The 110,385-nt window shown below is 33.0% G+C and overlaps 15 protein-coding genes and 1 non-coding gene across 25 annotated transcripts; 9 read left to right on the top strand and 7 right to left on the bottom strand.

Moving 5' to 3' along the window:
- Window positions 1–2,513: 2,513 nt before the first annotated feature.
- On the top strand, window positions 2,514–7,609 carry LOC120267614 (probable sugar phosphate/phosphate translocator At1g48230). The gene is given in 10 exon segments (XM_039275289.1): window positions 2,514–3,043; window positions 4,246–4,353; window positions 4,833–4,864; window positions 4,941–4,991; window positions 5,341–5,402; window positions 5,499–5,760; window positions 6,236–6,501; window positions 6,593–6,690; window positions 6,882–6,974; window positions 6,976–7,609. Coding segments are annotated over 10 exon segments (1,152 nt in total). The 5' UTR covers window positions 2,514–2,956; the 3' UTR covers window positions 7,069–7,609.
- A 1,615-nt stretch (window positions 7,610–9,224) lies between these two features.
- On the top strand, window positions 9,225–11,457 carry LOC120267842 (glycosyltransferase BC10-like). Its single transcript, XM_039275518.1, has 2 exons — window positions 9,225–10,481; window positions 11,190–11,457. Exon 1 carries the CDS (start codon window positions 9,336–9,338, stop codon window positions 10,359–10,361), a length of 1,026 nt encoding a protein of 341 aa, XP_039131452.1. The 5' UTR covers window positions 9,225–9,335; the 3' UTR covers window positions 10,362–10,481; window positions 11,190–11,457.
- Window positions 11,458–14,780: 3,323 nt separating this feature from the next.
- Window positions 14,781–20,218, bottom strand: LOC120266322 (protein IQ-DOMAIN 1-like). 3 transcript variants are annotated; one of them, XM_039273943.1, is made up of 8 exons: window positions 20,102–20,218; window positions 19,914–19,966; window positions 19,432–19,548; window positions 18,521–18,769; window positions 17,884–18,111; window positions 17,001–17,114; window positions 15,813–16,296; window positions 14,781–15,334 (listed from the first exon to the last, which is right to left on the bottom strand). In XM_039273943.1, the coding sequence occupies exons 3-8, from the start codon at window positions 19,513–19,515 to the stop codon at window positions 15,264–15,266; spliced, it is 1,230 nt and encodes a 409-aa protein (XP_039129877.1). In that variant the 5' UTR covers window positions 19,516–19,548; window positions 19,914–19,966; window positions 20,102–20,218; the 3' UTR covers window positions 14,781–15,263. The 3 variants fall into 3 exon arrangements, with proteins under 3 accessions (XP_039129877.1, XP_039129876.1, XP_039129875.1); XM_039273942.1 differs by lacking the exon at window positions 19,914–19,966 and having other exon boundaries at window positions 19,432–19,562; XM_039273941.1 differs by lacking the exon at window positions 19,914–19,966 and having other exon boundaries at window positions 14,782–15,334.
- Window positions 20,219–22,538: 2,320 nt separating this feature from the next.
- On the top strand, window positions 22,539–25,045 carry LOC120267415 (dnaJ protein homolog). Its single transcript, XM_039275052.1, has 6 exons — window positions 22,539–22,778; window positions 23,317–23,479; window positions 23,583–23,724; window positions 23,812–24,088; window positions 24,175–24,373; window positions 24,459–25,045. The coding sequence occupies exons 1-6, from the start codon at window positions 22,629–22,631 to the stop codon at window positions 24,776–24,778; spliced, it is 1,251 nt and encodes a 416-aa protein (XP_039130986.1). The 5' UTR covers window positions 22,539–22,628; the 3' UTR covers window positions 24,779–25,045.
- Window positions 25,046–27,598: 2,553 nt separating this feature from the next.
- Window positions 27,599–28,134, top strand: LOC120266872 (RING-H2 finger protein ATL70). The gene has a single exon (XM_039274519.1). It carries the CDS (start codon window positions 27,652–27,654, stop codon window positions 28,132–28,134), a length of 483 nt encoding a protein of 160 aa, XP_039130453.1. The 5' UTR covers window positions 27,599–27,651.
- A 2,286-nt stretch (window positions 28,135–30,420) lies between these two features.
- LOC120266618 lies at window positions 30,421–31,893 on the top strand. Its single transcript, XM_039274262.1, has one exon. The coding sequence runs from the start codon at window positions 30,553–30,555 to the stop codon at window positions 31,660–31,662; it is 1,110 nt and encodes a 369-aa protein (XP_039130196.1). The 5' UTR covers window positions 30,421–30,552; the 3' UTR covers window positions 31,663–31,893.
- A 410-nt stretch (window positions 31,894–32,303) lies between these two features.
- Window positions 32,304–38,706, bottom strand: LOC120266760 (methyl-CpG-binding domain-containing protein 11-like). Its single transcript, XM_039274423.1, has 3 exons — window positions 38,512–38,706; window positions 33,393–33,543; window positions 32,304–33,301 (listed from the first exon to the last, which is right to left on the bottom strand). Exons 1-3 carry the CDS (start codon window positions 38,617–38,619, stop codon window positions 32,583–32,585), a joined length of 978 nt encoding a protein of 325 aa, XP_039130357.1. The 5' UTR covers window positions 38,620–38,706; the 3' UTR covers window positions 32,304–32,582.
- A 2,107-nt stretch (window positions 38,707–40,813) lies between these two features.
- LOC120267141 lies at window positions 40,814–44,610 on the bottom strand. Its single transcript, XM_039274845.1, is given in 5 exon segments — window positions 40,814–42,235; window positions 42,395–42,457; window positions 42,459–43,091; window positions 43,442–43,594; window positions 44,170–44,610. Coding segments are annotated over 5 exon segments (2,271 nt in total). The 5' UTR covers window positions 44,494–44,610; the 3' UTR covers window positions 40,814–41,137.
- A 4,484-nt stretch (window positions 44,611–49,094) lies between these two features.
- On the top strand, window positions 49,095–55,806 carry LOC120267008. 5 transcript variants are annotated; one of them, XR_005538351.1, is made up of 6 exons: window positions 49,095–49,195; window positions 50,754–51,008; window positions 52,808–53,028; window positions 54,385–54,757; window positions 55,472–55,565; window positions 55,766–55,806. XR_005538351.1 is itself a non-coding variant. In XM_039274687.1 (6 exons), exons 3-5 carry the CDS (start codon window positions 50,768–50,770, stop codon window positions 54,739–54,741), a joined length of 819 nt encoding a protein of 272 aa, XP_039130621.1. In that variant the 5' UTR covers window positions 49,138–49,195; window positions 49,508–49,587; window positions 50,754–50,767; the 3' UTR covers window positions 54,742–54,757; window positions 55,472–55,750. The 5 variants fall into 5 exon arrangements, 4 of the variants coding, with proteins under 4 accessions (XP_039130620.1, XP_039130621.1, XP_039130623.1 ...); XM_039274687.1 differs by lacking the exon at window positions 55,766–55,806 and adding an exon at window positions 49,508–49,587 and having other exon boundaries at window positions 49,138–49,195; window positions 55,472–55,750; XM_039274688.1 differs by lacking the exon at window positions 55,766–55,806 and adding an exon at window positions 49,526–49,587 and having other exon boundaries at window positions 49,177–49,195; window positions 55,472–55,750.
- Window positions 55,807–60,903: 5,097 nt separating this feature from the next.
- Window positions 60,904–65,022, top strand: LOC120266421 (axial regulator YABBY 5-like). 2 transcript variants are annotated; one of them, XM_039274045.1, is made up of 6 exons: window positions 60,904–61,403; window positions 62,972–63,091; window positions 63,264–63,391; window positions 63,430–63,582; window positions 63,684–63,759; window positions 64,745–65,022. In XM_039274045.1, the coding sequence occupies exons 1-6, from the start codon at window positions 61,335–61,337 to the stop codon at window positions 64,862–64,864; spliced, it is 666 nt and encodes a 221-aa protein (XP_039129979.1). In that variant the 5' UTR covers window positions 60,904–61,334; the 3' UTR covers window positions 64,865–65,022. The 2 variants fall into 2 exon arrangements, with proteins under 2 accessions (XP_039129979.1, XP_039129980.1); XM_039274046.1 differs by having other exon boundaries at window positions 60,911–61,403; window positions 63,264–63,360; window positions 63,534–63,582; window positions 64,745–64,998.
- Window positions 65,023–68,071: 3,049 nt separating this feature from the next.
- Window positions 68,072–81,625, bottom strand: LOC120266330 (nuclear pore complex protein NUP1). Of its 3 annotated transcripts, XM_039273951.1 has the most exons (10): window positions 81,265–81,625; window positions 77,644–77,690; window positions 75,705–75,823; window positions 73,881–74,046; window positions 73,121–73,432; window positions 72,916–72,996; window positions 71,733–72,473; window positions 71,127–71,575; window positions 69,175–70,367; window positions 68,072–69,033 (listed from the first exon to the last, which is right to left on the bottom strand). In XM_039273951.1, the coding sequence occupies exons 1-10, from the start codon at window positions 81,527–81,529 to the stop codon at window positions 68,606–68,608; spliced, it is 3,801 nt and encodes a 1,266-aa protein (XP_039129885.1). In that variant the 5' UTR covers window positions 81,530–81,625; the 3' UTR covers window positions 68,072–68,605. The 3 variants fall into 3 exon arrangements, with proteins under 3 accessions (XP_039129885.1, XP_039129884.1, XP_039129886.1); XM_039273950.1 differs by having other exon boundaries at window positions 68,072–70,367; XM_039273952.1 differs by lacking the exon at window positions 81,265–81,625 and adding an exon at window positions 75,932–76,192 and having other exon boundaries at window positions 68,072–70,367.
- Window positions 81,626–88,143: 6,518 nt separating this feature from the next.
- Window positions 88,144–90,491, top strand: LOC120266871 (iron-sulfur cluster co-chaperone protein HscB homolog; the record flags this gene model as incomplete). The annotated part of the gene is made up of 6 exons (XM_039274518.1): window positions 88,144–88,268; window positions 89,032–89,035; window positions 89,304–89,396; window positions 89,496–89,594; window positions 90,136–90,195; window positions 90,408–90,491. Coding segments are annotated over 6 exons (465 nt in total), but the record flags the coding sequence as incomplete, so codon positions are not given.
- A 3,096-nt stretch (window positions 90,492–93,587) lies between these two features.
- On the bottom strand, window positions 93,588–94,481 carry LOC120266604. The gene has a single exon (XM_039274244.1). The coding sequence runs from the start codon at window positions 94,172–94,174 to the stop codon at window positions 93,710–93,712; it is 465 nt and encodes a 154-aa protein (XP_039130178.1). The 5' UTR covers window positions 94,175–94,481; the 3' UTR covers window positions 93,588–93,709.
- A 3,678-nt stretch (window positions 94,482–98,159) lies between these two features.
- On the bottom strand, window positions 98,160–99,413 carry LOC120267866. The gene is made up of 2 exons (XM_039275540.1): window positions 99,170–99,413; window positions 98,160–98,457 (listed from the first exon to the last, which is right to left on the bottom strand). The coding sequence occupies exons 1-2, from the start codon at window positions 99,294–99,296 to the stop codon at window positions 98,306–98,308; spliced, it is 279 nt and encodes a 92-aa protein (XP_039131474.1). The 5' UTR covers window positions 99,297–99,413; the 3' UTR covers window positions 98,160–98,305.
- Window positions 99,414–102,336: 2,923 nt separating this feature from the next.
- On the top strand, window positions 102,337–102,408 carry TRNAC-GCA. Its single transcript has one exon. It is a non-coding gene; the product is annotated as a tRNA-Cys (tRNA).
- A 429-nt stretch (window positions 102,409–102,837) lies between these two features.
- On the bottom strand, window positions 102,838–107,824 carry LOC120266924 (calcium-dependent protein kinase 17-like). Its single transcript, XM_039274578.1, is given in 10 exon segments — window positions 102,838–103,177; window positions 103,268–103,341; window positions 103,419–103,542; window positions 103,618–103,842; window positions 104,634–104,801; window positions 105,482–105,597; window positions 105,731–105,883; window positions 105,994–106,137; window positions 106,863–107,444; window positions 107,447–107,824. Coding segments are annotated over 8 exon segments (1,710 nt in total). The 5' UTR covers window positions 107,646–107,824; the 3' UTR covers window positions 102,838–103,177; window positions 103,268–103,341; window position 103,419.
- Between the last annotated feature and the right edge of the window lie 2,561 nt (window positions 107,825–110,385).

Raw genomic sequence — 110,385 nt, 5'->3', positions numbered from 1 at the left:
TAGTAATATAAATAAAAAAATTTAAATATTATTAAAATAAATAAATTGTTCCTTGAAATGCTTCGGAGTAGATTATACATCTACTTTAATAATAGTATGTATAGTTCATAATAATAATTTTAAAAATCATGAGAAATGTATTTTAAAATATTACTGTTTTATGTTATGGTTCATCAACATCAAAATTGCATTTGGATCTTTCAGTAAAGTTTTGATTATTTTTTTATTTTTTATATTTGAATGAAGAGTGTTTTTCAGTATCTTTTAAATGAAAAAAATTGTGAAAATATAATTGATAAGTTTTTGGTTTTTAAAAACTCTCAAAACCTGTTTTAAAAATATTTTTCACTTTTTTTTAGCACCTAGGGGCTAGCATGATTTTTTAATTAAAATAAAAATTTCCTACAAAATATGTCTGCCCCCTCGCTACAAAATTGTGAAAATATAACTGATAACTTTGGATTTTTCAGGAGTATGTAATATCTATTTATCATAGTATGATTGTATGAATGAAAATATGTTTAAATTTAGGTGTAAATATCGAAATGATCGCTCACTTTTAATTTTTTCAATATAAAATCCATGCTTAGTCCTCTTATTTACGTATTTTTTTATCATGTAGCTATAGTTCATCGGTTGGAGCACCAAACGAGCAAATCATTAGTGGAGGGGACACGATAAAAAAATGTGTAAATACGATGATCAAAAAGACGAATTTTAGATTAGAAACACTAAAAGGACGAAAAAACGCAAAATGGACGACCATGTTGATATTTTAACCTTATTTTTAAAAATTTAGTATCATAACTTACATTATATGCTTAAATTATGTATTTCTTTTTAAATGGAAAATTAACTAAAAATATTTGGATCTTATCTTAAAAATCAATATTTAAATAAGTTATATATATTTACAAAAATATATAATTACGTAATATAAAAAAATATTTTTCACGTATCCTTGGCATAATACGTACATGTGCAACCATCATATTTTTTTAAAAAAGTTTAAAAAATACTCTATGCGTAATTAATCATCCAACTCATACACCATCAATCGGGAGATTAGGGGTTTGGATTACGAGCCCGTACTCTGGCACATTATCATTATTATTTTCAACGAGTCTCACTCTGGTTTTCCACAATAAGACCCAATACCGCTAGCCTATAAGCCTTTTAGTTTTAGTTTTATTTTTTATAACCCTATAATAAATATATTTATTTTCATTTTCAAAAACTTATTTTTGAGACATACCAAAACAACCATACCATTCAAAATAAAATAAAAAAACGAAACAAAAAATAAAGACACGGAAAACTTTCTCAAAACAAAATAAATTTGTCATTTTTGAAATTTCATCGAGAATTTACTAATTTTAGGATATAGTTTTTATTAGGACTTTTTTTTAAATTGGTAGTTAGTGGTTGATACATTCATGAAGAGATGAAAACTTTGTTTAACAAGAATTCATTAATGCAAAATTTCCTTTTCTATCAAATTCTTGTAATTTATTCAAGTCTTGATTAACCACAATCTTGATTAGTTTTTTTGGTTTTTTTAGAAAACTCTATTTATCTTATTCATTTTTTAAAACTTAAGAATTAAACTGTTTCTGTATCACATCCCAATGTTTTCCAAAAAAAAATTTATTCAATTTTAGAAATTTTCTATGATATGGTTTTAAATTTTTGTTAGGATTGCATGAAATCGGAACTCATCCACTTGTGTGGTTTTTTTTAAAATTTGTTCTAAAAAAACAAAAAGACAATTTATATAAATTTAAAATTCATTTAATTGTGGTGATAATGTTCAAGAGCTTAAAATTATGTTCATTTGATAAAATCAAATAAAATGCCAAAACTAAAATATTTTTGTTTTGGACCTTTTTTCCTTCATTTAAATGCAATTAAGATGAGACATTGATGTTTGGGGATCTCTAAACCACCAGAACATGAAACTTGCAGTGTCCTTCTCAGACACATTTAATAACATCATCTTCTAAATTTTTCTTGTCAGACTAGTGTAACTTAAAACATGTCATGTGGCTACTTTTTTTATTTCTATTTTTTAAATTACAATGTAAAATAGTCTTTTCAATTAAAAAAAAAATATATTCCCACAAAAATATATGATCAATATATCTATATTTGAAATTTAAAAAATTGAGAAAATTCAAGCTTCGTCTCTTTATTAAAATCCACTAAATTAAATAAATAATAATAATAATAATAAAGATAATTGTCAGTAAAAAACTTAATTAAAAAAATATTTAAATATGTTTTTATTAATCTGAAACAATTCCAAAAAAAATAAATAAAGAAAGAGAAGAGGTAAGGTATAATAAAAACAAAACTTAAAATTTTCAATAAAAATATAAAAAATCATGTTAATTAATTAATTAATTAATAGCAAAATTTGTTGCATGGAATTATATAAAATAAAAAATATCTATTTTTTCCAATAAAATTATTATTACTTTTATTTTTAAATAAAAAAAAATAGAACCAATAACTCCTACAAAGCTGGGGATGAACTAGTTTCACTGTGGATCTCGTTTCTTCACCGACTTCGCGAACTCTTATTCGTTTTCTCTTTCTCTCTCTCTCGAGCTCGCCTGAATGATCCTCGCCGGCAACCAATTGGAACCCTAATTCCTCACCGATTCCAAGATCTCCTCCGTTTCATTGCCTCTCGCAAAGCCTAGATCCGTCCCCGGATCTCATCGTCTGGCGGCGGCTGTTTGATTTCTCGTCACGAAGCCTGATTCGCTTGTTTTCGTGGTTTGGATACTGCTTGATCATGAGTTTTGCGCATTGTGGATGATGCTGCGGGTTGTTTGTGAAGAGATGGTTGTGGATCCCTCGCGGAATGCGAAATCTTCGTCTTTGTAGTTGTTGGAGAGTTGGGATCTGAGGCTTGAGATCCAAGGCTTGTCGAGAAGGAGGAGCTGGCGAGATGATCATCAACAAACAGCTTCTGTTGACTTATCTCTATCTGCTCATTTACATATGTCTGTCCTCTGGTGTCATTTTGTACAACAAGGTAAGCCCTTTCAACCAATCGGTACTTTTGTTTCGTTTTGAGGAAAGAACAAGCTTTGATTTTGGATCTGTTTACTGTTTCTTGTATGCTTGTGTTGCAAGTGTACTTAGAATGGACTGTTAACCTTCAGCGCGGTTTTGGAATTGACTGTCCACCAGGAACACAACTTTTTGGGAATGGCAACCTCTTGGTTTCAAAATTTGTATGTCAAGTGATCAGGGTCTTAATTGATTTCGACATATTTAAATTAATTAAGTAGTATATTGAAAGGGGAAGATTAGAAAGGATTTTATTCCATTCATAATTAAAATTAGTTGGCGGAAAATTTCTTTTCTGTAGAAAAAAAAATGCAAATTTGGATAAATAGATTGATCTACATGATGGAAGTGGTACCTTGCATTCATATGCACTAATATTATGATATGAAATGACATCAGTTATAATTGGCAAAACTTCAAAAGCAGTAATAATTTGACGTAGAAGCGAGCTTGGACTTGAAATGCTTGGATTTTCTTGTTTTCTTGGCATTGTCTTGTATGATTCAATGTATGCATGAGAGTAATTGTTGTCTACACTCTACAATGAAACCAAATTATAATATTACTATGTTAAATGCTAATATTTCAATAACCCTCAGATGTTTAAGTTGAATGTGAACAGATATTTAAGAACTAAAATCTGTTTTAAGCACAATAGATGACCTGCAAAAATGACATGATGTTAGATCAACACTGATTTCTGCATTATATCTCTTGGATATTTTTGATAGTTGTTTGAAGCCATCAATTTTAGACACTAGTTGAAATTATGGAAGTTTGCACTAGATTTACTGAAACTTGGACTGGGATATGAAACCCAAGAAGAGATCAATGTTTATTATTCCAGGCAAAACCAAACAAGGTTGGCTGAATGAAAGTTCAACCTTGTACATATTATTGTGTATTTTTAATAGAACACAGCTCTACCATCTTTTTCTTTTTACTTTGTTGTTAAACTTGTTTCAGTTTAAAGCTTTGACCATGATAAGTTCTTGCTAAGTAAGACGAACATCCACTGATTTCAAAAACATTTTCCAGATAATCTGTTTTAAGTGAATGTTTGCTCATTGCACCTCCATCATCTACTAAATTATGTCTACAGAAGTTGCTTGTTTTAGTTGCAGAGTAACTATTTGACCAACATTATCTCTTTTTAATTTGCAGTGGGTCCTCTCACCAAAATATTTTAAATTTCCCTATCCTATTACACTGACCATGATTCACATGGGATTTTCTGCTGCAGTAGCGGTAATTTTGGTTCGTGTTTTAAAGGTATGCTTGTTCTTTTACAGGTTCTTCATAGTGCATATATGTATATATATAAACACTAATTACTGTTCAATTAACCACGAGTCACCAATTACTTGAACTTCCCATAACACACGTAGCTTGTGATGTTTCTTTTCACTCAACCCATATCAAATAAATGGAATCTCATTCTTACTTTCATTTCCACAGTGCAGTTTCAAATGTGACAAGGTATTGCTTTTAGGATGGATTTATCCGACATTTCAGCTCTTTTAGGTTATATATGGAGTCTTTATGACTGGATATTTTGGCAAAAAATTATCCTTTTTTTAAGTAGAGCCTAATAGATTTCTTAGCAAAATGCTTTCCTTACAGTCTTGAAGATGCAATGGCATTCTTTCTTTGAATTGTCTCAGTTCTTTCTGTTAAAAAAATAGCAGTGGATTTCCATTTTTTATAAACTGTTGTTGATTTTGATTTTCTTCCACTCTATAACTATGCAGGTTGTAGCCCCTGTGAAGATGACTTTTCAAATGTAAGGTACCCTGGTCTGGTACCTTTTAATATGTGGTTGGCTATCCCATGCTCACTGCATCTTTTGATTTGTGCAGATATATGACATGTGTGGTTCCAATTAGTGCCTTCTTTGCATCAAGCCTTTGGTAAGCATTCTAATGGCTTGGAGAAGGAATATGCTGGTTATGTTTGACTATAAACTCCGGGAGTATGCTGTTTCAATCCAAAAAAGTCCAATGCGTGTACATTATATTCTGTTAATCCTTGGAAGGCAGTTAAATGAATCTTGCATGAAATCCTCTAACCCTCTAGAACTTCAACCTAATGCAGTAGTTGATCAGCAATGTGTTTTATGTTTCTTAATTGATGCCTCAGTTACTTTGATTGTTATGTTACAAGTATGTCATTTGTCCTTTGAGTGTTAGCAAGTCAACATGGATTTGTCAAAGAGCATTCTTAGATTTGTTTTGACTTGGTATTTTCTGTGCATTTCAGGTTTGGTAACACCGCTTACTTGTATATTTCTGTTGCTTTTATACAGATGCTTAAGGCCCTGAGTAAGTTTTGGCTTTGAATGACTTGCTTTTTTACTCTGGAGTATCCCATCTTAGATCTATCGATTTACTTGTTATTCTTGACCACAAATTTTTCAGTGCCTGTGGCAACATTCCTCATGGCTGTTATATGTGGTACTGACAAACTTAGTTGGGCTGTGTTCATGAACATGCTGCTTGTCAGTGTTGGTGTTGTAATTTCTTCGTATGGAGAAATTCATTTCAACATTATTGGAACACTTTACCAGGTGACGGGAATATTGGCTGAAGCTCTTAGGCTTGTCTTAACTCAAGTTCTCCTTCAGAAAAAGGGATTAGCTTTAAATCCCATCACTAGTCTATATTACATTGCCCCCTGCAGGTAAAATATACCTCAAAATAATCTGAATATGTTTTCATAAGTTTCTGTTATTTTATGGTGCACAAGATAATTCGTTTGCAGAAAATCTGATGATGCAACCGCTTTAGATTCATCTTCTTTCTGTTCAGCTTTCAGAAATACAGCTTCATTTGACTAGAGAAAGAACTTGGTAGTACTTTTTTTTGAAGTACAACTTTGGTTGCAACCTTAGCTGCTTGAATATTAATATTCCTTCCTTGCAGTAGACATTAATTTGTAATTTCCATGCCTTTTTTGCTGGCTTTTAGGATTCCACATCTTTGTGTCTCTAATTTGTTGGTATATAAAATATTCACACACTTAAGTTCTAACTAGTAATTTCCTTTTCTAATTTTGCTTTCTGCCTGTTTCCTTTATCTCACTAATAAAAACTTTATTTCCTTCTCTATCAGCTCATTAAGGCATTCCTTGTAAACATTTTATTTCTCCCATGCAGTTGCTTCTTTCTATTTGTACCCTGGTATTTGCTGGAGAAGCCGGGGATGGATCCCTCACAGATAACATTCAATTTTTGGATATTTTTCTCTAATGCCGTTTGTGCATTAGCCTTGAACTTTTCTATTTTCCTAGTCATTGGAAGAACTGGTGCAGTCACCATACGTGTTGCCGGAGTTTTGAAGGATTGGATACTGATTGCTCTTTCAACAGTTATATTTCCTGAATCAGCTATCACTGGTCTTAATATCATCGGCTATGCCATTGGTATTCTACTTGTTGCTGTCTTATTACAATTAACACTGTTAACAACTTTCTGCTCCTTCCATTTTAAATGCCTGGAAATATTCTTCTGCAGCTCTTTGTGGAGTTGTGATGTACAACTATTTGAAGGTCAAGGATGTCCGTGCGTCAGATCAACTTCCAGTGGAAAATATTCCCGAAAGAGCAGTAAAGGTTATGTTTCTTTCTACCCATCATAGAACAAGTTCCTCATTTATATGCTGAAGCTCTCTCGCGGTCCTCCTATTGATGGGAAAGGAAATCTAAATGCAGTTTTTATTTGCAATTGCAATTACTTATATGGATGGACACTCTTGTCAAAATTGCTTCATTCTTTCCTGATAACTCTTTGAAAACTTGTGCAGGATTGGAAACTAGATAAGAAATCATCTGACATATACAACGACGATGACAATAAAGTCGGTAACAACACTGGAAATATCAGTGGAAGCGCTCATATCAGAAGTAATCACAGATGAAGAAGCACCTCTGCTTCCATCTTCAAAGCTTTCATACATCGGCCGGACTCAACTCAGCAGCCACAACGCGTAACCATGAATGAAGATTCTTTTCGTTCCTATGTTCTCCCAAGTAGTTTTCAGAGCTCACTGGATTTCAAGCCTGGTTCTACAAGAGATCCCATTTTTGGCAGAGAAAAAATTCAATGCCTTTGTCTTGCTCCTCCAGGTTCATCCATTTCCAACACTGAAACTCTTGATATACTATACATAATGATTCATTGTAGAAGTTTAGATTCTATAATTTCTCTTCTTTCCTTTCATGAAATTTTCATATAGCATTTTTTTTGTTTGCATAGGCCAATTACTTAGCCAAACAATTATGGATTTGGATTATTATTATTATTATTATTATTTTGACTATTTGCTGAGGTCAACGCAAAGTCAAAGGGATGACCACCGACACAATCTTAATCACATTTTTATATGTCACGATTGTTGTAAGCCTCTGAAATTTAGTCGGTGGATCTAGGAAATTAATAAGCAAGTTAGAAGGACATGGTCAAGGACAAAGTTTTGGTGAACCTTGAATTATAGATTGGGGTTGAGGCTGACGTGGATTTTGTTGGATTAAATTCTATTTATTTATTATTTATTTACGCAATTTATGTGATATTGTTGGAAATAATGAGTCAATGGCTGAAGAATTTGATTTAAAGATGTGTTCCACCAGTTGGAGAAAAATCTTGTCATTTCCTCTTGCACCGTCGCTTTACTACTTTTTTTTTTTAAATTCGTAGTTTGAAAAAAACTTCTTCTAAATCAGCAACATATTAAAAATATCAAAAAAGTTCCAAGTTATATTTAAATAAATAGGTATAATTCTCTAAATTATCTCTTTATTTTTTTTAAATTTATTTTTTTAGTTTTTTTTAATTTTAAATTATGATTTTTTAATCTTTTTGTTACTTTTGAGAGAGTAATATCAGTTTTTTTTTTAAAGTTAAGGTTTAGAGTTCATGAGAACTGACATGTGTTATTTAAAAATAGTAAAGAGATTAAAAAATTATAATTTGGAGTAATTCAGAAAATTATACCAAATAAATAATATTGAGTTTAAAATTTTATGTAAATAAAAATATTGATTTAGAGATGTTTATATTTTTAGTATCATGTTTTGACTAATTTTGAATAATAGACGTCATGCCTTTTTTTATATGAATATAAAGCAATATTAAAGCAGATTGGAGCCGGATGTATGTACAGCATAAAAATAGTATAAGAATCATGTTTTGATGAATTCAATAAATAAATAAATAAATAAATAAATAAATAAAATAAAATGAGATAACGAACACAAGTGGTGTGGTGTCCCAACTACATCTCTCTCTCTCTCTCTCTCTCTCTCTGTGTATGACTCAAACCCAATCTCCATCTGGCTCTCATTTTCATCATCAACACCAACAAGTCAACAAACCAGCGACCAAAAAAATCTCACTCAATTTTCTTTCCTCTTTTCTCTCACTCACAAATCACACTCTCTATTTTTGTTACAGATCTCCATCTTCCTTTAAATAATTCCTCAACAAACCATTTCCTCAACTATCTCACTCCATTACAAATTAAAGTTTTCTTAAATTAGATTACTAAATCAACCCAAATCCTTCATATACCTTTTAATCTCTCAATTAAAAATCTCTAATAATAATAATAATTATTATTTTAATAAATATGTACGAGTAATAATCCTCCATCATTGTTAACTTGACTTTGAATTTCTAACCTCTGACAAATGAAACAAGTTACTTACTAATTGTGATGCATATATAACTTAAAATTAATTGCTAAGAAAACACAAGAAAACTCAGAAACACCAATCAATTCATATCCCAACCAGTTCACTTTTCACTTCCTAAACAACTTCATTACACTAAATTATACATACTATATATATATATTAGACTCTAAAAACTCTTTAAAAAAACGAAACTAGTGATTTTTCTCAGTCGTTAGATTACTCATCTAATAATTATTATTTTATTTCTAACCATGATGAAGTTAGTAATACTTATAATAAAACAACAACTCTCCAACTCCATTCACATTTCTACAATCTACCAAAAAAATTTCTTATATATATATATACATTGACACACACTCACAATATATCTAGAGAGAGAAACCATTACCTAGAGAGAGAGAGAGAAACTGATAATCTTAGAGAGAGAAACACAAACACACACACACACTCTCTCTCTCTCTCTCTCTTCCATAATCTTAGAGGAGATAGACACAAAGAAAGGAAGAAGAAAGAAAGACCAAGAGAGAGAGAGAGAGAGTGAAGCTCGAAGGAGGGCAACAATGGCGACGTCTTCCCCCTTATTCTTCTCATTCTCCCTCCTTCTCTCCCTCCCTCTCGTCCTTCTCCTCGCCCCTCGTCTCCTTTCCCCCAAAACCCTTCCTCCCATTCCTGCCGCCAACGAGCTCCAAGACCTGGCTCTCTTCCGTCGCGCCACCCTCTCCTCTTCCAACCTCTCCTCCTCCGATCTCCATTCAACTCGTCCCAAGATCGCCTTTCTCTTCCTCACCAATTCCGACCTCTCCTTCTCCCCTCTTTGGGAACTCTTCTTCTCATCCCACTCCTCCCTCTTCAACGTCTACGTCCATGCTGACCCTTCTACCCACCTTCTCCTCCCTCAAACCCCCTCATTCCGACATCGTTTCATCCCTTCTCAACCTACTTCTCGCTCATCCCCTACTCTGATCTCCGCCGCTCGCCGCCTCCTCGCTGCCGCTCTCCTCGACGACCCTCTTAACTCCTTCTTTGCCCTTCTCTCCCAGCACTGCATCCCTCTCAACCCTTTCCCCTCTCTGTACCACTCCCTCCTTTCCCAACGCCCCCTCAAGAGCTTCATCGAGATCCTCGCCGATGAACCCAGTCTCCACGCCCGCTACGTCGCCCGAGGCGACCTTACCATGCTTCCCGAGGTGCCCTTCCCTCAATTCCGCGTCGGATCCCAGTTCTTTGTCCTCACTCGCCGCCACGCTCTCCTCGTTGTTCGTGACCGTCGGTTATGGAAAAAATTCCGCTTGCCCTGCTTGAAATCCCGGGAATCCTCCTGCTACCCCGAAGAACACTACTTCCCCACCCTCCTTTCCATGCGCGACCCCGCCGGTTGCTCTGGCTACACCCTCACCAGAGTCAATTGGACGGAAAGTGTCGACGGCCACCCGCATTTGTATGGCCCCGGCGAGGTCTCCGCCGACCTCATCAGGACGCTCAGGAAGTCCAATTCTTCTTATGAGTATATGTTTGCCAGGAAATTCTCGCCCTCGTGCTTGGAGCCATTGATGGAGCTTGCGAACACTGTGATTCTCAAGGATTAGGGCTCTCTCTTTCTCTTTCTCTTTTTTTCTTTTTCTCTGTTTCTTCTCTTTGAGAACAAAAAGAGTGAATCTTTGCGAGTTTTAGTGGGTGGTCTGGTGTCTGTGCTGAAGACTACTGAGGTATGCTTCTACTCTTCTTGGATTTTTGTTCATTTTTATTTTTTATTTTTTGATTTTTTTTCTAAAGGCGGCTTCTCTGTATTGCTTGGATTTCTCAAGAGGAGCATTGTTTCTATAGATTGAAAGAAAGATTGAGATTTTCCTTGCTCAAAGTTCAGAACTTTTTGATTTGGGAGTTCATTGATAGAGTGAATTATTGATACTCAGGATTTCCATTAGCCAATATGAGCACTGCTTGTGTAGTGTGAACAAAAGATTGAGATTTTTCTTGCTCAAAGATGTTGAACTTTCTGATTAGATATGCTTTCATGGAAGGATTGATGAGCAGGAATTCAGAAAAAAAAACCAAGATGAGCAATTGTTTCTATTGATTGGAACAAACATTGAGATTTGTCATGCTCAAAACTCACAACCTTTTTTGATTTAGAAAGTCATTGTTTTTGCCTTCTTTGCTTGTGAGGGAGCTAAGGTTCTCACTATCCCTTAATTCAGTTCTAGATTTTGCTGCAAAAAAGGAAGTTGCTTCTTTTTCAATCCTGTTTGGCATATCAGAGTCCATGTTCTTGTGTGGAATATGAATATCCATTCATTCTTTTCTTCTTCTGAACTTCATCAGTCATTAACTTAGCGAAAACTTTGTTGTATATGTTATTTTCCCACAAAATTGATCAACCAATGACCATTTATTTTTGGACAATATCTTTGCAGGGGTGATCAGAGGAGCTTGTAAGACTGAACAAATGCACATCTGTAACACCATCTCTTCTTCTCAAATCAAGTGGGTTCCCTTACTACTCTTTCTTATATGTCACACATGAAAAAAATAAATATATATATATATATATAAAACACTTGTATGCATGTAAATGTATATCTATAATATCTTGTTATGAACAACAACATTGTTATCTTCATGAATAGATATTTATTACTTTAATTACTTTGACATAAGAGTCAAGGTTGATGCTTTCCTTTCCTTCCAAGTGTGTGAAAGCGGATACCAACCTTTTTCTTTTTGGTAAATGCCAATGATCTACACTACTACTTGGAATGATCTTATGGATGTTTTGTTTGTATCATCTTAAATATTCTCTTTATCTTGGAGAGAAGAAAAAAATTAAAAATATCTATTGATGTTTATCTTTAGAGAAAGCAAAGTGCAAGACTGCCTTTCATGTGCTCTCTTTTGCTTGCTTTTGCTCTGGCTTTTTGGCTTAGTATCAAAGAATTGAAGATGATGGATAGATGGATGGTTCCTTTCTGGGTCTTCTTGTGTGGGGCTTTAAGGCTTCTTTCTTTAATGTAACATTTTGGTGCTTTTTATTATTAATCATCATTTTTTTTAAGTAATGTTTGATCATGATTTGTGTGTAATTCTTGCTTGATTCTTTATTAGAGTGAAGTGATTATATATTCTAAAGGCAATAGATTAAATGACTATTTTGCCCTCTTGCGTTTCTGTTATTCACAGCATGGTATGAACGAACTCAAAAGTACTGATTTAATTCATGTTATTCAAACACTCCATCATGAATTTGATGAGCGAATGCTCCCACTTTAATTAATGGATTTAATTAAATCAACTTTAGTTATCTTACATCCAAACACTTAACTTTTGTATGTGTTTATGTTTTTAGAACTTATGATATATGGTCCATATTTATCAATAAGTTCTTATTCCAGTGACTGAAAAATATTAAAGAGTAACAAAAATATCATCAAATAGGGAATATATATATACATATATATAAGCTAATATTTGTATCCTTTTTTCTTTTTTCCTTTTTTTCTTTAAAAAAAAAATCAAGTTGGTTAAAAAGATAAATCTTTACAACAACCCAGGAATTTCAAGGTTTTTTTTTTCTTAATGAAAATTTAATGATTAGTTTGAATCTTTAAAATAAAAGTAAAAGTCAAAGTGAAAAAAACGATGGAAATCTTTGCGTCTTGAAGACAAATAAATTGTTCACCAATCTACAAAAGCAACAACCTGATAATTATATTAATTGCAATGTACTCTATTTGGTGGAGTTTGGCCACCAACTTTTTTTTAATGCATAGTGTGATCATAAGTTTGAACTTTGTTCTTCTTTTTGAAAAGTAATGTAAAACCACAATTTTTTTTTTTAATGTGTATGTGTATGTATTTTGATGGTGTAGGATATTTTAATACTTTAAGTAGATACAATTTTTCTTTTTAATTTTAATCCCAAAATACATCATTGTTTATTTTAATATATCAAATGAAAAATAAATTTATTTATTTTTAACCATAAGCAAAGGAAAAGTTGTTGAAATGCTAACAACTCAACAATTTGGTTGTTAATTTCACCATGAATATAATCATACAATTGACATTTTCTCAGTTCTCCCTTACTTCATTAAAATTAAAATTGATTGTTATTCTTTTTTATAACTCGAAATATCTTAGAAATCTCTCCAAATTTCACTTATTAATATATCATTCAGCTAAATTTAGATATAATTTTTTTTTTCTGACAGCTTACTTTCAATCTTTTGGAAATACCTCTTGAAATGAAAATGTAATATATTAAGTAAAAATTTATGTGATTACACGTAAATATGCAATGTAAAATGAAAAATTTACATTTTTAACAAGCACATGTTGTAAAATAGAAAAAACTGACGTAGTGAACTACATATTGAAAAATAAACTATATATAAAAAAAAAAATCTGAGAAGTTCAAATGTCAAAAAATCTGTCTACAAAATTTTAAAATTTTCAAGAACTCAAGTTACAATACCACTATTTATTTTTCCCAACCATCCTAATCCCACTTAAAGCCTCATAAAATCATTAAACTCCCAATCATTTTGGTGCTTTTTTTATTTATTATAAAATATAAAGTGCAACCTTATTATTATTTTTTTCTTCACTTCAAAAACACAATACCAGATGAAAAACTAATGATTTTTAGACCTTATTTTTATAATTTTTAACATACTACTCCTTCTAGTCCTTTTTATTTGTCCAATTTAACTACATTACATATATTAAAAAAATAGTTAAAATTAATTAGTAATCTAAAATTTATAAAAATTATATTGACTTTTTAAAATTATTCTTATTTAAAATATACTTTAAAAAATATGTAAGTTTATTAAATATACATGAGCAAATTTGAAAAAATAATATTTAATTTTTAAATATATAAATAAAAAAACCTCTAAAATGGAGCAAGTAAAAAAACCCGGAGTCTTAATTTTACAAACATGCAAGCTCCCACTTTCTAGTATTCACTTTTTAATTTTTTCCCTTAATTTTTAAAAATCTACATTTCTCTCTCAAGATATAAACACTAATATCATAATAAAAAGGTTCAGATTTTGATTTAAAAAATAGTGATATAAAGCGTATTTAACAAAAACTACATTAGCAATTCAATCGGCAATCCAAAATAAACCAACATAATTCCTAATTATACATCTCAAGATTTAAAACACAGACCTTATGTTAGGCTAATCTTTTTTCCATATTCAATTCTTATTCTCTGATAAAAGCTATTATTAGAAACAGAACAACTTTTAATCCTTTATATTTATAAATTTATTTTAGTAAACATAATTTATTCAATAAAAAAAAAATCAATGATAGAACAAGGAACAGAAAGATAGCCATGAATTCCAACCTTATGTTGGAAGAACCGACAGGACAAGGCCATGCTAACATTTCTCCATATTAAAATATTAACTCAAATATCACAAACAACTTAATTGTCCTCAAATAATTAAAAAAACAATTATAGGAATATACTCATCTTAAGAGGAATCAAAGATGCCTTCATATTAAACTTTTTTTTGTTAAATTAAAAAAAAGAAACATTCAAAGAGTGTCTTAAACATGAATATCTTCAAGTATAGGTGTCTTATCTTCCTCAACAAAAATGAAGATAAGCATTAACTATTGACCATAATGAATGCAACTCTTTGACTAATAATTATCACATTAAATAGTAAGAGATAATCAAACATAGATAATAGAGAGAGAGATAAGATAACACTAAACAATGATTTAATAGAAAATTTGCTGGTACAAATCTTCATGATCAATTAACAGAATCCGTGCTTTATATATTTTTATGGTTTTGCCATTCAAAGTGATCAAAGTTTATGATCTTTTTCAATATAATATAGATTGTAATCAAGTGATGAAGATCTTCATAATATAGAATGGCAAATTGCGGGATGACAAGAACATTCTAATCTGAAATTCAGTAAAGCAGCCAACTTATTATTAATAATTTAAAGACCTAAAGATTCAAAATAAAGTAGGAACAAATAGTTATTTTCACGGCTAAAATGGCTTAACTTCAGGGAAAAAAAAAACACTAAAATACACTCAATTATTATGAACAATGATCAAAACTCAGCAATTTTGTAGTTTCCTTAATAAATTGGCTGATGTACTAGTTATTACTGTAACCAAATTTAAGTGTAGCCTTAACCATTCCGTAACGCAAATGTCATTATCATTTTTAGTATTTCACTCAAACAATGAGCGTAGAAACAATTGAAAACCAAAGAGCAATAAATATCAGATGATGATGATGATGATGATGATAATAGTGATCATATTATAGCAGTGGAATGAGCTCTCACCATGTTATTGAACAAAGTAACCTGCCCTGATTTCTTCGGTTAAATCATAAGAATGGAAACCCAGTCATGCAACAGCCATCTTTATATACAGACCATCAGCATGAAGTCCACAAGATACGTTATCATGTCGCAAGAGGGTTTGAAGTACGGTTTGCTACTTTGCTAGGTGTCTTTGATGGGTTTCTTAACATTGGTTGACATTCTGTTGGCAGGGCGATTTCCAGCTCCGACACCTGTGATTTTCATTTGTGGAACTCGTAAGAGTAACTAACAGTCCCTAGCAAATATGGATAGGAATATGTAAGGTTATAGTTCTCATCCAATGAGTTTAAGTTATTGGATTATATGAGGACTACATAATAAGTTCGACTCGATATTAGAGTTTGGTTAATTGGTATGTATCCAAGTGAGTTAGTAAACATGGATATGAATTTCTATGCATGAGCCTCTTGTCCTATCAGGCTGTATGTAAGATAAATGATTACAAGAAAGATTTAATAATGAGATGCATGGTTACCTACACAGTGTTGTATATGTATTTTGATACATAAGACAAGTTATAAATAATTTAATTTATGTAAAGAACTAAATCATGCATTAATCATAAGCACCAAAAGGATGAATAGTGAATTTAGAGGAAGAATGATAAGACAAATTTAATCCAAAGAGAAAGGAGTAAGAATCAACCACATAGTAATACATTGGGCTTACCACTGACTGGAAGCGACAATCGCTTCTTAGCCTGAGAATTTGATGGTGTAGATCTCTCCCTTGGGTTGCTGTGAGACTGAGGACCCATTCCAGATGATCTGGTGATGGCTTCCCCATCTCTCTCTGATGATGATTTAGGTTTTGCCTTGCCTGATGGCAAAGCTGATGGTTTCTTTAAGCTCAGAGACTTGCCAGAAGATCCACTGCCCTCAGAATTAGATTGACCAGTTTTCTGATTTGGAGAATTAGAATTAAGTTTAGAAACAGGTTTCTTAAGAGAATGCTTTAACCCAGTCTTTGTATCATTATTTCCCTCTGATGTTTCGGTGGCATGGACTGTCACCCCATCTTTCAGATTTATGTCAAGAAACCGATTTTCCCAAGCACGAACAGCCATCCATCTCTCTAACCAGTTCCACCCCCAACTGCTTTTATCTGGTTCAAACCCTGGAGGGACAGGCTGCCGCTGAGAACCTGCTTGCCACTGCCAAGGAAAGTAAAGTTAACAAGACAGATCCATAGCCTTGAATATAAATGACAATATAAATTATGTATCCAGCTATATCTTGATGAATGGAACCAATAAATTCAAGTACATGGGAAATAACCACCTTATTCAAAAAAAGCAAGCAAACAATTAGTAACTTCAAATAACAGGATTTGCTGGTTACAAAGACACAATCTACGGTTTCATCTCAGAATGTTCGTTGATATGTGGCTCAACAAGCAGGAATCAATGTGATTGTTATTATTGTTATTATTATTTAAAAAAGCTACTTCTTACTCCTTTTCAAGCTCCAAGTGACATTTTATGCACATGCTAAGACTTTGAAACACTATAATGTGGTCAGGTTATTTGTAGCAGCCCTCTTATGACCGTAAGAATATCTCAAGTATTCTCTCATTAGCATGCGCCACACCCTTTTATCCACCTTGTCACTTATCTATAAAGTCCAATATTTAGAAATGATTATTAGAATATTATCTTTATATTAGATTTGAAATTATCCCATGTTTCGAGTTTAGGTATTATTTGAAGTTGGGATACATTATCTTATCCAAGTTCTTTTTTCATTATTTTATTATTTTGTTATTTTGTTTAAATTTCATCTATTGTGGTGTACAACATGGGCGCCTTTGTGTTCTGAGACATCTGGAATGAGATCAGCACTGAAGAGGTTTGCATACCTGATGAGAGAGGGCATATGCCATGGCTCTCTCCCGCTTGGCAGCAGCTGCTTGCCTCTTTAAAAGCTTTGCTTGAATGTGTTCCACAGATCCAACGCTATCACACCATCCCTCCTGAAAAAAAAGACATTAAGGCCCATTGACATAATAAACAAATGAATATAGGATTACCAAAACAGAGGTGAATGGAATTTGCTTATGGACCATGGTTACATCAACTATTGGCTGACCGATGCTGAAGGATATTAAAGACAAGAAGGTAGTATTTTAGCCATTTTATTGGGTGAAAAAATGTATATGCTGTTCAAAGAATTGGTGGGCATACAATGGAAAGAGAAACCATATCCAGTTTTGATCTCATAGATGAGCCTAATAATCTCATGGAGAAACCGTATTTGCAAAACAAGAGTTGTCTAGGAGTAGTCCAGAAATAGAGATCCATTCCAAACTTGGTTTCACACAGTGTTGAAAGTCCCAACTCTTTGCAATGATAGATGGTCATGCTATGCTGAATGGAGAAATGATCAGCCAAATTTCCTCCCCTAAAGAATGCAAAATGTTAAATATTACAATTAATAGTAACACATTTAGTGGTAGGGGAATCAGTAGAAATGATCAGCACAAGAAAACCATGAGAAAGAGAAACATTAGATAGTTCAGGCAAATAAAACAGTGCTCTTCCATTTTTGGAGTAAAGCCAATCATCTGAGTTGAGTTTTGCCTCCAAGGGATTAACATTTTTAAAAGTACATAAGTTTGTTATCAGATCTATTGGAACAACTAAAGAGCTTCCTCATCAACATCAATAAACTATCTCAAGTTTATTCAAATCATAAATGGATCATAACTTTTATCACACAAAAGAAATTCTCAATTAGCTTACCTCTATTTCTCGAACATGAGCCTCATGTTCAAGTTGCTGCTGATGTTTCTGCTGTCCCAATTGACTTTCCAAAGCCATTCGAACTCGTCTTGCCCTGACACGTGCCTGGACTCTCACTAATGCTTGCATACAACGAAGAGTTATTGCAGCTTGTTTTCTAACAGCATGGCCTCTGACAAGGGCTTGAAGCCGAACTAAGCCTTTTAATGCTCGTAATGCTCGCCTAGCCTGAACAGACATGATTACTGATCATTCACAAATCTCATACAAACCAATCGCTTTACATTCATTAATAATCTGCATTACTCTGCCAGAGGAAGTCACCATAATTTTCTACCCTAGCAAAGCATTGCTTTAATAGAGAATTGATTGGAAACAGTCCTCTCATATTCTAAGACCTCAATTTTTGCTTTTATAATGAAGATAAAACCAAAGTTAAGACATTTTGTTTTTTATTCTACTTGCAAATATATTTTGCAAGTTTTATGCCCATAACCCCAATAGAGGCATGTAACAACAACAATAGAAACATTAAACCTAATGCGGACAAATATTTGCAAATACTTCAATTGGTTAGTGTTAGAAACACATATGTAGGCAGTGAGATATGTGCACATCGAAACAGACGATTTAATACCAGAAAAGCTCGAAAAGCACTTTGTATAACTGTGGCAGCCCATTCATCTTTCTTAATCTTCTCAGTTTGACAAGAAACTTGAACATTGAAAGAGGTAGAAGCTAAAGCCACAGAATTAGAATTTGACTGATGATTAGTATCTCTTATTTGTGAAGCATTCTCTCCAGAGTACTCATCATGGATAACAGCACCATTGAGATCAATAGAATTTTTCCTCTGGTTCCAAGAGTTATTAGCAATGGTCCTCTTCTGTATAAATAAAAAGACCCATTAGAACAGGAAAAAAAATTACAAATAATTCTAAGACAATGTACAATATGTCCATGTTTGAGAGAAGCCAGTCATTAAAGACAGAAACGCTAGCCTGCACATTTCATTCCAATATCTTCTGGTATCGCAAAAATTCTACATTAGTTTGAGTTTCACATAGTTTTCACCTAATGTTTGTGGATTGGATCAATTTAATCAAGAAAGAAGGCATTACCAATAAAAGGGAATAGAAAAGGCAAGCTTGGTTATCATTAGCCTCAGTAACTTGAGAGACTTCTTCCAAACTTCTTCGGTTCCCAATATAAATGACTATGCCATTAGAGTAAGACTAAGACATGTACTTCCATGTAAGATAATGATTTAGGGAAGTACAGCCTGCTTTCATTAATTTGAACACATAACATGGGGCATCTTATTGAAGAACTGTGAAATGGAACAAATTCATTTCCCACCATTTTTTGAGATCTTTATATCTCTGGTGTTAATAATGCAAACATTCACATGTCCCATGAACAATTCTGTTTAGTGCAAACTTCAACTAAAATAACATCATGATGCATGCATTTTCTAACAAGGGTAGTTACAAACATGCCTGAAAAAACCAAATTGAAGGTGAAAAAGTTAAAAGCAGATTTACCCACATTTTCATACTTTGCCAAATCGTGAGACTTCTCCGATTTTCTTAGCCCGACCAATGTTTTCAGCCATTTGCCTGAAATGCCCATGGTTCTGTCACTCTAGCTTCATATGGATATAACCTGCAAATTCGCAGCTATCACCACCACCATTATTGCTACTTAAAGGAATGTGTACAAAGCCAAGGATTCAAACCCTTGACCTTTGACTTAAGAGGGGAATGAAATAGAAACTCTCCTGTTGTTTATCAAAGATATAATTGCAAAAACATAAATATATATTACACATAAAGAGAGCAGTTGCTTAAATCATCACAACAAACTTATTAACAACTACATCAATGTTCTCCAAAGGTTTGATGGATTAGAGCACAGACAAGATGACGCATTGATGCAAAAACCTGCTTACCCAGGACGAGATCAACACCAACTCAGACCCAATTAGCAAACAATTCTCTACCAAAACAACCAAAATCATCAACTCATACCACTACAAAATCCTCAATAAAACACCAACATCGGCATCCACGGACGCAAATTCCTTCAAAATTTGAGATAAAAAAAACCATAAAAACCGGAAAAATGGGAGCTACGACTACATGCTGTGATCTAAGAGAATACGAAACGAATTTCAGCAAAAAGATTATGAAAATGACGCCCAGCGCGAAGAGATTACCTAAGATTCTCCTCTTCCTAATCCTACGCGATCGCGATGTAGAAATTCCGGCGAGAAAGCTCGCACATCTCTCTCTCTCTCTCTCTCTCTCTCTCTCTCTCTCCCTAGAAAAATTCAGAGGAGAATTAGGTTTTCTATTCGTGCCAGCACGACGGTGTTTTATCTGATGGCGGGGAATTCGTTTAGGATTTTTACAAAACAGTCCGTTTAATTTATCATAATTCTTCATCAGTCCTTAAACTTTCAGTTCCAGTTTAACAAGTAGTCCTCCTATTTTATCATAATTTTTTGAACATTTGCACATTTGCTTAATTTTCACAAAACAGTCCCTCTATTTTTTTTTTCAAAAATTAGTCCTTTCACTTTGTCATAATTATACTTGGACTTCTAAATGCTTGCTGGTCTTTTATCAAACAATCCTTAACTTTATTTTAACATAACTAATGCGAACCCGTGAACCTGTTTTTTATTTTTTGTTTATATTTTTAAATATTCCACACAATTTTCTATGTTTATTCATTTGTATTTGTTCAACCATTATTTTTAAATGTTTAAATTATTTTCATTTTTAATAAATAATATGCTTTCAGATGGAACTTTTTGTGAAGAAATTCTCAAAATGGTCCTTTTAAATCTCTATAATTATAAAAATAAAAGGCACTAATTGAAATTGGGTTGAGCCCACCATATAATTAATTAGCTCTCCATCATTTTCATTCCAATAATTAAAGAAAAATTCAAATATTTAATTGAGTTTCCTTTCTTTTTCTTTTTGAATAATAGCGACAATGTCACTTTTTTTATGAATAGAAAGCAGATCTTAAACATGATCTTTGGAATCCGGATATACAATATATGTATAGTATGAGAATAATATAGGAATCTCGGGTGAGCGATGTATGTAAGCAGATGCAGAGAACAATCTCTGTTGGGGAGATTTGAGCCCACGACATCCCCTTACACTTTTGATGTCATACCATCTGCATCATCCGATGATTGATTGAGTTTTTCTTTCTTCACTTTAAAAAGAGAATATATATATATATATAGCGTGTCATCTGAAAGTTCAGGTTTTAAATCTATGAATGCCTCTTACAATCATATAGAACATCATCTAACAACCCATTTTTCTCTTGCCTCACGTTTGCATTTCTCTATTATGCGCTTTCTTTCTAAATTATATCCACATCGTTTATATTAATTTTTTTCTTTTTTGTTTTTTACTTTTCACCATCCACATATAGTGTTTGGTATATATATAAGAAGTAACTTATGTCTTTCTTTTTAAATATTTGATAATCGGTCTATTTTGGCATTTAGATAGATATATAGTAATCATTATTTCTGCAAGGGATTATAAAAATCAATGTGTGGATTAGGAATGGGATTATTACTAATCATGATATTATTATAAAAGTTAGATGTTAGAATCAATCATATCAATCATTTACTTAGTCCTTCAATTATTGCTCTGCCACAATAATACATATGCAATTATAAATATTACAACGTGTATATATATATATATTACAAAACATCAACAGGGGATATTTGTAAAAAATTCTTAAAAATTAAAAAATAAACAAAAAAAAGAAAAAGATAGAAATTAACATTCCCCATTCCATTGTACTTGCATCATAATAGGTTAAATGAAAATAATATTTGTATGTTGATCTAATAGTTGTAAATGCGTCACTATATCATCGTTGTTTTTTTTAGTGAATATTATACAAAACGCATATGATTATAAAAGTTTTTAAAGTGTATAAAAAATATAGTTTAAAGAAAATTTAAAAACAATAACTGAGCGTGTGTTAGGTTGGTCTTGTTTCTTTGTGAGAGAACACATGAAAAACAAAAGTGGCTTTTCTTCCCCCTCTTTGGGCCGGCCTTTACCACCGAACTTGATGCTGTTTTAATCGGATATTAATTATTCATTTAATTTATAGTGTGTTTTTGTACGTATTTATTATTGAAGTAATTAATTAAATTATAAAGATATTCATGGAATATTATATTATTCCCGAATAATCAAATGGTTTATTCCAACCCCATTAAATTTTAGCAGCTTGATGAAATGCCATTTCACGCTCAAAAAAAATAAAATAAAATTATTAAAGAAAAATACTAGAGAAAAAAACAAAGAAAGGTTAATTTAAGAATTTATTATAAATAAATAAAATTTAAATTAAATTGAGTAATTAATCATTATTTAATATTTAATTAATCAAAACTAAGCTTTCTCCGACTTTCCAGACTTTTCCCGGATTCGTAAGTAAGTATGCTCCGAAGACCCAACGCAAGTCATGAGCAATTTCCGAAGCATCTAGAACAACAAATATTGGCCGTTGGATTATTAATCCAACGGTCAGGATCCATGTTCATGAGGATTCTAGAGCCTTCGTCTCAACCGTTCATTGCTCTTGTTTTTATCTACGCTTCTTCTCTATAATGCCATCGTGGGTGTTCGTGATCTCTTTTGAGAAAAAACATCGTCGGAGATTGTCGTCGGTGATCGTCGGAGAAGATGTTTGGGAGGGCACCGAAGAAGAGCGATAGCACGAGGTACTATGAGATCCTTGGGGTCTCGCCGAACGCTTCGCAGGATGATCTCAAGAAGGCTTATCGGAAAGCAGCGATCAAGAATCATCCTGATAAGGGTGGCGATCCTGAGAAGGTATGGATTAATCTTTCTGGTTTTTTGAGGATTTTGATTGGAATTTTGTGGATTGTTGCGGATGGTGTTGTTATGTTGCTTTTGTGCTCGAGAATTTAGGGATTTTGAAGGGATTGAACGTTTTTTTGCCGGTAATTTTGTGTCAATAGCTGTGGAAACTTTGGTTTGTGATAATTTGTGGTGGTTTATGTCCACATCGAAGCTGTTTCAAGCCTCAATTTCTAGCTTTAGTTAGGGATTTGAAAATCTCTTGTAATGATTCTCATTTGGCATTGCAAGAATATCATGTTTCTTAAATTTAATCATCGAGAAGCGGTTATGGCTTGAAAAGTATTGAACTTTTCCCCAAATCACTGAATTATGACCTTATCAAGGTCATTTTTTGAGGAGAAATTTCATGAATTTGGTGAGATATTGTGTTGCTTTTATGCTTGATCTGATCTCTCGGATGTATGAGAATAGAGCTGTGATTTTCTTTCAATAGAATTTGCCATAGGATTAGCATAGCAAGTGAAATAGAGGTTTGTATGTGTTGCAGTTCAAGGAATTAGCACAGGCTTATGAGGTTCTGAGTGATCCTGAGAAGCGTGAGATATATGATCAATATGGTGAGGATGCCCTCAAGGAGGGAATGGGTGGTGGTGGAGGCCATGATCCATTTGACATCTTTCAATCCTTCTTTGGTGGAAACCCATTTGGTGGTGAGTGAACATCAAGATTCAAGCAAAAAAGGTTTCATTTTGAGTATAAACGTATGTTAAGAAACTAATGAAGAGTTTTGTCTTTTTGGTTGTAAATGAATAGGTGGTGGGAGTAGTCGAGGGCGTCGGCAGAGGAGAGGAGAGGATGTTATCCATCCCTTAAAGGTTTCATTGGAGGACCTCTACAATGGGACTTCTAAAAAGCTCTCACTTTCTCGCAATATTATCTGCTCTAAGTGCAAGGGGTGAGGGTGTTTTGTCTTTTTATCGACTTCTATCTGTTTTGCTTGGATGTTCATGTGATGAATTAGTAACATTGATGCCATTCGCAGCAAGGGTTCGAAGTCGGGTGCTTCAATGAAATGCTCTGGATGCCAAGGTTCTGGCATGAAAGTGTCCATCCGACAGCTTGGTCCTTCAATGATTCAACAGATGCAGCATGCCTGCAATGAGTGTAAAGGGACAGGCGAGACCATCAATGATAAGGACCGATGCCCACAGTGCAAGGGGGAGAAGGTTGTGCAAGAGAAGAAGGTACTCGAGGTTATTGTCGAGAAGGGAATGAGAAATGGCCAGAAGATAACATTCCCGGGAGAGGCTGACGAAGCGGTGGGCATTCTTATCTCTTATTCTTTACCTTGTGAAAAATTGGAGAAAGACTGTTTAGCTCACTTTTGCAAACATTCTTCTTGCAGCCGGATTGCATTACTGGTGACATTGTGTTTGTCCTGCAACAAAAGGATCATCCCAAGTTCAAGAGAAAGGATGATGATCTCTTTGTTGAACACACATTGTCTCTAACTGAGGCTCTCTGTGGCTTCCAATTTGTGCTAACTCACCTGGATAACAGACAGCTGCTCATCAAATCAAACCCTGGTGAAGTTGTGAAGCCCGGTATGCATTTTACTTGAATCACATATTATTATTGCAAAAGTTCAGCATTGTTATTGTGATCACTAACAATCTTTTGGCGTTGCAGACCAATTCAAGGCAATAAATGATGAAGGCATGCCGGTATATCAGAGGCCATTCATAAGGGGAAAACTCTACATTCACTTCACAGTGGACTTCCCAGATTCACTCTCCCCAGACCAGTGCAAGGCTATTGAGGGTGTGCTGCCGCCACGCGGTGGATCGCAGCTGACTGACATGGAGCTGGATGAGTGTGAGGAAACAACACTGCATGATGTGAATATTGAGGAGGAGATGAGAAGGAAGCAAGTCCAAGGCCAGGAAGCATACGATGAAGATGAAGACATGCCTGGAGGTGCTCAGAGAGTGCAATGTGCTCAGCAGTAGAGGCAAAAAGTCTTGGCCTTATTCATATCAAGTGTGCTTAGAGACTAAAAATTTCAGAGAGACAGACACCCACTACTTCTAATCATTTACATTGATCTTCTAATATGTTACTAGTAATATCATGTTGGTAAATATTTAGCTGAATTACTTGCATCTCTGGTGCATTATTGTCTTGGTTTGAGTGGTGAATGTCATTAGTAAATCTTGTATGGTTTTTTCCTTTTTGCTTGTGAATTTCTGTGGATTGCTCACTGCCAACCTGGAGAATTTTGTTTTGAGACCACTTGAAACTTTGTGCTTAAAGTTTCACCGGAGTGTTTCTTAACTTTGTTGGACAATTATCTTGTTGCAGTGTGAGTGTGATGAAGCTTGTGCTCCAAAACATACTAGCATGTTTGTTGGTGATTCTTCTGTATTTTTTTTTATTTTTTATTTATAGGAGATAATTATTTAAGTATGATATTAAGAACTTTATTTTAATCGTTTAGTATTTGTCAGTATTTGAAATTTTAAAAAAATTAATACTAAAATATTTAATATGATTAGGATTATCAAATTAAATCTAAAGTTCTTTTCAATAATTTTAAAAAAATCATCTTAATTAAACATTATTTATCAATGTTATTTTATTTTAACAAAATATAGATGTACCATATGTATGGACATGCATGGAATATTAATTAAGATTTAAACTCTTTTTATGAGTAAGAATACGTAAAAGGATTTATGCAAAAGCTAATAAATTTAATAGATCAAAATGTCACAAGATGTCATTAGTGACTTATGTGAACTAAATATAAATAAAAAACTGTAAAAAAAATTGATCAAGGAATTATAAAAACAAGGATGATTTTATGGTCAACGTAGAATCAGAATGCATTTTATATATATGTAATATAATTCCTTTGCGTTGGAAGCAAGCTTTTACCCTGGTCTGTGTTAAAACCAAATAATTATTTTTTAGATGAGGTTTTAAGGCAGCTAATTTCAATTAATTAATATGATTCAATGATGATGAAAGTTTAATATGATAAATGATAAACGTAGATTTTGTATTGAGAAATATAATCTTTACTAAATTCTTAGTCAATGACTAACATTGGAGTATTAATAAGAAACACATACAAGCAAAATAATTTAAAATTTCTGATTGTTAAATAATCAATTTGAATTTGAGTTCCAATTTAGGCAAAGTCCATGTTCTTATTTGACATGGTTTATTTTTTCTTTCTTTTTTTTTAATGCTTACTTACATCATGAATGACATTTATTATTTCCCAAGTTGGATGGCCAGTTATATACGTGATATAATATTTATCAAATATGTATATATATATAATGTATTTTTTAAACAGTCGGCTGCGAATTATTATAATAAAAGTATTTCTTGCAAAAGAATTTGAGGTATATAACTAATTTATATACATATATAAATTTATAATAAAAACCTTATTTATGAATGACTAGGATGGAAAATTTGAGAAGCAATAACACCATTGACTTTTGTGCCTATTTTCTATTGTTTGGTCAAAGCAAGTAGATAAAGATGAAGTCAAAGCACACCTTAACCCATGTACCGAGAAAAAAATAAAAGTCAAGCCCTTCTTGCCTTGAGATCTGCAATTTTACTTCAAAATCGAATCAATAATTAGATGATTTGTTTATATATATATATATATATATATATCTTAAACCAAGAAAATTCATAAGTTCACCTAACTATATATCTATGCATATTAATCTTTGAAATTTAATATTTATTTATGTATCTAAATTTAACAATTGTCAAAAGTTAAAGAAAAAAAGCCCACTTAAAATCAGGGTTTAAGAGGGTAAGTGCAATGTTTTTTTGGATGTGCAAAGCACGTCAAGCTTAGTTTAATAAGTGCAACGCTTTCTTATTATTCTGTCACACACCATTGCAAGCTCAGCAAAGCCATTGCCTCCATTAAATACTATATATATATATATTGTTTAATTTGTTTCGAAGAATATGTTCATATACTCTGAAAAGTACTGCATTTTAGTATATAGAATACTATTTCCACTATTAACTTTCATATTTAAAAACATAAAATACTTAATCATATATATATATATTTATATATTATGTAGAAAATAGAGTTTTTTTCCTAAATTCTTTCCCCTTGTCATTTTTGTTGTTTTTTTTTTAAATATGTACAAACCATCATTACTCACACATCCACTAAATATTTAATAAAAAACGAGTCAAATTTTTAACTTTTTGAATAAACAATAGAATAAACTTAAATGAAGTGCAGCAAGTGAAATTTATATAGTTCACAAATAAATTTTTGATATTTATCCTGAGATGAGTAATTTAATGAAAAGAACATATTGATCTATTAAATATAAATATAACAAAAAATGTGTTATGTTTTAATATATTTTTGTTACATATATCAAAAATTAACTGGATATCATACCAACTTCTACTATTGCACTGCACTTAAATTGATCTCATGAAAAATAAACTCACTATCATCATTCACTCAGTTGGCTATTGTGCCAATAATCCTCTTCTTCACTTTTTGTTTTTCTCCTTAATTTTGTTTTCCTCTCGCTTGTAACCTTTATATATATATATAACAGCACAGTGATGGAAGACAGAGTGAAGAAGAGAACTTTTATATATATATACATATAAAATATATATATATAAACTTATCTTTTCTCTGTATAGCGTTGACATGTAGAACAATAACTAACATCAAAGGCCCCTTGTTCACCTTCTCCATTTTGACTTTCCTCCATCCTTCTCCATTCTCTCTTCTCCACCACCACCAAACATCACCATGAACATCACAAGCACTCCCATAGACCTCACTCCCTCCTCCTCCACCCCTTCCTCCATGTTCGACTCCACCGGCAACATCGGCGGCTTCGGCTACGGCATCGGCATCTCCGTTGGCATCCTCCTTCTAATAACAACCATAACTCTAGCCTCCTACTTCTGCACTCGCTCCTCCACCACCTCTCCACCGACCACCACCTCTCGCCGGCGACCCACTTCTCCTACTGACACATCATCGGTGGCCGACATCGAATCCGGTATCGATGAAGCCACTCTTAGGAGCTATCCTAAGGTGACTTATTCAGAGGCCAAGCTTAAAGGGAAAAAAAGCTCAACAGAGACTTGTTGTTCAATTTGTTTAGCTGATTATAAAGATACTGATGTTCTCCGGTTGTTGCCGGAGTGCCGGCACTTGTTTCATCTAAAGTGTGTTGATCCTTGGCTGAGGCAGCATCCTACATGTCCTGTTTGCCGGACCTCGCCGGTGCCGTCACCCCTTCCGACGCCTCTTGCTGAGGTTGCACCATTGAGAGAGGTGTGATTGTATGTATATATATGATATATACCAATGTGGTGTGTACACATGCATCCCATGCATGTGCTCATCTTTTGTTTCATATATTTGGATCCAAAATTTTCAAAGCAATTCAATTAGATTCACTTTATTCCCTTTTTAATTTCTTATATATATATATGTGTGTGTGTGTGATTAAAATTTCTAGTTAGGAATATATGTGAAAAACTTAGATTTAAGATGGTTTAGGCCGACGAGACGGTGAAGTCTATACTGTGTTTAATTGTATTTGCAAAAATCTCTAGTTTTTAATTTTTTTACAAATTCAAAGTGTTATGAGTGTTAATATATATATTGATAAATATGGGTAAGTTACGAATCCAAGATTTAGGATGCATTCGAACTTTTAATTAAATTTTGATTTGAGAATGAGAGAAAATATTTATTTATTTTTTTATAGTGGTGATTAAGTACTAATAATTTTTATTTAGAAAAATTAATTATAACTCCTTGAAAGTTTTAAAATATTTTAGACAGACCACATTTGAATTTGTCAGATTGTACCTTTTTTTCTGACAGTTTACTTTTCAATTAATGCAGCTCACTCCGTCAATTTATTCTATCTTACAACATGTACTTCCCACTTAAAACTTTGAGTTTCCGTTTAAAATTATGTGTTTCTACTTAAAAACTAAGAAACAATTTTGTCAGCATCAATTACCTTTATGTCAATAAAGTCTGAAAAGTAACCTGACAGAAAAAAAAAGTCATCTGAGAATACTCAAAATCATAGGGTTTTTTGTAAATACCTTAACTTCAGAGGGATTATTTGTTCATTCCCCATTTTTATTTTAGTAAATTTTACTTAAATATAATTTATAGAAGAGAAAAATTAGTGAAACCCTCAAATTTTTGTATATGTTTGGATGGTGTGTTTATCTTTGATTATTCTCTTAATTAAAAATCATGCATATTAATTTGTTTTGTTTGTACCCAAACCGAAAGTAAAATAATTAATTCTACTTTATTAATGATAATGATGTAAGTTTGCATGATAATCAAAAAGTGTTTCGGAAGAAAGTTTAGATTGGTTCTCAATCTGATGATTGAAAAATGGGAACAAATTAATGACAAGTGTTTATGTTTGGGTGGATTGAATTGAAAGTGAGTTGTTAGAATGTAACTTTCATTGCAAATATGGCTTCTAATTTGTCTTTTTCCCTTTTGTTTTACTATGAAATCTTTGCAAAAATTATCTTATTTTTCAAACCAAAGCATCACATCAATGCAATTACTTAATTAGTTAATGTATATTTTAATTCACTATTTTAACTAGTAAAATAATAAATCAAACACCAAGAATAATCAAAAGAAGTTTGACAAAAACATTATTCATATAAAAAAGATAAATATAGAAAGCCAAGTTTATTTCAAATATATTATAAAAAAATTTAAAGGAATGTTTAGCTCAGGGACTCTATACCCACAACCAAACAAAATAGTAACTTATTTAGCAGTCTCAAGACTCTCAACATTGATCCAAGTGAATAGTCTTTTAATACGGACTAAATCAAATTTCCTAGTATTTCTTTATCTACTTATAAATGTCACTCATAATGAAAGATATTAACTCCGGATTTCAATTTATGAGTATTTCTAGTATTCACAAAAAAAAAAAAATTCATAATTTTGAGTATTTATATAGGATTTTTTTTCCTGACATGCTACTTTTCAGACATTCCAATATAAGAGTGGTTGATGTTGACAGGATTAGCTCTCAGTTTTTTAAGCAGAAGTACATAATTTTAAATAAGAACATCATATTTTAAGCCGAAACTCATAAAATTAAATTGGAATGTTGGATTATAAGTGAAAACTTATGTGATTATATGTAAATACACAATGTTAAACGAAAACTATAAATATTAAATGAAAAATACATATTGTAAGATAAAATAAACTGATAAAGTAAACTGCAGTGATAAAAAATGAAATTTACTTGAAAAAGTAAGTATGCTTAAAAAATTCAAATTGGGATGTTTTGAAACTATCAAGATTCAAGATTCATAATTTATTTTCCCATAAAACAAATAAATGGGTAAGCAAAACATTTATACTCCAGAAATAAGAAAACAAATAAAACTTTAAAATGAAATTCATAGTGCAAGGTCCCTATCCAATGAATGGTATGAATTATGACCGTTGCTTTATCCCCCCCAATAATTTTCAAATTCAAAGCCCCACCAAGACACCAACTTTATAGCCGTTAGCTCAACAAGAGCAAGAAGGAATTTTTTTAGTGAGAGTGAGAGTGAGAGAGAGAAAAAGAAGAGCTCAAATCAGAAGAAGAATAGCTTTTTCTCACTCTAGAATCATCTCTCTACCACGCCATTGCATTGCATTGCATTTGTGGTGGAGAAGCAGAGGAGGAGGAGGAGAAAAGTGATGAAAGGGGTGAAGGGGAGGCTTCTCAAGAAGCTCAAATACTTCTCAGATGAAGAGAAGGAGAATATCAAACCACCATTGCCAAAAAGGAAGGATCTTGGAGACAAGAACCAAGATCTGGAGGTGTTCCGGCGGCCGGACCTTAATTCTTCCACTCTTTTTGATCCCGGGTTGTTGGCTGCCTTCCAAGAAGCTTTGATGGACTATAAAGATGTAGTCTTGGATGACAGGGATGAAGAACAAGGAGTAGATGATATTGTTCCATTCATGGACTATAAAGTTAGAATCTTGGAGATTAGAGATAAAGGACAACAAGAAGATGTTTCACTGATGGACAATGAAGGCATAATCACCGATCTCAGGGATGATAAACAAACAGATGTTTCATTGATGGAGTATAAAGGTGGAATCTTTGATTTCATAGATGAAGGACTTGAAGGAGCTGATGTTTCATTGACGGAGAATAAAGATACAATCTTGGATGTCAGGGATGAAGAAGAAGAAGAAGGGGATGATGTTCCATTGATGGAATGTAAAGATACAATCTTGGATGTCAGGGATGAAGAAGAAGAAGGAGATGAAGTTCCATTGATGGAAGTCAAGGATGATGAACAAGAAGGAGATGGTATTTCATTGATGGAATTTGAGGAGAGGTGTCCTCCAGGATGGATGGGATCAGTGATTCTATACACTACAAGCCTGAGGGGGATAAGGAAAACATTTGAGGAATGCAGCAGTTTGAAGTTCTTGTTGAGGAGTTTGAAGGTGATGTTTTATGAGAGGGATGTGTCAATGCATATGGAGTTCAGGGAGGAGTTATGGAGGGTGCTCGGTGGGCGGGCGATACCGCCAAGGTTGTTCATCAAAGGGAGGTACATTGGAGGGGCTGATGAAGTGCTGGGATTGCATGAACAAGGGAAGTTGAGGACACTGTTGAAAGGATTGCCAGTGGATTGTTCTAATGGGGGTGTATGTGAGGAGTGTGGTGGGATGATGTTCTGGGTTTGTTCTTCTTGTCATGGGAGTAGGAAGAAGGTGATTGGGGATGAGGTTCTTCAATGTTTTCAGTGCAATGAGAATGGTCTGGTACTTTGCTCTCTTTGCTGCTGAAATTCTTTTCTTTTTTCTTTTTTTTGTGTGTGTGTGCATTCTTGAATTCTTATTTTATCTATTACCATTTTTTTGGGTAGAGGATTTTGTATGATTTAATTGTTAGATTAAATGTGGAAAAGATTTGGGTATGTGGACATGACAAAGGGGATTTGTCCTGTCAAATTTGTGTATGATATGTACAATTTGATTAAGGTTGTTATCCATCCTACAAGTGATTGATTTCTTCAAGCTTCATCATCCTCTTCATTTTGTTTAGATGATTTGATTTTAGATGATGATGTTCAATTGTTTCATTCAATATGTAGGGAATGATCTTTGATTGCTGCTGCTGTTATCCCACTTTTATAGTTTTTCTTCTGTTCTTTATTTTATTTTTGATGATTTGTTATTCTTTAAACTCTCATTTGTTGATTTGATATTGTCATACTTTTGTCCTTCATCTTGCATTAGGTTTGAGGAAGCATTTTCCATATGCAAGAGAGAACTTCTGGACATGATAATGGGATTGTAGCTATGTGACATTCAGATTCAACATAGAATCTTGGTAATCACTGATTTCACAGACATGATCAAAGACATTCGCTTAACCATGCCAATATTATAATATAAATTCAATCTGAGAATTGCAGCAAATCATAGAGGATGACCATAGTAACATTTACATCAAAGTTTAGGGATAAGCAGTAATTTCTGATGATTGATACAACATAGTACAGAAAATTGCAAGCATCATGCGCTAACATGTTAGTGTTAAATACATGACAACAGTGGCCGCAGATGCAGCGGCTACTAAACGATCAGTCTTAAGATACAATGTGAATATTACTAAACCCGTACTTATCAGCATAAACCAAGTTTAGACTTGAAAGTTACAACATGATGATACAAACTCAAATTGGACCAACAATTTGCAAGTTTCAACAGCTAATTGCGGAAGCCTGGGGTTGACGGTGCTCGTCGTCATAGTTTGTAGAGTGTGCTTCCTTGGGAATTTCTTGCTTGTTGCTGCTGGTGCTGCCATTCTGTGGGAGCTCACCAAGTTTGCCATCATTTAGATGATTTCCCTCCGAAACGTCCTGTTTGGGATCAGGTTGCAATTTGGTTTCTGCTTTTTTTTCTTTCTCTGCATTGTTGTTCCCTTCCCCTGTCTTCGGTTCTGGTATAACCGACTTAACTTTATTGCCTCCGTCTGGCTCATTGTTCAGCTTGTCATTTTCCTCTGTTTTCTTTTCAGCACCCTCTGGCTCATTGCTATGCTTAGTGGCATTTTCTTCAGGAACCCCCTTTTCAGCATAATTATTGGGTTTTTCTGCTGAATGCTGCTCAGCAGCAGCAGTAATGCCTGAATTTCCAACATCATTTGCAGCATCCATGGCCTCACCTACTTCTTTGGCTGCTTCAACAGATTTACCAGCATCCTTCATCTCCACATCAGCAGGCTCCTTGTCTTCTGCAATTTTGGAAGCATCCTCTAATGTAGGAGCCTCCATAGGAACTCCCTTTCCAGCATCATTTTTGTCTTTGTTCCCTTTCTTGGAGCTAGATTTCCTTTCCCTTTTCTTTGGAGAATCACCTTCCGCACTCCACGTTGCTTTGGCTTTTTCACTAATCCTGGCAGAGCGTCGAGGGGTGTCGCCTGTCAGCAGAACAAATTAAGGATGCAAAATAAGATTCATACATGTCAACTCAAGTTAGAAATAGTAGTTTCGGAAGAAAATGAAAGTAACCAGTTCCCCAGTCAAATTCAGATGCAGGGGGGTTTCCAGGATGGGAACGCAGGTACTGAGCCAGCAGTTTCTTGTTCTTGATTTCCTCACCCGTTGGCGCTATAAAAACCACTTCATTCCTTGTCGGAGTTCCACCCTTCTTTGGAGTAAACTGTAAATTGCAGACAAGTATAATATGATCACGCAAAGACAGAATATTTTTAATTTTTGCAAAATCACAAAACAGGTTATGAATTATGAATTCACAAGAAATAAATAATGAATGCTTCAAATTGCAGTTACTCCAGGACAAGAATTATTAGTACATTAAAAGGAAAAAAGCAACTTACAAGGAAAAAGGGCATTTTTATCATGTTACTTTACAATCAGAGCTACAGGCGCAGCACATGGTTGGCAACTCTTTTGACCTTTCCAGGATGGCACCTGGATATGATAAGAGCTTGTAGTCTCTCAGGCAACAGCCTTGGTAATGATGCCAATTGTATGTTAACAAGAGAAGTATTACTTTCCAAAAGATGCAATGACTAGTCTATTTGTGCAGCTCCACAGGCGATTCAAGTTAACTATAGCTATAATTTTTTTCTGAACTACTGCCTTTAACTGGCATGCTGATGAATTAAAAATAGTCAAAAATAAATCATGCAGAAAAAGTTTCTTTGCTTTATGTGGATCTAACATTTTTTTTTTTATATTTTCGTTTTTTCACCCACTCATCATCAATTTAATCAGTCTCTCACTGTTCAGGGAAAGTACCCTGCCCTTCTTAATTCAGAAAATAAATCAATATCAAATTTATATTTCAACCATCAAATTAGTATTACATAAAATTTTCATGTTGGAACGTGAAACCAGAACAAAAATGACAGAGTTGAACTTTAAAGAAGTGCCACTTCATTACTAAAACAGAATACAAAGACTGAAGTTTATGATTTATATTAGGGAGATAAGAGAAAGATGAGTATGCATAAAGACGCCCACAGATGAACCAGTACATTAGAAACATATTTATGTTGCCATTTAGCATAAGACAACATTGTATGGCAACAATGATTACTGGTAAAAGTTTTCTCAAAGTAAACAAACAAAAAACAATATAATAGAAAATTTCCAGCATAACAGGCAAATAAATTACTTGGGAGCATTTTCAAACATCAAAGCCTTATTCAAGAAGCATCTCAGGATTCAGGATAGGCAAAAAAGTAAAGGGGCAACGAAAAAACAAATACTACAGTTAATTAATTGCATAAAGAAGAGTAATGACCAGTGAGCAACAATCATCATAGACGCCATGTGACAACTACTTAATGGTACAGCTGTTGGTTAATAACAATTTGCAGAATTTCTTTAGCAAAACCAAAAATACTTGAAAGAGAACTCGATCCTTTCAAGATATGTTACTAGTAGAACAATAAATCCTTGAAACACAGGTTACTAGAAATTTGTATTACCAAAAACCCAAGACATCGAAAATAGCAAAGCAGGAGAGCACTCATATATATATGGTCAGACAAAAGATAAAAGCAGAACCACCAACTGTATAATCTTCCAAAATCACATTTTCAAACAGGAAAATCCCTCAATTAAGCAGTAAAATTGTGCTTTGAAAAATCATCAAATCTCGCATACCGCATTCAAGAATTTTTTCATCTAATACGTAGAATTAATATGGATATCTGGTCCAGGAAGTTCCATATTTTTCATATATAATACACCCGAAACCATTAAAGCTTTAGATGATAAGAATCATTAGATAAATTGAAGCATACTGCATTCTAAAGTCACTAGTAAAAACACTACTATGCTTTAACGAGTTCTCCTCGGCAAACATATATTGCATGTCAAAGGAACATAAGAAAATCAAAATATATGGTGTTTTTCAGCCATGGTAAACAAGTGCAGGAGCATCGGACTTTTGCGTTAAGACATCCACTGAAAAGGTATTTCCTTTGATACACCCTCTTGCACGAATATTAAGTTGTCAATGTTCAATAAATGCTAGAATAAGTGAATAACAAGTCGTAATGGATAGAAGTTTCAAGAAAAAAAAATTTTAAATATTAACAAATGACAAGAGTTTAAAAGAATTAAATGAGAATGAAGGTATTTTTTCCACAAGGATAATGGGGTATAAGTAGCAAGCTGATCATTTAACAGTTGGAACATCTCAAAGGTGATTTTTCAAGTGTGAGACTGGCGATACAGAGGAAAAGGTATGAAGTCTCATCAATCTTTTAAGTAATTTCCCAAAATCAGAAATTAGGATCCCTAATTTGGCTTCTTCCCAAAATTGCCCTTTTTAAAAACTAGTTAAATACATCCAACTCATGTTTAGCTGTGATAGTGGGATGGGAGGGGGTTTTGATTTTTATATTTGGAGTGGAGGATGCTAATGGCAGGATCTCAAATAAAGGGAGAGGTATAATCAATAGTTACAACAAAAGAAACATAAGCTATGCAATTAATAGCTAACGACAAAAATCCAGTAACCTTTTATAATAATGACAGTCCAAGAACAAAAAGGTGAGCTTCTGAATAATACCAAATCCTACTGGTCTCAGCTTGTAACACCTTTTTTGAATAAAAGCAATCTGAGTACATTTGATGCTAATGGGAAAGCTGCTATAAGTTTCAAACATCCAGCAAATGAAAATTGTGATAAAAATCTCTAGGAGTGTGATTTGACTATTCACACACTCGAAGTGTTGGAGATAATATTCACATTAATATAAATATATTTGCTTTTTTCTGAAACTGGGGTTTGATTAAAGATGCTGGCCACATCCTCACTTCATATAAGGGCACAGGCGGACATGCCGTTTCATGATTGATACTGTTTATATCACCAGCATCTTTTGCCTACCATGCAGGGAAAATTGCCTTGCCAGCAATAGAAAGTAGGGAAGCACAAACTTGAAGTAATACATTAACTAATGATGATCTTGCTGTTACAACAAATGATTGCCTTCTTAATGCATTTCTGACCATTCACCAAAGTAGGAAAAAACCCCATAATCACTAATACTTTCTCTGATTTTATAAAATAAAATTAATCAAAATAAATGACAAGTAATGGAAAAACCAAACCACCATCGAATTACTCTAGTGTTGAAAGATTGTTGAATGGAAAACAACTACAAGCTAATTAATTAGTTAAATGTGTCTTCTGGAACAAGTTGTCATTGGGCCTAAAGAAAGTGGAATTAGTTTTGAAAGGACAATGGCAGAGGACACATGAAGAATTTGTATCCATGCTGCACACCACTTCTCACATGAGAGAAAGGAAAGGAAATATAGGACAAAAAACATAGAAATGCAGAAGAAAAGTAAATTATAGATAGATTTAGAAGAGATGGATAGGAGAATCAGAGGCAGGGTACATGAACTATAATTTAATGCGCCATGACAACAACCATTATTTCAAGAGCAAACAGACACTTCTCAGGAAACCTTAATATCACTAACAAATTAACATAAGGTAGCAAATTGATATAAGAGCTACAGCTAAATTGTCAGGAAGTGGTCCATGCTGCATCTTCAAATATACCAAATATATGCATGATGCCCTATGCTTCCTTAGAAACTTTGAGGCCCTCTCTTCCATCCTATTAGACCGTCCCTGCCATCCACGCATTCACTTCTTGAGGAGGGATATCAAACCATTGTAGTGAAAAATATGTAGGGTTATTCACAAGTATTGCACTTATTCAAACATCCCACCACAGTAAACCACCAAAACTTCTCTTTACATCTTTTATATTCACATCCTTTACTATCAATTCCATTCATGACAATCACATCTTTCTTTCTTCATTTTGAGGACACTAACTTTAATATTCTCATCCGTTCATGCTGCTGCACTGTTAGTTTATGATGTATGGAAAACAGTCCCAAATGGCTATGTTGCATCAATCTTTCATTAAAGTAAATCTAATGTGACACGAGTATTGCATTTAAGTTCTGTTCTTTATTTTTTTATTGCCGCAAATACATCCAATTCTCATATTGGCTTGCTATAGACAAGTGTATACCTATAACCCAACATTTTCATGCCACAAACAAACATGTCTGTTCAGAAGATACCATTGAAAGACGTGTGTTGTGCTATTAGTTGATTCATGGTTAGGCCTTATGAGTCCCAGCATGGTGTCTACTCATCCAAGGTTATGGAGAGTTCAAAATCTCACTAAAGCTAAAATGTTGCTCTTTGTTGGATGGTCTCCTATCAAATAGTGCCAAGAAGAAGCAATTTTGATGATTATCATAAGAAAATAACACAATTAGCTGATCTGTCAAACATATCAGCTGTGTAACCTCAATTAAACATTAAGAGGTTGCTTTTGATTTTGGCTACGTATATAGGGCAGGGAAGGGAACCACCAGAGAGCATTTGGTTGGCCATCTCTAGCACTTGTTACCTATTCTTCATCCTTTTTAAGCATCTCCTCTTCTTACTTTCTACTCAGGTGGATCAATGAGCTCTTCTCTTCTCTTTCACATACAGTTCTTATATTTCAGGTTCAGTTTGACAGAGGAACAGAGTGCCTATTCTTTTACCCTTCTCTTTTGTACCAGGATGACTAAGAGCAACGCTTTGCTCAGATCTGAACCGAGCAATACTACCTTTCCTTCAACTTATTAACGACATCTAATTTAAAATGTATATATTAAAATTTTAAGCAAAACATGGAATTAATTGATGTATCATGCATTAATTTGAAAGAAGACATGAAAGCAAAAACAAAATTACAAACTTATAAAAATATAATTTTTAATCCCTTAGAAACAATAACGTTCCAAATTCATTATTATAGTTCTTCTTACTTTGCCCTATCTAATTGCAGAGAAACAAAGCCTACACCACAACTGAATGTCAAATGATGCAATATTCTCATCCAAAACCCTAATCCAAGCAAAGGCACACATCCTTGCCCTAATTAATTCCATGATTATAACCAAAAGCTCCAGAAACCCTAGAAACCAACCTAGAACCTCCAACAAACAAACACAACCAAGAACTCAAATCGAAGACCTTAATTGCATCCAAATGCCCACCAATTAGCTCAAACAAGAACAAAACTCCAAAAACGGGAAAATCAAACAGTAAAAGCAGGAATCAAACCGTCTTCTTCCAGCCAACAGGTGCAGGGAGCTCAACAGTAACGACCTCACTGACCTCCCTGTCCTTCTCCGCCAGTGAATAACTCCCAACCTCGCCGGCACTCGCCATCGCTCTCCGAGCTTCCTTTCGAGTTTCACTCTTCCCGCTCTTCAGATGAGCACGAAATGAAAACTTTTCGGTACGAACTCGAGTTGAGAAAAACAGAGAAAGAAAAAATAAAAAAAGGTTAACGGATTGGGTTTTTAAGGCTCCGAAACCCGACAAGACTCATCGAACATCCGCCGCATAACTACCTCGAGATCAGAACGTAACTCTATCTCGAGATTAGATGAACGGTGGATTTACGAGAACGTCGCTGGTTACCAGAGATTTCCAATGGATAGGGATGGAATCTGGCGCTTTATTCGAATCTATGTGACACGTGGCGAGTGCTGAGTGGACGCAGATGGAAATATCCGATTCGTCTCTTCTGAACCGTTTGATCCGATCAACGACGTAAAATGACCACCAAATGGACCTACGCCTACGTCGTCACGTGCCACACGTGCCTCGTGCATCACGTGAGTTGCGCGTGTTTTATTAAATTCATCCAGTTATATATACATTATATATTTAAAAATACCAACAATAGATAAATATCAATTCACCGCCAAAAGAGGGTGTAAATAAATAAATAAATCATTTTATGTAAGACGAGAGCAAAATGTTGTTGAGCTTACGAATGCGCTTCACATCTGTACCCATACGTGCCATCTAGTACAAAAAAACTACTACTTTCAAAAATAAAAAATAAAAAACAAAAATTAAAACACAAAATGTGAAATCTCTTTTCCGGCCATGAAGAAAAAGAACAAGCATAATAGGTGGTAAGGCATGAGGAATTTATGGATGTCCACCAGGCACAATGAATCAGAAACAAGTAATCAAGAACAGAGTGCAGCAATGGTGAATGATGCACACCATGCTGCACAGCTAAGATACATTCACTGAAGTTTTGGAGGTAGGACCTTTAGAAAAAAGTTTTTAAATGCAATGTATTCCATTTGTCCTAAAAAAAAATGGCAACAGTACCTCAAATCTTTGTTTGTTCCTGCTGTTTTGCTACCTCGCAGCAGAAAACTCCGATGAAGGAGATAAACATGTCGAATTTCAGCATCAGTTGATGTTTAAAAAATTGTTCTGATCTGCAAGAGCAGCATGTCAGTATTTGAATTCTCTGTGAGCTCTGTTAAAACAACACTTGGATTATTCACTAAATGTTGAATAAATATTGACAAGGCATTCGGCGGATCATGTGTATTATGTTTTTTTCCCTGTATTGAAGCCGGCATTGATGCTGATGACATCTGAAAGATATCAACATATTGAGCTTCAGTTTCAGCAGATAATGGAAAATTTTATAATCTGAATGAGAATTGCAAGGTTGTAGAAGCATGTAAGTAATCAAATGCTACACAGTAACTATAAAATTACTAAAACAAAAGATCATAGATTATTCACCTAAACAATGAACAAAGCGAGCTGTTTGATTGCCTCCGTACTCCATCCTCGGCTAATGACATGTTATAGTCATAAATATATTGAGATTTGACTTCAGTTTATAAGAAAAAATAACCTTTTACGATCTGCACGAGAATTACATTTAACATTGTTAACTCTGAAACCACAAAACAACAGAAAATAGCCACAGATTATTTACTCAGCATCAACTAAATTTTAGACCAGGCAGAGCATGTGTATGATGTTGTTCATTGGAAATTTCTCAGCAGTCAACAAAAGAATCCGGATCAGGATTATGCTCGGAGGATCTGCATCCAAAATACAGCACACAAGAGTAAGTAAAATAATGCAGATAAACCCCATAATGAAAGTTCAGTCCAAACACCTCTGCTAAACAATTCCGATAATACCTCATTAGAAACAGTCAAACAATGATTCGTTGCGGCCAGCAGAGATTTGGATGAGGCTGTACATTAGCAAAGACAGGCTAGTACTACTAGTCCCAATCATAAGACCTTCACATTTTGCTTCCTTTTCTCAATCAACACTTCATTTCTTAACACCAGTTGTTACAATCAAATTGTAAAGGAATCTAATGCTTTTTAATAACAATTTGCTCTATGAGCTCTTTCCCTAAAAAAAAAAATAACAATTTGCTAATTATCAAACAGAAACTAATGCAACAACATAATAATTACAGCTAATGCTTGTAGACCGCAATAGAAATTTGTGAATATCACCTATTCTAAATAAGTAAATAACTGATAATTACTAATTAGAATTAAAATGAATGATTAACGAATAAGCAATAAGTAGTAGTTTTCATTATGTTGGAAAAACAGACAACCTCGGAGTCCAAGAGATTGGAGAAGATATCAAACAACAGATACACACCATTTCTTTACAATATCAGCAAGATCGAACATGTATATAAGAAAATACTATAGTCAGTTCAAATTAAACGACGAAAAATAGGCTGACCACCCGTTGGACAGGATCTTCTTTGATCACTTAAACCCGTCCATCTTAGATCAACACAGCAACTCAACAGGCATTCAAAATCAAACTCAAGCAGACCAAAAAGGAAGACACTTTAAACATCAGACTGACTTGGTGCACTCATTAATTATACAACCTCTACCTCCAAGTTCAATGCAGGTGTTAGTGAATATTCAGCAACTGGTTCTACTGGGGATGAAAACATAGTAACAGAACCATCTGCAAGAGATTTTGCCGCTGCTGTTGCTGGAATCTCCTTTGACGGCTCTGTATAGTGGAATTCAATCTGGAGACGGTGGTGCAGTGGCGTCGAAGCAATCAACCCCTTCTTGATGTCAGCCTCCAGCTCCCTTATTGGGATTGCAGCCAAGAAGCTTTTGATGTAATTCTTGCAGGACTCCTTTCCTCTGCAGACTATCTCTTCACCATTTCTAACATAATCATTGGAGTCCTCCTTGACATTATTCTCCTGAGCTTGCTTAAATCCCGCACCTGAAGTTTCAGAGCGAGAAGGCTTCTCCTCATTTGGAATTTTACAGATTGATGTGCTATCATCAAACTTCAAAATGTATGCTTCATCACAACCCTCGTAAAGCCTCTCCCCAAGTGTGTCAATAATGTAATACGCATCTCTCTCAACCTTGAGGACAAAAAAGTGATCATTCCAGCTCACAATATAAAGATGAGGGCTTCCATCAGCAGAACAATCACTACTGGCTTGGATGATCTCATCCCAAATGCTATCGAATGACATAGCCCCATGCAAGAAATCAAAGCCGGTGATATTCTCAATGCTTTCAGGATGAAAGAACCCAATGAATGACTTCCCAGAATTGACAGCCAAAGGCCGGATCTTTGCCTGGAGAACTGTTTCAAGGTCAAAGTGTTTATCAGGGAAACGTTCCTGATAAGTCTGATTCTCACACAAGTTCCTCCACTCGAGGGAGCCTTCCCGAATTAGGCTGTCAAATTGGGACTTGATGGGCATCATTGCCCCATTGGACTGGAACCAGTCAGCAATAACAGCAACCAGAGCTGTGCATGCACTCTCACCAGCAGCTCGCTCACTCCTTTGATCTATGGATGCAAAGAAGACTTGAGTGGAGAGTTTCAAATGACCATCACGGCTCACAAACTCCTTCTGTTCCCAGCTGCCCACGACAAAGTTGTCGTCCCCAAAATCAAAAGAGCAGTGTGCAGCTCCATCATAGTTGACTTTGTGGCCCTGAAAAAATGATCCTAATATTATTCTACCCCCGAACTAGATGTCATATTGCAAAGAACTATGAGAAGTTTCAAAACAAATAACGCCCATCCTACCATCTAGGTAGAAGGAGATTGCACAAGGTAAAATCAAAGCATGAGAGAGAGAGAGAGAGCATACTTCTGCAGAGAGAGATTCATCAGAAGAACTCAGCTGTCGACGATCAAAATCTATATCATCCCCAGCCCTCTTCTCCATAGCCTTTCTTTAACAAAGGCTTCCCTTTGGCCTTTGGAGAACGAAAATTTAACTTTCTCTTCTTCCAAGGAAGGATACTCCTTTTTGAAGTTGACAATGAAACTTGTTCAGAAGTAGATACCGTTGCCTCCTCCTTGTGTGAAGAACCCACATCTGATTTCCAATGACTGTAGTACACCCAGTCCTCATATTCGCCTTTCATCCTGACGTCCGAGTAAAATGAACCCCCAACATAGTTTGCAGATGCCAATGTACCATAACTGAATGATTTTCTAAAACTTGAATAATCATCTTTGCCAACTTCTCCTTCCTCATCACCGAGATCATCATCAAGGGAATTAGTGTCGAATGGGTAAGTGTATTCCCCATCCTCACTTCTAGCTGAGCCCTTACCCTCAGTACCCTCATCATCATGACATATCTTTTTAGACTTCCGTGATGACACAAAATCAGATAGTATTTTCACCTTTCTAAATCCAGCTTTGAGAGTTGATAACTCATCTTTCTCAGGAGGTAGAGTATCCCCAGGTGGGGGTGATGATGCCATGGGAATCATACATCTTTGCACAGTCTCTGATGATTCATGAAAAGTTCTCAGCTCCAATAGGCTGAGAGACAACTGTGGCATGAGCAATTAACTTTGTCAAGAGACGGACTTCAGGAAAGGGAAAAGTTATACTTCCAGTAAGACATGAGTGATATAAAAAGAAAAAGAAAAAAAGAAAAAAAAAAAAACAGTACTATCAAATAAGAAAGGCAACAATAGCTTGATCCAACGAGGTAAAAAAAAGGCCCAAATTCTCAATTATTGGCAGGAAATAAGACCACCCTTAGCAGTTTAACTATTTTATAAGCCACAAATGACATATAGTCGGAAATCAATCATAAGGTGGCAAAATTGCAGAATCTATTGAAAATTCATATCGATAACAACCAAAATTCAAGACCAGACAGATCAAACAAACTTACATGAAGTGTTGGATGAGACTCAGTGGTAACACCCGGCAGCACCAATGAAACAGTTATCTCAATCTCTTTCTCAGCAGTGGATGCAAGCTCTGCCAAGTTCAGCATAGCTGTCCCAAGAACAGACACCTTTTTATTGGGTGCTTGGTTCAATCCCTGTCAGACTAATTATCTCTGAAAGACATCACTGAAGCATGCAGATTTGACATATATACTTATAATATTCAAGCAAAAGTCATTTCTTCCTCCATTGCACAAAAAAACCCAATTCTCAAATTTTCACCCAATAATTTGCTTAAGAGTCAAAACTTCTAGCTACGCAAGAGTTTGATCTCCTTCAATGAATCTCATCGATCAAAATAACAATTTGGAGAATCACTCGAAGATGCAATCAGCTTTTAAATTGCTAATCCATCAAACAAAAGCCAAATTTTTATTACCCATATATATATAAAGGCATTCATTCCAAATAGAAATTTCACATAGAAAAAAAAATCACAAACAAAACATTATCAATCTTATCCCAAAAGAAAAGAATGCATCTTTTTGCCAAGAAACATAACACACAATGAACAAATAGATCAATAAACGGTTCCATACCCACAAAACCCAACTTCTAAAATCTAACTCAAAAAACCACAAATCTACAACCAAAAACATGCCGCAAACAAGGGGGAACTCAAAAAGAGCCAAAGATCAACAAGAGGAAAAGTAAAAAAAAAAAAGCTCACCCTGAACACAGTGAAACCAATCTCCCACGGCTGAAAAACATTCTCCTTATGCGCACTAAGACTACAAACGCTCCGAAACTCCTCATCTAAAACAACAACCCCATCATCCCCAACCCCTTCCCCTCTCGTCCAGTTCCTCTTCGTCCCCCTCCTCAGCGCTCCAAGCCCCCCTTTCCCTCCCTTCCACCTCACCTCCGCTGTCACCCTGTCCTCCTCCTCCATCACTGGAACTCTTTCAACACGCCGCACCATCAGCCTCACCTCCACCTTCCTCCCCGCCGCCGGTGGAGGCCACGGCCTCCACCGCATCATCCTCGCCGCCATCCACGAGCTCCGAAAACCCTAGCTCTCGATCTCTCCGGGGACTAAAATAAAAATTTAGAGAAACGTAGGGGGGCATTCATAATAATCCGCGATCGGAGTCGAAATATCGGCGAGAAACTGAAGAGCAGATACTGCGATTTTTATCCCCTCGATTTAGCCGTTGCCAAATGGGAACGACGGCATTAGAATGACCTAAATACCCCTAAAACCATTTTAAAATTCCACGTCACTAACACAGAGTGAGCTGTAAGGCTAGGGGTATTTCAGTAATGATCTTCAGATCGTTCGATTTGGATCCAACGGTCCGATGCGATTTGATTTTTGGGATCTTGGATTTGCTACCTTCGTTTTTTTAAAGAAAATTTTAAAATGAATGAGGGATTTAAAATTTAAATATTTAAGAAAAATGGAGATTGTAATGGATAAATTTAAATATTTTATATCATTTTCTCTTATTTTAAAAAACGACCTAAATTTATTATTAAAATTGTAAATTATTTTTTTTAATAAATACGATAAAGATAATTAATTAAAGTGTAATATTTTTTGTTTTTTTTTTTTTTAATAAATTCGTAGTTTATCCACTTTATTTTAAATATATATATATATATATATATATATATATATATATATAAACCGAGAATTAATTTAACAACATAGGATTTTGGATTGCAAACCCTACTCTCACTCGGAACTTTTCATTACACATGCTTTGGAGAAAATTTGAAAGTGAGCCGGGATTATTAAGTTAATAATCCTTTTATTAAAATGGTAATTTATAATTAAATTGAGTTTCTGAAATTAATTTGAATGCTACTTTTAACCAAATTTGGCTACATCAATGTGGGATTAAAAGTCTTACATTTAAATAATAGTTGACTAAATTTATATCTTATTTTGTGACTACAACCACAAATGTTTTCTAATTATAATGAGAAGCTGGATCATGTGACCTTTGTTTTTACATGAGACTGAGAACTTTTTTTCCCCAATTTTTTTTTTTTATATTTATTGTTATCATCAAGTAAAAAATTATAATTTACTTTAAAATAGTTTTATCAAATTATCAATTGAGGGTAATTATTATTGAATAACGTTAAAACATATATATATATATTACAATAAAAAAGTGTTGGTTTTTAATTATTGGATGAAAATGCAAAAAAATTATTGAGATAAAATAAATTATGAAGATGATAGACTTAAAAAAAAGAGTTATTATTAATTTTTAAATAAAAATAATTAATCAAACATGTGGAAAAAATGTGAATTGGAATCCATCCACAAAATAATTGAGCTCAATTACCTTCAATATATGTAGTGTGTCAAATCTAATCACTTGTGTAGAAAGTTACAGCAACCATTAAACTTTTTTTCTAGAAACTAATTAACAAAGTTAATACTACATTTGAGTTTAATATCTTCTTTATTGACTTACTTAATCACTTGTCATTTTCTTTCATTAATTTTTGAAAACTATATCCTTTAATTAATTTTTATGTGTATGATTTATAAATTAAATCCTTAAAAAAAAAATAGCATGATTAGTGGAATACTAAGCCAATTATTATTTGATCAAATATGATGTAAACTTTTAAGATAAATTTAATTATTTCACGTCGGAACCCACAATTTATAAACTTAGGCTTAATGATTTCTACAAACTTACAAGTATGTAATTAATTTTAAATTGCCGGTAGCCATAAAGATGTTTAGTTGTGATTAACAACCATGATTAAGATTTACTCAAAAGAGAAAATAATTGATTAACTACCATAATTAATAAAGTCAATATGACTTTCTAATCAATAACACTCAAATGCTTAAAAAGGAAAAAAAATTTAGAAGTTTAATCAGGATTTATAATAAAATCAACTAAATTATACATAAGACAAACTAAATAAAAAAAGTTAGGTAATAATTAACAAGTATTTACTTGTAGTTTATTAATTAACTACTTTTTTTCCTTTTATCTTGGTCTATTTACCAAAATAGCTTATATTTTAATGATAATGGCTACAAAGGATGATATTAAATTTTTAACATGTTTATAATAAGCTATCTCTTCCTCTGTATATTTGATGTCATTATGATATAATTATATATAGTTTTATATGAGAAATAAGAATTAGAAACTTTAATTGATTTTTTGAGAAAATTCACCAAAAATGTATGTATGGTTGCATCATTATATATTGCCATTTTATTTGGCTAAGTGGCAACTTTTATTTTGATATGGATGGTTCATCTTGATCTAATTATTAATTTCCATTTTGTATATACTATATACTATATATATATATATATATATACCTTCATTGCAAAGGGAAAATTATTTGGGTGCATGATAGAGTGAAGTCTCAACAAAAATTATAGTTTTGTTTGTATGTGTATATATATATTGTATAGTATTAGTTGTTTTTTTTTATATAAAAAAAGAGAAAGAATTTTAAGTTTTACCTACTATACAATTCACTAAAAATTTGAGAAAAAAATTATAAATATAAAAGAAAAATTGAATATAATTTTTTTTCTTCTTTTAATAAGAAGAATATATTTATACCAATCAAAGGGAAAGAAAAGGAACACTTCTTGCATTTTGTAATGTGGAAGGAAAGCAAAGATTTATACAAGGACAAAACTAAGTATTTAACATTAAAACTGTCCCTAGTTGTAATCGTATTTTCACTTTTTATTTTTTATTCCCTTTTTCACAATATTTAAATTTTAAAATAATGGTAAAAAAAGTTACATATTGTAACAATGTTCTATCGTATCGTATTAACCAATATCTAAATACAAATAAATACATATCATACTTAATGTCATTGATTTAATGTAATTGAAAGAGTCTAACCACATCAATTAATTATTATTATTTTTTTTTAAATTTAAGATTTCAAGTTGAATCTAACTCATCATGGTCGGAAAGGAAATTAAACCGTGTACTAAATGGAATATTTCATGTGAACCATAAACATTTCTTTATATTAATGTTTCATGTGAACCATAAACATTTCTTTATATTAATGGATATATATATATATATATGCTATGTGCTTGTGAGGAATTAATTAAGTGCATGTATATGACCTTATTCAACTTTCACAAATAACCAAAAGTCAAAAACTTTTTTTTCCCTCAGTCAAAAACCATAGGAGTGGTAGATGTCAAAATGACTTGTCTATGTTTATTAAAAAAACTACAAACCCCTCCAAAAATGAGAAATTACATAGACACCACTGTAAAGATGATACCTGTCTTATATTACTTGTACACATCATTTTTAATTACTTATATAAAGTTGGGTAAAATAAATTATAAGAAATAAACTATTATTATCCATGTTATTTAAACTTATGATGTATACATGCATGCATGCATGCATGCATGATTGATATTATGTAGAAGAAAAGGTTATGTTGGAGTTGTCATGCATGCATGATTGATATTATGTAGAAGAAAAGGTTATGTTGGAGTTGTTTTGAAGGGATGAGTTCTAAAACACATGAAATGAATGGGGTCACGCAAAGCTTGAATTGAAATATAATATATATATATATATATATATGTGGGCAAAATAATACAATGAATTACAAAGAGACTATAATTAAAATATATGGATATGGGCATTAACTCCGCCACATTGACCCAAAACTACTTTTGTGTGGGTCTATATCTTGTTTAGCTTTATGCATGCTACTGTCTTTGTGGGCACTCAAATTCTACAACCAAAGCAGAGCTGCCATTCTTTGAAGTTGACAAGTATTACCTAAGTGGGAGAAATGATAGCTTCATTTCATCTTCTTATTCACATGAATGACTTGAGTCATTTTAGTCCTATCCATGTTAAAATTTTAAGTAAAAAAAATATATATATATATAATTAAATTAAAATTTAAAAATAACTAAATTTATTATTATTATTTTTTGACAGTTTGGGCAAAATTTGGAGAAGGAAAAAACATTTACCAAGAGTTGTCTAAGTGATAAAAATTTGGGTTGGTTAAATAAATAATTTGGAATTTAAATTTTTATTTTGGGTTTTTGACCCATTGGCTTTTTTTAAGGTGAGATATTGAGAGTTATATAAAAAAGTAAACCTCTTTTCAGCGAATTCTTTTTGCATACTATTTGTTTAAGTGATCAAAGTCTATATCATTTGGACTAACCTCCATTGCTTCGAATTCGAATATTTATGTATGCAAAAAACACCTGATGTGAGAGGTTTAACTTTTACATAGTTTTTAGTACTTCGCCTAAACTTATTTAGGACCCGTGGCTTCTAATAAACCTTTTGTTTTTTTTTTTTAAAAAAAAGAAAAGTTATTAATGGGCCTCATTGGACCTTCATTTTGATTTAGCAGGCCAAATTTTGGGCCATTATATATATATATTCCATCGTAGAATATATATATATATATATATTTAAAAAAAAAGCTATATATGTATATTATTTTTTTAAAAAAAGCTTATTTTTAAGGAAAAAACAAATGCAATTCTAAAGGTTCCCCAATACTTTTATTAATTAAAAAAAAATATAACCATATTCATATTTTTCACTACCGGGTTTCGGATCTTTGTGTACCCGAATCCGCAAATGGTCGAGACGAAATATCATCTCCCGCGATCCTCTGTGTGTGTTGAGTGTTCTCTGCTTCATCGGGAGCTCCGAAGCTGCGAAAGCGCTCAAAGGGAGCAGGTGCGAACTCCTCTCGATCCTTCTCCTTTCTCGCCATTGCTATCCTTCCAAGCTTCACCGTTGTTCTTCTTCAATTTTCCCTGTTTACATCGATGGTGCTAGGGTTAGGGCTTTCTTGACGCCATTCTCGTTTATTTCGTCTTGAAATGAGCTTTTATTTAGTTCTATGTTGTTCTACGTTGAACTCAGTGCTAGTAGGCTTAGTTTTTGGATTCTTGAAATTTTTCATTCGAATTTGCGATATTGCGCTTAAAGTGTTTGATGAAATGCGGATTAGAGCCCCTCTCTTGTTGTGTGTTCTTGATTTCTCAGTTAGCTGTATGCCAGTAGGTGTGGTTCTTGGCTGTGTTGTTGAAAATTGCAGTGCGCTTGAGGTGTTTGATGAAATGCGGGTTAGAACTCTATCTTGTTGTGTTTTCTTGATTTTTTTTTTTCCTATGAGTTGAATGCTTTTCTTTGGTAAGATCTGTGCTAGTAATTGTGCTTCTTTCGTCCTTGAACTGTTTTGTTGATATATGCACTGCCCTTAATGTGTTTGCTGAAATGCTGGTTAGAACCCTCTCTTGTTGTGTGTTTTTGACTTTTCTGAGTTGAATGCTGTCTTCCGGTAAGAATCCTTTCTTGTTGCATGTTCTTGATTTTTTTTTTCATGGATGGAATGCTGTTCTTGGACTGAAAACGCGAGTAGTTGATGTTGTTGTTCTTGAAATTTAGCATGTTCTTCTCAGTGATTTTGGAGAGTTGAAGATACCTTTTTTTCATTTTTTTTATTTATCGACTTAGTCTTGTAGGTGATTTGTGTATTAACATTAGCTATGTACCCAATTGTGCTGTGAGGCCTTTTGAGTAGACAATCTAAAATGCAATCAAATGTGTATAGGTCAAAGCATGGAATTCTTAGGGCCTTTTTGGATTCAAAATATATTTTTAAATCAAGGTTGAAGCCATTATAATCCTTATTTGTAGATGAAAACATTACTGAGTTTGATCGGTTTCTGTCAGTGTTGCCTCTAAAAAACCCTTGGTGCATATATGCATGCCACCTGCATGGCTCTGTCTGTTTAGCAAGTAGATGGTGCAAAAAACGAATACAAATCCTGTTGATCACCTCCTTATTGGTTTAATTTCTTTGGAGAATCTTGAGCAACTGCAACATTCCAATGTGTGTTTGAAGTTTGGTTGGTACGGATCTGTGTGAGAACTGAGAGAGGTCTTCTCTCCATACATGGTGATGTATGAACATGCATATTGTTTATGGAGTTAATTCAATAGATAAAGCTTAAACTTTTGCATCTAGTAGTATTACAGTTTTAGGATCTGAAGAGAGATTCTTGTCCCTGATGATTACTTCTGCAATTCTCCAGTAATTCTTTGGTACATTATCCCCATGGTCCTATCATAGGAGCTTGGTAACTATTCTCTTTGTTTCTTCTTATTGTCAGTTATTGTTATTGTTATTATTTTCTCTGTATTATCCAGTAACATGCAATGAGTTGACTTAGTTTCTTTTGTTCCTTTAACTCCGCATTTTCTTGTTCCCACAAAATGTTGGTAACAGAGAACTGTAGCAAAATGAGACAACATGGAAATTATGTTGATTCCGGTGTCAATCCAGTGATGGCTGCTCAAATGCATCACATGGCAGCACAAAGATCGCAGCATAACCCTGGAGTGAACCAGTTTCCAGGACGGGAAGGGTCATTAAGAGCAGAAGACGAACGTCAATACATACCTAAAGCAGAGGGACAATGGCAATGGGATAGAGAAGCCTCAAAACCTTCAAACTCTCTGCCATCTCACGTGTTGGATGAAGGCAAGTTCTTATTTTGTCACTTGATTCTACTTTCTATGCATAATTCATATTGTTCTCTCTTGACTTTTACTTCCTTTTTGGCCAGTCTATTAATTTTATTGGCTATATATTTTCAGGAAATATGTAGCTGTTCAAAATGATAATCCAATGTTTTGTGGGAATTGAACGTTTACCATCCTTCATTGAACTTGATGGATGTGAATTTTCCATTACATTCGTGCAGAAATTGTCAAATGTATATGAGCAATCAATGCTTGGGCCTATTGTGATTGGAAAGGACAATGCAGTTGAAAACTGCTAGGCATTAAGGAATTATGCTTATTTCTTATGGTTGCTTTGTGCATGATGACCAATGTAGTAGGTTGTCTACATGTTGAATAACCCAGGAGTTCCAGTTACCCAATAGCATCAATATTTGCTCTCACTGTGATATCCAGTTAAAATAGGATCCCTGTTCTTCTGACTGCAGACAAATCCTCCTGTTGAATAATTGAATTTTATAACATGATCAATGTTTGGTTGTACAAGATGGATGAGCTTGAAGCCCTTGGTAGCCTGACTATGTCAGGCTGATAGCTGGGGCATAAATGAGGTCTATCATAGGCTCACATGTTGGTTTGCCTGATGTTAGAGCTATATACCCAATTCAGTTTATGAAATTAGGGGAAGTTGTGAATTTGATTTGAAGTCCTGAATGCTAGACACCAATATAGTCACAGTAATTTGTTATTCATTATTTCCCTTTTACAGTCACTTACATTATATAACACATATGTAAGTGTGATTACGATTCCAATCTTGAGACAATGCCTGAGGTTCAAGAATGACTTAATTGTGCTGCATTAAGCTCTTGTTTCTTCCTTTTGTTCATGCCATCAAGCTTTGATAATGATAGATCCGTTAGATGGGATAAAACCTGTTAATTAATTTTTTATTTCCTGTGGGTTTAAAATTTTCTCTTCTTGTGGGTAATTGAGAGGATTTTTTTGGATTGCCTGGATTGGATTTCACAGTGATTCTGTTAGATTGGAACTTACCTGGGACAAGAATTAGTTGTGCGCCCTATTGTTTTTGCTTCTTCTTCCTCATATTATCTATATGATTATTATAAATTTTATATTTTAGATTCATTATAAGCATTTTGTACTCAAACTGCATATACTTCTTCATATACGCGACGCGCATAAAATGTGCACCATGGAGTTCCATGTCTAAGGGGACATTTGGCAAGGGTTGGAAACTTGGAATAGATTAAAATGAGTTGGTTTGGGTTTTCAAAGTTTGCAGTTTTGGCAGAAAACTTTTAAACCAAGTTTACCCAACATTTGACATAAGTAATACTAATTAAATTAATATATTTTAATGAATTTATATTAGCCTAACTTATGATTGGTATCTATTAAAGAGTTTATATTTGTAATATTTATTTATTTATTTAAATTTTGTGAATAAGTCATTCTTGTCTCAAGTTATTCCAGAACATACACCCCCTATGTCTAACTTTGTTTTTAATTTGCGAACTTTTCTCTTGCTTGAGAGATGGTTTAGATTTCATGGAGTTGATAAAAATTCGAAGTTTTGGGTATTGTTCAAGCATCTAGTATATTTTTAAGGCTCTGTAAAAATCCTAGGCTAATGTCAATATCATTTTACTCAGAGGATTTGTTTATTTATTTATTTTGTTGTTGAGGTAATTATAGTAGTGTTATTACCTCTCCCTTCACCTCTTTTTTCTTCATATAACTTCCATATTTGATTTTGCATTCCATTGTTAGAAATATTGATTTGATTTAATGTAGGTCAAGGAAGTGAGCCACCTCGATCTTTATATCAGGGTCACAGATCAGAATCAAAGCTTGTGTTAGATAAACAAGCCAACAAGGATTTGGAAATTGGCTATGACGATAACAATCTTCCTTTAACATTTGATGGCCTTGAGCAGAAATTCCTTCAAGACTTTTTGAAACTGTCTAAGGAACAGCAGGATGCTGAGGACACAGAAAATGCAAGACATAGAGAGGTATGCACAGTTTCTGATTTTTAACATTATCATTATCTGGATTTATGTTGACTGGAGTAGGTTAGAATTTGGAAGATCCAATTTCGGTGGCACTCTTATCCTTATATTTGAGAGCTGTGTCCATGCCAATCTTGATACTGATACCAACAGCAACGCCGACATTGACACCATGTTCACGTGTACATACACTTATATCAATGATTTAGCTGGTCCTTTAAGATGCAGAAAATTGAATATGAACACATTTTTCTAGTGTGTACTTTTTTGTTTGTAAATGAGACTTGGAGTAGGCAGAAATTTCTCGAAAGAGTGGGTCTGCATTGGCTTTAGATTGCTTTGTTTGAACTTAAAATAAGTTTCCTTACGTCAACTCTCTCTCTCTCTCTCTCTCAAACACACACACACACACACACACACACACACACAAAGTATACAATTATATCATCCCATGTAGCTGTAACCAATGCCCGTCTCTGTTTGGAAGGTTTAAAACTATTATCTTTTATTTTCTGAACCTAGCTGGCTAGCTCATTAGTTGGTTGCTTACAACTTTTCTAGTTGATGATTAACCAGCCAGGGAGTCTCTTTTTACCGAAGGACTTGTTTAAGTAGGATAGTTTTAAGAATGCACACATATTTCTAATTGAGTTAAGGACTAGGGAATAGTTGGAATAAGAAGTTTTGGGATCCTAGCCCTACTTTCCTTGCTTGCTTGAGTCTTGGTGGGTGAGCAAGTTTGCCCAAAGATCATTAATTGATGCATCCTTGATATTTTCCATAGTGGCTCCTATTGTATATTACTATTCCTGGTTCCTAGTTTTCAAGGGTCGGTGCAATTCCGTACATCGCAAAAGTTTTTGTGTTTGTCATTTGAACACGTGTAGATATATATTCATAGGATTCCTGAAGAAACATTCAAAATGATGGATTGAAAGCCCATGCTTTGTTTAATCATTGCTTGCACATTATGGCCTTGATCAGCCATTGCAGTCTGCTTTGGCTTTTGTTTCAGACGCCATCAAGCATGTGATAGCTGCATTATTATTGGTGCGTTTTTTTTTTCAACTTGCATTATGTGGTTGCATCCTTTCTTGTCTGACACCGTCAGTGGTCCTTTGTATGGCCAGACTGACGAAGCCTTGTCGCAACAATTTGGTGTTGATAGTTCTCCCTTAGCCATTTGAGAGCACCATTTTTTTTTTCTGTGTAGTCAGCATAAGATTATTATGGGAATGCTTTGGTATTCTGTTGCTCTATTTGTTTTTGTTGGTTTAATCTGGAGTATGCTAGTCTTCTCAAATTTGGGCTGTATGATATGACTGATGTGCATCTTGCGACATTTGTTAATTTTTTCAGAGGCTAAGTGAAATCAACACACAGTATCAGGAGAAAATACTTACAATGCGTGCTCGCCAAGCAACACAGAGAGAGGAATTCCTACGCAAGGAATCACAAGTCCGTTATCAGCAATATCAACAGGCGTGTATGAGCAACTACCCACACAATGCTGGGTCTAATGAGGCGCATGGCTTAGGGTCGGCAAGTGGTCCTTCCAGTGTGATAGGGGATGCGCATAGAGCCTATCCTGCCAGTCATTTTGACTCTTACGGAGAGCGACCTGATTATCCTGGTGGTTCTAGGGGTCGTGGATACAAGTCGCGTGGTCCATATCCTGGTGGCCGAGCTTATAATTCCGGAGGGCGCTATTTTTGAAGGAACATTTTATAGTGTAAAAGAATCTCTTCTTTTTCCTATCCAACCTTTATTTCAATTTAGTAATTAGACAAACATTGGTCATCTCTTTTGTTCCAACTTAAAAGACCAGCCATTTATTTTAGTGATGCATATGCAAGTTCACATTAAAAGCATAAATATAGGGCCTTTCTCATTCTAAAACTTTGTTCTATTTTGTTCCAATTTACAGAGCTATAACTTGGCATTAATCCTGTTACACTTGCAGGCTTTGGCGTGCAATAAACAGTGTTATTGTTGGCAATATTTTTGTTTTCTTCCCTTCACTTCTTACATTTGAGCAACTGGCTAAAAACTCAGGATATATTTTGAATTGTTTCAACTTTATTACTTCTTCCTGTAAATACTTTCAGCTAGTATTGCTATTATTGCTTCTCAATAGATTGTCCTTACTACTCTATTTATTTATTTATTCATGTATTGTTTGAATATGATGATGATGATAACTCCTGCTGTTACATGTTGGTGCAATACATAAAGTTCAAGTGGAAAGTGCTTTCTCTTCTTAATTTTAGTCCTGTAAAGGCCGTCAATTTTGCCATAATTAGCTTCAGTAATTTTCTGCTGAATAATCTTGTGATTCATTGCAAAGTGTGTGCTTTTTGCTGTACTTGCTTCCAACTTGCAATTCATCAAGTATGTTAGTGTTTCTGCCACTTGATTGTTAATGAAACTTTGATTCTTTTTGCAGGTTTCCACTCAGTCTCCGAACCTGGATCTGTTGAACTTATGCTGGCCGAACGGATGCTCATAGATGGACTCCCCACATTAAAGCAGCATGCTTGGTAAATTACATACCATTTCATCTCGTCAGCATTTAATCTCATTGTCAGAACGAGAGAAAGTTTTTTTAAAAAAAAGCATGGCTACTGAATGGTTATAAATAGTTTACTAGATTGAGTTGAAGTCTGAGTTGGGATTGTAAATGTGATTTTTGTGAAGAAACTTGGGTCTTCTTTCTTCTGTGTCCTGTCTCTTCTCTCAGGAATGCTTCCCACATGGTTGGTCTTTGCTAATTGAAGCAAAGAAAAAAGTTTGTCTCCCTGCTTGCTTTATGGCGGTTTTCTCTTATTCACAAGATACTACTCCACTCTTGGCCCCAGGAATTTGGCACCTTTTGCTAAACATGTGTGCCATCTGAACAACTGAATCCTTATGCTGGAGGTATGGACTCTTTATTATTATTATTATTATTTTTAATTTTTTCTCAAGGTAGTGACTTATATCCGAATCATACTCATCAATCTTATCTTCAGGTTTTATTAGAATCAGCAAAAAGAAAATTAAAATAAAAAATAAAAAAGCAAAGTGGGCAAGACCTGGTCAGCTTTTCGAGTTTTATTGCTGTTTGCCTCTGAATTTGATAGTTTGGTAGGTTGGGTGTTGCGATAACTACCCCGGAAACTTTTTATTTTCGAAACAATTAAAATTCTGAGTTTTGGTTCAGAGATCTGAAATCATTTCACATTTATCATAGTTTAGGGACTACTTTTACTCTTCTTAGTTCACGGAGCAAAATAAACATGTTTTTTAAGTTGTGTAGGTACCAAAAATACATTTACTCTTTATGTTTTGGTCCGGGAAAGCCGGTTTACGCAAGAATATATTGTTTTGTTGTTCTTGATTTTTTTTTTTTTTAAATGACTTCGATTCGGTGGATTAATTGGGTGTTGATCAAATTGTTGTGCAACTATACGCATTAATCATGCCTAAAGTCATCAGAGTTGATACTTGCGTTGTACCATTATTGCATGGCAAATTGCAAAACCAATTTCTGTTTGTACAAATGTAGATGCAGATGATCAGCTAATCCAGGCCGTCCAGTTAATAAATCGACATCGGGTACACATCTTGATGACCTTTTTATCATGCAAATGGTACTGTGCAATGTTTTTTTAGGTATTACGGTACATGTTTGAAATTAGGATCATCCACTTGGCTTGGTAAAATAAAGTCACAGGGAATAATAATATTTTTAATATTCCTGATGATGTTTATTGGTTATATTTTTTGGTGTGACCACATTCAGCAAACAAAACAAAATGATGATAATGAAATAAAACCATTTTATTCGCCGACTGATCTTTTGTATTTTTCATGTGTAGGACACTCAATTGATAATCAGTCTTTTCTTACCCTCAATTTTTATGTATCATTTTCTTTGGTTTCTCAAAATGGTAAAAAAAGAAAAGATTTTTGATAAAATATAATATAAGCAATTTATAGATTGAAATTCGTGGATTATTAAAATCCATAGGCTAACAACAGCTTTGAGGCAGTGGCAGTGGGTATGGTTTGTGGGACCCATGATTCTTGTTTTAATTTTTTTAATATTTTTTAAAATTTATCGTATAATAATAATATTATTATTAAATTTTTATACAGTAGATATATCACATGAACATGAGTTAATATCTCAATTTATTTGTGCAATTATTTTATAATTTGAATATTTTTTTAAAGAGAAAAACAAATACTTTACAAAGGAAAACAGTGTTAATAAAATAAAAGATTCCTATTCATTATATAACATTATATTGAAGTGTAAAAATTAATTTCAGTAAAATCATTCACTATATATAAATAACCTGTGACAGATAATCTCTTCCTAGGTAAAAAAAAATAATATATATATATATATAAGAAAAAACAGTCCTTTTGTTGAAGAAAGGGACAAGGGCAATGTCCATCATCTACCTTGTCTTTTATTTTCACGTCAAGTCATTGTAGATCTTTCACACATAAAATTGGAGCTTCTCAACTGTATCAATACATGGGATGACATTGACACCTTCCTTCTTTATTTTCATGTTATATTATAATACTATAATTTTATATGTGTGGGTATATATATATATATTTTTTATCATAATATTTATTTTTATACCAACTCCACAATAAATAGATAGGTAGCTTGTTTCCTTTTCAAATAGAAAATCGAAAGTTCAACGTCTTTTACGGGTTCATAATTCGCTAATATTTATAAAAAAATTTATTTTTATACCTCATTTATATATTATTTTTTAAAACAAAAGAATAAGTCATATGTTTTATATACAATTGGAAATACATTGAATTAATATTTTTTTCTTGCACTATTGCATAATTCGTATTGCTAGAAGGAAGTATCTTATTCCATACTATCATAACTAGAATTTATTTTAAGTTAAATTAGAAAAAAAAGGGTATTAGTAAGGAAGGGTTAAGAATGAAAAGGAAAAGTATTGAATGATTGCACCAACAATGGTTGATCCAAACTGTCCAATTGACAAGACACCACATAGATGGATGTATGCTCCAATTACTAAACAAATATTATGCTCTTGTCTCCTCACATGCCTTTAAAACAACAACAACAACAACATCCCCCTTTAATAATAATAATAATAATACAAAATATCTAAGTTTTCTTTTTTAAAAAATAATTATTAACCTCTCATATCTTCAGGAGAACATAATCTAAGATTGACTTTGAACCATAGCCTCATAATTAATTTCATGGTCAAAAAGGTTCACTGTTTTCCTTTTAAATTTTCACATCAATTAATAGTTTGAACTATAATTTTAATTTCTAGTATCATATTTAAAGAAAATAAATTGATCATTCTAAATTTATTTATAAAGTCCGAACATAATAATTGTAATAATTAATATCCTCATATCATTAATTAAAATAAAAAATTGATCTAATCGATTGCAGGACAACTTACAACCATTATTATATCAATAATAAAAAGTTAGAACAAAATGTCATTGATTTCAAATTAATTTAGAGAGGTTGGATAAGTCTTCTTTGGTGATCAATAAATGGGAGATGTACTCTTTATGAACATGGACAAATAGGTGTGAGATCAACAAAAAGGTCTAGAGGAAAATTTAAAGACGGTTGTGGACCAACATTCATTGCCAAACTATAATGTTCACTCATAAAATTATTCAAAGTGAAGATAGAAAATTTGTACACAATGTATCATCTAATATATACATCAATTAAGATCAATTCAATTTCTAAAAAGCAAAAAAACTTAATTTAATGATATTATGTACACCAACTGATCTTTTTTAACTCACATTGGGATTTTTTTTTTGAAGTGTATGTACAAACAAATGTATAAATGACACATATGAGACTCATCTTCATTTGCCTTCATATATATATATATATATAGGCAATACGTCATTTACAGACATCCACAAAGCATTTGCAGATGGCATGTTGCAAATAAAGTTGAACGGGTGTAATTTATTATATTATTGTTACGATCATGATCGAACAGTTGAGATGAGAATATGCTTCATACTTTTACACTATTGATAGCATTGTTTACAGGTCACTGTTTATCGTTGATGGACGGATGTTCGCAGATAACTACAAATGTAGGTGATAAGTTCTCTCTCTCTCTATATATATATAAAGTTAGTCGAGATCATAGTAGCACAGTAAAAAATGAGATGTACAATATTTTGATCCGAATCAATCTCAGCCGACGGATGTTCGTTAATAACTACGAATGCAGGTGACAAGTTCCCTATATATAAGGTTGGTCGAGATCATAGTAGTACAGTAAAAAACATGATGCACAGTATTTTGATCTGAAGAAGAAAATACCATGCTTGGTCAATATTATATATTATTACTGTTCATGCACATCTTGCTTTCTATCTCTCTCCTTTCATTCCTTTCTCAATTTTTTTTTTAAATCTAGGGACATTGTTATAAATATCCCCGGATGACTTTTCTTCTATATATATATATATATATAAAAGTTGTTCGAATTACTATTGCATGTTCTTGTTAATTAAACAAATGTCTGTTGATGTTTGATATTCTTATTTGTTAGATTTGAAAATTTTGATTAGACCAATCAAATAGTGAAATTAAGCCTGCTAACATAAAATTTTCTCATGATTGTAAGTAATTGATTTGATATTAATGTACTTGAAAAGCCACCTAACAAAGATGACAAAGAAGTGAATGGAGTTGAGAGATTGAAATTTCTAAATTGTAAATATTAATTTTCTTTTTAAATTTTTTTGCTATTTATTTAGTATGAGTTTTGTTGGATTTAATACAAAAGAAATTTTTTTATTAAATAAAAAAAAAATACCAATAAGCATGAAACTTCAATTCCTATATAATTTTTTTACTCTAATTATTATAATTTTTTTCTCATATATAAATAATTTATGTTTACGCTAGCAACATAGTAAAAAATACTGTAAAATCACCACCACAATACTCAAGTGATAAAACACTTGATTTCATGCGAGAAATTAAATATTCAGCTTACCTCAATAATTGAATGAAGCATAATAATAATAAAAAAAATATTTTGAAATAACTTGTTTACATTATAAAAAAACATAAAAAAGATAAAGATTCATCTAAACCACATTAGCACAGTAATACATATATAGTCAAATGGAATAATTTTTTTTAATCTAATCACTCCAAAAAAAATTTTTTTCTCGCATTAATATTCAATTGCATTCATTTAATTATATTAACAATCAACATAGCAACAAACATCATAAAATTATTACTGAAATAGCTTAGCAATAAAACACTTGATTTTTATATTAGTAATCGAAAGTTCAGCTCCCTCTCAATATATAGTTGAAGTGTAATAATAAAATATGTGTGGAGGTGACTTATTCACATCGTACCCTAAAAAAATAATAAAAGTACATCTGACAATAATAAAAAAAAAATGCACATATAATCAAACACATCTGAAATAAGAGTTTTTAATTCAAACCCGCCCAAAAAGTTCTTGTTCTCTCATTAATTTTCCATTGACATAGATTTAATTATATTAACAATAAAAAGCAAGTACAAAAGTTGATAAACACAACACGCACACACTCACAAACCAACAAACAAAGATACTATACACATGTATAGTGCATTAATATGGCATTTTCCCACCCCCACATGTGGGTGACCTACATATGAAATCAAAAGGATAAAATTATACACATAAAAGATAGAAAAAATGAGGTAGCATTGTTAGGGAACAAGCATTACAAGTAGTAGTAGTAGTATAGTAATAATAATAATAATAATAATAATAGTAATAGTAGTAGTAGACTTCCACCCACTCATTCATTCAATCATAACCCATCCACCTCCTCCTCTTCCACCTCCCACATCCATCCCACAAACATCCCCTTCCTCTCACCATAACCACACCGTACAACTCCTCCTTCCCATTTCTTGCCCCCACCTTTCTTTTCCACATTTCTTTGCCCCCAGTTAACCCCTCAATTCACTTACCTTCTTCTTTGTAATCAATCTTCTTTTGTGTATGTATATATATGTATATGTATATGTTTATTTATTTACACATATATACAACACACAATCTAAGTCCTTGAGTGAATTCTAGCTAGTCTCTTGCTTTTCATATATATATATATATATATATATGCTCCTTCTTCATCTTCTTCTTCTACTTCATCCTCGTCATCTTGATCTAGTACAAAGCACGTACTTTCTTGTTGGTTTATATAGCATATGCACAGAGAGATTAGTTCTCCGGTGACGATCAGAAATGTCGGCTCAACTCGCTCCGGAGAACGTTTGCTATGTTCACTGCAACTACTGCAACACTATCCTCGCGGTATAACCAATTAATTCCCCTTCTCTTCTCTTTTCTATCTTCTTTCTATATATTCTTCTCTTTGCTTTGATTCACTATTCATCTTCATCTTCATCTCTTTTGAGTTAGTCCTCTGCCATCTTGAGAACTGCATGGAATTTTACGTTCTTTGAGTCTTCTTGACAGGATGAGAAAGAAATAGATTTCCAACCATTGATGCTCATGATCATATGTTTTCATATATATATATATATATATATATGATCATGAGATAGTTAGCTTTAGAATACCACCCAGTTAGTTGTATTAATTAAATTCACTGAAAGAGGTTAGATCTCTTGAGGATTTTGAAGATCTAAGCTTTTCATTGTTGAATAGAACACTGATTTTAACTTGTTCTTCTCTGATTCAAGGCAGATTCAAGAGTAGATAAAAAAAAAAAATGAAAATGAAAACCAAGAGTTTCTCTTTTATAAAATTAAACTACTTTGCATTTTATGATCATCTGTGTCTACAGTGAACATTCCATTGTGTTGCATAATCTTAGATCTGAAATTGTACAACTATACTTAAACAGGTACGTTTTTCTCTCAAGTCTCATCTTCTTTATAAAACAACAAACTTGTCAATCAAGTTGGCAGTCTAGGCTTTGATTTTTTTCTTTTTTTCTTTTTTTTTTTTTCCTCTTGAGTTGATTATTATAAATATTAATCATATATCTGATGATCATTTCAGTCCTACATTTGGTTGAAATGAAAGGATGAAGAATGAGTTCTTAACTTCCATATATATGCATATATATATATATATATATATATATAAGTTCTATTGATCTTAATGCTCTTTTTAGTGCAAAAGTCTAAGTACTAGAGTGCATGGTTTCTCTGAAAAGGGAACTCAACTGTGCTTCTCCTGCCTTCTGGTTTAGCTCTCATTCAACTTCCTGTTTATGGCTTTTGTGACCACAATCCCAACAAAACCCTGCACGTATCATAACATCACCCACTGTCCAACATAACCTGCAACTCTCATTATCTCTCTCTCTCTCTCTCTCAACTCTTCTTGAAATGTGTGGAAAGTGGGATTTTTTCTCATGTCCTTTTTTCTTCTCTCTCTCTCTCTCTCTCTCTCTCTCATTCTCTGTGTGTGTGTTGTTCTTGATTTTATTCTACCTTCTTTCTCAATAAATAAATTGAAAATGAGGAAGCATTCAGAAGGTGGTCAAAGTTGCAACCTTTATAAACCAAACTCTATTGAAATATCAAAAGAAACTTGTTCTTATTCTGATCATTCTCATCCTTAAAAACAAAGCTTGATGTTTTATGTATTATATAGTCTGTTTGAAATACTGTTTCATGGTTTCATTTCTCATCTTGTTCCTGAAGTAGTCATTGATGAAAGTTTCTGACTCTTAAGGTTAATAGTTCATATATGAAACAAATGGATCTAAAACAAGGACAGATTGATTTTGATTTCATAGTGCATGCACTGTTTAAATTTCATAGTGCTTCTTCCACAAATGTGCACCGATATTTGCAAGCATGTCGTTTTCTTGACTTAATTCTTCGTCTTTCTTTTAATCACTTCAGGTTAGTGTGCCAGGCAATAATGTGTTCAACATTGTCACGGTAAGATGCGGTCATTGTTCGAATTTGCTGGCTGTGAATATCGGAGCTTTACTTCAATCACTGCCTCCTCCCAATCTTCAGGTTATGTTTTCATTCTTTTTCGGTTCAATGTTTTAAGTGAAGTGAATTCATGATTCTAATTGTCTTGCTTCTATATATGATCTTAATTAAGATACACATGTTAATAGTTTTAATAAGATAATTAAAACGAGTGTTTAAATTGTGACAACATGCATTATGTTATCTTTTTCAGGGAAATCAAATGGAGGTAGGATCTTCTTCAAAATCTAATAGAACATCAGCAAGCAATTCAGTGGAGAGTGATCAACAACAAATGCTGCCAATTCGGCGTAAGGCTTTCGATACTAATTCATTCTCTTTATCGGATTTAATTGATATGAAAATATTAATCTAAACTAATCAGAGCAAGATTTGTATTGGCAAGAGGAATGGTTGGAAAGGTTAGTAAGTAAAATGCTAAATGACTATGATGTCGATTTTTCGTATTATTCTCTTTATGCAGCACCAGAGAAGAGACAAAGAGTTCCTTCTGCGTATAACCGGTTTATCAAGTACTTTCGTCGATCTCTGCAATCGATTTATAATTTCGATGTTACAAAATGCTATGTTGACGAGTAGTGAAGTAATTAATTATATATTAATTTTTATGCAGGGAGGAGATACAAAGGATAAAGTCTATGAATCCAGACATTAGCCATAGAGAGGCTTTCAGTGCTGCAGCAAAGAATGTAAGTTAATTATAGTTCATATATATATAAACAGATACATGAAATTAGATTAATCAAACTAATGAAATCATTTATTGATCAAGTGATCATAATGTCTTTTATTTGTTCTTAGTGATACTAAAGTTACAATTATAAACCTTCAAACTTAATTTTCCCCATGAATAATAGAACATTTTGATTAATTAGATAAGTTATTGATAGAAGTCATGCTTGAATTTATATGCTTACTTAGAACTTATGGTTTAAGGTTTATTGTTTAAAATATGTTTAAAAAAAAAAGTTATGTAATCAAAAAGTGAACCCAAAATATTCTCTTAATAGTCTAATTAGTTAAGAGCAAAGATATAAAGCCAATAACAAAGCTAGATATATATGCATATGTTCCAAAGCAAACATAGCTGAAATTTTCCTTATAACCGAAACCCATACTTAATGTTAAAAACTAACTAACTAACTAAATATATAAATAAATCTTGGTTTCATAATCTAATTATAGTTGAAGACCCTAAAAAATTTTAGCTTTTTCCTATTCATTTGGATATTGTATACTCTCTCATATATTCTTATATATAAAAGACATAAAGCAATTAAAGCTAGCAATTAGATGATAACGTCTGATTTCAAATATAATAAAAAAAATAAATATGAATAAAACCCTAATTTCCCATGATTTCATGCTTATAAACTATGCTCTTGTTAGTAAGAAATTCTTAAACTTTAATAATAAACCATTAAGAATCAGAATTCTTTTGCCATTGTTTGTACTATTTCAATTCATTTAATTAAGGCATGCATCCTGCCAACAACTTGAGTACCATTCATCAGTTTCACTTTAACTAGCTTTGATTTAACATACTAGTACTCTTTGAAATCAAATTCACAAAATATATTTCCAATAAACATCTCACATAAATATTCATAATCAAGAACTAAATCATACTTGCAATTCATACATACATCAAATGATACATTTTACACTTTGCAGTGGGCGCATTTCCCGCACATTCATTTCGGTTTAACTCTCGACGCAAACAAGCAAGCAAAGCTCGACGAGCCTATCAGTGCACAAGGAAGCCAAAAAGTCTCAGGAATTCTACTGAGCTAATGGTGTGTGTGTGTATATATCTATATCTATATATATATATATATATAAATATGTATTCTATTTGTGGAACTTATCCTAAGATTTTATGAGAATCATGATAAACTCATGCTGCAGTTATAATTATTAAAGTATCATCAATGAGAACCTTGTTTGTTTTCCTCCGGTTTGGTTTGTGGAAAAGATTTGATGTTTTAGCGTTTCATAAGTTGATGCATTGTCATGTCATTCATGTCAGCAGTTGTGCATGTCCTTAGATCAGTCATGCAGAAGATAGAGTACATACCTTAATATATATATATATATATATATATATATATATATTACATTCTTATAACATGATGATTTTTTAAAACCAAAGTTTAATTTTACTCGTATATATATATATAAGATTTATATATGTAAATGGAGAGGATGAAGAGAAGCATTGATTGATCAATGAGAAAGAAGAGGAGAGGAAGGTGCAAGTGGACATGAATGCAATAAATATGAGACAAATATAATAAAGAAAGAGAGGAAAATCAATATGTAATGTGAAAAAGAGTGAAAGAAAAAGAGGGAGAGAGAGAGAGAGAGAGAGTGGTTGTGATGGTGGTGGTGATGAAGTGTCATTTTCAATACAGTGATTCAGAATGTGGAAACTGCAATGAGAGGACAATGCATTGCAGAGAGACACACCTTCCTCTCTTTTCTCTTCCTCTCTTTCTTTATTTCTCTTTTTAAAAGGCCATACTTGGCATTGAATGAAATGAAACCCACACTCTGAAATTTATTAATTAAGCTCAAATACGGACTCCATTTCTCCATGCAAAGCTTTATATATTCAATAAACAAATCATCATCATCATCATCATCATCATCATCATCATATATATACATGTATGTTTATATATGTATGAAGATATGAAATCATATGAAAGATGGATATAAATATGATACAAAGATATATATATATATATATAGTACTTATAAAGAGTGAGAGTGAGAGAGAGACAGAGAGAGGAAACCGTTATAAAGAGGAAGAGGACACAAAGATGACCACCTTCTTCTCCGCCATGAAACACGCGCTCCGTTGTCTTCTTTACCTTCATTCACATTCAATTTGAAACTCTCTTTCTTTAATTATATAGACAAAAGTTTGGTACTGCTAGTTATTACCATCATTCAATGTTCAAATCTTTTTGAACTTCATCTTTTTCATTTATATAACCCGTATTAATAATAAAATCAATTTCAACAACTTCTTAATCTATTAGCACAATGTTCTCTTCATTTTATATTTATATATTTATTAAAAAAATATGTTTAAATTTCAGCTTATACTTGATAAAAAATAGATTGAAATATTAATTTTTTATACGTGCATGTCTCTAACTTGACTTGTCCAGTTTGTAATAATAATAATAATAAAATGTTTAGCAAGTGGTATGATATATTTTTATAAAATAAAAAGGTTTAGTCGTCTGGTATAATGTTTTAATTACAGGTAGTGGAAGTTCTTGTTCTAAATATTAAATAATTTAATATGCTTATTACTAGATTTTTTGAGATCGGTTGGTGTCTATGGATTTTATGTATATTATATTAAAGATTATAAAATTTAATATATTTGAACAACCAATTTCCAACCACCAATTAATATGTTGTACTAGGAAATGTTCTAGTTATAAATTATAATGGTAAACATAATAATGGTCCCAGGGATGAGGGAGAGATTCCTCCACTTATGTCACGGCATTGAATTTAATGCTAATATTATGTGCGATAATAAAATTAAACAAAAAAAATTATTATATTAGTAATCATTTATTGATGAAATTATCTATAAATTAATTGTAGCTAGCTTAGTAATTGAGTCTATTACTGGACATTTCTCTTGCATCCTCTCTTTATTTATTTATTTTTTATAAATATTTTGGGAGCATTCATGTAACTGTATATGATAGCAAATCATACAATCAAGTAAAAAAGAAATTGAAAAACACCACATCAATCAAACCCAAACTTTACAAGATTCAATGACTTTCACATACTTCTCAAAGTACAATCAATATATTTTTTCACTAAAAAAAAAAAATCAAACTAAGTCATAAAAAAATAAACAAAATTCTAATAGCCACACAAATTTCTCCTATTATCATCTCACTTAATTACTAAAAAAAGAACAAAGACCTCCTCTTGTTATAAATTATAATGCAAGACGTAAGAAGTCCCACATCATGACTATGAGACATTCTTTGTTGCTTTGTTTTCTCACAATAAAAATATGAGTGCCTAAGTCCAAATTAACTCATACAATGCATACATAGGCAAAGGTCAAATTTAGCATCATGACAGTTTGCTGGGCAAGAGAGCAACACAAATAAATAAATAAATAAATAAATCCAAATCCAATAAAAAAAGGAAACATCCAACACCAATGTGTATTCAAATCAATAATTATTGAACTATTGACAAGAAACAATTAAAACTATTATTTGACCATATCTTAGCAAGATATGCTAATTTCTCCGCATGTTTCCTAGCTAGTGCGCAACAACACTTTGCATAGCATTATAGATGGGAGGGCTACTCTCCCCCATTAAAAAAAAGATTTAAATATATTAATTATGATAATTAGCTAAGATTAAGAATAAAAAAAGAAGAAATGCATAGTATGAGATTAGACAAGACAGTTGCAAATGAAATCTGAAACGTCAAGTCAAGTGTTGTTATGTGCTGTGGCAGATGGGAATCCAGAGACAAAGCCTGAACACAACAGCCTAACCATGGACCCCACCCACCCTCAGGACAGACACACCGACACACTTATCATTTCTCCTTCTTTTTTCCCCCATCTTTCTCTGCTCCCTTCCCTCCTCCCTCCCTCCCTCCCTCCTTCCCTTCCTTTTCTCTTTCTATTCAAAAATAATATCTCCAACGTCATTTCATGCCTCTCTCTCTTCTTCTTCTTCTTCTTCTTCTTCTTCTTCTTCTTCTCTCTAAATCAATCTGTCAAATTATGATTAATCTTTCTTTTGAATCATTTTCCAGAATGCTATTACTTGTACTTTATCACTTACAAAAAAAAAAACAATTAGGAAAAATTCAAGGTACATGGCTAACTTAACCATGCACATACAACAAGCATGCTTGAATTAGTCAATGTCCTTGTTTCAATCAATAAATAATTCCCTGTGGAGACTTTAAAAACAAAGGGAACAGAGTAGCAGCATAAATGATAGGAGAAGAAGCATTATTAATTGCCAGAAGAATATTGTTACTAGAAGATGATAAAGAGTTTTGAACTTTCAACCAAGCAGTGCACCCACCGTAAGATGGCTTGCAATGGCTTACGTTACAGAGAGTTCGGGAATGCCACACAGACTACACTCAAGAGACTGGAGAACATATCGGAGTATGGTACATGAACCAACTGAGTGAGAGAGCTCACCAGCTGCGCAAGGGCCCGACAGCTGACGCCACAATGATGCAACAAAGACTCATTAAAGATGACCAAAATTGCAACCATATAGGCAAGAAGCATGCAGCATGAGAAAAGGTGAAGAGGATGAGCATGAGAAAAGAACCGCCCAAGAAATAATTGATTTCCGTTGGTAACCAAACAGTCAGGCAATGATACTTGGAAGTACTTGACAGCATTTAGATATTTTCCATGCAAATCCTAGTCAAGATAACACCCAGCTAATAATGCTGGTCTTACCAGAAATAGATCATTAGTTGCTTGAGATGGATTTCTATGTTTTACTTCTTGGCGCCTGGTTTGTTGCGTCGTACTCTAACAATTTTCCTGGTAGACTTGTCACCACCACTGCCTAAAGAAAAGCTTCCTCCTGAAGTAAACTCAAGAGTGCCAGATGGTTGGAAAGAATTGGCACCCGGCGGAACAGAGTTCTGGCTACCAAATTGAAAAACAGGTTGCCCACCAGTAGGAACTGCAGCTGAACCAAACATAAAACTGGGTGGTGTTGGAGAATTAGCCGGTTGGCCAAATGTTGGGACTGTTGAAACAGTAGGTTGGACTGCATCATCCGTCATGCTGTCTTCAACATTCATCTGATCATTTTGTGGGAAGCCTGAGCCAAAACTGGCCACAGCTGATACACCAAAGGAAGGCTGTGCAGAAGCAGTCGTTGATGCTGCACCAGCAGAATTGAATGAGAATACAGACCCTGTTGATGAGCCAAAAATTGAAGTTAAACCCCCCGAAGCAGGTGCTGACATTCCAAATGTTAATCCTGCAGAAGGTGAACTTGACCCAAAAGCAGTACTGAGGGATGCTGATGATGATTGAGAAGTCAAACCGAACATACCAGCAGCTGAGGTTGCAAAGGAAGAGCTGCTGCCAGCGCTGGAAGAACCAGCACTAGCAGAAAAAGTAAACCCAGAACTTGAACTGAAAGGCTTGGCGCTTGAAGCTGCAGCCCCAAATGGTGAGGTACCGAAACCAAATGATGGAGAACCAGTCATTCCAAAAGATGGTGTCGAAGAAAATGAACTGAGTTGGCCAGTGCTCTGTGAAAGATTTGAGATCCCACTTGCTGAGGAAGTACCCTGGACACCAAAAATTGGGCTTGCTGCGGCACCAAAATTACTGGTGTTCTGAGAACTGGTGCTAGACAATGTTAAGCTTGAATCACTAGACTGAGCAGAAGCCCCAAAACCAAATATTCCATTTCCTGTGCTTGAAAATGGGAAGGAAGATGACAAAGGGGAATGACTTCCAAATGTGGTTGAAGGCACAGCTGACGAGATCGGAGCAGATGAACTGCTGCCTGAATTCGAGAATAAAGATGGTCCTGCCTGTGCAGCAGTTCCACTGATTGTGCTGGTGAATAGAGATGACGCTGCCAGAGTGCCTGCACTAGAGAATGCTGATGATGTGGTCAAGGTAGCAGAATTAATGTTTGCACTTGAGAATGGAGATGATGTCAAAGAAGTAGATGAACCGTTGCTTCCCGTGGAACTACTGCTTTCTGTGTTCGCTGCAGACGCTTGAAAGGTACTAGTAAAGTTAAATGTAGGTGTTTTGCTTGCTTCCAGTGTAGAAATTGAAGAGGAAGCACTGGTTGTCGTACCAGACCCAAATTTGAATACAGGTGTCTTGACTGCTTCCAGTGTTGTAGAAGCAGAAGAGAAAGAGCTAATTGACGTACCAGACCCAAATTTGAATGCAGCACCTGTGGAAAACACAGCTGCTGTAGACGAGAATGATGATACATTGCTTGAACTGCTAGGTGCGGAATTGCTAGAGGATAAATTTAAGCCTGATTGGCCACCAGAATTTGGGATACCAGAACCAAACATTGCGGGTGGGTTAGGATTCAAGGAACCATTGTTTAAACTAGGAACTGAAGCACCAAAAGCAAAGATAGATGCAGGAGAGGAGGTTGGCAAGTCTGACGAAGCTGAACTGCCAAATGACTTGAAGGACTCGCTGAATTTTTGGTTTTTATCTCCTCTATCTAAATTTATGCCTTCAGCTTGAGTTGATGGACTAGTATTTCTGCAACGAAATCAAAAAGCTAAAGTGAGAAGTTTGTGAACCACAACACATAAAAAGACATTAATCAAAAAGCCAAACTTTGTTAAGCAATGTCAATACACTCTTAATCTAATATACTTTCCTATGAACTTGTTACAGTAGGAACAGAGCAGAAAACATAAACTGGGAAAACATGAATAAGTAGACAATTTCTTCAAAATAAAAGCGAAAAATAAGTAGGTGATATAGAGAGAACATACTGAAGTTAATATCATAATACCATTGTCTAACATAAAGGGACACAAAAGTGGGAAATACTGAGAAGAAAGATGTGAAAGTCCAATCTAAATAAAGGTTCTCAAGACTAAGAATGAATTATTCAATTTAACTTTAAACTCAAGCTTGAAGACAAACATTTTAATCAAGAAACCAGTACAAGCGGAGAATTTCAAATACAAGAAAGCTCTTTCCTCTTTCCACTTCTGTACTAATGATTTAAAAAAAAAGTGATAAAAAAGGGGAAGGGATATTTAAGTCCATTGCAGGGAAAACGAATGCTTAATCTTCTCAGTAGATCCACAGGTATATAATAACAAAAAATCAAAAGAAATTATTGTACAGTTGTCATTGCTTTTCTTCTAAAAGAGAAAACAATCTAAAAGCATAGCGGGAGAGAAAATCTATGTGGCTATATAAGTAAAATTAAGAGCAAAACAATCAAGAATCATGCATGCTTCATAATTTCTGAGGAAAAGGATAAGTTTTAAGAACAATGTGGACCTGATTGATAACTCTGATTGAGAAACATGATCTCTGTCACTTTTGAAGCCTGAAGGATCACTGGTGTTTAGTGAAAAAATAGCCGTGGGTGCATCCTTGGAGCCAGAATTAAAAACAGGCGTCAAAGTTTCTTCTTTTGTCAGAGCTGAAATTTCAGGTTTTGGAGCTGGCATAGTTGGTGTTGGAGGCTGAACAATTGTACTGGAAACAGATGTTAGAGGAAATGAAAAAGCGGCAGGTCGATCTGTACTTTTCCCATCAAACTCCCCAGATATTTTAGTAAGGGTAGGATGCATGCTTTGGGGTAAGGAAGCCACAAGTTTCTCTGAGGTTTGTGTTTCAGAAATGCGATCTGACTTCAGGTCCTGCTTATCTTTCCCATTGGCTGCTGAACCAGGAGCAGCAGCAATGGCAAAATCATCATTATCCTCCTCCATTTCAAGAGAATCCTTCAAAAGAAATTGAGGAAATGATCAGTTTTTAAAGCTATAAAGGTCAATGACACAAGAAACATGAAGAAAAAACTTAAAACAAAAAATATAAAATCATAACTATATGAAATTATAATCAGTAATCACGACAGGGACTCGAAGCAGAATTTCATACCTCAGGCGCACTAATTTTAAATGCTGGCTTTTTGTGCAATGGGATGGTTGAAGATTCCATAAGGGCAACATCTGGAACTCTCTTATCAGATTTGGCATCTGTAGCAGGGGTGACTGCACAAAATTTGCTGTCCGACCCAGATGTCATGCCATTGGAAACAACAGATTTTGACGGCCCGTTCCCTTGGATTTCTTGCTTTTGAGGCAGTCTTTGAGGATCTGAATCATTAGTGGCATCCACGCTAGCACTGGATCGGGTATTCACAAAATTAGCAGGACCTATATGTTCAATGCTTCTAAGAGCCCGCCCATGCAGCATATCAAGTGTTAGCTTTGAAGGTGATTCATCCCTAGTAGTAGCTTTGAGTTCAGATGCTTTTTCTTTAGGAGAAGGTACTAGTTTATCAAGTTGCTGCAATATTTTTCTTGCCATTTCACCAGACTGATGAGGAATAGGAGGAACACCATCATCAGAGCTCCTAATATCATCATGTTCCACATCCACTGAGTGTCCAGACCCATGTCTAGGCACATTGAATCGGAGATGCTTTTGAATAGAAGACACGGACGCAGGAATTGCATCCTTGCTGAGTGGAGTGAAAGCACTGGGCAAAAGGTTTTCCGGAAGTGATTTGCGTATGTCCTTCAGAGGGGACATTAAGTTAGATTTTTGACGAATCCTACGTATCGGACCAAAAGATCCAAAATCACTGTCCAAAACTGAACTACCACGTTTCAGAGCCTGCACAAGATCAAAGCAGAACAAATAATCAGGACATAGTAACCAATAGCTGACAAAACCACAGACCACATATATGAGGCAAGCAACAACCAGCTTTAAAGGCAATGACCAAATGAACAGTAACTATTTGTACAAAGTAAACTTTCAGTTGCAATAATGCAATGGCATAAAATCCAATAATAGAAGATGCCCAATAAGCAGGTTTTCCGAAAATAAATCCCAAACTGGCAAAAGATGAAATCAGCTTGATATATGAGTTGAAGTTCATCAACTTTCATAAAATTCAAGAAACAAAAGTTGGAACCAAATATAAGGGCATAGGATTTCAATTTCAACCCACAAAACCTATTTTTCAAAGTACAAGAGATTACCAAAATTAACCCAACAGCAATGCAAAATGCATGAGAAAGATGATCTCCTTGTACTGTAAATAAGTAAATACCTGTTTACTACCAGAACGCATGAGATTTGTTGTTGTGATCCACTGGGATGATGTTGAGGATTCTCCAGCAGGCGTGCCACCCTAAAGTCATAGCATAACAAAATCAGCAAGTGGATCAAAGGAAGAACTAAAATGCAGCAGACTGTCAACTCCTAGTAACAAGAGTGAAAAAGTAGCAACCATTAAAAAATTAAATGACAAATACCTTGACATTAGCTGCTGTCTGAACTTTAAAATATGGAGAACGGGACATTCTATAAATTGCTGATCTGCCCAGAGATCTAGGAGTGAAATAGCCATTTTCAGTTTGTTCGGGTACTCTAGGAAAGGGAACAATAGACCTTGGTGCAACTGAAAGATCAGGTGGTTTCACTGCAAATGGAACGCCGTTTGGTGAAGTGGCATCCTCTCTGGACACATGACTTTGTGAACTATACCTTAAAGATGGTAATTTTGAGGGTCTAGAACCCATATATGCTTTTGCAATTTCGGCTGGTGAAGCTTCCTCCTTGGGGATCTATTAATGACATTAAATCAAAAGGATGAACATATTAACAAAAATAAATTAAAAAATAGAAGTTATTAGTGAACACTCTTTAAAAAGCAGCTTCAAGAAAGAACATATCCCTCCTGAACAAATAGTGCTTGAAGCAGACAATGCATCATCTGCAAAACCTAACCTATCTTCAACTTAATTGTAAAATCAGACCATAAACTGCTTCACTATCGAGAAACATAGAATTAAATAACAGATTTAGAGATACTCAAGAAGGATAATAAGGGCAGACCTAAATTACTTTTGGGATCTGTAACTTTGAAGAAATAAAGTCATTGTGCAAATATCTTCAAGAAAAACATGAAACTCAAATGCAACTTTGGTGACCTCCAAATATCCACTAACTACAGATACTTGTAGGAAGATATGTATTAATGAACACATACATGTTAGATAAATTAACACTCACAATTAAACCTCCTTTGGAAGGTGTCGTATTCCCATTAAAAATGGTTTGCCCAGTTCCCTTGTCTTTTTCTGCATTTGAAACTTCCCTATTATCATCCATTGGCTCTGTCCTCATTGACTCAATTGTTCTTGTCCGAAGCAATTCTGTTAAATAGTTGAACTCGGCCCTGTACATTAAGGAACTTTGTTAGAAATAGACAAAATTATGAACATGATTGCCAATATGACAAGAAAAAATAAAGCCAACAAAAATTGATCGATTAAAAACTAGCAGAATAGTTGGTAACTTACTGAAATATAGAGATTCATATCTGACAAATGCTAACAATAAGATCTTCTAAATTTCTGATGCTATCATATATTTGATAAAATAAAAAATCTAAAATAAAACTATTGCTCATGCTTTAAGAATAGACAAAAAGGAGGACAATCTATGTATCTTTCACACAGGACAACCGAGATAGCGTCACTGTTAAAATAGCAGTCTATCTTGATGTTATCAAGAGAAAAATCTTCACAAAATTCAGCATCTATATAACATGTCATTAAGTTCCAAAAAGATCTACTAATCATAAAGAATTAATTAAATAATTTCTCGTGTATTCATAGATTCTATAATAAACTTGAATCAGATATTTTGCAGCCTACTATTCTAGCATCACTTTTTAAATGGCAGTCTATCTTGATGTTTACAAGATAAAAATCTTCACAAAATTCAGCCATCTTTACAACATGTCATGAAGTTACAAAACAGATCCATTCATCAAAAAGAATCAGTTCAACAATTTCTTTTGTATGCATCGATTCTATAATGAATTTGAATCTGACATCTTAAAGTCTATTTGATGCAAATGACATACGACGAAGACTTGGAAGCTATTATAAGAAAAGACATAATTCAAAATAAGGAATTATTATCTAACATATTAGTGTCAGGGGCAGTTTAGCAATTTCATGATCACTTTCTGAAATTTCTGCCAAATTATTTTGAATTCAATGTTTAATTAAGTTTATCAGTAAGTTTAAGTTTAATTAAGACTTTTTGTCCTTTCCTGTTAGGAGTCGAACCTTTCTACTATTAGGAGTCGAACCTTTCTACTATTAGGAGTCAAACTTGCTTAATTAAGTTCTCAAAACTCTATAAAGAGGTAGATGAGCCTCCTTAGAAATCAGTTAATGAATTATTTGCAGTTTCTTTAAGCTTAATGTTTTATTTCAATTTGTAATTCTCTTTTATTGTTCAGATACTCTAGGTGCAATTGCCTAGAAACCCTTAGTGTGATCGCATAGCATGTTCTGTGTCACTATTAATCTAGCATAACTCTTTAAAAGGCAGTCTATCTTGATAATTATCAATATAAGAATCTTCACAAAATTCAGCTATATTATAACCTGTCATGAAGTTACAAAACAGAACTATTCATCAAAAAGAATTAGCTTAATAATTTCTTGTATTCATATAGAAAAGCACTTTCTAAATCTGATATCTTGCAGCCCGTTGTTCTATGCAACAGAGCCTTGCCTAATACACTCATTCATGGGAAGATACTGAATATTTTGGATCCAAAAAACGTATAAGAAAAACTGATCAAGTAAATTCTTTTGATAGGCACTGGAGGTCTTTGTATGCTCTACTCAGACAAAATACTACTGAATGAAAAGTCACAGTAAATAATCAAAATGAAAGGAAGGCATACAACCAGACAAAGAAAACACACAAAATGTAATATAACATGAATACTTTAAATAACTTCCCAACGCACTTACTATCATAAACAACGTGGACATTTCAATTCTCACATGCTAAATACAGCTAAATACTTGCCTCGTAAATGTTTTCTGCTTCATTAGTTGTTCAAGCTCAGAAACTCCAACAGATTCAGAATTGCTAATGAGTTCTTTGCCATCCCCCTTTCCCTTTTCCTGGACTTCAGATAATGACTTCTGCGCACAATAATTTTCAAAAGCACAACACACGAAAGCTTATATAAAATCCAAAGCAATCATAGCATCCATCATTAGAAATGCATAATTTGAAAAAGAGAGAAGTACTTCAAATGAGAATTTCAGCAAGGGTATCCATGAGATATCCATGCACAAACGCAAAGCAAGAGAAGCAGCAACAGCTACCATATGGGGAGGGGCCACAGAAGGTATTCAAGTGCATAATTCTATTGTTTAAAATTTCATATGCTTTTGATGAAGTAATATATCTGCTCCTGTAAACCAAGAATGAGTGTCCTGCAGTCTTCATCTTTTGGATATTCTCTCTGTCCACCTTCCCCACATGATAACTGGAACCAGTTCTCTCCCCTGTGCATGCGCAGGATATCAGATTGATAACCTAGCAGCATGCCTAAACAACCACTAAAATAATATTAAAAGTCCTATATATCAAAAGGAGAAAGACGTAAAGCTCCAAAAAGCAAAAAGCAGCAGCAATAACCAAAAAAAGTTAATATAATGAAAAATATGGAAGCATGCATCCCTGGCATTAACAATAAGAATTAAGAGAAAACCCTAAGCATGCTACAAACTACAAGCATCGAAGTAATCAAAGACTGCTGTATGCATAAATGAAAGAAAAGACCACCAGCCCTAATACAATAAAAACATTCCTGAGAATGAGGATGCTTTTGAAACATACCAACATAAGCTAAAGAAAACAAAAGATTCAAGTGATTAAGTTCATGTCTTCTAGAAAAATAATCTTTCAAATAAGTCTTAGAGATAGATAAAGTTTTTAATTGAATTATATTACCTCACACCGTGAAAGTAAATATAACAGGAAAAAAAACTCATAAACACAGACTTGAGACTTAGCCATATAAAAACAGCAAACCACAGTGAAGCATACAGAAAACTTTGCTAGTACACCAACAAGAGGCACACATCATTAATTTCTGCACTTGAATATAGACATAAAATCATCCGATCCATCATTGTCCATTACATGCTTTACACATAAAATCTACCACAATCAACTAATTACTTTGACCACCCCTCCATAACTAACAACCCATGCGCCAAAGAAGAAGAAGAAGAAGAAACACAAAACAACAACAACAACAACAACCAGCTTGACAACGAGAAACAATATGGTGGTGTTTGGCAAGGACTTAGACCGATTTGACCCCAACTCTACCAAACATAGAACACAAGATCTGGGATTATTCCACCAACTTTTTTTTACAAGATTTAATTAATTAATATAAAGCAATGATTAATCAGAAAAATATAATGTTAAAATAAAATAATAATAATAATAATAATAATAATAATAATAATCAGTAGTAATTAAGTCGAGATTTTATCAATCTTCCAATAAAAGTTCTCCCTCAACAAAAACTCAAGCATCCAAACACCAAACCCCCTTAACCCATGTTTTTAATAATTCCGACAAAACAACACCTAACTAAATCTAGTTGAGGATAAACATTAGAAAATGACATATCCAAGGTGAGGGCTTTCTAGACTGAACACTCAAAGATGGCAAACTTGTCCATAATCTCCATGTTGGATTTATTGCATAACGCTAAAACAGATATAAGCACAACTTCATTGAGCAGCTTTCATCTAGCATGCAATCACAATCTCGCACAAAACACCATACATAATACTAAAAAACAATAAACTAACAAATATATCGATATCTTCACATTTTGAAGAGATTAGTCATGATTAAACTTCATCTAATAATAAAAAGTTAAAATAGTGTGTATGAAGATGACCCGCTATTAAACTGAATGCACTTTGCTACTCACCAAACAAACATCTTGGGGATCTTCGTCAATCAACTGAAGATTTTCATCTGCCAACATGGTAATATATGAAATACAATTAATAACAAAACACAAATTATAAATATAAAGACTGTATAAATTGAATAATATTGTGCAAATAACAAGTTAAACATAAAATGGAATAAGCCTGCAAATGCACTTTGGTCCTTAACTGCACCCACGTGTTCATTTTAATTCCATATCTAAAAGCAGTTCAAAGTTGCACCAACAAGGAAAAATTGTTCAAGTTATCCCAGCAATTCACATCACCACCAACATGGCACAACATCAATCAGCACTAGAAACATTAGCGGGCACATGATATTGTATATTGTTACAATAATTTATATTTCCATTTTTTTTTTTAATTACTGATTTGGTTGATGGCATGGAACTTAAGCCACATCAGCAAAATCAAATAATGCATCCAAATAAACATCTCTCAGGTTGCAATAAAATGGCACAAGTTACCAAATCATGTACCTAAATAGAAATAAGAAACAAAATAAAAACATAAAAGCCACATGTCAACTGATGTAGCAAGTTGATGCAAGACCAGTAGGTTAAAAAGAAGTTGATTTGAGTTGGAGATACATTACTAGCATCACACTAGTAAGATTTTAGGAATCATCTAAAATTCATAGGTATCACAACTGGGCTTGCCTTGCATCTCAAAACCAAAAAAAAAAAGAAGACAATTTTCCAAAAGACATCCATTGCCCTTTTCTTATTTCATTAATGCTCTATTTATAGAGACTAGTAATACATGACGTAAAAAATATAAAACTCATAAATTCCCACAAAACCCCAAAGGGATGCAAGGAGAAACCAACAAAACCACAATAAATATCGAAAACTTCTAAGACAACAAACTTTAATAACTATTCTTAAAAGACTTTAACTGTGAATGGAAAGTAAACAACACTTGACAAACACGAAAACTGAACTATTTCAATCTTTGGTTGATGTCTAGTTTCTGTTTCCTTTGATAAGTCTTCAAAGGACGTTTCCTTTTTGAATCAAAAATGCTGTGGTTATGCCACATCAAACTACAAATCAGCATCATTTCAGCCACGTCAGCTGTCAACTATTTAATTCCAAGCTGACAGCTGGCATGTCATGTATGCAACTTTGTCAACGAGTAACTAAGGGCTCATTTGGCATTGTTGCCAAATCTTTGTTTTTATTGCCAATTCCAAATTTTAAAAACAAAACAAGAAAAACACGTTTGGTAAGGTTTCCAAGCTGACACCTATGTTTTCAAAAAAAGGTGGAAACACAATTTTTATGTTTTCAACTATTTTGAAAACGTTTCCAAAACATTAACTTAACCCATTAATGACATTAATTGTTTTCACTTTCTCATAAGCATTTAGATAAACGTTCCAAGATCTTCAACTATTTTTTTCTTCATAATTGTTTTTCTTGGTTTTTCCAATCTCGAAATATATTTGTTTTCATCATTTTTTAGATTTATTTCTAATTTTCTTAAAATAGGTAGGAAATTTAAGATAAGGATAGTTAGACATTTGAGATTTTTCTTATGAAATCTCCTTTGGTTTCCTCTAAATTTCTCCTAATTTTCACAAAAAAAATCTATATATCATATGTTCCTTTTTTTTGTCACTAATACAGATTTATAAAAATTTCACATCTCAATATTTTATATTTTTTAAAAAAATATATATAAAAAACTTTATTTACTAATGCAACTTAATTTTGTTTACTAATATAAAAAATTATAAAAATTATATCAATATAAATTAAGAAAATAATACAAAATTTTACAATATTATTATTTTTGCTTTCGTGCTTTTTGCTTTCCCAAACATAAAACTTTGGTATCCAAACATGTTTTTTTGTTTTCAAAAAATTGGTAGCAAAACAAAAACAAAACAAAATCGAAAAAAAACAAAACAAAAAACAAAAAAACAAAAACAATGCCAAACGACCCCTAACTTAATCAAATTTCTCCAGTTAACGAAATTTTGGAACATTTTTAGGGACCAAAGACCAAAAATAACTCAAGACACAAAATAAAGTGCTTTTGCTTGCATTAGGATGTTAAGGCTATCAATTTGTATATCTTTCTTAAAATGAAGAAAGCAATCTACTTTAAGTTAAGCTACTTAATATATATATATATATATATATCTTTGGTAAATGAATTTGATATACATATATGTGTGTGCGTGTGTGTATCTTTGGTAAATGTATTTTAACACTTAAAAAATTTTAATAATTAATTTCATCAACATTTGTAATTTAGTTGCATTTAATCATCTACGCTTGCTTTATGCCTACCATTCATGAAGAGAAATTAGACTATTAGACTAGGTTAAGTTTTGTTCTTTTGACTTGGAGCACAAAGTTCCATGTATCAAATATCACAACAAAATCTACATCAAAGAAGATGATGGAGAGGATGCATGGCAATCGCAATATGATTAATTTCTCCATCTATGTGCATCTCACTAATAAACATTAAAAATTGGGTAAAAATTGATGATTTATTCCACAACAATGACAACCAATGATCATTACATAAAGGATTGCCACATTTCTTAAAAATCATGACACATTCAGCATATCTAAAAAGTGAGCATTATAAAACTGATGCGAAGCAACACAAACTGATTAACAAATAGTTAAGGACATTATATCCAAGTCAAACATATCTACAACATCATTTTGCTATCAAGCAACATGCAAGCACAGCACAAGCACACCAGTTTGACTAACAGCATTGTGGTTGTGATATCAATCATTGCATTTGTGATACATAAGAGAACAGACTAGGGCGCAACAAATAATCCGATGGCTACACATTCGCTAAAAAAAACTATTTGTAGTCGATCACAATGCACCCAAACCTAATATTTTGACAATGTTATATTTTCCAAACATCAAAGAACATTTGGGATGCTCGCATCCCATGATATTAGTGAAAGTACTTGGGATAGCAGAACTAAAAATGTGGCGTATAAAATGAGGGTTGCGAGCTTGTACAGTGGATGGAGGACACTAACAAGGCATAATTACAAAACCTTATCGCATAACATCTCTAACTATTCCTAAGCCAAGCTTACACAATAAAACTTCAAAGACAATGATTATCACAGTAATTAAAAAATAAACAAACAACTAAAAAATCAGAGTGTCATTTATCGGCTCAATCAAATTTGACCTAGGAATTAAGACTAGCACAAAATCAATATTGGCGAGAGTGAAATAAAAGCAAGATCACAGCAAGCGGCAAGAAAATATTGCCAGGCTACAACTCAACACAAGCGCGCAACAAAAGCACCTACTTTTCCACAAAACAACCCAGCAATTTAAAGTTTCCAAAATGATAGGGAAATCAACAACACAAAAACAAATTAAAAACAACAGCATTTTACACCTGGGACTACAGGAAAACAAGAACAAAATTCTCCTAAATCTCTCTCGACCCAGTGAAACAGCACAAAAACAAGTACCAAAACCCTATGAAAAAAATTCAAAGAAACAATCCAAACCAAAACACCAGAAAACCAAACAAAATGGCATTGCTGGCCAAAACTACGGTTTCCAGATAGGAAAAATAGAAAAAGAAAAAGAAACCTGACGGCGGCGGCGGAGCGGGAAGAGCGGGGGGCGCGGGAAGGGCCTTGCGGATGACGGAGGAGAAGAGCTTGGACGCACCGCCAGTGATGATCCGCGAAGCGGGGTCGACAAGCCTCGAGAGCCACCCATTCTTTATTCCCCCGAGACCACCACGGGCAGCGGCGGGAGGGCGGTCATAGGGCGTGGGGGCGGTAGCGCGGCGCAGGGTGCGCTTGCGGAGCTTCCCGCCCGTCCCGCCACTCTCGTACGCCCCTGACTCCATGAGAGAAAGAGATCAAGATCGAGAGCGAGAGCAAATGGGGAACAAGAGAAGCGAGATCGAGAGGGAAACCCGAAAACCCTCGCGATTTGAGGGTTCTTACAGCGGCGTCGATGCGGGGGAAATTGGGGGATTTGGGGGCGAGTCGTGTCACCGCATACTATGCTATACGGTATACGTATTTTTTATTGTTTGTGTATTGAATTTGACCGCGAACACTGACCGGTTTGGGGATGTTCGTGTTTTGTTCCTTTCGACGGTTGATGAGATTGGGTTTCTTTTTCTGGGTCGGGTTTTTGGTCGGTTTAAGATTTTTTAAGTGGGATTGAAGGTGAGATTACCGTCTCAGTGACGCGCTTCTTGAATGGCTAATTGAATGTGGGATCATCTTTTGGTGATCAGCTGTGTTTTCTAGAACAGCTTCTGATTTTCTTGTCCAATTGATCTTCGACGCATGTCTATATTTTGTTATGGATGATCTAATGAGTGTTATTGGGATAATGACAAATTAATGAATTATGCTGCTTTTAATATCCCATTTATTTATTAAAAGTACGATAATTTTTTTAAATAATTTTTTCCATTTTCTTTTCTTCATTTTTATTTAAATCTTTTGGTTCAATTTTCTATTAAAAACCGTATTTTTTTAAAAAACTATGAAAAGTGATATTTATTTTTTAGCTTAATTTTTTTATTAAACCTAACCTTATAATTTTGTCTCTGAAAATTTATTTCACATTTCCACATAAAATATAAATAATAAAAAATATTAAAAAGAATGTGAACGAGTCATAGGTGGAATTTGATTTTAGACTTTTAAATTTAAAGGAAATCAAATACTAACTACTTTATTACAAAGTAATAGTGATAAAAATCTTAAATGTAATAAAATTATATTTTTTATGACAAAGTATTAAATTGATTGAATTTAAATTTAAGTTTTTAAAAATATGTTTCATAAAATACACATGATATGAAAGTTTTTCGTAGATAAACAGTTTTACAAACTGTCACAATGAAAACCTCAATGAGAAAAACTATAAAAATAATAAATAATAAAATAATTATTAAAAACATGCTACAAACTGTTTTGAGGTTACAAAAAAACGTTTGTATCGTTTCATGAGAAAATGTTTATATATGTAAAGGCCAAGCATTTTTTCCCCCTCAAACAAATTACTACAAAACTATACGAATTGTTTGTTAGAAATCTAATCGAATTTTGCATCAAAATACTAGTAATTATTTATATATGTATTAATGAGTGTTCGTGCCTACAATATTTTTTTTTAAGTATTTTATTTATAGAGCTTTTAAGATCAATTTGCATGCATCCTCTTTGTCGCACACATATTAGAGGGATATATGTAAAATATGTCTATTTAATCACTATTAAAAAAAGATGTAAAATTTACATACAATGAATGAATTGAGTTTATTTTTAAGTGTATATGCAAAACAAAATTAATTTTACATGAATTTGTTCAATGTATATGGTTTTCATTATTAAACTCCGATTCCATAATAGTTTTTATCTTTTATTTTTTAGCAATAAGCGACAATTGACTTCTACTTAAGAGTTTGTTAAGAGATAGATAAATACATAGATACTCCTTTTACTATAATTTATCAACCTTCTAAGCCGAATTTAAGAACTTATTAATTGGGCAATGTGCAACATGAGACAAATAGAAAGTCTACTACGTGCACTCTTAGAAGATTTATAAAAATCATACCAAGCACATAAGTTCCTCTACCATTTATAACATTGGAGGGGATGATACAAATTCTCATGTGAAAAGGCAACTTGAAACTCACTTGAATCATACAACAAACAATATTAACCGAAAAATAAATGATAAACAGTGCTACTACACACATTACTAAGCTCGCATAGGGTTTAATTCACCCACTACAATGTGACAATCCACTGTATTATACATTGATTGCCATCTCATAAATTTTTTTATATATACTTTCTCCATGAAACATTTATATTAATTTACAATAGCTTGCGCTTGACCTTTGCAGGGATATTTAATTCAAGATCACCCAAGGCGTTAGATTCGTTAAATTTTTTTTTTAAAAAAAAAATCAATGTTAAAATTTCACAATATATTCTCGGGGAAAATGCAAAGAAAAAAAAGTTTTTTTTTTACTATCCCATAAAGGCCTCTTTTACCCACTAAACGAATTGATTTGTATTTTAAAATAAGTTAATTGCATGCTTAAAATAAATTAATATTTTGTGGATATAGATATTTTCTTTATTTTAAGGTTAAAAAAAAAATCGGCAACACTAAAAAAAGTAATGAAACCTATGAGGACTTCTATGAAAATAAATTTATAATGGAGGGATTTATAAGAAAACTCACTTCTTATTTAGCAAGCTTCTCTCTTTTCCCATCTCTCGCGAGTCACACCCTTGCGACGATGGAGGGTTGGATTGGAACTCCGCTGCCTTGGCACCGAGATGTCGTACTATGACTACCGGAGCAGGCATCGAGATGTACCTCGCGGAATCGTTATCTCTTTAAGATCTTAGAACTTTCATCAAGGATTTTGGCCTCTGTAATCTCCGGGCTCTTCTCATCGGTCTTCCGCAAGCCTCTGTCACTTTTTGATTTGTTGGAACTCGAATTACTCTTTTCTATGTGGAAATCTTAGTTTTTTTATAATTATTATTATTTTGAGTTTTTTTTGGATTGATATTGTGAATGCCGAGTGTATGTTGTTTCACTACATTGTTTTTTTCTCGGATGAATTTTGCAGTCGACTATGCGCAGATTTTAGAATTAAAGTGTTTGAAAAGTTTGGATTTTCTTTTTGAGACTGGATGCTTTGTGTGATTGGTGTCTGTTTACTAATTGGGGATGCTTTTCTTCCTTCTTGTCTCATGTTGGCAGCTCAGTGTTTGAATAAGTTTCATATTCTATTGTTGTTCTCTTGCTGATTTGATGTTTCTTTTAGCATCCTCAATGGTAACTTTGTCATGCCTCGAACCCGACTCAGTGGACCCTAGACGCCCGCCAAATGACTGTACACCTACAAGGCAGAAATCAAGTAGACATACAAGGCCTCAAAACCTGATACAAAATAGAACAAAAAACATACTAAGTGGTTTACAAAAACAATACAAACTTATTCAAATGCCCATAATCAGTCATTCAACTAAGCTATCTGTCACTCAATGATCCTCGCTAAGCTATCTGCCACTTAACTCTACTCTTGATCTGAAAAGAGATATCAACAACATTTATGAGCTTGACAACCCAATAAACACCCATTAAAAATATAGGGATCATTTACAAAAAAAATCATAATTTATAAAAATCAAAAAGCAGAAATCAAATTTAATTTCAAATGAACACAGATGTAAAAACTGAGCATATTGGTCCCCAAATAACTATTGTCAAAATAAAATAACAAAATTCATATATTTATCCTCAGTGGCCCGAACCAGAATATCAAAGTTCATTTGTTTACTCTCGGTGACCCGAACTAGAATTATCATAGGTCGTTATTCTTCACTGACGGAAAATGGTGGAAAACTATAGTTTCTTTATCAGAATACATGTCGACATGGTCAGTGTTTAACCCCTAGTGACAGAGTTAGTGCATAATTAATTGGGGACTAGTTTCTATGTCAAAATACTTCATGTTCACAAAACAATAAATTATCAAAATTAAAATTGGGCAAAATACGAGTAATTTGCTAGGCAAAAGTTTTTTAGCAGTCGCATGACCCCTTTTTTATCATATCAAAATAAATCAATTAATTGAATCCAAACATGAACAGATAATAAAAAATAAAAATAATAATTAATTAGAAAATAAATAAAATATCTAAAATTTGGAACTTAAATAATATGGATTTAAATAAATATTTAAACCTTTCAGATAATTATAATCCAAAATAAAATATCATTAACTCAAAATTTAAAATAATTTAGAATAATTATAAAATAATAATAAATAAATAATTCAAAATTTAAATAAAAAAAATCATTACTTTTCTAAAAAATTCTAGATGATAAAAAAACCAAAGTATATACATATAATAGGATTTATAAGTGGGATACTTACCTGATTAATGCCCAAAACTCCAAATCCCAAATCGAACAAGTTTCCTCATAAAACCCTATATTAGAGAATGATTTCCAAAGATATCAAAAGCCTATTTAACACAAGTAAGAAAATTGAAAAAAGTGCTAAGGTAACCTAACTTCTAAAGATTTCAACAATATCATACGAACATGCATAACACTAGATTTATAATTACCTAACTAGAATGATCAATTCTCTCTACTTGAACTATTATAGATTCTGAACATTAACAAAGGAACTCACTGGAATAGAAATATATATAAAAAGATTAACAAAAGAATGATTCAAGTAGGACTCATACCAATGAGAACTGAATCCAGCATAACTTTTTTTATACTTTTCCAAATCACAAAATTCAAGATACTAAGAAAGCTAGACACCTACAAATATAACATATCCAAAATTCACATGGTTAAGAGCACTACTCAAAGAAAGACATTTATTTGAATCTTTAACTATTTCTGTAGACTTTAAATTCAGACGCATCCCTTTCAAACATGCATATCTCTCAATATACAACTTCAAAAACAATGAAATTTAACTTAAAATCAGATTACTTAATAATAAACAACTTTTTTATTTTTTACATTACCCAATTCAAACTCCATGATCATCAAAAATGCTCATAAATCTTCTAATTCTGCATATAAATATCATCCGAGACAATTATACTAATAGGGTTATATCTAACAAACTAAAGCTTTATAAAATCTAAAATTTTGCAGGTACTTAATTAACATCGAAATCTACAACTTTCATTCATAAGTAAATGTCTAATTCAGAATTAAAAATGATAAAATAAATCAAAAACGCTTAAAGGCTCGCACAGAAATCTTACATGAGGCACCTGCATTCAAAGGCTATATCTTACAAGATACAACTGCAAAAATTCTGAAATTTGGCAGATATTTAGCCAATGTCAAACTCTATAAGTTTCATATTTTACTCTCCTCCAAATTCTGCCTTTGAGACCCCTAATATCGAAGAGGGGTTTCTGCCATTATTAAAAACGAAGTCTGAAACCTATCAAATTAATCCCAAACTCCTCAAACAAGAAGCTAACCTAACCCATCCATCACTAACATCAGTCCTTAATAGATCAAGATCTAAAAAAACAACAATAACAATTCTACATTTTGGTCAAAGATCCGAGGAAGAGGATGCTTACCTCAACAATAATACTAAATCAACCATGGATAATGAGACCCTTCTCCCATCCTCACTGTCGACACCACCCGCAAATAGGGACAGAAAGATGAGACTAAAGTCTTTCTCTTTTCCTAATGGTGATCTAAATTGGAAGGAACCAAAGAGGTGTCTAGGGTTTTGAAACTAAACAAAATCAACGGCTAGGATTAAAATAATATTAATGTCTAGGATTTAATTAAGGGGTGGGGCTCACAAACTTAGTGTTTGTCTTGTGTAATAATTTTTGTGCTCATGTTAATTGCTACTTCTTTATTTTGTTTTTTTTAGAAGAGAGTGCCAGTGCTTCTCAACTTCCTATCTGCTTATTTGTCACTTGTACGCTGGGGCCATTATGTCTTAAGTTATGAAAATTTTTCTTTTGAGTTGATGTCGCTGGTATTGGTTTGGGTTTGTCATGGATTTATGTTTTTTTAATGGAAAAATGATGGGCAATTTACAGGTGTGAAAAAAATAATTATAAGTTGATTTTTGCAAACTAAAGATAATAATTATGATTATGATGGGAGAGTTAGCTGCTTATTTTGTAGGCTTTTGAAGTTGACAGGAAATTGTAGTTAATATGGTTCAAATCCTAGTTCAATTTTAACTTTTTTAGTTTTTTCGCTTCACATGAGGGGGACACTACTAATTACATGGTTTCACTGGTTCTTTAAACATATGGGGATATATGATTGTTGATATTTTGGTCCATGGATTTATCTAGCTTGAGGTATACTCTGCATTTATGAACACATATTTTGTGATCTCAGCTTTTCAGTTGAATGCATGGATAGATCACAAGATTTGATTAAGCTAAGTCGTTTTTCATATCTTGTAGGTACGATTCAAATGGCTAAGTTTCTACAAACAAATAGAATTGCATATTTCAAAACATTGGATGAGATTGTCAACTTCTCTCGAAGAATTTTGGCCAGCCAAGCCCCGACTTTACAAGAAGATGTGAACCATATCAGTGTTAATAATTGTCCTTTAGGTGAACCTGCTATAAGGGTATAGAATTGGCCATTGATGAAAAATTGAAATCAGGTGCATTTTCCTTGTTCACCACTGGAAAAGTTGCTTCCCCTATCATTCCTAGGAAGTGGAACGAAGAAAAGCTCTCCACCTCCCCTCTCTACCTCTTATGCAGATGATCGTCATTCTACTCTCACCACCTCCAAGAAGCACGTAATTACCCTTACTTCCATGCTAAAGTTTCATTCGTTTTTGCCCTCCCCTTTTTTTACCAGAGTTTTCCAAAGAATCACTTAGATCTTCTTCATAAAAAATTAAGTCCATCAAGGAGATGATGGCACACCTCAAAATCCCAAAGTCATTGTTGGAGTTGTGGAAAGACTGCAGCCTCATGGCCCTTCCTAGTATGTGAGGCTTGCCGAAGTGTGCAACCCATGGACCCCTTTGTGGACTACTTCCAAATATTTGATCTGTAATTATACCCCTAAAAATAGTTACAATCTTTTCCTATCATTCCCTTGTACTCTTTTAATGCCTTTTAATTCCTAGTTATTTCGTGGTGCAATGTACAAGTAGTAAATATTGAAATTTTGAAAGACTTTTAGTTCGTATAATCACGTCATATGCCTTCATGCATATATATGAAATGGTTTTTCTGTCAGACGTGTCTCTATTCAATTCCAGTGGTCAATTATGGAAACCTAATCCTTGTGGAACAAACGCAAATGTATGGATTTCCTTAAGGTCATACATCTGTTTTTCAATGTAAGTAATATTGTCCTTCACTCTAGTTAATTTTAGCACAGTAATATATTGGTTGTTTGCATGGTATTTTTCATAGAATTCAAAATCTCTGTCATTCTAATCTACAAACCTCTTTTTAAAAATGGGTTGAATTGTAGGATCTCAAAATTCACCAAGTGCTTCCCTTTTCATGATATTCTTATAGCCTTTTGAATTCATGGCTATTGTTGTCACCTACTTATATTAGGTAATGCCATTTATTGAAAAAGGTAAGGTTCAGTATAAGGAGATGAATCCTCAAAATGAAGTATACTTTCTTTCCGAAGTAAAGCCACATTTCATCAAAAAGAAGAAAATTGTGTAGAACAATAATATTTATCATGGTTTCTGATTTTTCCCCCTTTTTCTAATTTGCCTCTTTCTTTCCTATCTTTTCTTTTTATCCTAGCATATGCATGGTTGTAAGTTGATAGTTTCAAAGTTTCCAGTAGAGACGTGCATGATAGATGGTGACATTTTGGAAAAAATAGTGACATACATCAAAAAACCTATTGCAGTGGAAACATTTTGGATGGTCTACATATATAAAACTCATGAAGCAAAGTTGAAAATAATCTTGGTTTGATGTGAAGAGAACTTTTTATCTTTTATTGCATTGGGTGCTCTAATACTAGAACCTGCCATAACTGATTGTTCTCCCGTTTTCCATGATTAACAATACTAGTTACTAGAGTGCTCATTGTATTTTTGCTTTTACCGGGAGAGGACATATGAGATAAAGGACAATAATCTAGAAGGAAAGTACAAAGATTGGCAGAAGAAGCTACATCCTAATTTAGTTCATTCAAAATATGAGGTGTGGGAGCAAAATGACTTTGCTTAGATGTAGACTTAGAAAGTACTTTAATGCTCATTACCTTTTCATAACTTGCTATTTTATTCTTATCCTTTGAAGCAAAAAGAAAAGGCTTTTGCTGTAGAGCAATCTGCTCATGTTATTGATGCATACCGTACACTTAGTAAACCACTATCAAGGGCGTTGTATCTGGTAATCATTCAAAATCTTTGTTTTTTTATTATAAATATCCTTTTTTTTTCCTTTTGTGGAGTGATGATCAATCTTTGTCGTGGTATTATACCATTAGATTTTTTATTCAATTTGGACAATTTTACTACTATTCAAATATAGAAGGTATGGCTTTTGTTGGATAATCAACCTCAACAATGGAATGTCTAGTCCATGAAAAGGTAATTCTATGGAATTTCCAATGTCAGTAAAGTGTGAAGGACTTTTGGAGATGCTAAATGGTGCAAGAACTAGACTTGCTTGAAACTAATGAGGGCTTTCTTAAAGTTTCATCGGAGTCTAATGCAAAGTAGCCCATAGTGTAGCCTCCGATAGATTCAGTTTTGTTATTTTACATTAACATATATAACATATAATGTAGTATTGTGCAAAATTATGCATCTATTGATAGTTACAGAACATGGCAATTATTCAAACCTTTATATAATGCAATTTTGCAATTCTGCTTATGTAATAATTAATTTCCTTTTCGGTAAGCGTTTCTTTTTTCCACTTTCCCCAATTACACCTTGAAGGTATGCATGTTGATGAAGAGAAAACATTGATAGATCCAAATGTACTCACTGAGGTAATGGTTTTTGAGAATTTCTTCTTTTTAGTTGTTTTTAATCTTTAAATTCCTTAATTCCATGAACAAATAAATAACTAATTTTGATTTCTCTATTCATTATTTCCGCTTCCTTCATTTGCTTACCCATCATTATTTTCTACATTCATTTCCTTTAATGTAAATACATTCTCTAAATTGTTGATAATGAAGAATGGGTGATTCTTGTGCAGATGATGGAAATAAGAGAAGCTATTGAAGAAGCCAGTGATTCTGACACCTTGAAACAAATCCAATCACAGGTTCAATCAGTGTAACTCAAATCATTTAAAGTTGCACAACCTTATTCTATCAATAAACCGCTTGTCGGTTTACGATCTATCATTTTTTAACTACATTTCTATCATTTGGAGTTCTTTGGTGTTTCTGTGTGAATTACTGAGCTCTATCAAAGCTTTTTATGAATGATCATAGTGGTTCTTTATTTATTTTAGAGATTTATACTAATAACAGTAACCTAAAATTTCAATATTTATATGATTTTCTTTAAAGTTTTTTTTTAAATGATGCACATATCACTTTCAATCTAAACTTCTGGACCAATTCGGTTGGGTATGAACCAGAAATATTCACGAGCTCTTAAAATAAAAAGGTTGCCTTACTGAGTTAGAGGACAAAGAGTTCATATCTGCTTCACTGGGATCACTGTCACCAGGTCTTAAACAATAATTGAGTGCATATCATAAGTTTGGGATTTTTTTTTTATCATTATTTTTATTTTTTTGACAAACAAGCAACAAACGACCCTATTTAAAAGAAATTAGAGACATGCACAAACATGAAATTAATATCTCAATAGACATGTCCTCATTTTATGCAAGTTTTTTGGTCAAAATGAATACTTTATGCTAAAATCCAATACTAATAGGTAAAAAATCAATTGGTTAGGTTTAGAATTCATTATGTTATATATTTTTATATGTACATAAAAAACCGGAAAAATAATCCAAAGACTTATATTTCAAGTAAAATGCAATTCATATAATATATTATCCAAACTTTAAATTTTAATACTATTATTATAAAAGACCATGTTTTCTACTAACATCTGTATAATTAAATTCTATGAACGTTCATATACAATACATTGACTTTAACAGTGCAATGAATCCATTCTTATTTCTACTAGTACTCTCTAAGAAAATTTATATAAAACAAACATTCAAACACCCATTCTTCGTGCAAGCACATGATTTGATTATTATTTATGATATTGTTATGCACTCAATTTATCCCTCTATCTTTCTATTTCTGTTTTTTTTCAGAGTTAAATGGATATAAAGAAAAGAAGAAAAAAAAGAAAAGAATGGATGTGATTGGGAGGGTGGAAGAGGTGCTGATGGCTTCTTCATCACTAACAAGAGCCAAAAAAGAACTGGTAATTTGTTTCTCTGTGTATGTATCTGCACTTATATATCTCCAAAACAAATAATGTGAGGGTGATGATGGTGAAATAACAATGAACAAAGTAATAGTTTAGGCCCTATCATCCATTAACCACTTTGGAGTTTGGACCTATATGTCTTTCCATCCACTACTTCTAGTTCATGTGGTCAAAATTATATTATTATAATTATTATTATAATTCATTCATTCATTTATTTTTGGTAAATAAATTTATTTATTTCAAGTATTTCGTTATACACTTAACTATGACTTATTGGGACTGAATTCAACAGATAAATTCATCTTCCGAAGTTGTTGATTTTGGTTTTATAACATTCTCCTTTGTAATGTGATTATTACAAAACAAAAAAATACGCACAAAATACATAATTAATGAATATTAGTATGGTTTCAAACTTATTTGCATGATTATTTTTCAATTAATATTTTTACATCAGCTCAAAAATATAAACAAATAAAAAATAAATTTGATATATTTTTTTTACACAAAACGATAACGCTACGGTCCCCCACGTGAAAGTCAAAACACGCTGCTGGGAGAATCGCTCCACAAAGACCCTCACCCAAGACAAAGATCGCTGATGGAAAGCAAGCGCCAAACACGCGACCTCCATGAAACTTTTGGTGACCCGGTACCACTAAGCTATTGGGCCGGTGGTAAATTTGATATTTTCTCCAATAACCAAAACTTGGATTTAGTGAATTTAAAAAATATTTTAAATTTTTGAGGCTATGATATTTATAACAAAATCAATACAATGAAAAAATGATAGTTCAGCTTCATGTTGTCAAAAGACAACTTGGACGTGAGGAACCACAAATGAGTTCACTTATATAGTAATGGTCCTCAAGGTTTGTTTAATGATGAACTAGTGGAAGTCAGGCATCTATAAATTATTTTTATGACAATGACTACTAACCCAACTACTCAACCCTTAATTAAGGAAGTCTTAATCAAATCACCATATGGCCTTTCTTGCAAGCAAACAAGTGTCCTTGTTTGTATATATTGTTAATTAACACTTTTTTTCATGGCACTCGTAGTATTTATTATTTTTTCGTTTAGGTTGTTTATTTGCTTACTCATTCTTTCTTTATCATGATTGATTTTTAATTCATTTGAAGAAGGTCGCTCAAACATGAGGTTGATTAAATTATTTTACTTAAAATTTAATTTATCTGTAAAACTATAATATATATATATATATCTTACATGGTTGATTTAAAATTGGTTCATGTCACTTGTCACATAAAGCTTAATAACAAAAGCTCTCAAGTTCGATTTGAATCATTCAATAATAACCCTACTCAACTTTGAATATTGAATTGTTGTAAAATAATAGGTAATTAAGTCATGATCTAATCCTTCAAAGTAAAATTAGCAGAGAAAAATCTATTAGTTAACATTAAGTTAATTAAATAATACCTTTATTGAAGAATACGGAGAACACTAATCATGTTGTCAAACACCACCACACTAATCACGCAATATCTTAATGCTCCTTTGAGGCCACAGTGATTCAGTGAGCACTAACTAGTAACAATTAGCCATAATTTATTCATGGCTTTTATATATATATATATATAATGGTCAGTAATTAATTGTCTAACCCATACGTCTTAACCTAATAAAACAAATATTTAGACTATAAATCTGCACCCATAACTATAGTTTTGTTATTATTTTTTTTACAGTAGAATTAGGCTTTCATCATTTGGCAATACATATTTTAAAGTTATTAGATTAAAATATACATTTATGATACTAAAACAAATTTCCACATAAATTAATACCAAGAATTAAGAAACACACTAATACTTATTTTTCATCATCAAAAAATAATAATAATAATAATGATAATAATAAATATTCCATTGCCATGATAATCATCCTCCTCCTCCTTATCATCATCATAATAATAATAATAATAATAATAAAGCACACATAAAATTACAACATTTACACAAATAAAAAAAATATATATATATATATACCTGAGAAATAACATGAAATTTTTTTTCAAGAAACCCCCCTGGAAAAACAAATATTAATAAAATAATCCCACACTTACCTCTCTTCTCTTTGAGAAGGACTTCTCCAGAATCCAGTGCTGTAGAACTTCAACCACATCTCCTTCTCCATCTCCACCATCTCATTATCCTTCTTCTCCCCTTCTTTCTCATCCTCTTGCCTCGGGATCACCACCCCACCCTGCCTCGGGATCACCACCACTTCCACTTCATCACCTCCTCCTCCCTTCCCCTTCACCGCCGCCGCCAGCAACACTCCGGGCTTCTTCTTCCCATTCATCAGCGCCGCCAACCTCCTCCTCCTCCTCCTCCTCATCGCTCGCCGGCAAAGACCACACGGCAACCTCACCACGGCGAGCACCAAGAGATCAACCAACCCACAAGGACAGCAACAACACACCGCCGCGCACTCCGCCGCCGTCCCTCCCGCCACCTCAGCACACCTCGTCCCTCTCCTCGCCTCCTTTAGTATCACCGGCTTCCTCTTCACCGCCGTCGCCATGCTTATCGGATTCGGGCCCGCTCCGGTGATCTCAGACGACGAACGAAGCTGGACCCGGATCCGATTCCATTGGCTTGGGCTCTTTGCTCTCGGATCCGAATTGGCCGACGACGACGACCCGTTTTAACACCGTTTCTCTCGGGTTTCGGTTTTTTTACCCGTGTTTCTCGGCTCCGAATCCGATAAGCCATTCCTTTTTGTTTCTTTTAGCATAACCCCCTGTAGAACTAAATAATAGCTTAACCGTCCTTGTGTGCAAACTGTATTTGTACTAGCATGTAATTAAGTTTTGTTGTAGGGGTTTAAATGAAAACATAAAAAATTGGTTTGTTTGATACGATGTTCCGCGGAGGAATGAAAGCCGGAGTAATTCTGTAAACGTGGACGATTGTTATTGGGACACGTCAGATGGAAAATGGACGAAGCATGTGGGACCTAGATGAGCTGGCAGGCAGTAATCGATGTGACGTGCGGGTCCCAATTAACAAGTCCCGTGCGAAGCTGACACGTGGATGCGGTTTGGTCGGATTCGGTTCTCTTGGTGTGATTTGGCACCAAGTGCTCACCAACCTGCGGCAAAACGTACTGTAACGGAACGGAACGGACCGTTGAGATTTTTTTGCATATTTTTATTACACACATTTATATGCCCACGCCTGTAAATAAGAATTATTGCATTTTTACACTTATAATTTAATTTTTTGTGGCTTTGAAAAAAAAAAAAAAACACATATTGCAAAAAGATCTATCATTATAAAACTCTCAATACTAAATTTTGTTTTAGAGCTTATGATTTTTAGAAAATCGGATGTCATAAGAAAAAAATAGCTAATTAAAAAATAACTATTTTCAAATTTTTTGAATCAATAAGTGAATTTAAAAGAGAAAAAAAACATTCCAGATAAAAGATCGATCCTTTTTCAAAATATTTATTTTGAATTAAAATTTTATTTAGATTATATATAATCTAAGGTAATAGGTCAAAATTTACAATATAAAATTAAAATTAAATGAGTTGATATGATTAAATGAGTGGCTTCGGAAAATACTAAGTTGTTCTTGTTGTTGTTATTACTTATTATTATTATTATTATTATTATTATTATTATATTACATTCATGGTGTCAAATAACTAAAGAAAAGTGAAAAATAAAAAAATCATGATAAAGAGATTGATGACATCCATTTGTTAAGAATCTTGTCACAGGCCAATTCACAACAACCACAATACGTGCATGATGCCATTTACTTCTTTTCATGCCAACCTCTCTTTTTCCAAAAAAAAAAAACAAAACTTTTTTCATGACCTCATAAAAATATCATAAGGTGGAGAATAAAAATACATAACTTTGATCAAATATAATTTTAGATTCAATAACACATAATTTGTGTGTGACCCTAAACTTCTACGAACAATTCCTTTTAAATCCTTTTTGTTTTATTAGGTTATTGTTCAAGTGCAGTGGCGGAACTAGGAGGAATATGAAATGAAAGCTTGACTCAAAAAATTAAAAACAAATTTTGAATGTTCCCCATAAAAAAATTAATATATATATAATATTGTAGATTGGTCAAATAACATGTCATTACTGTTCGATCCATCCAATTTATTAAAAAACAAAAACAATAAGGGCTATAAAGATTATAAAGACAGTTATAATTTTTTTTTTTAGATTGAGCAAGTAAAAATAAATAAATAAATAAACAATATATTTTTATAAATATTTTTTTAAAAAAATATTTATATGTGTTATATCATAGTTACAAAAGTCAGGGTCAAATAATAAATTTTAACAATTTTTTTTAAAAAATATAATTTTTATATTGTATAAATTAATTTGTAAAAAAACAAAGGGGATAAATAATAGATTTTTGAAAAAAAAAATTTTTTTTACTAGATAAACTATTTTGTAAAATATTAATAGGTCAAATAATAAAGTTTTTGTAAATATTTTTTTTCAAAATATTGTATTTTAGACTATAGTATTAGTTTGGAAAAAGGATTGATTTTTTTAAAAAACTAAAAATAAAAATGAGAGAGAGAAAAGTAAAAAAGAGGGGTGCTTCTACCACTAGCCTCATATGTATATATGTGTGTATATATATGAACACCATTAATTGATATATATATATATATAGACATTATTAACTTGGGGGGCCAAGGGGGTGCTCAAGCACACCCTTGACCCTCCTCCTTCCGCCCCTGTTCAAGTGCAATGTAGCAAGAGAGGAGCTAAAACAAAAACCATGTTTTTTCAATTTTTTTTTTTTAATAGGAGTATGTCTTTATGACGTATGAGTGTGGGTTGTCATATCACTTATAAATTAATTCTTCAAATGAGGATTCAAATCTTTATCACTTCACACGGTATACGAGATATTTATTTTTGATGTTGCTAACTACTTGAGCCAAGTGGTTTAAGTTTTTTTCTATATTGTTTTATTTTATTTATAATCCTGAAAAATGCATACATTTTTATAAAAGTGATGCGGGCCAGATTGATGAACTAACTTGTGCCTACAAAGACAAGTGGGACGCGATGACCTAGGCAGGGTCATTTTAGTAGTTTTTCTGAATGACTAATTTTGGTGATCATAGGGCTCCATTAGATGAAAAATGGGTCAATGAACACAAGTCACGGAAGCTCGTGAGTCACACCATTTTTCAACCAAATTCCATCTTATGAGTCTCGAAATCAACAAATTTACCTTTTATGAAAAGATTTCATGTATCCATATTTTAGGCTATAAATCTCTGATTGAGACGTCGTTTTTTTGTGTTTACTTTGTTTAGTTTTGATTTTTAATTCTATGATGTTGATTGAGAATTTTTCATTTTTGATAAATTTTCAATTTGTTTTTTTAAATGTTTTTTAGGGTTTTTTTATTTGTCTATTTAATTGTAAACTTCCGGGCTATGAAAGGAAGTTTTTGAATGAAATAAAATTTAGTTGTCCTTTGTTTTCATCTAAATTCTTGGGCATTCTTAGACTAAACAGGATTTAAATATTTTTTATTTTGTTGTCTTCAACCCTATCCTTGTTGTGTCAAAAAGTCACACAAAATTTTGTATTTTAGAATTAACTAAAAATTTAAGGGCTTGTAAGAAAATCCCTACACAGTTTTAGCAAGTCCATTATGATGTTAATGAAGAAATATAATTACTTAACTCTTTAGGGACATAAAAGAAATGGAACTTTTTATTTTATTTTCTTTTTTCTTAAATGAAAATATACATGTAAAATCATGATGAGAAAATTGCTCACGCATTTTTGTATTGTAAGGCCTTGTTTGAATTGCTTTATTAAAAAGTTTGTTTTTTCAGTTTAATAGAAATGCTTCTAGAAAAAAAAAAATGTTTTTTCAAAATAAGTTAAGCATTTTTTTTTATATTTTCTGTTTGGATTAGTTTTTCTAATATAAGCTGAAGCTGTAAAAATTTGCTAAAAAATAGATTTTTTTTATAAATTGATCATGACTAGCTTCTGAAAAAAAAAAGTTTTTTTTTTCAGTTTTTTTTACAGCTTATGTTTTTGCAAAAAAGTCAATACAAACAACTTTTTTTGAACCCAACTTAACTTATAAAAAAACACTTCTGCATTTTTCAAAAGTTAATCCAAACAAGCCCTAAATATACTTTCATAAAAATAATATTTATTTATATACCTCAACTTTCTTAAGTGTATATGAGCAATTTCTTATTTTGGAGGGGTATGCAAGCAAAAACTTCAAACCATATTTATATCAAAGCAAATTAAAGGCCTTATTTAAATGGGCTCTGGTTTGAATTTTTTTTAATTGGCTTTTAAATTAGTGGGCTTTTTAAGAAGTGCTTGTCCTTTTTTGGGCCTGGTTTACAAAAGTCTCCCTCTCACCAAATTTATTTAAATATTTTTAAAATGCTCTTTAATAATAATATTATAACTCCAATTGATAACTGTGATTGATTGTTATTTCCATGGAAAGCCTGATTAGATGATTAAAATAATAATAATGATTTGGATTAGAAGTTAATCCAACATCTAATTATTTATTATTATTCAAAATATAATACAAAATTATTTGAAGGAAAAAAGTGCAAAATGATAAAAAAAGAAATATTTACAACGAGTGAGTTTATTTCTTTATCAACTAATACGTGTTTATTTCTCCAGCAATCAAATTTTGCCATTGACGTCGATATTCTTCGTTATTCGATGATGGCTCTATCACATCGGCCGCAAATCTCACTTTCTTTTTCTTCTTTGTAGTGTCTCTCTTATGAATATGATGTTCTTTGTGATCTAGTTATTTGAAAAATAAAAAAATATTATTACACATGTGTGCCTTTCTATATATCAATCTATGTAATAATAGAGACACAAGGAGAAGGATAAGTAGATACATAGTTAATTAAATATAGGTATAAAGATGTACTTTAGGCACCGAATCACAAGCAATTAAGGTTGCACATTAAAAAAGAGATACCAAATCACGAGGAATAAAAGACAAATTAATGCATTTCATAAAGGAAAAAAGAAAGAAGGAAGAAAGTTTAACATTTTCATTTTTTTAAAAAAAGAAAGTAAAGAGAAGATTTAACACAAATTTTGTACAAAATAAGAAAAGGAAAACAAGGTAGGCTTAATATTTTTTAAAAGAACAAAGTAAAGGAAATTAAGAAAGAAAGAGAAAGACTTAACATGTAAAAAAATAAAGAAAAGGAAATTAAGAAAGAAAGAGAAAGACTCAACATGTTGCACGTTTTCTTTCTCTCTTATTTTTTTTTTCCAAAAGAGAGAGAGACTTGATCCCATTTTTTTTAAAAAATAAATTAATATATAAATAAATGTCTTAACAAAATATGGAAAGATGAAACCAATATGAGAACAATTCAATTCAAATGGAACATTTTAAACAAGAAAAACAAGAAACTTAAACAGAGAAGCAGAAACAAAGAAAGAAAGAAATTAAGAAGAATAAGGAGAAGAAGAAGAAGAAGAAGAAGAAGAATACCAAATTGTAAATGGACTTTGTTCATGAAATCAGAAAGAAGACGCTTATGTACTTGAATTGCCACAAAAGCCACGCTACTTGAAACAGCAACCACTGCCATTACTCCCTTGCAGTCCAAACTCTCCATTTGATCCTTCCCAAACTTCTTCTCTTTCTCTTTATCCTCTTATCTATATATCAATCAATATATAATTGCATTTATATAGATACATATATAAAGAGAGAGAGAGAGAGTGTGTGTGTGTGGAAAATAAAAAGGAGATCAGTCTATAAAAAGAAACATGAAATGAAAGGAGAGAAATCTCTTGCTTTTTAAAGAAGAAGATTATTAGACTAATTGATATTTAGACAAGAATGCATGAATGTTAGAAGTAGGAGAAGAAGAAGAAGAAGAGAAAACTAACAACCACTCCTTTAGTTTGACAATGATAGGAACCGTTTGACTTTTTTGAAAACGTCCAACGTTTCTCTTGTCCCGGTTGACCAACTTCTCTTCCTTCTTATTATATCCTTCCCTTTTTCTTTTTTTTTTGCACATGTTTTTTTTTTATTATTTTTTCCTCTTCTTTGTTTTGTATTAAAAGTTTAAAACTATGTCGTGCATGATCCTTGTGACTTGTAGCATATATATATATATATATATTGATAAAATGTTATCAGTGAAGGTAATATCTAATACATTTATGCCCTGGTTCTGTGTCACTGTGTGTGAGCTAAACTTTTAAATTTTTTTATTCCTATGTATTACGAATAAACCAAGAGAAAACATTGGCTTATGACTTGGAAGTTGAACATTTTTAATGATATTTAAATTATATTATATGTTTATATATTAAAGAAAACCTTTTGTTTTTAGGTTTTGTTCTAATTATTTATTTATTTATTTTTTATTAAAAGTGAAGCCTAATTCTCCGCGTGAAAACCAACAAACTCACGCACGTTGCTTGTCTCATTTTTGTTGGTTTTGTCACATGGATATGGGCCCCCACTTTTAAAGTTGTAATTTTCAACGGAAAAATCAGGTGATTAGTATATAACAAGAGAGGTTTTTTCCACCAATAAAAATCCGACACCTTTTCATTCTTGTCATCAACTCTGTTTTCAAAGGACACGTGGATAAGGATGTCATGTTAAGTGTTTTCTGTGTCTGTATTATTGTAAACGCAGCTGATCTAACCTTATCTTAATTTGTCCTCTCTTCTTTGGATGCTCTAGTTCCAATCATTTCTTGAGTTAAGAGATTCCCAAACCTCGTTTTTTTTAATTTATTTATTTAATTATTTTTAAAAAATGCAGCTGACTCACGCTTCTTATTTAATTTTAATTTTCTTGTTTTAGCAAAATAAAAAATACTTAAACTGTTAAAGAAAAAGATATTTTCCTAAGTTTTTGATTAATATTATGTCTTTGCTTACTTGAATAGGGACGGCAAAGAAACAAATAAAGAGGCAACTAAGGATATTTTGATAATAATAAAAGAAAATCTAGGGCCTGTTTGGATAGCCAGTAATTACTAAGATATTCTGATAATACGACATAATTTTTTTATTTTTCTAAAAATTATGTCATATTAGCAGTTTGAGTATTTATTTTTGAAAGATAAAATCAGCCAGATAATATAGAGTATGAAGATAAAAAAATATTCCATTCTTAGTAGAATATTTTTTTATTGTAATTATAGTCTCTATCTTTTTTGATTTAGCAACCAGCCATCAGTCCACCGGTGGCTCGGCCAACGGTCTGGCCGGCGGTTCAACCGGCCTCCGGCGATCGGCCATCAGTCCACCGACGGTCTGATCACCGGACCACCAAGCTCCGGTAACAAACCGGCAATCCACCGGTGGTCCGACAAGCTTTCGGTGACTGGTCACCGGTTCAACAGCCTCCTGTGACACGCCGGTAATCCACTAATGGTCCGGCCGACTAGCCTCCGGTGACACATCGGTGATCCACCGGTGGTTTAGTTGCCGACCGATCAACCTCTGTAATTTTTTTTTATTTTGGTAACCAAACACTCATTCAGTAAGAATAAAATATGTTTTAATTTTCGTAATAATCAATTACACTTCCTACATAATAAAATTATGCTATATTTTTTTATTTTATAGCCAAACAAGCCCCTTAAGACCCCTTAAGAAGTATAAAGGGGAAAAAATATAAGGCATGGGATCCTCAAAAATAATCAATAAAAATAATATTTTTATAGAAGACGCGTAGAAGTCCAATTGATTATTAAAAAAAAATAGGAGACTTAGAAGTCGTATGTACGTGAATAAGAATTGACTATTCTTGAATATAAGTTAAATATATATTTGGCTTTCTTGAAAACGATGATAAAGTGCATACTAAAACGTGAAACACTTGAATGAACATTATTATTTTTATGTGATAATTATTAAAAAAAAAATTATATGTTTTTGTACTCGTTTGTTTTTTGCTTTATCACTTATTAATTTTTGTTAAAAAAATCTTTATAAATTTATGAAAAAAAAAATTATTATTTTTAAATTTAGTACTTTATAATATATAGAGTTACAAATTTTACTAAAACTCAAACAAACTAATACTACTTTAAAATCAAAATAGGTAACTAACTACTTTTAAACTATAATCACGATTTAACTCAGATTAATAATTAAATATATAATCATGACATTGTGTCTATAAAAAAATTTATGTTTTTTTAATGGAGGAGTGGAATCACAGTAACATGTTTTTTTTTAAGGTTTAATTTATAACTTTTTTTTTCATATATAAGTCTAAGCTTATGTTTATACATATATCTTTATTATTTTTATTTTTTTTAGATTGAAGAAAAATACAATTATTGTTAAGAGTTGACAGGATAAATGATTATCTCTATGTTTATACATATATTTTATTATATTTTATTTTTTTAGATTGAAGAAAAATACAATTATTGTTAAGAGTTGACAGGATAAATGATTATCTCTATGTTTATACATATATATTTATTATATTTATTTTTTTTAGATTGAAGAAAAATACAATTATTGTTAAGAGTTGACAGGATAAATGATTATCCCTACCAAAGAATGAATGAAATTATAAAACTATCTCAATTTATTTTTAAAATTTTGGAATTTAAAAATATTATGATTTGACAAAAAATCAAATTAATCGTTTTGCAATCACAAGACAGAAGTGGGTCCATAGCTCAGTGGTAGAGCAATTGACTGCAGATCAATAGGTCACCGGTTCGAATCCGGTTGGGCCCTTTTCAGTTATTTTTCCTAAAATTCAAAGACAACTCTGAACTTTTTTATGTAATTTTTTTTTATTATAAATTCTCATCTAAGAAATTCATACATAATACGTTATATGCTTATTAATAATTGCGTATTTACTTCCCGAAACATAAATTTTTCAAGAAACAGTTTTCTTTATTTATTTATTTTACTTATTTTAAAGACAGATCCAGTTAACCCTCAGAATAGATTAATAAAATAAATAAATACTTATGATTTAAATTATTAGTGTTTTGAGACCTCTAATAACAATTCTTTTATCACTAGATCTTTGCAATCCTTCTAACAAATACCAAATGCCAAGCTTACAACCACATTCAATCTTGAATCTATGTGACCCAAAAATCATTTAAGCATCACCTTGTTTGATCACATACTTTGTAAAACTCACACAAAAACTTTTATGAACTCTAGAAACGCATTCCATCTATTCCATTCTCCAATACTAATAATCTGTACTCAGGACATACATGCAAACTATTTGCCCATTCATACATTTACAAACAAATTTCATTCACCAATTTCACAGGTGTAAGAAACAGCTTCTGTGTAATTCAAGATACAGATTGACAGTCCAAAGGCACAGAAAACACTAAAATTTGAGAAAATGGTTTGAAAACATTCGCCTTCAAAGGAAGATGTATGCACTTTAAAAAGAATCATGAAGTGATCGAACATGAACATTCATCCGTGCACGTGGAGTCTCGTTTGAACACGACGACACTGAAGTCCTAGGTTCCTGGAATATAAAAAGAAATAGAAGAAAAAAAAACGATGTGCTTAAGATGGAAGTATGGAAATGAACCGATTTGGGAAGATTTCAACTCACTTAAAGAAGTCGACAGCATCGCACTCCACACAATTTAAGCCTGATCAATGGTATATGCAGATTCACTGAAAACACTGGAAACCAATAAATTGGTTGTTCAGTGAGATCTTTTATTCTTGTGGGATTCAATAAACTCATTGTAGATGATTACCTTAACCAATCTTCAATGCCTCCCTAAGACCAAAACTGAAGTTACTTTGCATGCCCTTCCTGCCTATACCAGCATTTCCTTTGTGCATCATAGCGACAAACTCGTTGTAGTCTATTCTTCCATCCTGACAAAAGGTTTCAGAAAAAACACGTTAGTGTTCGCACTTAAAGTCCTAGTACTTTATGAGCAGGTGACTTACATTATCTTGGTCAATCTCACGGATTATTTCTTCGAGGCGAACTTCTCCTAAGCCAAAATCTTCACATGCTTGTTGGAGCTCATCTTGAGTGATGTAGCCACTTCCGTCTTTATCAAAATATGAAAATGCGGCAAATAGATTATCCTCTCTTTCGATTTTGTTTAGATGCATGGTTGCAGCAATGAATTCCCCATAGTCTATTGTGCCACTATTGTCAATGTCTGCCTGAAGTTTTTTTGCAAAAGTGTCAAAGAGTGATATTTGGTTACAAAATACAGTTAATAAAATGGGAGAAATTCCTTTTTCAAGTTTCTGATCTATCACCAAGTATCATGATGGTGTAGAATCTCCAAGCTACTTTTGAGACATCAAAGCAAAGGACAGCTCCCTCATACTTGGGGTTTATAAGACTATCTATTTTCACATAATGGTATGGTTGGAGATAAAAATTTTCACTAGGCATGTGTGAACAGTAGGAACAACATGCAGGTCAGAAATATAATGAAAACTGTCAACTATTAGCCATATTGTTCTAAGGACATGCAAGCAACCTTTGAAGATTTAACCAAAGGTTGTTCTAGACAATCTCTGAATACATTAATATAAAATCCTCCAGTACTGTTGGCTTCCTGATCAAATGCAATGATAAGTAACTGTATTTTTTTTTTCTTTCTTTAGCTCTATTTGTTGTAAGATGCTTACTTTATTTTGAACAGCAAAATCAGACTCATTATCCAAAAGATGGATCCATATAACAATATAAATATCTTTAATTATGCTAAGAGTAGCATTGTTAATTATCATTTCATATTGTCATTTACAGTACTCGGCTCAGATATGATAAAGATTATTTGGTTAGCCAAACTTGTTCAATTTGACACCTAAATGCCTGGATAATAGAACAACCTATGGTTGAATCATTGTCGGCTATCTTACCTTTTTTCCTCTGGTCAATTCTACATGAAAGTACTTTCATATAATATGTTCAATATATAAAGATATCAGTCATGACTTACCGCTTCCATCAGAGCTAAAATTTCAGAATCCTTTAGTTTGGCACCTACTCTTTCTAAACCAGCCTTGAGTTCTTCATATGTAATCTGCCCACTATTATCTGTGTCTATCATCTTGAACAGTTCTTTTAGACCTGCAATTTCCTCTTCTGATAAACTCTCAGCAATAACCTGTGACAGGTAATAGCTAAAGTTTGAGTTCAATATCAACCACATACAGAAAATTAGGATTTTTCATGCATAAATACATTATATCTAATGTGAGCCTGAACAAATGAAACCAAAGATATAACTCAAGAAAAGCATAAAATACCAGCAATAAACAACAAATTGTAAGAACTGGACTCAAATTAGAATCATGCTCTACTATTTGAGTGACAAGCATTTAGCAAAAATGGAGACCAGCTCAAGGGGATTAGAACCTGATCGCATGGAAATTTTAATACAGATGATTGCCAAAGAATGGTGACAATTAAGCCAGTGCTATTTGGTGCAATAGTGACCACGTAGAAATTTGAATATGTGCAGATAATACAGATGATTGGCAAAACACATAGGCCATTAAAAATGATAGCTCTTTGGCAAAAAATGATTCAAGCCTTGCAATGGAACTTCAAGCTTTTCTTGGAGGCATATGAAGGTAGGGATGCCAGGGACAAACGTAGACATTTAAACTAGAGAATGGCTAAAAGACATAAATGCACAAAAATGTTTAGAAGAACAAGACAATGCAAATTATAATAGAACTAGAATCCGAATATGTAAAGTAACATGTTTTCCTCAAAAATGTAGGTATGGAAAGTGGAAACTACGTCAACTCATGCTACCTAATAGTTCATGCCAAGACTTACCCTGAGGGCCAGTTTCTTGAGCTTGTTCATTGCAGAAAATTGCTTTAAACGAGTTAAAACAGCAGAGTCAAGAGGCTTATCAGGAGCAACACCATCAACTTGAACCCAAGGATGGCCTGCAAAGAAACAAGCATAAAACATGATCTAAATTCTAGCATATAATTTGCAGCACGATGCACCTCATTGTGTGATATATACTGTCCAAATACTCAAAAAATAATATATATACAGAAAATAATCAGAACTCACAAAGAACTTGATGTGCAGACAACCGTTTTCTTGGATCTCTGACAAGCATTTTCCTAACCAAATCTTTTGCACTGTCAGAGATACTAGGCCAGGGATCAGATGAAAAGTCGAGGTCACCTTTTAATACTTGTTCAAATATACCCTGCTCTGATTCTGTAATGATAAGTAATAACAAAGAAAGTAAGTCCTATATCCATCATAATCAAGAGACTGGGGAAGCTGTCTCATTAAGCATTGTCAAAGAAGCAAAACAAAACTTTTACCATCCCAAAAAGGAGGGACTCCACTCAGCAAAATGTAAATGATCACTCCAGCACTCCAAACATCTGCCTCAGGGCCATAATATTTTTTCAGAACTTCAGGTGCAACATAGTATGGACTACCAACAACATCAGCAAACATGTCTCCTGGATTAAAAAAATATATACATATATATTATTAAGTTATACATGCCATGAAAAAGGATTTATATAAGAACATAGGTTGCCATATTTTACATCCCAATCAAATTTAATACAACAAGATAAAAGAAGAAACAATCAAAATGGATAAATGAAGATATCTATGATCAATATAACTTGAAGGCAATATGCAATATGACCTATTAACATCAAGACATCGCGAGCATCCCATAATCAATATTTCCTTTCAACTTGCTCGTATTTTTGCAAGCATTCAGGTTTAACAAGTGGCTAAATGAAGGAGTCAACATATATAACTCGTTGAAAGCTGTAATATGATAAAACAATATAGAAATGTAAGCATAATATATGTGGATTTGTCCAACTGTAGATGGTTATATTCTTATATATCAACACAATCTGTCCTTTTTGAAGGAAAATAACATTAAAAGCAGCTGGACTAAGCTATAACTGCTGAATTGAAACTTGACAAAGAGAGAGACTGAGATTGTAACAGATACTGGCATACTGCATCCCTATTGGAAACCTAATCATTCACTCCAGTTTGAACCTCCTGGAAATTCTCATTAAAAATGACACTCATTTCTTAGTTTAATCATGTGTTTGAACTAAAATTTCATGGAGAACAGTGCAAAACAAACTCAAAATAAAGCAACATGGAGACTTGTTTCAGAATCTTCAGAAAGCAAACATCTTTGCAAAGACCTAACCTGGCTTAAAGAAAACCGAGAGCCCAAAATCGATGGTCTTGAGCGGCGATTCCTCCTGCTGATTAACAAAGAGAAAATTCTCCGGCTTGAGATCTCGATGCATAACCCCGAGCGAATGACACGCCTCCACAACCCCAACGATCACTCTCGCAAGCCCGGCAGCAGCCTTCTCCGAGTAATGCCCTCTCTGAATAATTCTATCAAACAACTCCCCGCCCGCACAGAGCTCCATCACAAGATGCACAGCAACAGCGTCCTCATACGCCCCGATGATGGAGATAACATTGGGGTTTCCGGCCATATGGTGCATGATCTGGATCTCGCGGCGCACGTCCTCGACATCCTCGTCAGTGACGAGTTTCCGCTTGGCAATAGACTTGCAGGCGAACTCCTTGCCGGTGGCTTTCTCAATACAGAGGTAGGTGGTGCCGAACTGGCCTTGACCAAGCTTGCGGCCAAGGCTGTAAATGTCCTTGAGCTTCTCTGTCTTCCGCTGGAGGACAGAGTCAGTCTGGAGGCCAGCGCTGGCGACGCGCTTCACGGCAGGGGGCTTGGGTTTGGGGGGAGAGGAGGAGGGGCGGACTGGTTAGAGTCGGGGATGGTGACGGGAGTGGGGGGTTCGTCGGGCGGGGCGGATGAGGAGGATGAGGGGTTCGGAGGAGGAGGGTTGGGGAGGGCGTCGGCAACGTCAGCGCCGGCGCGGGGGCGCCAGAGGGCGGCGGAAGTGACGGATTGGAAGAAGCTGCCGCGAAGGCCGCTGGGGCCCACGCAGGTGTTCCCCATTCGGATCCGGGTGTGGATCCGGGAAGGAGAACGGATCCTCGCCGGAGAAGGGGGAAGGTGGCCGGAGCCTATAGATCGGAGCCGGCGGGAGGAGATCCGACAAGGGAGAGTGGATCTCGAGATAAGGGATCCGAATGCTCGGGTCGGAGGATCATGGCGGCGACGTGGCCATCCGAATAGAAGAGGATGGACGTGACACCTCGTGCTTTGAGATCCGTGTGTCTTCTTTATTTAAAAATAAAAAATAATTAATCATTAATTCTCATGTAATAATTCTATTAATGCAACTGCACTTACTTATTCATGCACATTATTAAAATTGAATTTTGAGGGTGGCCACTGGCCCGGCTCCGCCTACCACAGTGTCCTTCCACTATCAATACAGGTAATAAAACTGTAATATTATATAAATACTTTATAATATTAATTTATTGAATCTCTTGTAAAAAAATTGTATTTTTTACTTTCTATGTGCCGGAGACGAGGGGTTTACTACTGGAGAGTTATATCCATTTGATACGTAAAATTTTGAGGTATAAAATAATACAACTTTTTTTATTTTTAGTTTAATTTGTAAAAAAGTTGAGAGTACAATACAAAACAAAGTCAGAGTACAATACAAGTTAAGTAAAATTTTTGTATCACTAAAAATTTGGTACAAAAAATTTATCGTAGTACAACACAACTAAAAGACTACATTACTCTTAACAAAGATTAAAAATTATAATCATATATTCTACATGCCACAACGTTCAAAGTTCAGACCTTGCCCCTTTTTCTCTTTCTCCGTAGACATCATGATTAATTTATAATTATTTTGCTATATTTTATAGTTTCTTTGGTGCTATGTGTGATTTTCATTTCAATTTGAATAACATACAAATTTTTTCATACGATAGAGTTTTATCTAAATTTCATATTTGATTTTCTATTGTCTAGAATTTTTGCAATCAAATAGTAAGAGGATAAGATTTTTTTTTCTGATTTAGGTTTCCTGTCTGCCCTTTAAATGGATGTTTAATTCTATTAGATAAATAAAAGTGAGAATTATTTTAATTGATATCTTTAAAATTAAAATTTTAAATCATAAAAAATAACATAATTTTTTTATATTTTCTACCTAAAAATTAAAAATTTAGACTATATAAAAAAAATATAAATCTCTTTTATATCTATATCCATGAATTATGAATATGATTTTCACAGACATATAAAACATATTATAGTGTACCTATATAAAAATATTAAAATTTTAATTCAAATTAATATTAAAATTGATAAAAACTTTTGAAATTTATTTGTGAAGTTGTTTATTGTAAAACAAACATTATACAATATAAAAGGGTATTAGAAATAGTTTTACAATATTTTATCCCGTATATAACAGTATAAAACAATTTAGTGATGTTCATAAAATATCAAACAAAATACAGTACAAGTAGTTGTGTTGTACCATAGCTATTTGTTATGTTTTATACTGATTGTGTTGTACTTAGTTAAGTAGCAAACACACCCTGAGATATCATTTTGAGTATATGTAGTAGTACCCCAAGTGTTAAATCGCTCACGTGGTAAATCTTTGGGAGGGTAATTGATACACTACAATATTTATTTGTCATTTTTGAGAAACTTGTATTTATTATTTTTTTGAAAAATAATAAATAAATAAATTTTGAGGGTATTTTGATATGGGTGAATGAATTTTGATCCTCCAAAATTGGGAGTAAATAATAGTCTAGATTTGTAGTGGAAATCAATAATAAGCATTTAATTTGTGGATTAAAGAAATAAATACAAAATGTATAATACTCCCTCTATTTCTTTTTAGTTGTTACATTTAACTAATTTACACCGATTAAAAAAATTTTGGTTAAAATTAGTTGAATATCTATATTTTATAAAAAAAATCTGTTACTTTCTAAAACTACCCATATTTAAAACCCCACTAGTGAAAAATATAAGTTAATTCTTAGTTGATTTTGATTTATTAAAAATTATATAAGTACATTAAATTAAAGGGTAAATTTTAAAAAAAATATTTAATGATGTATAAAATTTTTAATGTAATAAATAAAAATTAACATAGAAGAACTTGAAATTGTGATAATTAAAAAAAATGGAGGGAGTATAATTTAATATAATAAATTTAGCATAAAATAGTTAAACTTTAATGTTGATACGTATAATTAAGTTGGTTATCAAAGTTTGACTTTGGGATTAATTGAGATGTTGCAAGTTTTCAAGTTGTATGTAGATGAGAATAATAAATTTGGGATGGCAAGACTTTACTCGCTTCCATCCATATCGCTTCCATTAATTATTATTTTTTGTTCTTATAGAAGTCAATTGCATAGACTTCAAAACCCGTCTAACATTGGATTATATTTTTTTCTAATATTAATGTTTAGGCAGAGTTATAATTAATAGGCTAAATACATATTCAAAATTATTTTTTAACAATTGTTAATCAATTGTGTTCATAGCGTGTTTAATTGGTAATCAAAGAAAAAATTAAAATTGTTAGATTTGACCTATGTAATGAATCGATAAAATCTAGTGGTTAAGGGTCAAAAGTTGAACCCGAGATCGATCAGGATTAAATCGAGATCAATAATAAATTATTTAAAAATATATTATAATATTTAATAATTGTAAAATATATGATATAATTTTTGTCCTTCATAAATAAAATACCATAATTACTTAATTTGATATTTAAAATTTTAATTTTATATATAAT

This window comes from Dioscorea cayenensis, chromosome 8 (assembly GCF_009730915.1).
Source record: "Dioscorea cayenensis subsp. rotundata cultivar TDr96_F1 chromosome 8, TDr96_F1_v2_PseudoChromosome.rev07_lg8_w22 25.fasta, whole genome shotgun sequence".
NCBI lineage: Eukaryota > Viridiplantae > Streptophyta > Magnoliopsida > Dioscoreales > Dioscoreaceae > Dioscorea > Dioscorea cayenensis.
This window is presented reverse-complemented; position numbering and strand designations above follow the sequence as displayed.

Excerpts from the sequence above, each read along its gene's own strand:
- LOC120267842 (XM_039275518.1), top strand. The coding sequence starts at position 9,336 with ATGGCGACGTCTTCCCCCTTATTCTTCTCATTCTCCCTCCTTCTCTCC.
- LOC120266322 (XM_039273943.1), bottom strand. The coding sequence starts at position 19,515 with ATGGGCATTTCAGGCAAATGGCTGAAAACATTGGTCGGGCTAAGAAAA. Across the intron at positions 16,297-17,000 it reads CATATGCCCTCTCTCATCAG|TGGCAAGCAGGTTCTCAGCG; the intron begins GTATGCAAACCT and ends TTTCCTTGGCAG. Across the intron at positions 15,335-15,812 it reads ATTGTCGCTTCCAGTCAGTG|GTGTCGGAGCTGGAAATCGC; the intron begins GTAAGCCCAATG and ends TGAAAATCACAG.
- LOC120267415 (XM_039275052.1), top strand. The coding sequence starts at position 22,629 with ATGTTTGGGAGGGCACCGAAGAAGAGCGATAGCACGAGGTACTATGAG. Across the intron at positions 22,779-23,316 it reads AGGGTGGCGATCCTGAGAAG|TTCAAGGAATTAGCACAGGC; the intron begins GTATGGATTAAT and ends TATGTGTTGCAG. Across the intron at positions 24,089-24,174 it reads CGGGAGAGGCTGACGAAGCG|CCGGATTGCATTACTGGTGA; the intron begins GTGGGCATTCTT and ends TTCTTCTTGCAG.
- LOC120266872 (XM_039274519.1), top strand. The coding sequence starts at position 27,652 with ATGTTCGACTCCACCGGCAACATCGGCGGCTTCGGCTACGGCATCGGC.
- LOC120266618 (XM_039274262.1), top strand. The coding sequence starts at position 30,553 with ATGAAAGGGGTGAAGGGGAGGCTTCTCAAGAAGCTCAAATACTTCTCA.
- LOC120266760 (XM_039274423.1), bottom strand. The coding sequence starts at position 38,619 with ATGGCGAGTGCCGGCGAGGTTGGGAGTTATTCACTGGCGGAGAAGGAC. Across the intron at positions 33,544-38,511 it reads CTGTTGGCTGGAAGAAGACG|TTTACTCCAAAGAAGGGTGG; the intron begins GTTTGATTCCTG and ends TGCAATTTACAG. Across the intron at positions 33,302-33,392 it reads TGAATTTGACTGGGGAACTG|GCGACACCCCTCGACGCTCT; the intron begins GTTACTTTCATT and ends TTCTGCTGACAG.
- LOC120267008 (XM_039274686.1), top strand. The coding sequence starts at position 50,768 with ATGAGACAACATGGAAATTATGTTGATTCCGGTGTCAATCCAGTGATG. Across the intron at positions 51,009-52,807 it reads ATCTCACGTGTTGGATGAAG|GTCAAGGAAGTGAGCCACCT; the intron begins GCAAGTTCTTAT and ends GATTTAATGTAG. Across the intron at positions 53,029-54,384 it reads AAAATGCAAGACATAGAGAG|AGGCTAAGTGAAATCAACAC; the intron begins GTATGCACAGTT and ends TAATTTTTTCAG.
- LOC120266421 (XM_039274045.1), top strand. The coding sequence starts at position 61,335 with ATGTCGGCTCAACTCGCTCCGGAGAACGTTTGCTATGTTCACTGCAAC. Across the intron at positions 63,092-63,263 it reads TGCCTCCTCCCAATCTTCAG|GGAAATCAAATGGAGGTAGG; the intron begins GTTATGTTTTCA and ends TATCTTTTTCAG. Across the intron at positions 63,392-63,429 it reads GATACTAATTCATTCTCTTT|ATCAGAGCAAGATTTGTATT; the intron begins ATCGGATTTAAT and ends TAATCTAAACTA.
- LOC120266330 (XM_039273950.1), bottom strand. The coding sequence starts at position 81,529 with ATGGAGTCAGGGGCGTACGAGAGTGGCGGGACGGGCGGGAAGCTCCGC. Across the intron at positions 72,474-72,915 it reads TGCGTTCTGGTAGTAAACAG|GCTCTGAAACGTGGTAGTTC; the intron begins GTATTTACTTAT and ends GATCTTGTGCAG. Across the intron at positions 71,576-71,732 it reads TTAAAATTAGTGCGCCTGAG|GATTCTCTTGAAATGGAGGA; the intron begins GTATGAAATTCT and ends TTTCTTTTGAAG.
- LOC120266604 (XM_039274244.1), bottom strand. The coding sequence starts at position 94,174 with ATGGCGACGGCGGTGAAGAGGAAGCCGGTGATACTAAAGGAGGCGAGG.
- LOC120267866 (XM_039275540.1), bottom strand. The coding sequence starts at position 99,296 with ATGGAGAGTTTGGACTGCAAGGGAGTAATGGCAGTGGTTGCTGTTTCA. Across the intron at positions 98,458-99,169 it reads CAAAGTCCATTTACAATTTG|ATCACAAAGAACATCATATT; the intron begins GTATTCTTCTTC and ends TCAAATAACTAG.